The following is a 118,049-nucleotide window of genomic DNA, read 5'->3' as shown; positions in this document are numbered from 1 at the left end:
AACTATAGGGTAATCAAAGAAAATATTAATTGTAAACGAGGAGGAATGTGACTGTAACAAATGTCTAAGTTGTAGAAATTTATAAAATTCAGAGGCAGGTAGGGCATAGTCAGAGCTGATGTCAGAAAACGAGCGAAGGGAGCCCTTGTCAAAAAGATCCCCCACCAACAGGGAAAGTCCGCCACCCCAGCGATCCAGACGTAGGTTTGGACCGAGAAGTTCCAAAGAACTAAGGGGAGTGGCGCTAGTAATTTGAAGTAAGGAAGGCCTGCGTTTAGCCAATTCACCCCATATTTGAAACGCACAAAGTGTGGTGGGAGGGAGAGTAGGTAGCGTAGGTCGGAGGCGAGGTGGAAGTGTCACGGACTGGGTCCAAACCGATGACTAAAAGACCCAGTGCGCCCAAAGATTGTGTACAGGAGTTACGGTTCAGTAGTGGAGTTGAACAGGGCCTGGTTGCAGGGCGACCACACTCACCCAGGTGTTGAGTATCTAGGGATGTGCAGCCAAACACCAGTGCCCTGATATAGCAGCGGATGTAGTCCAGAACAAAGTCAAATCCTGCAGGCACCCTGGAACAGGCATGAGACATCACATAAGACTCATATGCAGGATGCTGCAGGCTGGGAGAGTGGAAGCTAAGCAGAGAAATATAGCAGACACATAACAAGCAAGGGACAGGGAGACCAAGCACGAAACATAACCAGGCAAGATATACATTTTTCTGAGCACAACAGTGAACAAGACAAGGAATAAACATAACCAGACAAGATATACATAACACAGGGCACAACAGGGAACAAGACAGGACACCCCGCTGCCGGGGATACAGGACAGACTGACACACATAAATACAGAAACTAGCCTAGGACTGTATGATAACTATTGGAGATTTCGTCACATCTTATGGCCATAGTATGCTTAGCCCACCACTATGCCAAAGTACTCCAATGACGGTGGGTCCTAACGCTAATCCCTGCAGACAGAGGTACGAAACAAACTAAACATGTAACCCAAACACATAGCACTGAGACATACCTTTAGACTGCAGACTGAGACAAACAGAACACACGGATGGAGCACACCTTATAAAGGAAACAGAGCTGAAGCAGAAGCAAGGAATGGAAGATCAGAACAGAGCAAAAGGAAATCCAGGAATGGATTGAAGCAAAACAGGGAAATTGAAACAAGAGCGAGATATGCAGCTCCGCAGCCTGGGAAGGACGTGACAGTATCCCCCTCCAAATGAGCGGCCACCGGACGCGAACAGGAACATAAACAGAAGGAAGGTCTGCTCTCTGACGGAAGAACTGCGTAAACAAGGCAACCCAGGAATCTGCATACTCAGGAGACTGAAAAACTTAGGAGTCCTTCGATGACCAGCACTGCCGCTTAGCAGACCAATCTCCTCCAAAACAGGAATCAGAATATCTGAACAGGAATGAGGAAGTTGTCTCTAGCGGACTTTTAGGTCCAGGCGAAGGCAAGGCAGATAAGCCCACTTGACAGGGCCGACACGACAGGTGACCCACTTGCTGGGCAGACACGACAGGTGACCCACTTGCTGGGCAGACACGACTGGTGACCCACTTGCTGGGAAAACACAACAGGTGACCCACTTGCTGGGCAAACACGACAGGTGACCCACTTGCTGGGCAAACACGACAGGTGACCCCTTTGGTGGGCAGACACGACAGGTGACCCACTTGCTGGGCAGACACGACAGGTGACCCACTTGCTGGGGTGCACACGACAGGAGACCCCTTTGGTGGGGTGCACACGACAGGAAACCCCTTTGGTGGGATGCACACGACAGGAAACCCCTTTGGTGGGGTGCACACGACAGGAAACCCCTTTGGTGGGGTTCACACGACAGGAAACCCCTTTTGGTGGGGTGCATGATAGGTAGCCCTCTGGCCGGGCTGGAATGCTGCAGACTCCACTCCGCGAACTCCTGGCCGTTTGCCTGCGGCCATGTGTCACGGACTGGGTCCAAACAGATGACTAAAAGACCCAGCGCGCCCAAAGATTGTGTGCAGGAGTTACGGTGCAGTAGTGGAGTTGAACAGGGCCTGGTTGCAGGGCGACCACACTCACCCAGGTGTTGAGTATCTAGGGATGTGCAGCCAAACACCAGTGCCCTGATATAGCAGCGGATGTAGTCCAGAACAAAGTCAAATCCTGCAGGCACCCTGGGACAGGCATGAGACATCACACAAGACTCATATGCAGGATGCTGCAGGCTGGGAGAGTGGAAGCTAAGCAGAGAAATATAGCAGACACATAACAAGCAAGGGACAGGGAGACCAAGCACGAAACATAACCAGACAAGATATACATGTTACTGAGCACAACAGTGAACAAGACAAGGAATAAACATAACCAGACAAGATATACATAACACAGGGCACAAAGTTTTGCGTAAAGCTTGACATCATTATTTAACAGCGAGATAGGGCGAACATTTTCACATTTATCCATAGGTTTACCAGGTTTAGGAATCGTGAGTATATGGGCATATAAGTTTTCAGAAGGAATATGGCCCTTGGTCATAAAGGATTGAAACAGGGAAAGAAGGGGAGGACCCAAAACCGGAAAAAAGGTTTTATAGTAAAAGCTCGTCAAACCATCAGGACCCGGAGCCGAATTTTTCTTCAGCATGCGGACCGTGGATTGGAGCTCATCTAAAGTCAGGGGTGCTTATAATTGTGAGATCATCTCCTTCGTAAGAGTGGGCAAAGACACGGAATCAAGGTACGTATTAATGGAGGAGAGATTAGGCTGGGGCGTGGAGGTATCGTCACGTAGGTTATATAAGGAAGAGTAGAAAGTGGCAAACCTATCAGCTATATGAGAAGGGTTTTTAAGCGGGAGTCCCTGCGGCGATAAGACAAATTGAGGGCGCGCCAGGGCCATCGTCTGTCTGAGCTTATTAGCCAACAATGAGTCGGCTTTGTTACCTTTAGAGTAGAAGCGCTGGCGCAAGCGTAACAGCATACGGGATGTTCGTTCAGCTTGAATTGCGGACAGCTGAAGTTTGACAGCAGCAATGTCAGCAATCAAGTGATCAGAGGGGTGTTGTTTATTTAGGGATTCCAAATCATAAAGCTTCAAAAGCAAGGAGTCCTTATCATCGGCGTGGGCTTTTTGCTTCTTCAAATGGGAAGCAATACTAATAAACCTGCCGCGAATGACCGCCATATGGGCATTCCACAATGTCTCTATTGAAGTATGCGGGTTCTGGTTTTCCGTAAAGTACAGGTCCAGATGAGATTGAACCTGAGATTTTAGCGCCGCATCGGATATAAGAGAATTATTGAGACGCCAGGACCCCTTGCCTACAAAAGAGTGAGCAACCCGCAGTGATAGAAACACAGGCGCATGATCTGACCAATTTATAACACCAATAGAGCAGTCCCGAACCAGTTGGAGTGTATGTTTATCAACCAAAATATGATCAATTCTTGTATAAGATTTATGCACTGCCGAAAAAAAAGTTCAGTGGGGTGACGTAAGCGCCATGTGTCGTAGAGCTGAAAGGAGTGAAAGGATTTAGTAAGAGAAGTAGCCAGCGACTTCACTTGTTTACCATAACTGCCCCTAAAAGTAGTGGAAGTGTCCAATGTCGGGTCTAGGAGAGCGTTAAGGTCACCACCCAGAATCAATCTGCCTTTTTTTAGGCGCTCAATCTTAGACAGGAGCTTAGTCACGAAGTGCATTTGTGACGTGTTAGGTGTGTTAAAGGAGACTAGGGTATATTCGTGTGAGTTAATAATGCAGTTAAGAATCAGAAATCTCCCCTGAGGGTCAACCGTCTTCCTGAGTAGCTGAAATGATAGGTGCTTTGACAGAAAAATAGAAACACCCGCTGTACAAGTCTTGGCCATAGAATGAAAGTGCCATGGGAAATCTCTGGAGAAACATGGCGGGAGCTTGGATTGTTTAAAGTGCATTTCCTGGAGACATAAAATGTGTGCATGAGTTTTTTTATCCTCTAAATATAGCATCCGCCGCTTGTGAGATGTGTTAAGCCCATTAACATTAAGGGACATCAAATTAATGGATGCCATCAGGAGAAAGGAGAGAAAACACAAGGATTCTTTACACGGGACAGCAAAGAAAAAATAAAAGCTGATGAAACAGACCAAGACTCAAAAATAAAACAAAATGACGAAGACCCCCAAGGAAGATCACCATTGGTAACAGGAGAAAGAGATCGCGTCCGGTCTCTGTACAAAGCAGCATCATATAAAGATATCACATGAAATCTGAAATAATCAGTGAACCTGAGAAAAATGGTGACAGCTGATCCAAAACATAACAAAAACAATGTGTAAACAGAAACATAACATACGGAAATACATTCCGAAAGTCGCGACCCATTGAGCAGGAGGCCGCTCAAGGGGGGTGGTAGAAAGAGAACCCTGTGTACCGAAAACAGGGCTCACAGGAGAGGAGAATGAGGTCTAACGTGTGAGATAGTGTGAGAGCGCATGGGAGGAGACCTCCAGCGCACGTAGCGCATAAAATGTATGAAAAATCATGGGTGAGTGAACCGTGGTGCGTGTAAAAAAAAATAATAATAAAAAAAAAACTACATGGGATACCAAAAAGCAGGTAGGTAACCCGCCCAACATAACAACGTGTAGTGTGTAGTACAAATAAAAGGAAAACATACAAGCAATAAAGAAAAAGGAAAACATAACCAGAGCACACAAGATCTCACGTATGCGTCGCGTAGCAGCGCCATCGTAAATGAGTCCCGTGGAGCATAGTCATCATCGACGGTGCTTGCGGTCGAAGGAGCACAGACGCGTCGAGCACGGTAAAACTGCTGACCTTCAGCAAATATGTGTGGAGCAGTAGAGCCAGCAAAAATAAGTCCCGGGAAGCATGGTCGCCATCTGTCAACCTCCCTGACGGTCGAGGCAGCGCAGTCACGCCGATCACAGCAAAATCGTAGACTGACGTCCCAATTGGAAAAAGAATAAATAAATAAAAAAAAAAAAAGGAAAAAATAAATAAATAAAGGGTTTTACCTTGTCAACCTCCCGGCGAGCATGTCGTCGATGTTGAGAGATGGGAGTCAGGCAGCCTTAGGGAGCGGTGCTTGTAGTAGGCATCGTGGACCATTCTCGAGCCAGCCGCTTAGGTGAGGAGGAGGTAGAACGAGATGGCGCTGGAACAGAGGGAATGTTCGGTTGCTGCACGTCTAAGCCCCAGTCCGCCAGTAAGGCCACGCCGTCCTTAGGAGACCGAACCGAGTGGGTCATGCCGTCCTTAGAAATTAAGAGGCGAGTAGGGAAGCCCCACTTGTATGAGATCTTATGAAAGCGTAGTGTAGCCGTGACCGCAGATAGGGATTTTCTTTGGATAAGTGTATATTGGGAGAGGTCGTTAAACAGTTGCAAATGGCGGTATTGCTCAGGAGTCTCACCTTCGACATGAACCTCTCCTTGAGCTCATAAAAGTGTACTCGTAGAATAACATCCCGGGGAGGGGGAACCTTTCAGCATTTTAGGGCACGGCAGGCGGTGTATACGGTCGATATGGATGTCATCCGCGCTGGGAAGACCCAGCACCTCTCGCATAAAGGAGGAAAAATAGGCCCGTAAGTCGCCTGGCGTAACATCTTCAGAAATACCGCGAATGCGGATTTTGTTACGGCGCGATCTGTCTTCTAAATCTCTCAGCTTTAGTCGTAGGGAGTCCACCTCGGCTTGAAGGGAATCACAAACATCCACCACCGTATTATGGGCGGCGGAAAAGTCCTCCATTTTGTTTTCCAAGTGGCTCGTTCTGTCCCCCAAATCTTGCAGGTCCTTCTGAACAGCAGAGAAGGTTTCCTCAATGTCACGACAAAACTTGTGTCTCATCACCTCTAATGGAGCCGACTGCAAAGCGCGCCTTTCGAAAAAGAGCCTTTCTAATGGAACTATTCTAATACGCTGAGCCGGGAAGAGGAATTCCATCTGATTAAATTTCATTATGAGGAAGTTATTTTGAAAGAGGGTTCTATGGAATCTGTTTACCAGCCTGAGTACAAATCTCTACAATAACGTAAGGTGGATGTTCCCCATACTAGAAAGACCTACAAAACTTGGGTTCTCTTATGGATTATTTGTAAGGAGTTCCTCATAGATCTACCACATGGCATTTGTTTATGAGTTTGATTTCATTTTAACTAGCTGTACTGTAATCACAAAATAACAGTGTTCTGATTTGCTGATGAACACACGTGTACATTAGTTGCCCTAAGCTTGGCATCTGCCAAAACATGCAAGCATCTGCATAATAAGATAAAACACGCCGGCCCGGAAGTCTTTTACTCCTGACAGTTCATGTGTGAAATCATAATTGAAAGCATTTAATTATATTACTCATTGTCGTAATTTCTAATCCAGGCGATCATCCATTTCATTTCACATGTTATGAGAGGAAGTACGAAATTCTTTTCATATTTTTATAACAGGTTTCTCTGGCCAATCATCCTCTAGTTCATTAATTGCTTCCGCTGGATTCCATTGCAAAGTCGTGATCCATGGTGCAAAAACCTGTACTGCTAGTGATTAGATAGGGAGGTAGTCAAAACATACCCCTTCACTCCAGTCAATTAGTTAAAACACAGTCCCACTGTCAGGGTGGCCTTTTCATCTTAGTTTATTGTTTACATCATAAGGAGACCTCCGGCCCCAGTCACACTGATACTCAGTCTACAGGAGGTTAGTAAAGTAGGCATCACTTAAGATATCAGTTCACCCATGGTAAATGGTGTAGATAACTCAACTAAATAGGACTTTTCTGAATTATGCAGATGTAGTTGACATAAAAACATATACCATAAATTTCACTTATATACATACACAAGGCATACATTCTACCCATGAATTCCTTACAACAGCCAAGGATCCGACAGCCCCAGAGGAGTCTGGTAGCTCCTGCATACTGGCACAATAAACACTTTTATGCCAGGGCCTCTGTTTTTAGAAGGCACTCTGCGTTGGGCCTGTGACAGATTGCATAGAAATAGTGGAGATGTCCACTATGTTAGCCACAGACTAAGAGAGGTACACCTAGGGCTTGTGGCTGGGGGTAGCAGGTATACTAAAACACTGACACTGGGCTATGTATCTTGTTTTCAGGTGGGTACCAATGAGTAGTCAGAGATATAGGTGGACAAAGACGATAGCCCAGCAAAGCATAGCTTGTTCACGAAATAGGCTTGCATTTTTGAAATCACGTTTGAAGAGTGCGGAACCTGTGCCTACAACCCTCAACATACCCGCCAGAGGCAATGAAGCCTCACAGGGCCTTTGTGTACATGGTGGTCTAATGAAGGATTGGTGAACTTGTGAGAGTCATGGTCTAAATCACTCCTAAATGACCAAAACAAATGTGTATGATGTCATAACCAGTTTCTTGAATCTACACTTATGAAGATCAATTGGAGCAGGCTAAGAGATCTATGCCAATGGGGGATTGTCATAAATGGCCTCCCTTTTACATAAATGAAAAGAAAAAGACATCCCCAAGAAAGAGTCAAGAACATGGTGGGAGACTAATGGTAAGGATGAATGATAGATAACAAGAGAGTTGTTTGAGTGTGATACATTTTTAGGCTTTTTTTGTATGCAAATGAATTATGTTTTTTACCTAGAAAATATGGTACTGTGGGAGCAACACATAAGTTTGCACAAATACATCCTGCCACCCTAATTTCTCTATTTAAGGTCAACCCTTGTTCACTGATGATTACCCCTTAGGTATGCAGGACCAGGTTGATACCCAAACCACAAAGTAAAGCAGTATAGGTCTGGACAAACAGGAAGGATTCGACCAAGGAACCAAGCCAGCAGATGTTCTTCAGTAGAGGACAAGCTGTTATGCTCAGGATATGCGTTTGTTGAGTTAGCAAACTTAGCACATGGGGAAGTTTGGCCGCTATTTTCCCCCTTCCTATTGTGAGTTGTCCAGCCAAGCTTCGGGACCAGGAAAAGTACTCTGATGTCCAGTAACAACTGAGACCACCCAAGCTCCAGTGAAAACCTAAAGTGGACTATGAAACCCCGACTAACTTTAGCGTTAGTATAGCAAGATGGGAATAGGAGCAGTGTTTATGTTTTATCTGTGCTTATCAACATCAGATTAAAACTGAGTTGCTAAAAATACTGTGAATTATTTATTTAAAAATAGTTCTATTTTTTGCATAGTATATACAATATTATTAATAATGTGCATGATTTAAAGCTACATATTTATCATTCGTATGTGTTCTAGCTTGATCATCCAGTCTACTAGACAAACACCCTGACTTCTTTCATCATATGTGGAAACTCTTGCTTCAGATACCGAGAGCCCCCCTTGCCGGTTGTGGGTAGGAGGCCCTGCTGACGTTGCGGGCGCTTAAGCTAACAGTGACGCCGATGGACAAACGCCATTTTTGGAGGGGAAGCAGGCAGGAAGTGGGGCAAAAGCCAGAGAGCTAGGTTTACTAACCTTCCTTTCTTCCCAGCAGTGTGATGTATATATGTTGCAGGAATGTGCTTTACCTCTCTTGTTCTTATCGCCATCTATGCAGGGAATGGTCTGACGGCCCGTCCTTTTGGTCCGGCGGGAACGGCTGCAAGTCGGCGGGAGTTGCTATCCTGATCCGAGGACCCAACTTCACGGTGGACGCTGTCCAGGGGATGGTCTGCGGCAGACTTCTAGTCGTGGACGGATCCTGGGCGGGGGAGCCTGTCAGGCTCATCACTGTGTATGCCTCCCCGGAAAAGAAGCAACGCCTGGAGCTACTCCAGAACCTGCGGACCCAGCTGACCACCGCCAGGACCATAGTGATAGGCGGGGATTTCAACTGCCCGATCGAGGAAGGAGGGCGCACCTCCACCCACGCAACAAAACTGGACGTGACTTCGAAACTTCTCAGAGAGATTGTCACAGAGGCATCCTTAAAGGACGCTATGGGCTCCATCGGGACCGGCTCCATGAACTATTCTTGGAGCCGGCCGGATGGCTCTGTGCGTTCCCGGATAGACTTTGTGTTCACCTCTCAAGGGGTAGAGCATCAGCAGTGCTCCATGGTGCCCTGCTACTTCTCAGACCACAGGGCTGTTCGGCTCCAGTGTGCCCTGGGCAAAGGGTTTCCTCCCGGTCCAGGCTCCTGGAAGCTGAACTGTGCCCTGTTAGAGAGGCAGGAAATCGTGGATGAGCTGCGTAATGTATATTCTGATTGTGTCAGTACCAAGTATCTGTTCCCCACTGTAACCCAGTGGTGGGAGTTTACTAAAGTAAAGCTGCGCTCTTTCTTTCAGGCTAAAGGAAGACTCCAGGCGTGTGAGAGGAAGAGGAAATTCAGACGGCTGCAACGCAAGCTGCAGTCCCTGTTGGACCTCCAACAGTGCGGATGGGACGTGGACGAGGAGCTGGAGGAGACCAAGGAGGGCCTGAAAAGGCACTTTGGGGAGGAATCCAAGCAAATCGTCTTCCGTTCCAAGGTGGAGAACCTGGAGAAGGGTGAGAAATGCAACTCTTTCTTTTTCAGGAAGCTCCACTCCGCCCACACGCCCCTGACGGAAATGAGAGACAGCGAAGGTGTGGTACGACAGGGGAAGGAGGAGGTCCAGAAAGTGGTCGTCGGCTACTACCGAGATCTCTACTCCCCCAAAGACACAGACCCGGAGGCTGCTGAACGGTTCCTGTCAGGTATCACTAACACCATTGATCCCGCAGGCCGCGCAGCCATGGACGCCCCCTTGACGCTGGAGGAGCTGCACTCTGCCGCCAAATCCTTCAGGAAGGGCAGGACACCGGGCAGTGACGGTCTCCCAGCCGAGTTGTACACAACGCTGTGGGACCTCATCGGCCCGGACCTCCTCGACCTGTACGAGGAGATGGTGGTGGAGGGCAGGATGCCCCCCACGCTGAGAGAGGGAATGATCACGATCCTGTACAAGCGGAAGGGGGAGAGATGCGACAGGACTCTCAGAGACGTAGCGAAAGGCTCTGCTGGAAACTCCATGTCTCGCTTCTTCCTGCTGCCCCTGTGGAGGCAGCTCAAGTGGGAAAAGTGGGACAGCTCCGTCCCTTACAATTGGACCATGCCCTGGTTCTACTCGAACGTGGGCAAATTTGTAAGGGAGCTAAACCAGATTTGTGGTTACCCCGTGTGATCCACAAGTTCATCAGAGCCAAAGACACTATCGAGAACATCCCAGGGCTCCCCGACGCCACAGCCAAGACTGTCTGGGCTAACGTGTCGTCGAGCAGGCTAACCAACAGGCATAAAGACATGGCATGGATGACCATTCAGGGAGGCCTCCCCCTAAGGACATTTATGCATGCCAGGGGGCTGTGCAGACATAGACACTGCCCACAGTGCATTGTGGAGGAGGAGACTTCCCTTCACTTGTTCTGGCAGTGCCCGTTTGCACAGGCTTTGTTCAGAGCCCTGGAGCTGGATCTCAAGCACTCTATCGAGAGAAAGTACCTGTCCTACCATTCAGTACTTTACAGACTTTTTCCAGGAACACACACGGAGAGCGCCATTGAGGATGCTTGGCGTCTCATGTGCTGTGTAAAGGACGCTCTATGGTTTGCCAGGAACCGCTTGGTGCTGAGGAGGGAGCAGGTCACAGTCCGTGACTGCCGCAGGCTTATCCACAGCCTGCTGAGAGACTACTCTCTCAAGGACAGTCTAGAGGCTGAAGACTAGCCCCATTCTCCTCGGCCCCCTCCCCCCCCCATTTCCCCAGGTTATGTTCCACTAAAGTGCAAACCATATGCGCCACGTCTGGAAATGTAATTGTACACTGCTTCTACTGAGCTTTCCGTAACTGAAGTCGTACTGTAAAGTGTATTGCCCTGCGCTGCGTCGCAGTACTGCTTATCGTCTATCTGTACCGATATTACCGATTTATGTATTCCTGCTAAAACAGGTTGATGTTTGTTTTATCATAATCAGTTTGTATAATAAACTTAAATACAAAAAAAAAAAAAGCCAGAGAGCTCCCAGGTAAATTACAGTCAATTATAAAATGGTTTAATCACCCAGACCCTGACACTGACTAAAGAAAGTGCATGAAAAATATTAAGCAGGACTTCATTATCATTGCCATAAAGAACCAGCTCAGTGTGGTGATTGGGAAGAAAAAGTGATAAGACTGCCTACAATCTGACCTACAGTTATATAGATAAAGGACTTGCCTGGCAATACACACAAGAATCAGCCAGTCCCAGCCTTACGGATACAGAAGATTAAGGCCAGCCCCCTTTGGCTTCACTAACCAACCGTTACGTTAAACGTCACCTTCCACCTGCACCAATGAAAGGCACGTCCATTGTATACGAGCCAATCGTATACGTGACGCATTTTGATTTGTTTAAGGAGGGGGGTGAAAGTGGGCGGGACTAGAGGAACCCACTGTAGACACCAATGTAACCAGATACTGTTTCAGCAGATCACGGCTTAAGCGCAACGGGAATCTCGGGTTCCAGCGGTTTCGTACACGTACCGTTTCTCCGCCGTTAGTGTGAGACAGCTCGGAGGCGCCATGCTGCCGGATGATGGAAGCGGATCAAGATGTGTCGGTTAGAGAGCAGCTTTTCCACGAGTGGGTCCGGGAATGCATTGTGAGTGATATCTTCGTGCGGAAAGGGTTTGGCTGTGAGGTTAACCCGTTCACCCATAATATAGAAGTTGCGGTTGGTGTGCAGCCGATGTCTGTAGGCTGCGTATTGTGTGGGCACTAAAACTTTTTTTCTTTACCAAGAAAGTGGGTGGAGGTAGGGGGTAACTTTTACCTTTCTCTGCACCGGGGTACGGTGTGTATATATATATATCTATATATATATATATCCATATCCCCCCCCTACTGGCTCTGAAAGCGTTAATGAGAACAGATGGCCACGGCAATGGGTCATACATCGGCACTGTTTTTATTGAGTTGTGGGTGCTGTAGCCGTTTCTGCTTTGAGAGCTGGGTGGGGGGACTGGGTGGGTGTTGGTGGGTAGGTATGGGTATCCGCTGTACTCATTTGTGTGCCAAGGCATCTGGGGTTGCAAGGTTTCCACACTGGGGATAAAACAGCAAACCCAAAATAAAGGGGTTGATGTAATTAGTACGTTATGTTACTGAGGGTGGTAGATAAGTGGAACAGTCTCCCGACGGAAGAAGTAGAGGCTAATACAATGAGGGTATTTAAACATGGGATAGACATAAAGCAATCCTGAATCTAAGACGAGACCAAGGAATGATTAAGGTTGGAGTCATTAGACCGTGAAAAACGTGCAGACCAGATGGGCCAAATGGTATCCCGTCTGCCATTAAATTCTGTCGCTGCTCGCGGTAAACCTGTGGGCTGGCCGTGACATCTCGTCGCAGGCGCTCTATTGAATGATAGACGTACCCGTTTATTAATAGGAGGCTGTCTTCTTATATGTTCTGTGTCCTTGTGTGACTTTGGCTATTCCCTTTTAAATGGTTATTTACGAATGTTAATTAAACTTGCTTCACGCTATTATTATCTTTTATTTATTAAGCACCAACAAATCGCACTATAACATGTATTGGCAACAACCTCATCCAGCTAGTGATATGCCTTGGAGGATTGGAGTTGTATTTCTGTGGCATCTGGAGTAGCAGTTACCTGTCTCCATCAGGTGGTGCTGGTAAAAAAAACCTAAACGAACACGCATGTTGTGTCACTGGTGTTTGTGTGTGATATAAATGCTGGGATGTCTTAAAGGTCTTCATAGTTATGTTATGTTTTTACATAAGCTATGAATTATCCATCTCTCCCTCCGGTGTCAGCAATCACTTGTTTACAATGTAAAGTGTTCTTAATGCCCATGGCGTGCGTTCCGGTGCCTTTAATTCCTATGACGTGTTTGCTGGTCCTATTTTGGTTCCTTGATGTGTGATGTTTGAAGACTTGCACCTGTGGGTCAAACTTTTCCTGCTCTGCTCTTTGAATAAGATGCCATTGTTTGTATGTCACTTGAGATGGGGTTGCAGGGGTAGGACCGCTGACGCTGCTGTGGCTTCATGAAACCCCGCGGCTCCATTATCTGCACCCTGCATAGGGAAGTGCGTCGCACAATAGCCTCTGTAGGTGTGAAGATTTAGTATGACAGCTAGATCCTCTTATGTGCGTAATCGACAAGAGCGGGTGCCTCGCTGCCGTATATCAGCTGTCACGGATACCAAGTGTTAGGCTGTCTGCTCTGATAGACACCCGATACACAAGATTAGCATAAAGGACATAGTCCCGTAAAGTGATATGCCATAGAAAGCAGGAGTGTAGATCTACGTTCCGTGAGTGTAATGAGAAATTTCACAAATTTATTGCATGAAATTAACAAACTCGCGCATAAGAACAGCAAGAGAGGCCAGCTCTCTCACAACTGGCTTAGGGTGGGGGTTACCGGTTATGAAGTCCAGATGATATTGGCAGATAAGGGACATTTCCCAGGAACCGGCCCTCCACGGCAAGAAAGACGGCCAACTCCCAGTCCGCTCTCCCAGGCTGGATACAGGTGCTCTTATCCAGGTCTATAGCAGCACATTGACATTGAAAGGCAAGAGTACACTTATCTGGTGTAACGTGCGGCACGCAGAACACAGTTATCTGCTGGCCTTGCTATTTTATTTATTTATTTTTTTGCCCAATTTGGGTGCAATTCTATTTTTGCTTAAGCTGGTCTATATAGCCATTTGTTCCATCTGGTCTGCCTATTTATTGCTTGCTGTAAGAACACCATACCTAGTATAGTCCAAGATATCCTTAAAACTGCCTGTCCTGTGCAGTTTTTAGTGTAATTATATTAACCTCTACCACTTCTGCTGAAAGACTATTCCGCTTGTCTACCACTTTCTCAATAAATAAAGCCATGGTTACTTGCATTACATCTACCACAATGAATCCTTTTAAATTTCGGTGAAGTGTACTCCGCCAATAAAATTAAGATTTATCTTCTTCTGCTCTACCTTTTCCATACTTCTTACTTATGTGTCCTGCGTAAAAATCGCCTGTCCTCTGTCGCATCATTCACTGCACACTGCCTCTGAAAGCAACATCAGCGCAAGCACTGTGTGTGTCGGGGCCTTCATGAAACGGGCTTCTTGTTTGGGTGGCTGAGCAGCTGCGCACAAGCAGATGATCACGTTGCGAAGTGTCGGCTGGAGTGGCGTAAAGCACGCTGACACTGGAGTCGGAGTCTGATGGATGAATCTAGGTTTGGTGAATGCCAGAAGGCTACATACAGGAATGCATGGTGCCTACTGCAGAGTTTGGTGGAATAGGGATAAGGACCTGCGGCTTTTTTTTTTTCTCCGGGTTTTGGTCCCTTGGTTCCAGTGAAGGGTAATGTTAATTCTACAGCACACAGACGTTTTAGACAATTGTATGTGTCCAACCTTGTGGGAACAGTTTGGGGCCAGCATGACTGCGCCCCAGTGTACAAAGCAAGCCCCCTAAAGACATGATTAGATGAGTTTGTTGCGGAAGAACTTGACTGTCCTGCACAGTAGAGGACTGCACTGGGAGGCGGGACCCGCCAAAAAACTTGCGGGCGGTCTTTCTGGGGCTGCGGGCGGGAGCAGGCGGTCAGGCACTGTACCTGCGGGTCCCGGTAATCCCGCGCAGTCCTGCAAGGATGCCTTCTCGCTGCTCCATTAGTGTCTCCTATCTTGCTCCGCCTATGAACAAGGCGGAGTCACGTGATGTGACGTCACTTCCTGTGACCCCGCCTTGTTCCTGGGCGGAGCAAGAGAAGAGACGTTGTGAGGGAACAACTCGAGGGCAGCCTTGCGGGACTGCGCGGGAAATCAGGTAAGGAGGCGGGCGTGATTGGCCACAAATGTGGCGGGAGCGGGTGGGATTGGCCACAAATGTGCCGGGAGCGGAACACCCACATTGCGGGAGCGGGATTCAAAAAGCAGTCCCGCGCAGGGTTCTACTGCACAGAGCCCTTACCTCAATCCCATCGAAGACCTTTTGGGGTGAACTGGAACGGAGATTGCAAGCCAGGCCTTCTTATCCAACATAAGTGCCCGACCTCACAAATTATCTATTGGATAAATGGGCAAAAAAATCCTACAGAAACACTCCAAATCAGATGCCCAACAAGCTCATATAGGTGATGGTCAGGTGTCCTCATATTTGTGGTCATATAATATATTCTTGAATATCTAAACCTCTCCCAGGTTATGTGTGCTAGTCTATCATGTGGAACGATAGCAGACACGGATAGGTTGTTGTCATTGAATTGAAAAGGTTTCTTTAAAGTTTCTGTGTGGTTCCTAATTGTTTAAACCTTAGAATGAGAGAATACAGTTACAAGTCTAAGGTTTGTTTTCTTAGCATTTAAATAGGTGTTACATAGAACATTAACTGCACTCTATTGCATTCTAACTAAACTTAGTTAGTGCTGTGTTGGGGTAATATAATACTCTCGGACAGGGCGCGCTGGGTGAAAAACAGCCGTACCGCTGCCCAGCAAACAGTGTGGATGATCTGAGCTTTCCACCTCCTCTGCGTGCTTGACCCCTTTTTTCGTCTTTGGTATCTGACTTTCTTCAGGGTTAATGGCTTTTTACCACTCCTAGGTTTAAGGGTAATTTTCAGAGCGTCGGCACAGTTTAATCTCTCTTCGGTAAGCTGACTGCGCTAAATGATTTTCAGTGCGAAGGTAATTAGCATCACTGATGATATCATTATGTCCTACGAAACCCCAGGACAAGGTTCCCGTTCTGTTGGCTTTTTTTTTTTTTTTTCTTGCTCTTATGTAACAAACTGTTATGACTCTGATGTTAGTGCAGCTTTGCTGTAGATGGTGTCCCCAATCGAGTAGAAATCTGGTCTTAGCCATTTTTTTCCCCTCTAATGTAAATAATGTATGTTGTAAATGTATTTAGTTATTATTAGTCTCCTTCTATAAACCACTTCATAAATCTTTTAAAGAGCATGCAATGTTTAACCAATGGGTGTAACTAAAGTACGGTGTAGATCACAGCACAGCTGGGTCCAATGGAGTTTATTCACTAAAGGGACAGTTTGCAGGAGAGCTGAGGTTTGAACTCTTGGTTCACTATTCATTATGAAGGCCCCATGCTGAAGTTTCTCCACTTTGAACATCTGACTTAGCCCTGTATAGTGCAAAAAACTATAGGGAGTCAGCCAAGCTCTTCCTGCAGCAGAATATCACTGGCTTTTAATACCGTATATTCCGGCGTATAAGACGACCCCCTACTTTTCCAGGTAAAATATAGAGTTTGGGCTATACTCGCCGTATAAGACTACCCCTCTACCCAGTATACAACAACCAGCCAATCACGCCAAGCGATGTAGACTTGGGGACCAGGGGGCTCATCGTGTTCGTCTTCGTGCTCGTCTAAGGGGGAAAAAAAAATCTTCATATTCCATGAATATTTGCCTGTTCCTGTCTTCTCCGGTTTTTCTTTGTTTTTTCCGTTTTTTTCCGGTTAATACGGGGTTAACGCGTACTGCAGCAGCTCTGGTGCCAGGAGTTTAAATGTCCGTATGAGCAACTCTATTGGTCGCCAGCAGGGGGCTCGTCTGCCATCTGAAATAGTCTGTCCGTACAGAAGACACCTTTTTTAAAAATTTTGTTTCTGGTGATGAACGTCTTGGGAAACGCGGATAAATGCACGTCAACATGTTTGGATGACATAGCATTGACTCTCCTCCCAATGGTGGGACCTAGCCATGTAAACGTTGGCTGAAAACCTAATCGAGACAAAAAAATAACCGATTATGGTTTATCAAATTAATGTTTTCACATCCTGGACAGGATCCGTTAACCACTATTGTGCACAGTATGTACATTTTCTGGCTTACCCAAGTCACACTGTAGTCTGCTGTGAGTGTTGAGGGTTAATGGGTTGCTCAAATGTTGATACTCTTCTCAAAATTGAGGCGCTTAAGGGATTTAAACATGATGTTCTCATTTATAAAACACATGCTGAATTGGCAGATTCTCTGCATACCACATGAATTACATTGGACTTTTCCATAGCGTTCAGAGGGACTCACTCAGACACTGCTTGAATAGACGGGAATAGACTTGTTATGTTTTATAATTGTTTTATACCTTTTGCAAGAAAATAAATATTCGGTGATGAACTTCAGCTTGAGATGTAACGTGTGTGTCCTGCTGAGACCACTATCTGCGTGTGTGTATATATAATGCTTTCTTTTTTTAAACCCAATGTGACTTGTATATGCAACTCACATATAGAGTGGGAATACATTTGTTGCAGGGAAACTATAGTATGACCATAGTCCTGATCTCATTGTGGACATGCTAGTACTTATTTGCTACAAAACTTGGTTAGATACACTGCCAAATTTTTATATAGTTTAAGTTGTAAGATCCATCAAGTAGCTGTTAAAGCTGCTGTCATTGTCGGTTATACCGGTGTAGAGCTTGCGTTGAATTTGTTAGTCCGGGGGTACATTGGCATGTCTTCCTTATGGTGTTTTAGACCAAAAGGTGTTTGCTGTAGCCGTACAGTAGGGAGTGGGGGTTGCACATGGAAATTATTGTTAGTGGAACGTGATGCGTCTGTGACGGAGGCGATAGACGTTGAGTGACTGGCCGCTGCTACAATGCTGTGTCCTGCGATCGGCCTGCTTGAGTTGGCTTAGTGTGTTGAGCTTTGTGAGAGCTGGCTGTGCTGAATCTTGGCTTTCGCTCTGTGTCTGGAAAGGAATATAGCGTGTGTGTATATGTGTTTGTGTGTATCATGCTTGTATTCTTGCTGTAGAGTGGAGTGTTCTACTTATTGGTGGCTCTGGTGGTGAGATCTATATTGATACATAGGCACCTTTTTGTTGGTATGTTGTTTATGGCGGTGAAGCTGGTTTTTAATCTTACTCACATGGTGGCGACTTGTGATCTTGAACGTATTAAATGCATTCCTTCCAAATGTGCATGCAGCCTAAAGTGTGCAGTTTGTACAAATGTGTGTCCGATTAGTTTTCCGCAATATAAAACACAGCGGTGATGCTCAGCTGGAGAAAGTAGATACTGTGTTCGTGCCTTAAAATCGCTTTTGCTTTCGGTGATGCGTTTTTTTTAATTAAAGGGAGAGTGTCGAATGTGTTGGAATTTATTTCCTGCTTCAATCGGGTGAATGGATGAGTGTCTGCCGTAGAGCTGTAGATTTAATGGGGGGTGTTATGAAGAAAGCATTTTAAAGTAATTTCAGGAATGCTAAACTGGCTTTTTAATTGTACAGTGCTATGGAATATGATGGCGCTATATAAAACAATAAATATGCTAACCTTAGCAGTTTTGTGTTTTTGGTTTTTTTTTTTAATCTAAAGGTTTAAATACAAACGCTTAGGAGGCATTTTCAGCTTCTATGGCAACTGCCTATCAGTGCCTGATTTGGTATCACAAATCAAAAATTATGACCGAGGCAATATTTCTTTTAAAGGTTTTGGCTTTTCACAATAAAAGGACTGCTGTTTGTCTTCAGACTTTACATGGCTTTGTATATGAAGTTCAAATTGTTAGAGCTTTGAGACATTTGTTATGTGAAAGAGTCGGTCCTGTTAAGAACGTAACTCTTTATTTCTATTGTTGACAGATCTGCACCTTGCTTTTCACGGCTCTCTACCTCCTATCATACACGGTCATTACCAAGTTCAAGAAGCATGCTGACTTTACAACAGGTGAGTTGCCATTCTCACACTTTGCGGCATCACATGCAACCCCCCCCTCCAAAGTATTCTGCACCAATCAGAGTTTAACCCTTCTAATTCTTGCACCTTGGGCACATCTAATAATTATTATTATTATTATTATTATGACATGATTATCCGTATGAATCTAATTTTATTTGTATATGCAGACATAAGAATTGAGGGATATTTAATATTGTACAAAAACAATATATTGTTCTGGTCGGGAGCCTATTAAGTTTTTGCTTTCTGTATTTTAAGGCAGTAGCCCAGATTGGCCATAGTGTAGCAAGTCCCATGGCATGCGGGTTAAAGTCTACTCTGCTCACATCTCTGCGAGATAATATTAATTTCCTAGAATAAAAGGGACATGCTCAGATCAGCCGTTTATAAGACGTGTGCTTGTCTCCTGGTGTGATTTGCCCTCACACATGATATGCTTTTTATGGCCTCGCTGCACCTGCTCAGAATGACTCTACTCTGGGATCGCACTCTTGTGCTGTGTCAGAGGAAAGAAGCTCAAGGTTGGCCAAGAGGTACCACTCCATCTCTTGTGGAACTACAACTCCCATGACTCTATGCAGTGTTTCAGTGTTAACCAAACTAGTGTGGTGTTTGCGGGAGTTTTAGTACAAGAGCTTTGGAATTTTACCTTTAGGCCCAAGGCTTACTTCTTAAGATCTCTAGTTTTACAGCTGGCTGCGTCAATTCCAGTTTCCACAGTTGCAGATTTGTCAACTTTGAACTTTTGCGTTTGTGAAAGAATTGAGGCACAGCTTGTGATACTTGGGCAGAGCAGCAAGATTCCTAAAGGCCAAATCCATTCCTCCCCATAACCACTGGCTTTCACAAATGACGTGTATTACTTTGCTTACTCTATTGCAGGGGTGTCCAACTTGCGGCCCTCCAGCTGCTGCAGGGCTACATCTCCCATAATGCTCCTGTAGCTAATGGGCTGGCTGAGGAGTATGGGAGATGTAGTCCTGCAGCAGCTGGAGGGCCGCAGGTTGGACAACCCTGCTCTATTGTGACACTGTGTGTGTAGTGTGTATATAAAAGCCTGAATCTGTTCATCTGTAGGTTTTTGAACTTCGCATCGTTAATTTTCATCTTTATTGTCTCCATAACAGTTGATGTTGAAGATGCTGCCGTTAACAGGATTGCGTAAGTGTATTGTTATATTTATTTTTGCAGTTATTTTTCTAAAGGAGATTCATAATAATTTATATGTGCTACTTGGGCCAACTATTTGCAAGCTGATGAACACTAATTATTAAATACACGACTTAGGGCTGATTGTTTGCACATAACTGTATAAAGTAAAGTTTGGCGCTTTAGTGCAATGTCAATGGAGGAGTACATTAGGGTTAATAATGGTGTTTATAACAGCCCATCATGTAATAACACAATGCAGTACAGGAAAGCTTCACTATTTTTGTATTAAAGCTGACTGTCTTACATGCACTATAATGTGCGGTCATTGTACGCTTATAAAAGAGGTAGATCTGTTCCTTTCGGTGTTCTGGTCATGTAAAAACCAAATGTAAAAAAGAGTTGTGGCGGTAAAACACCCAAAGTGTCTAAAAATGTCTAAAGCTCATACATTAATTTTTGTGTTTAAAAATAAATTTAAAATCAAGTGAAAGGGGCTCCGTTGCAGCAGTTATTAGGCTGCAGTTCGCATTATTCTAAGCCATCGGTCGGATGGTAAAGCTAGTGTAGTATGTGGAAAGTTGCTGCGCCACATATGGGGGGGGGGGGGGTTGTGGTGTTCGGTGCACTGATGGAATCACTAATTTCGAACTGGCTGTCGGGCAGACCACATGTCCCTGTTTGTCCCGGCTGGATGTTGTTTAGATTATATCTGTCTTGTCATGATTTCCAAGCCCTTGCCTCTGCTGCTGCTGCCCTTTGCTCTGCCACTCTGTCCCAGGACTGAAACCTGAGCACCACGTTTCAGCCTTACTTCAACCTCAGCAGTCTTAATGTTTAACCCTTCAGCTCATATCTCCTCTACATATTCTCAATTTTTTTTTTTGTTGAAATATTTCAATGAATAGCAACATTTTCTTATACATAAAATGCGATCCTATCAGAAGCTGGTAAATATGTGTAGATGTTATGGAATTTACTTAGCATTTTTCACCTCTGCATGGAGTCCTTAATATTTTTTCCATAATGCTATTGCAAGAGGAGTATACAAAATGAACAATAACACTTCTTCTAACGCATATAGTCTATGAAAAGTACAGTCCAGACCAATGGCGTCTTGCTTTTTTACCACTCATCATCTTCCGTTTGCTCTGCTTCCTTGCATAGCTATTTGCCTTGCTGGAGATTATTATTTTATATAGCGCCGTCAAATTCCGTAGCGCTGTACAACGGGTAGACAGGACATAACTAGTAGTATGTAACGTAACAAATTGACCTACAGAGACAACAGGTGAGGAGGGCCCTGCTCAAAGGAACTTACAGTCTAACATGGGTTAATGGTAGTCCTTTGTCTGGTCAGGACATTGTCGATTGCGTTTAACCCTCCTTCTTCCAGATACGAGAAACTATTTTATGATTAAGGAACAGGAAACCAGCTTCATGGCAGTAAGTTTTCTGAATCGGGGGACTCTAACATGTAGCTCTCGAGCTTCTGGTAGCTTTCTGAACACTGATGAGTAGCTCACCGGCATACTGCATGTGTGGAGGAGAGTGAATAGAAACGTAATAAATCCGTGAAAGTTCAAAATGTATTCATAGCTTTTATATACATTTTAACAGTTGCTTTCAAAGTGTTTGTTCATGATTTCATGTGGCTCTTTTATTTAGCAGTAATTACTAACCTATGACAACAAAAGGGAACAGAGAGCTTTCCTGAAATAGAATAATTCTTGTTATTGCATTGACTGTGGTTTCTGAGAAGAGCAATTTTCTAACACAAGCGCTGTACAAAGTATGCTGTTAGTGAAATGGGCTTTCCTACAAGGCAGGGGAGGGCTGGCAGCCTAAGGCCTGGGGGGCAAGTCAAGTGAAGTGGCTCCGCCCCCTCGCACTCACCTTTCACCCCTCACGCTGCTCCCATCACTATGCGGCCATCAGACTGCTGGAAAACTTATCTAAACGGACGCTGGGTGCTGATGCCACCGGCCGGAGCTGCTTTAATCCTTTTTTTATTTATTTAATATGCCGGATCGGCTTGCCATATTAAAAATAAATAAAGTATTAAAGTAGCGCCGGCCGCATCAGCACCCAGCGGCCGTTTAGATTATATTTCGGGCGGCCTGGGGGGCAATTGCCCCCCGGCCCAGCCCGCCCCTGCTACAAGGAATATACAGTGTGTGTATGTATTTTTTATATATATATATATATATATATATATATATATATATATATATATATAATGTGTGTGTGTGTTATAGCTGTAGCATATCGAGAGTCCCTTGCACTTGGCAGACTTACATTGTATTTATTGGTGATAGCACCTAGGTGATATTACTACAAAGAATCCAAATATTGACATTGGGTAAAGAGTCCCCTTACAGTCTAACACAGGGGTGGGCAATTAATTTTCCCATGGGGCCACATGAGAAATTGGAATGGTTTTAGAGGGCCAGACCTCTACAAACTACAAACTCCGAAGCCTTGTCCATTTTGTTAACTTATGTGCTGTTTAATAAAGTTATTCAAGCCTACGTCATTGGTAGAGGTGCTTGAATAAGTAAGGCCTGAATAACTATTAGCACAGCACAGAAGTGAACAAAATGAACAAGGCTTCGGAGTGCATACCGTATTTTTCGCTCTATAAGACGCACCTGCTGATAAGACGCACCTAGATTTTAGAGGAGAAAAAAAAGGAAAAAATATTTTGAGCTAAAAAATGGGCTAAAATATTTATTACAATAACTGAATAAGCTATGAACACAGTAAGACACACACAGACACAGTAAGACACACACAGACACAGTGAGACACACACAGACACAGTAAGACACACACAGACACAGTGAGACACACACAGACACAGTGAGACACACACAGACACAGTGAGACACACACAGACACAGTGAGACACACACAGACACAGTGAGACACACACAGACACAGTGAGACACACACAGACACAGTGAGACACACACAGACACAGTGAGACACACACAGACACAGTGAGACACACACAGACACAGTGAGACACACACAGACACAGTGAGACACACACAGACACAGTGAGACACACACAGACACAGTGAGACACACACAGACACAGTGAGACACACACAGACACAGTGAGACACACACAGACACAGTGAGACACACAGAGACACAGTAAGATACACACACACAGACACAGTAAGACACACACACACAAACACAGTAAGACACACACACACAAACACAGTAAGACACACACACACAGTAAGACCTCCCTCCCTAACCCCCCTTCTCAGTATCTCCCCTCTAACTCCCTAACCCCCCCTTCTCAGGATCTCCCCCCCCGCCCCGGTCACTTACCTTAAACTCCTGTGTTGGAAGCGTGAGGCGTTTGTCTCGGGTGCCGGCGCTTCACTGCTGATCGCCGGCGTCTGACGTCATATGCCGGCGCCCAGCGTAAAGCGCCGGCACCCGAGACAAACGCTTCCAACACAGGAGTTTAAGGTAAGTGACCGGGGCGGGGGGGGACACCGGACTCATTGGTGAGTCACCAGGACACTCTTTGCGGGCCGGTCCGAGCTATTCAGCGGGCCGGATGTGGCCCGCGGGCCGTGCTTTGCCCAGGTCTGGTCTAACAGAACGTGGGTAAATACATATACACTCTTACCAAGTGTTCCTTTTTCCTCCCTTGATGTCCTCCTCCTTTTCCAGGAGCTCAGAATGTTTGCTAGGTATGAGCGTATCCCAGTGTTCTGTTACAGATGACATAAGAGACCTAGGTAGAATTGAAAGCTTGCAATCCGTTATGCTTCGGTTACCTAATAGATAACCTCTTTGCCAAATTTGCTCTTTCTACGGCTGACACTGTACACCTATATACCTTTATGAAAATGTGTGTCATTGGACTTCATATTTGCTTATGGGGAAAAAAGGATTATTACAAACGCCGAAAGCTTCTTTCAGAGAGAGGATTTTTTCTTTCTGCCCCAATGTGTTGGCTTGTCTGGTTATGCCACAAGAAAGCATGAAGAGCAGTAGTACGTGAAAGAGGAGGAAACTGCTTGAATACAAACTTCATGTGTCTCCTAAGACAAAATATATTGGCATAATGAATAAAGACAGTGGCTACAAAATGTCTAGTAATATTTTTAGAAACCGGATTCTTTGAAAGAAGTTGGGTTTCAATGGTTTATTATTTATGTGCCATCAAATTCTGTGGTGCTGTACAATGAGTAGACTGGACATAACAAGGAGGGCCCTGATCAAACGAGCTTACAATCGTTCTTGAAATTCATTTTGTATGTGTTTAAGTCCTGGACTAGTGTGCTTTAAAGGGTTAATATTAATCCCAGTACAAGCTTCCTTATAGGTGGCCTCAAATTCCACCTCGTTCATCAAAGGAGAGACCTAGTAGAGACGCTTGTACTTTACTAGTGACTCACATTACTAGCTGGTCCTTCTGGTTCTGCTGAAAACAAAGTCTTGATGACGCTGCTTTAGAGTTACAGGTCGTGTTGGCCTAAAGGAACATAAATCCACACGCCTAGTGCCAGAGATACGTCGCGCCTAGTGCCAGAGATACGTTGCGCCTAGTGCCAGAGATACGTCACGGGACGTTCAATCAGAATTACCAGCATTCCGCTTCAGCCCCTTGTCTGTATTTGGCGTAATCGCAGAAACCGTGAAATTATTGGCACGCAGGACTTTTGGTTATGTCGGGGAAAGCCAGACATGGGCCTCCTTACCTCATTGTTTCTCTAAGTCAAATTATCTACTTATGTCTTGTCTACCCATTGTACAGGGCTGCGGAATATGATGGCGTTGTATATGAAACAAATTATGTTGTGTCTAATTATACCTGTACTTGCTGTCCTATCAAATGTTCTTGCGACAGACCAGCAGTGCTTGTTCGATTAGTTGTCTGTGTGTTTGGTTCTAGGCTGTGGATGTGTACTTTCACCCTGGCCGTGTCGGTGGGAGCAGTGCTGCTCCTGCCTTTCTCTATCATCAGTAACGAAATCTTACTCTCCATGCCTCACAACTACTATATGCAATGGCTCAATGGCTCCCTCATCCACGGTAGGCCTCTTAACTAATTTGTTAATTTTGTTATGCATTTATTATTTAGGATGAAGTACAAGTCCATGATTCTCACCAAACATACAATTTTTTACTTTTTCTTTCCTTTTTTCACTCCTGCCCATATAACAGCATATCGTAAATAGCTTCCGGTATCTTTCATGCTCCCCAGTAGAATTCATAGATAGTAACAGACTGAGTGAGAGTGTCTTATGCGTTAACGTTGTTAAGCTATGTATAAGAATTGCTAAATGTGTCCCTTAGCAGCAAATTAGATAAGATGTGCCTGCATCGTCTATCCTGTCTCAGTTCTGTGCCAGCCTTGCTAATAGCATTTTCATATGTAGCTCTTGCCTGCCCATAGTGTGTAGGGCATATTGAGTGAATCCTTGGTCTTAAGAGAGGTCTCTAGTGCAAAGTGTTATAGGTTGTTATTCTGCATTTAGGTCACAGCGACCTGACCATTTATACCGGTAGACAGAATAGTTATAAATGTCTGTTTATTTTGGTTTGTAATCCTCCTCATTCAGTGCCCTTTGTTCCGTAGCACAGTGCATATGCTCTGTGGTTTCTCCCCCATGGATAACAGACACTGACCTGTAGTAATGAAATCGTAATATAGGGCTTGATTGTTTTCCCCACTGTATGTCTGTGCATTTAACACTTGACATTTTTCTCTCTTAGGCCTATGGAACTTGGTGTTCCTCTTCTCCAACCTGTCATTGGTATTCCTAATGCCATTTGCCTATCTCTTCACCGAGGCTGAAGGCTTTGCTGGCTCAAAAAAGGTAACTTACTTTATGCGTTTAGGTTTAAAATGTATATGTATAGCGACCCTTCTTGGTACATGTGGTTGTACATACAGTCATGTAAAAAGTACAGCATCTCATGGATTTGCATATCAGGACATAACAATCATCGGTTCCTTAACAAGTCTAAAAATTAGGTAAATACAACACATGACATTATACAGTGTCATGATTTATTAAACAAAAATAAAGCCAAAATGGAGAAGCAACATGAAAAACTAAGAACAACCAATGATCTTAAAGAAGCAATTGTTACTGCCCATTAATCTGGGAAGGGTTATAAAGCCATTTCCATCATTCTACAGAGAATAAGATTATTCAAAAGTGGAAAACATTCAAGACGTTGGCCAATCTTCCAAGGAGTGGACATCCCAACAAATTCACACCAAGTTCAGACCGCGCAATGCTCAGAGAAATTGCAAAAAAAAAAAAAGTTTGTTTTGTTCATAAAAATACAATTAGCTTGGCCAAATTTGATTCATGCCACAGGACAATGATCCCAAGCACACCAGCAAGTCTACAACAGAATGGCTGGGGGAAAAAATTGGGGTGTTGAATTGGGCCAGTCAATGTTTAGACCTCAACATGATTGAAATGCTGTTGCAGGACCTTAAGAGAGCTGTTCATAAACAAATGCCCATAAACCTCAATGACCTGGAGCAACTTTGTAAAGAGTGGACCAAGCTTCCTCCACAACTATGATTACAAGCTGATGATTACTTCAGGTTATCACTGCTAAAGATGGTTCTACAAACCATTGAATCATAAGGTCTAGTTGGTTTGCCCACATGGTTTCTCCATTGTGGCTTAATTTTTGGTGAATAAATCATGACTTGGTGTAACATCTCATATGTTCCTCCTCCTGAGTTTGTGTTTATCTAATTTTGAGATCTGCCGGGGAACAGATGGTTTGTTACTATGTCCTGATATGTATAACCATAGAATTCAAAGAGGGTACTTTCTTTTTTACCCGACTGCACAAAGCTCATGTAGGTGACTTTGCACAACATATCGCAGGACTGAAAGACACAATCTGAGGGTTTTGTGCTATAGTGAAACCATTATACACTCATACACATGGGCGTAGGAACTGGGGGGGACAGAGGGGACAGATCCCCCCCCCAGTAACTCATGCGGGGGGACCGATAATTAAGAAATTCCCCCCCAGGGCCGTAGCAACCCCCCAAATAGAAACGCCGCAAATGCGGCCCGCGAGACCTCGAGGTGCCTGCTGATCTTAAGCGGTCCGCACACCTCGAGCCCTGCTACTTACCTGTGGGAGGGTCTTCTGTACTGCACAGAGGAACCGGAACCCAGCAGAGTTCACGTGACATTACATCACATCCTGCTTCCTCTGTGCAGTACCAGAGAACGCAGAGGGAGGCCGTGCCCCCTGCTGAAGTCTGTGAGCGGCATCGAGGAGCTGCAGTGCAGGTAAGGGGGTGGGGAGGGTGTTTGAATGAGTATGCGTGATTGAGGGAATGAATCTGTGAATGAATGAGTATATGAATGAATGAGTGTGTGTGTGTGTGTGTGATAGCATGGATGTGTAAGTGCTGGAACCTAGGCATGATGGGACTGTGATTGCTGTTAGCAATCACACTCCTATCATGCCAAGTCAGCCAGTACATGCTGAAACCTAGCGAGCTGCCCCCTTGTGTATTGATGCTGCCAGCAGTATGGGGTCTGCACATCACTTACAGCCACCCTGTACCAGCATGTACTGGCTGCCTGGGTATGATAGGAGTGTGATTGCTGTTAGCAATCACACTCCTATCATGCCAAGTCATATTGCTAATTTTTTTTTGTCCAATTGTGGTGTGTTACCTACTTTTATTAAAAATGTGAGTTTTTATTATTTTTTTATTATTGTTATCGGTTTTGGCTAAGTGAACCGTGAATGTTTTGGTCCAGAATTTTCATTTTGGTGCATCCCTAGAATAATATCCTTAGTCCTGAATTTGTAGTCACAAAACTTTCTAGGCCCAGAAATCAGTGAGAGGAAAAGTAAATGTTTTTTGTGTCATTTACTTTATTTTAATCTGCATATTTTATTAAAGGCCATATTTTCTCACAGTGAAAAATGAGTGCGGCCCGCGCACGTATACAATTCTGATGAAGTGGCCCACTGCAGAAAAAACTTGGACAGCCCTGGGGTAGACAGTGAGAAGGGGGGGTAGGGAGAGGGTAGCTAGTGAGAAGGGGGGGTAGGGAGAGGGTAGCTAGTGTGAAGGGGGTAGTAGGGAGAGGGTAGCTAGTGAGAAGGGGCCATAGGGAAGAGGGTAGCTAGTGAGAAGGGAGGGTAGGGAGAGGGTAACTAGTGAGAAGGGGGGGTGGGAGAGGGTAGATAGAAAGTGGGGATCTGGTGGGGGAAAATGCTGTCCCCCCCCCCCAGATTTTTAGGGGTTCCTACGCCCATGCTCATACAGCAGGTATCCGTGTTCCATGCTTAGCTCTGTGCCTAAATCTCTTCTGCAAAGTGGTATTAGAGAGGGGTATGTAACATGCTGATTTTTTGTTTGTGTTCTTGCAGGGAGTTATGGCCAGGGTATACGAGACTTCTGTAGTTCTCCTACTTCTCACCCTCCTCGTTTTTGGTATTGTCTGGATTGCTTCTGCAGTCATTGACGACGATGCCGCTGGACGTGAATCTCTTTACGGTATGGATCCCGGATGTGTGAGATACAGTGTGACGCATCAGTTTGTTTTAAACAAGGAGATTGTTTAGTTTTGTAAAGGAGGCCAATACTTGAATTATTTTCTCTGTAGAGAACATTGGGGGAAAATGAGTTAATAGCTGTAGATGAAATAATGCAGCGGTTTGCTATAATAACAAGACCACGCTTTACTAGGTAAAGAAATTGACCTTAGACTCTGACTTTTCTTTGTTTTGCCCCTTCAATTATTGGTGATGGGTAATTGTTACAGAATATGTTTTCTACTAGCCCTAGGAATGCTGTCGGCTACAATGAAATTCGGTAATTTCCATTACTGCTTAACCAGGGGCTTCAAGTTACAGGCCTCAAAGACCACAAACAGGCATAATTGGGGAAACCTAAACTTAGAACACAAGTAGTTTCATCGTTTTTACACAGTTTGATTAAGTTGCCAGCCGACCCCTTCACCAAAGGTTGTGCTGTTTACATGACAAGTTATGATGTGCAAAGAGACCTTGAACTGTAATGGATATTGTAGAAACCACCATAGGGGTGCGGGAGGATAACCTCCTGATCTGAACGGACATCCTACTTTGAAGGAATAGGCGGGGTTAAAGCAGCAGAGCACCTGCCATAATGTTTGTGGTCCTGATAAAGGGCTCACTGCACCCCCAAGTGGAGGATTAAGGTACTTCATGTACAGCTGGCAGTCATTAACCCTACTGTTGCAGGAATTTGCTCTTCTTTAAGATAGATGCGTGTGTATAGATCTGTGTTTCACTCGGCATTGAAATAGGGACATTTTATAGTTTACTGAATAGAAAACCTTTATTTTCTTTTTTTCTTTTTCAGATCTGTGGGAGTACTATCTTCCATACTTATACTCTGGCATCTCTCTCTTTGGTGTCCTGCTGCTTTTATGTAAGTGTTTTTTTGTGTGATATACGGTATATAGATAGATATCATTTATAGATATCTAGGTAGCCTTGCACACAGCCTTATTGGTGGTGAAAACCTGGGTGAATACCTCCCAGTTGAAAAATAATGGGAAAAGAAAAAAGGCACACCACGATTTTTAGCTGAAGCGCAAAACGTAGTTTCATAAAACATAATTTATTTTTTTGTGAGGAATCGTGGGGTGCCCTTTTTATGCCTTTCCATAAAGTGCTATTATTCTGTACAGCCTGCCACATAGGGGCGCTAAAAGTAGTCAATTGTGGCCCACGTCCTGGTGCCAAAAACCTGACATTGAACCTGCACACTAACAGTGAACAAACCTTCAAGAATGGTCTAATAAAGAGCTACCCAACTGATTACGATTGTAATTGTTAAGTAGTCAATCTGTGCCCCCATTCAAATAACAACACTTTCCATACAGGCCCCCAGTGTTCCCTGAGCTGGCATTGGAGCTGACTGGGCAAATATGTACGGGGGATCCTGCATTTGCAAAATGAACACAAATTTAAAGGGGGCGTGCATTAATGTGCATATGATGTCTTGAGTGTGCTGTAAGTTATTTCACAGTATGTGATTATGGGTAAAACATGTTTTTTTCCTTTATATTGCAGTGTGTACGCCTTTTGGTGTTTCCCGGATGTTCTCCATTACCGGAAAGCTGCTTGTAAAACCTACGGTATGCTAAATAACCCTGTGCATGTGTAATATAACGCGTGCCTGAATAGAATGTCACGTCTGTCGAATGCTAATGTATCTGCGTGTTCCTTCGTTTAGCTTTTAGAGAACTTGGACGAACACCTGAGTTGCACAGCTTTTGAGGAAGCTGCCATATCACGCAAGATATCTGGTACGCAAGTGTTTTGTCTCTTGATGATTAAACTTCTTTTCACTTGGATTTGTGCTCTTTGTAACTCTTCGCATGTTCTTGGCAGCTAAAGCATCCTGCTGGTTGAACGTCAACATGGAGGCACTGCAGAAAAGGCTTTTTGCCATACAGAGCCACAGGATAACACTCGGTAAGGATGCAGACCCAGATCAAGGGGGCCCAGACAACAATTTCTATTTTTAATGACTTTTAAACTTGGAAGTCAGAAGCAGACGGGTTCCTCATTTTATAGGCAACGTATGATCGTATAAATAGCTGGCTAATAAGAAATATTTCTCACGTGCATGTAAATATACAATCACTTGTACTTTGTTGATCCCACACGTTCCGATACACAGAGGTTCAGTGGGCAACTAGATTGAGATTTGTATTATAAAAGCTAAAAACGCTTTTGAAAACGTGTATCTTTACCCTAATTGTTTTATACTAAATGTCCATCGAAAATCAGCCAAAACTGCTAATCCTTTTATTTTGTGTAAAATGCAGAATGTGTGCCTGTAACAGCCTCTGTAGTCCCTGCATGTCACATTTAATCCAGGGAAAAGCTTTTGAAAATGTCTCCTGTACTGTTGCCCTCTACGAGCCATTTTACAGAGTTTGGTGTGAACCCCCGATTGAATCTTAAGCAGTAAAACTACAGTGACTGACTCAGGCCCGGACTAGGACAAAAAATAGGCCCGGGCATTTAAGCCCGAGCAGCCCATTTTTGTTTATTTATTTATTGTTAAAGCCCACCCTTCATGTACCATCTTTGCATTTACTCATTCACACAAATCATTAACACATTCATTAATGCAGTCTCACAAATCATTCAAGCAATTCATCCACACATGAATTCATTAATTGTCATACGCATTCACACAATTCATCCACACATTTATTCATTAATTCATTCTCATACGCATTCACGCTACCCCCTCTCCCCATCTTATCTGCCCCTTCTCACTATGTTCCCCCTTTTCACTATGTTCCCCCTCTCACTATCTATCCCCTCTCCCCATTTCTCACTATCTAACCCCCCTCTGCCCCTTCTCACTGCACCCCCCGCCCTCACCCTACTTACCTTGTTGCCGGAGCAAGCAGCAACTGCGGCAGGACCGGACTGACTGGGCCTCTACGGCCGCATTAACGCACCTGCCCCTTAAACCCGCCGCAACTGCGACCGGGTCCGCCACTCTAAGGGGCCAGGAAGCCCCCACCAGGGCCGGCCTTAGGGGTCTGCGGCCGCACAGGGCTTACATTAAAACATCGGGGTTTTTTTTACTTTATTTAACAAAAACTTTATTTAACATGGAGGATGTTAAATAAAGTAAAAAAAACCCCGCACACCCGTAAGGCCGGCCCTGGTAGGGGTTTCCCGGCCCCTTAAGAGTGGCGGACCCGGTCGCAGTTGCGGCGAGCTTAAGGGGCAGGTGCCCTTTATGCCCTGTGTTAATGCGGCCGCATAAGCCCAGTCAGTTTGGTCCTGACTGGGCCTATTTTAAGGTAGGGGCCTGGAGCTGCAGCTCTATCAGCCCCTAAGTCAATCCGGCCCTGCCGCGGCCCGGCCCACCGGGCAAACGCATGGACTGACTCCTTTCTTTAGATGCCATAGTTGATCGGCAAGGATATCCCTGCTGCAGCAATAGTTTCAGTCCTGCCGCTCTTTCTCTTGTAAGACCTCTTGTAAATGTCTAAAACACTTCAGAGTTTGTCTTTTTCTTTTTTTACGGTGTTCATCAACCTTGGCTTTTCTTTCTTTCTTTCTCTTCCACAGAAATGAGGAGAAGAGCTTCACCATGGCAGAGAAACCTGTTTTATCCTCTAGCAATGTTATTACTACTTGCACTTACAGTAAGTATTGCTGCCGGTCCGAGTTTAACCCCTTAAGGACAATAGGGGTTATTACTCGTAGTATATTGTGGGACAATGGCTCTTTTAACATTTTTCAGTGTTACTGTTTAGCTGTGATTTTCTTCTCTCATTTCGTGCTCCCACACATATTATATATTGTTTTTTTCAGGACAAACAGGGCTTTCTTTAGATACCATTATTTTTATCATATCTAATTTACTATAAAAAAAATGATAAAATATGGTGATTTTTTTTTTGTTAAAAAATTACTTTCTCTCACTTTTTAAACCAAAAAACTTTTACTCATCTGCAAAAACTAATGAAAAAACCTGCTAAATAGATTCTACTATTTGTCCTGAGTTTAGAAATACCCAATGTTTTTGTGTTGTTTTTTTTGGGGGGGGGGTTCTGCACGTTATGGGGCAATAAGTACAGGTATTTAAAATGCTGGTATTTTAACACTTTCCATGCGCTAATTCTACCACTAGCCTTTGTCAAACATTATGGTAGTAAAATTTTTTTGTATTTTTTTCATACATGTACTTGTAACACCACAATATGTGTTCAGTAACATATCCTGAGCGCAGTGATACCCCACATGCATGGGTTTGTTGGGTTATTTGGGAGGTAAAAGGCCACCTTTGTGAGGTGTGTATTTTTTTTGCCATTTATACATCTAGTCACTCTGTGCCCATGTCCCATACTTGGGACATCTTTGAAGCCGGCCAATTCGATTTAGCCCGTCAAATCATACATTTTTTAAAACTAGGCACCCTATGGGAATTTATAATGCCAATATTTTAACTCTTTGCGTGTGGGAATTTTTTGGGAAGACACAGGGCTAATTTTAGGTAGCGCTAATTGTGCGTAAAAAAACTTATACATATGTACCTATTTGGACTTTTTTTTTGTGACAGTAGGGAATTATTTTTACATGTAACACATTATATATACGATGTCAAAAAATAGAGTATAGCAGAGTATGCGGTGATACCTTTTTTTATTGGACTAACATAATATTAAAAAGACAAGCTTTCGAGAGTTATCCTCCCTTCATCAGGTCTGAAGCAATACTAATCCTGATGAAGACCTGATGAAGGGAGGATAACTCTCGAAAGCTTGTCTTTTTAATATTATGTTAGTCCAATAAAAAAATATCACCGCATACTCTGCTATACTCTATTTTTTTACATCGTGTCTACTGGACTAATACGGCTTCACCCTTTTACATTATATATAAACACATTTTTTTTACTTTTTTTTACTATACACTGAGGTTGTGTAGCCCCCTCTGAGGCTACACAACCTCAGTGTATAGTTAAAAAATGTCATTGCCTCAATGAAGAGGCAGGCTGGAATGGGGGGGGGGTGCGTGATTGACAGACCAGTGATTTCAGTCACTGGTCTGTAGTTTAACCCACTGATCGCCGTGATTCACAGTGAATCGGGAGGTTGTGAAGCCCTCTCTAGAAGAGGCAGCCTGGAATGACCCTCACCCGATTTGCATCGGGCTCGGGGGGCGTGTTTAACAGACCGGTGATTTACATCACTGGTCTGTTTCAACCGCCGATCTCGGTGATCGGAAGGTTTGAAAAACTTTTTTTTTTTTTGTTTGCCTGGACAGCCTTCCAGGAAAACCGCAAAGCTGCCGATCGTGGCGAAAACGCCGTGACCACGTACATGTGCGGGCATTGTCACTAACGCATTGCATCGTCACCCCGTACATGTACGTGGATTGTCGTTAAGGGGTTAAAGAGAGAGAGTAGAATGAGCCCTCTTGTTCTTGCTGTGGGTTTTGCTGTAAAACCAATCTGTGCTGCCAAAACAGATGAAAAAGTCTAACTGCTTTGAAATGTAGATTAAAAAATTTTTTGAAGTTATAACTTCCCAGTCATCCTAAATATCAGAGCAGAAAATTCCCCCAAATGCTAGACAATAAAGGAAGATTGATTTGTTGACTGATGTGTAACTCCTTCTTGCCTGTGTCTTGCAGGGTATTTGTGTGCTCATTGTCTGCTTCCATGTCTTGGAACTTCTCATTGATGAAGCGGCAATGCCAAAAGGGATGCAGGTACACCCAAAATCCCCTGCTACTTCCGTCGCTTATGGGGGCGCTGATACATTTATCAACTATGAGTTAATTCCCCAGTTACCGTTAATTGAGACCGTTAACGTTTCAGGATGTTCATGTTGGCGCACTGGGTGATGAGTTCATTGCTAAAATTTTCAATATTGCACCCAAGTTCAAGCAGGGCTATGTGTTTATGAGTAACTGTACAGCTGTAGAATATAAAATGACCTCTTTTTGTTCTACAGGATTCTCGACTTGGTGAGGTCTCTTTCTCAGTCTTTGGTTCATTTGGAGCAGCTATGCAAGTCATCCTTATATTGTATCCTTCTGCTACTTTTTTTTTTATGCTAACATACCTTGATCATTTTGGTGCAATCATAGGGATATTCTGCTATTAATTTCTCATGGTTGCCCTCTTGCTCTTTAATACCATAGATCTAGCATCATCTAAGTCATTGGGTTAGGACCCAGGTACTATTGCAAGTAGTTACACAATCCCATTGCATTACATCTCTTCAGCGCCTAGAGACAATGTTATAGATGCTTCAACATCAATAATGTCGGCAATCGGTCGATGGTTTAATATGTCATTTTGAATGTGTTCTTCAGTAGCATTTGGCATAGAGTGGTAATCGTACAATGGTTTCTGTAGAGTGTAATGATTGTAATGTTTGTTTGACCTGAGATGATTCTTAACCTTGATGTCTACCAAGCTACCTTATGGCTTCCTCTGTGGTAGGATTTTACAGTTCACCCCTTTTTATTCGACTCTTGCCACAAAAACATGACACAACTATGACCAAGGTAAGAATCATTCATGGTGTGTATGGTGGCTTTGTTTAGGACAGTTATTCACATGGAGTGTTTCACCTGTTCATTTGTTTCGTTCCAATTAGATTATTGGGAATTGTGTCTCTCTCCTCATCCTCAGCTCTGCTCTTCCAGTTTTCTCCAGAACATTGGGTGAGTGTAGAAAGTACTTAACTAGGTAAAATACTTTCTCAGTAGTCGCATAATTGTGTGGAATGAATGCAGCATGTGTAACTGATATCTTGGTGACACATGTGAAAGAAAAGGGGAAAATATATTTTTACACACTGTATACAGGTCTTGATAATGTGTAAACACACTTTGTCCTTTTGAAGGTTCTTGGGGGTACATTTGCATAAATACATATAAATTACAGATGATTGTAAGTAATGTTAAATGCCAACTTTGACCTTCAAGGAAAGATTTATCTAAATGAAGCTTTCTACAAGCTTGTAGTAGATACTTTTCTTATGTTCATACAGTTTTCTTGAAGTACTTTGTAGCTGTTTAGAAGCATCTCTCAACATAGCAGCTCCGATGGACCTACCAACATATTGAGTGTTGTGAAGTCTACTGAGAAATGGTGCATGTGGTTGAAGAATAGGGGAATATGTTTTAAAACGGTATAGATGTTTGTCGTGACCGTGAACCTGCCCGGCAGCACCCGATCTCATTGCCATTTTCCCTGTACAGGTATCACCAGGTTTGATCTACTTGGAGACTTTGGGCGTTTTAACTGGCTGGGAAACTTCTACCTGATCTTTCTGTACAATATGCTGTTTGCTGGCCTCACCACACTTTGTCTCGTAAAGAAGTTTACCTGGGCTGTGCTATCTGAGTTAATCCGTGCATTCGGTAAGGATATGCTGCTCTGTGTCATGCTCGCCCCCCCCCCCCCAAATTTACTTTTTAATTTGGGCAAGTGAGGCAAACACAGAAGGCCTAACGGGTAATATACATGAAAAAGCTGATACTAGGACTATTTGCTCAAGTGAAAATTAAGTCTTTGGTGGACGTTTTTTATTGGGCCAGCATAGAAAAAGATGGAAAGCTTGCAATACACTTTCAAGGCATCTGACATCCTGAAACATTATGTAACTTTACATCTCTTTCTTTGTTGGCCCATTAAAAGGTAGCCGCTTGACCTAAAGACTCCACAGCCATAATATAACTATTACTGTAGTAAACTCGATTATGTATATCTTTTTCTAAATCCAAGGTGACCTATCTGTCTTTCTCCCCGTGTACGCTAAAGCTCTTTGTAGTCTATGGTAGGTTTCTGGTTTGCTTTCCACTCGTAGAACTCCAGCTTTACATCATACCTGTTCAAAATGTGTATTTTAGATATATTCATAGAATGAAACGGGAGAAAAGAACCGTTAGGCCACATCATTTCTCCTAATTTAAAGACGTTAATCAGTCATTGGTCTCATCTTGGATTCACAATAAACATGCATGGATTGGCATATGGCGGATTGTCATCATTGTATTAATCTCTACCACTTCCGCTGGAAAGTTGTTCTACTTAGTAAAGTAAAACATGCTTACATTACATCTAGGTGTCTGACACTATACTTGACAGATTCTAACCTCTTGTTCTAACTTTTTTACTTTTAAAGTTTGCTTAAGTTGCATATTAACATAAAGGACACAATTTCCATATTCATATATGCATTTCTTACTATTTTTAGGACTGGATAAATTACCCCTTTCAGTCAATAAAACCTTCAATCAAGGAAAAGCTTGAATTTTCTGTTTTATTCAAGAAATCTTTCAAAACGACAGGCAACATGGGGTAACTCAAGGTCTCTGAGTCTGTGGATGGCTCGAGGATCTACTCAGAAGATTCTAGTAGAATATGAATGAAGAAGTGTCCCATGATGGGATCTTTGACACTTTGGCCACTACTTGCCACACAGGTGTTTCAAGACTAAGTTGGTGGTTGTTCTCCTCCAGGCTTGGAATTCGGAAGGTATAGCTACACCTCTTCCACCTCATCTGTGTCGCAAAACCATCGGAGTCACTTCCTGTTGGATGTGGAATTTCCATCCCTTCGCTTGAGTATTCCTGCTGCTATAGATGTACAAGGGGCAATGTATGAATTAGACGAATGAGAGAAAATGTGGCCCATTGAACCTAATGGGACTTATTTAACAGATACCCATGCCAGATGGTAACGATCAATTCAGAACAGTGACGCTTTGAAGGAACCAAGCCTCTCTTTCTCCTTGTTTACAAGACTTTCACTCCTGTGTTGGGGCCTTTTTATTTGTACCATATGGAGTTCCAGGACAGGTCCGTGCAATGACTTACAAACAGCCAGCATTACTGTTATATTTTATGGACTGATGGAAGCTTCTGCAACCTTCACATATGGAGGCTACAACACCATACTGTTTACGTGCTGTTGTGTGTCATTTGTGTGTATGTCCAGTATCTACGTTCCTGTTTGTCTCATGTGTGTTTTGACTGTGGGGAATTTTTGTCATAAACACTACAAGTGGATTGGTTTAGAATCTACTCTTAATATGCGTTGAATGTAAAGATATTCCTCCTGTAGGTTTTACCATTTCTGTCCAATGGACAGATCCCATCTGGGATGCTCTGAGCCCTACAGTATTTCATTTTATCCATATTCTGTACTGCAGGGGGGGTACATAAGTATGTTGTGTTTGATAGTGTGGAAGTAGAGGGCATGAAACAAATGAATGTTGCAATATGTGAAATATGTGGTGTATTTTAATTTGTTTTTTTACCCATTGCCTGGCTTTGCACATATTGAAGGGTAGCACCGCTATTCAGGTGAGAGAGCTCCTTGGCTGCAGTTGGTCTGTTTTTGGGGTATTTGTACTCACGGGGTGACTGGATGTTCCCTGCTTGTGTTGAGGTGGGCAGATGCTTCTGAAAGCAGCAGGTATGGTTGTCTTGTAATGTGACGTTAAAATGTATTTCTGCCTCAGTTATGCAAGAGCAATACTGTTTTGAGGATGTGATGTCCAGAGGCATGTAATCTATATAATGCAAAGTCCCCCCCCCCCATAATATTGCACTAGCCATAGAATTTGAGTGGATTATAGCTTTTTTTGTGGGTTTTTTTTTTTTTTTTTTTTTTTTTTTTTTTTTTAAGCTGTGTCTGTTCTTTGGACAATTATGTAGGCTTAAATGAAACCAAGTCTTCACCCTAGAACACCAAAAAAGTATACCTATGCAATTATTTTGCCGTAGATAGTAGTCTTCTTCGAGAGGGTATAACTCCCATTTTAGTTATCCTTGTTTTACTACCTCCTTATCTAAAATACAGGGATTGGTGCTTGATGCCAATTACTCTGCTTTACTTGTTAAGTATGAATCTGAATGTGTTGTCCAGACACTTTATTCAAAAAGTGTATCTTCTAGGCTTTAGCACCTTCTGTGTCCTCTCATGGATCACCCCTGAAATGCAATGTGACTCTTCCACACCATGTGGGTCCCTGGCACAAATGTGTTAAGAGCTTTTAAAATAGTTTAACCATTTTAGTGCCAGAGGCAGGATGGTGCGCCACTTGCCTTGTGAGCCAAAAAATATATTGCTGGCTAATTGTCCTTATGCTGTAAGGTGCAACAGGTCTTGACAATGTTTGTGCTGCATACTTATTAATGCTCTATATATATATATATTTTATTCGATAAGATGCCTGTGAAGTTTTTTATTTTATAGGTCTACTATATTTCTTTTTATTTTTAAATATTGAGTGCTTGTTGTAGGAGTTTAAATAAAAAAAATAAAAAATAAAAATTGGAGAGAAAAAAATCGGTCACTAAAAAATGTCCTAATTCCATAAGTCATGGCTAAATATCATCAAGTGTTACCTTTACTGCAGTTTTTCTTCTGCCATTCTGATTAAAATGGTTGGCGCTCTGCTGGACTAGAGCTCCAACTCCAGAGGTTGTCTGTGCCTGGTTATGACTTATATTGTCCCTCTGTGGCTACATATCCAGCTTGGAGTCTGGTGCCCACCGGAAACTGCCACCATAGTGTGACAATTGGACAATCACTATGCAAGTAAAGGATACCTTTGCCGAAGAACTGATCTAATCTGGTGTATGATGAATTCTTACTGATGATATCGCTGTATGTTCTGTGCGTGGGGTAGAATTTAATTTTAAGATGTTTTTATAATAAAAAACAAAAAAGCCTCCTGTGTTTTTATTCTTTTATAGTGTGATTGTTTAAATCCTAATGTTGTTTTTTTTTTTTTTTTTTTTTTTTCTTGGGGGGGGGGTTTGGTGAAGGAAAAACTTTGATTTGGTTATATCGATATATTTCTATATTTGTACTCCTTTGCTTTTGGGTGGTTGCTTCCAATGACTGGATTCTGCTGAACAGTGTGTCTTAAAGTAGTTCTGTAGTAGCTGTATTTTAGGTGTGGGGGCCTCATTTTGAAATGTTTACATCCCTACGAATCCATGGAAAATGCATGTAGCGCTGTATCTCCTTCTCTATCATAAGAGAAGCACAGACTAAGGTTCAACAAGACCAAGGTACAGACCCAGAACAGGAACACCCAAGCATGTAACGCTCAAGCGGACAGGTACCGGGTAAGTCATGGTAAACTGTGCCGTGTGAAAGCAATGACAGAGCCCTAACACCTTACATTTTTTAAAGTACAATTTGTCGCAACCTTCTACTGTAACATTGTTGGCGTTGCTACCAGTTATGGATATAACTCATTTATTTGTTACAGGTAGGTACTGTTTCTTCTATTTAGCAGGCTTTTGCTCCCCTGTAGGCAGGTTATTTAATCAAAGTTTATTCATTTCTTATTTAGTGTGTGTATATATATTAGAGTAACCCTCTATAGGAAGAAATATTCTCACATTTTCAGTGATTTTGCTAATTGCAGTTTGTTGCATTGCTGCATAAAACTGCTTTGCTTTTGTTTGCTACAATAACAGTTGGTATATGCCAAGTTGATCTGCAATATTAGTTTCCCTTGTGAAGTTCTTATACATTAGTGAGATTATCAGCACAGTGAAAGTGTATTTCAGTTTTATCACCCATTTAATAATGGCAATAAAATATATTGTTGCATATTAAGCACATTACAGCCTCATTGTGTAATGGGAAAGGCCCCTAGCCTTGCTCTCCACAGTATGACTTCTCCTGGAGGAAATACACTGGCACGACTTCTACATTTGTTCTTCAGCCTTGGGACTTGTTCTTTGCCGTCCGCGTCCCACTCTTTGACTGGCACCATCTTTGTTCTCTTTTCCTGTTTCCTCCCAGAGATCTCGGCTGGATAATCCAGGCTGCTGGGGAGTGTGGTAATATAGTCTTTGTATTCCAGCGCCAAACCCCCTACAGAATTATGATATGATACGCTACCAAAAGAAACACTAACCTCTAGGGTCTATGCTTCACTTGTTGTTCCTTGATGTATTGTGGATGTTTCTCAAAGAAAGAAAGAAAGAGAAGTAAGTTGCCATGTGGCCTATTAATACTATAGAAGGCTGCCTTAGATTGCTTCCTCCTAGTGCTGTAGTGTCCTCTGGTGGCACTATCCTGGGCTAGTGCGAAGGGAGTGCCATGGATTCCTATAGTATTGTCCCAAAGACTTGGCCCAATCCAGAGGACTATCCATCGGGTGACAGGACCTCAAATGGTGTCAAACTGGAAATATCATTCCCCCCCCCCCCCCCCGTCTCCTATCAGGCACATCAACAAACGTATCGCCAAGCCATAAGGGGTTTGGCATTAGAGAGTTTTACACACAGGCTGGGGGATGGGATCGACTTAAATCACGTAAAGGGTCAATCAGAAAAAAAATACAAGGCATTTTTTTTTTTTTAAAGAAAATAAAATGAACATGACCTGGTTCACATATATTTAATATCTCACAACTGGTTTATCTTTCTACAAATGTAAAGAACCAACAAACCTAAAGCTTAACATTTGTTATTTCGCAGTTCGTCAATTAACTAGGGAGAAATATTGATCTTGCCACCTTACCTATGCTAAGAGGGCCCATTCCTGGCCCCTGTAACCTATGAGAAGGGCTGGCAATTGCTTAGTTGATATACAGTAATCACAACGCACTATTTAGTTAGTAGATCTCAAAATCCACATTTTCAAATGCAGTGTTTGGAATCAGCTCTGGAAAGAGTTCAAATCAGGAAGCTCCCCAGGTGTTTTAGAAATACCTTTCCCCTGATGCTTTCCCAGCTCCAGTTTAGCTTTGGCTAACACACCTTTATTTGCCCCCCCCCTTTGCAGCAGATGCATCCTATAAAATAGAATTGTCATACACAACCACTGTGTTTATTTTTATCATTTAATAAAATGCACTCTGAGTGAACAGAGAAGAAAAATCAAATTAATATTTGTTGTGATTACCCTTTCAAAACGGCATCAGTTCTTCTAGGTACACATACACACAATTTTTGGCAGGTAGGTTGTTCCAATCATCTTAGATACCTAACCAGAGTTCTTCTGTGGATTTAGGTGCCTCAGTAGCTTCTCTCACACTCTCTCTCACGGTAATCCCACACAGACTTGTTGAGAACAGGGCTCTATGAGGGCCATGCCATCACTTCTGACACTCATTGTGCTGCTTTATGCTGAAGATAGTTCTTAATGACTTTGGTTGTATTACATTACATTATATTTATTTATTTTGGTTCTATGTTTGGAGTCAATCAGATGTCTGCCTGATGGTATCGTATGATGGATAAGTATCTGCATCAGCACTTAACTCAATTTGCATTTTGTAAAATCATAAAAATAAACTCTATTTTGAAAGCACTCTAACTTTACAGTTATTTTTCCACACCTGCCTAAAATTGTTGTACTGTGTATACACACACACAATTTCACAAAAGTGCGTACACCCCTCACATTTTTGTAAATATTTTATTATATCTTTTCATGTGACAACACTGAAGAAATGACACTCTGCTACAATGTAAAGTAGTGAGTGTACAGCCTGTATAACAGTGTAAATTTGCCAGCCATTAATGTCTAAACCTTGGCAATAAAAGTGAGTACACCCCTAAGTGGAAATGTCCAACCCTCTTGGGCATGGAGTTCACCAGAGCTTCACAGGTTGCCACTGGAGTCCTCTTCCATGACCATATGACGGAGCTGGTGGAGACCTTGCGCTCCCCCACCTTCCGTTTGAGGATGCCCCACAGATGCTCGATAGTGTTTAGGTCTGGAGACATGCTTGGCCAGTCCATCAACTTTAACCTCAGCTTCTTTAGCAAGGCAGTGGTCGTCTTGGAGGTGTGTTTGGGGTCTTTATCATGTTGGAATACTGCCCTGCGGCCCAGTCTCTGAAGGGAGGGGATCACGCTCTGCTTTGGTACATGTTGTCATTCATGGCTCCTTCAATGAACCGTAGCTCCCCGGTGCTGGCAGCACTCATGCAGGCCCAGACCATGACACTCCCACCACCATGCTTGACTGTAGGCAAGACACACTTGTCTTTGTACTCCTCACCAGGTTGCTGCCACACAGGCTTGACACCATCTGAACCAAATAAGTTTATCTTGGTCTCATCAGACCACAGGACATGGTTCCAGTAATCCATGTCCTTAGTCTGCTTGTCTTCAGCAAACTGTTTGCGAGCTTTCTTGTGCATCATCTTTAGAAGAGGCTTCCTTCTGGGAAGCCATGCAGACCAATTTGATGCAGTGTGTTGTGTATGGTCTGAGCGCTGACAGGATGACCCCCACGCCTTTAACCTCTGCAGCAATACGTCTATTTCCCAAAGACAACCTCTGGATATGACGCTGAGCACGTGCACTCAACTTCTTTGGTTGACCATGGCAAGGCGTGTTCTGAGTGGAACCTGTCCTGTGAAACCGCTGTATGGTCTTGCCCACCGTGCTGCAGCTCAGTTTCAGGGTCTTTGCTATCTTCTTATAGCCTAGGCCCATCTTTATGTCGAGAGAGTTCTTTGCCATGAGGTGCCATGTTGAACTTCCAGTAACCAGTGTGAGAGCAATAACACCAAATTTAACACACCTGCTCAAAATTCACACCTGAGACCTTGTCACACTTACGAGTCACATGACACCGGGGAGGGGAAATGGCTAATTGGGCACAATTTGGACATTTCCACTTAGGGGTGTACTCACTTTTGTTGCCAAGGTTTAGACATTAATGGATGTGTGTTGAGTTATTTTAAGGGAGCAGCAAATTTACAGTTATTTTACATTGCAGCAGAGTGTCATTTCTTCAGTGTTGTCACATGAAAAGATATCATAAAATATTTACAAAAATGTGAGGGGTGTGATCACTTTTGTGTGTGTATATATATATATATACACATACACATACACACATACACATACACATACACATACACACATACACATACACATACACATACACATACACACATACACACACAAGCTAAAAAGTAACTCAAGTTGGAAGATGGTATGGTGTTTTGTCTGGTGGAGGACTTAAGGCCGGTCATGTATTTCCTGAGGTTGATTACATTGTGTAGGGAGGGTGCGGTGTGTGGCACTGACAGCTCCGTCCGTCCGCCTGGCGGCCATGACACGAGGCAGGAAGCCCAGTAACTGCGTGACACCTCTCCAGTAATTATAACCCTATGCTGCACACTTAAAACCAGCAACATATAGTGTGTCCCAACCCATAATGTACCTCTATATCTCGTGTTTCATTTCAACTGTGAATTTGCACATTACTCGGTCTTCAGGCTGTCTCAAGGTTTATAAAATAATCGATATTGCAGACAATAATTTTGAGTTTTATAAGAAAGCCACTGTTATCCATTTTGTTGATTTTCAGCATAGTAGATGGAGTGTTCTTTTAAGCCAAGCTGATGGTAATTTTCATTTTTTTTTTTAAAAAGGCATTTGTGTCAGGTTTTTCCCCTCCTTGTTAGAGAAGCAGTGCGTTGGGAAAGCAATCGGCATTGCACTTATAATGACTGCTTGTTTGCTTTCCTACCAGCAGCCTGCTGGAATTTGCACACATTCACGCAAACCCAATGTATTCTTCCTGGAAGTAGTTGGTGCTTCTCGGTGCCATCAGCCATCCAACCTGCTGGACATGCTAATGTACCGGATCATAGAAGGGGTACGGCCTAGCAGAAGGTTTCTATGACATTATTGTGACAGCTATTCTTAGCTACTAGATCAGTAAATATCTACATATAAAAGTTTATTATATCCCCATGTTCAATCACAAATCTTACATCACATACCATTGCTGTGCGGGCTTTAATGACATCTTGTATATGTGCCGTATCCAAAACACACACACACACACACAAATAAATAAACCGTTACAAGCTGCCTCATAAGCATTCTTTTATTTTTACTGACGAGTAATGGGAGATGGGAGAGCCTTTCAGCAGAGATAATTCGAGATGTACTTACTGGTCTAAGCTTGGATTTATGACAAAGGACAGCAATTTAAACATGCATGAGCTGTGCATAAGGCTATTCTGAATATAAGGACTAAGTAAGGGTTCATGTTTTTACAGCAATAGGAAATGGGGAGACATATTCTAAAATGGTAGAGCCAAATATACTAGCAATTTACATTTACTGCTGACAAGTAGGGGAAAGCATGTACTCCTCAACAGGAACGCGCTCTCATTTGTGGTGAGTGCTTGTGGGGCTGACAGTATGTCTTTTGCTTTTGAATAAGCACACAAGTGCGGAATGCGTCAAGCACTGCTCCTGTTTGGTCCCTCTCTATTCTCTGTGTTTGTTAACGTCTAAGGACATAAATAAAGCTTGTTTTGACTTTACTTGGATGTGCTTTGCTGACGTTTTTTTCTTTCTTGAGCGTTGGTGTGAATGAGCACCACGTTGGCAGCAGTTGCTTGCAGCAACAAACAATTTCAAGCAGGTTTTTGTGGTGCACTTTAAAGGTCTGAACATCACAATAAATCTGCTTTTATCACTGGCGAACTAATAAAAAAAATCACTTTGGTTCACTCATTCTTGCTTAAGCATCCTTTGTTCTAAACTTCACAAGAATTGTAATATTACAGTTGCAGTGGTGAAAGAGTTAATGATTATTTCAGTGTGTGAGCATTCAGTGTTGTCATTCCATCCCACTAAACTAATAAAATCTCCTAACACTCTCTGCTTGCCTCCTGTAATCATGAAAAGCAGGAAGTCGAGCTATATGTGAGGAAATAGCAGGCCTGCCTTTGCCCTTCTCTAAAATTGGGAGGAGAAAACAAAGCAAGGATTGGTGTTTGTCACCCTGTGCCTACATGTTATTATGGTGGCATTAAGTCATAAATAGAACATGATTTGCTTACAGCTCCAGATTTCCGGAATCTTCCATTCATGAAAAACGGACATTCTCGCCGAAAGGTGTGACTGGCAACTACTGCCATCTTAATGATATTTATTATTATTATTATTATTATTTATTGTTTTATATAGCGCCATCAGATTCCCTGCTCAAATAAGCTAACAATCTAGATATTTACATTCTTATGATTTGTCCCCCCAATAGGACTAGTTGATTAAAGCTGATTTCACAAAAGTCTAGCAGAACAGGGTACAATGGCCAATTTGTTAATTAAATTTATTTCTAAACCACATACAGCCACTATGTAGTGTAACGAGAAATCCAGTCAACATTTACACGATGATTGGTCCTTGTATGTTTTTTTTTAAATGTAAATGTGTGTTTTGCAGGACTGAATCTACCTGAAGGAGACACCTGAGGTCCTAAAGGCTTGTATAACATCTTTTTCTATGATGGCCTAATAAAAGGTATTATCTTGGACTAAAGTCTCCTTTACATACTACTGGATAGTACACATTGAGCATAGTTTTTCTGGGTTACATGGATGGGCAAATGTTGTTCACCTTCCATAGACAATAGTCATGTGCTAACTCCCATAGCTGCTGGGACCATTATAGGGAAAATGGTAACTCTATGGTGCGGCATTCCAGGAACTAAACATGGTGTTTCTAAGTAAAATATTGCACATTCCGTTCAGTTCTAAGACAAACCAAGCATAATTTGACCTATAGATCCCTAAAATAATCTGCGTACAGCTAGCTCTTTCAACTATGCCTACTGCGGAACATCATTATATAGAACAGGACATGTTGTGAGACAGTGATGAGACTTCTGGTGTATCTCTAGATTGTAAGCGTGTTATGTCCTGTTTACCCATTGTACAGCGCTGCGTAATATGATGGTGCTGCATAAACCAATAAATTAGAATAATGTGCATCCTGGGGTTTATCTGGTTAGTCCAGAGGGGACTTTAGTTCCTGATTAAGTTAAGGGTAATTTGTAGAGAACTCTAATAATGGGGAGGGGTACTTGCTACCGTTGAAATTGGTTGTAGAATTTGTAGTCACCTGTTTGGAAAAAATCCAGACCCACCACTGGCGTAGATCTACTGTGGCGTAGCTCTCAAGAGGACTTGGGACCCTGGGAATATAATGCTTTGACTGTGACCTCAGACAGCATTGTCTTATGTAACAAGGGAGTTGCAAGAAGATCCTGTGTCACTTGCTCTTGAAGAGAAGAAAACAAAAATGTGTTTTTTTTAATGACTCCTTTAAATCTAGTTCTTATCTTTCTGTCCGCCCATGCCTCTTGTTGAATGGAATTTGTTTGCTGACTTCAGAATCTTTTCAACTTTTCTCCCCTGCAGTATATCACCTGTCTTATTCTAAATCACCCCAATCACCTTTGTCTTTTGGGACTGTAATGTTGGGATATGTGCTTGTTTGCTGATAAGAAACCTTTAGCTGGAGTTATCACATTGCCAGGTCTATCAGAGACTATACGAATAGGACTTTTAAGAGCACGACTTCAGATACAATCATGGCATAGGAAAGAATGGGAAAACCATTTAAATATGTACAAATAGTTGTGCAAGATGTATGATGAAGATAGGTTCCGTGCAATAGGAGGTCCTAAGAGGACATTCAGATATACTTACAACAGATTACTTGATTAAATTAAAAATGCATTTAAATTAAATGAAAAAATGACAATATATAATATTCAGATTTTTAGTACTACAGTTCTGGAAATTCAAAAAGTGAGTTCCAGTATTTCAACGCTATACTGTTTATTGATTTGCGGGCTGATATTTGTAATATTGATATTCCATGTGTACATTGCACCCATTAAATATGAGATATAGAAGGTTAGAGTTGGGTTGAAGATGTGTTTGAACCCTACCATTACATCTGGTGCCACCCAGGATTTCGTCATGAGAACTATAAAATAGACTTGTGCATTCGTATTCGGTGGAACATGAAAACGAACATGGCGGCGGCAAAACCTATACAAAGACGAAGACACACAACACGAACAATCTTCGTGTTCGTCTTCATTTATTAATCTCCCTGGTCCCTTCCCCATCTAGTCTACCTCTATTGGTCGCCTGCACCAATTGGTTGATGCCAGAAGAGGCCCCTGCAGGCGACCACCAGACTCACTTGCACGGCCGTTTAACTCCTGACGGCGAACCTATGGATTTCCGCTCCTGTTAACCCCTGCGATGCTGCGTAGATAATCCGTAGGTTCCATATCAGGAGTTAAAGACCTTTAACTCTTGGAGTGGGGAGACAGGCCAAGTTCCCCGACAGGAGTTAAAGGGCCATGCAAGCAACTCTATTGGTCGCCAGCAGGGGGCTCGTCTGCCATCAACCAATGAAGTACAGGTGCACTTCATTGGTTGATGGCAGAGGAGGCCCCTGCCGGTGACCAATAGAGTTGCTTGTACGGACATTTAAAATCCTGGTGCCAAAGCTGCTGCGTACTGAGTACCGCGTTAACCCCATATTGACCCCTTCTACACAAAAAAACGAAGAAAAAAACGAACACAAAGAACGTACACGCATATTCGATGAAACCGAACACTGGCGCGTGGATTTTTTCCCCCACGAAGACAACACGAAGAGTTGGCTGGCGCCCAAGTCTACTACAAAAGCTGATTCCACATGCCACCCAGAATGTTGTAGTTAGAGGTATGACTAGGGGGCAGATAGGGCTAGTCCTATATAGTCAAGCTAGACTTCTGCCTAGGTCCATGGGTGCTGAGCTGGTAGGGACAGAGGTACTTTATTATGTTAACAAGCAAGTGCATGCAGTAAAGGAAAGCTGAAAGTTAGGGCTTCACATAGACCGGTATGCGATTTTGTGACCCTGGATAGCTTTTAATGTAAACGAGTCAGTCATAGTTTAAAGGGGCAACTAACTTAGAAGCCCACTCTAGCTATCCCTTGAACTCTTGACAGCACAAGCCTTTTTAAAAACTTCCTCCTTTGCATCCTGTGCACTCTGTGGTGTTAGAGAACTGGAATATGATGTCATAGTTTGGTGCCCAACACCAGGTGGCACTAGAGAGAAGTCTGTGCTGGTAGCTGCATCCACCTCCACTCAGGTACACTTGTACATGGGACAGGGGAGAACCTTTGACCTTTCACTCCTTTATGTCTAAAGATGGCCCTGGAGTTAGACATTTAGAATATTTTTATTTACACATTTTAATTTATAAATACATTTTCTGCTGATTATATGCACTTTGTTGTAGAATACTTTAGAACACTGTTATACACTCATACCCCGCAAACATGCCTACAAAAGGGAGACACGCAGGATTCGGATGCGAAAGACAGACTTTCCCTACTAAAGAAGGACACTTGGGAGATATGCCTCTGGTATCTGTTATATAGCTGCATCTAGAGTTTAATGCTATATGCATTCTCAGGTTGTTTACACTTTGAGTAGGAATACTAGTGGTCACCACCTCCTACAATCGCTTTTAATCACAGGCAAGTTATCATGAAGACAATTTCAGTTTAATGTGGATCTGTCACACATCTGAAATCATACATCATACAGTTCAGTACACTAACTAAACTCCCGATGCAGTGGTTTTATAAAGTAAAAGTGTTTGTTTTAAGCCCACCATATTTGTAAACCATGAAACTAGCGTGTTTTTTGGTCTTAGGAACTGGTTGATTTTTCTTTTCTACTTAGTTTTACCTGCTCTTGTATTAAGAAAGCGTTTTAGGTAGAATCTGAAAGCTTTTGTAAGGCTGAAGTGGTTGTGGTGAAGAAAAAGAACACCTGAATATTAACGTTGTGCCAATTTTGCCACCTTTTAATACAGAATGACTATTGACATATAGTTTCCTATATACAGAATGAGCGTTTTCAAAGATTTACAAATCTAAATTCTAATGAGATTCTAATTATGTCCCTTCTGAAGTCAAAAGAGCCTTTCAAAGAGACCATCTAATTTCCTTTCCTCTCCTGCACTGTGCGTTGCTTTTGCAGTCTCATGAACCCGGGATGTTGCTGGAGAAGACTTGATCCAAATTTCCAGGATGAAACCATTGTACATTACTTTTCAGAGTCAAAATCCATCCATATACATCCACCTCTACCTTGATGATCCATTGTACTGAACCCACAGGAAAAATATCAGTAATACTTTGCTGACGCATACAGTCTTGTTTTAAGTAAAACGTGTGCCCAACTTGTTTACCCCTTTGGCAGGTCTATTGGGACTGTTACCATGCTAGCCTTGAAGCAAGTAAAAGTCAAAGAAAACACAAATATCATAAACTACTAATAAATAAGGTAACACCACAAATGAACTTCTGCTGGCAAACATCTGGCATATATCATCTTATATCACATCTAAAATAAAGTTTTACCTAAGTAAAAATTCCAATCCAACATATCTGTCATACTACTTTTCTAAAGGAATAGTATCTGAAATGGCCTTCCATTAGAAGTGATACACTGGACCAAATGTTTTGCTTAAGGAACGTCCAACTGGTTCAACATGCTCGTGTTTAATGACTGGGGCAAATAAAGGATTCAATCAGCTTGGCAGCTACTAGTCATGTTTGGGAGTATAAAAGTTATTTCAAACTGGATTAGAGCTGGGGTAGTTTTTTTCTCCAGTTCTGAGGTTAAGTGTTAAGAACTCGCACCATTACACATAGCGTCAGGAGACACACGGAAAAGTCTATCGCATGACCACTGCCCAGGTTATCCCTTACGAGCAGATAGCCATCTGCATCCCATGAGCAAATCAATGTAAGACGAGGCACACTTTGGAGATAACCCAGAGAACCCAGGGCAAGACCGAGGCCATTGTGGTGCCACATGTCTAAGGAGGTCCCAAAGAGTACAAGTGGGCCCTTTCATGCCTTCACCAGTTTAGCCTAGTTATAAACTAGGATCTAGCCTTTCTCCATAACACAATCTCACATAATTAATTTATTAATTTAGTTTGATGTTTTGCCATGGCATTTAAGTACATTCTGCATATAACATTTGCTACTTAAGCTAATACACCTGATTTTAAAACTTTTACTACGCAATGAATATTAAAACTGCATCAAAACGATGTCGTTTCTGCTGGTTTTAATATATAGTTAAAGGTTTCCCTTGTCCCAAGTCCCAGGCAAAGCACGTTCACGTTCACTGGCTGAGGCGCGCTCTAAGCACTGGACAGAGGGAGTACGGGAGGGGCGTGCCCGTGGGTGGGGGCGCGGGGGCGCGCACAGTCCCTGTCCCTATATGAGGACAGACGATGGCCGGGGAGCGGCAGATAGCTGGTGCTGGGAGAAGAAGTGGGAGATGGTACGCAGCTAGCAGGGGGCAAACTATCACTTGGGGGACACAACATAGAGAGCGTCCGAGGGGGCGCTGTTCACCCAGGGTACTGGAGAAAGAATTGGTTGCTGCTGGATTTGACAGGTGTTTTTGGAGTTTCTTCAGGACAGTAAGCTGTGGGTGACACCCTGTTTAATGACACCCGGTGACTGTGATGTCTCTCTGCACCCCACAGACCTCTCACTGATCACTTTATTGCACAAACCACTGGAACTTCCACTTACCTGCACCTGCCCCATCCCGGGCAACCGCATGCGCTGTGCAGAGCCCTCTTTAACCCACTTCATAGCCCCTCTGACCTGTTATCCTCACCACATGCCCACCGGTGCCTAGGACTGAGCAGCCAGCTGTACGGACTCCCTGCCCCTCCTGTGCCCTCTCACCTGGTGCAGGCACCGGCACCCAGGGATCGGGTTACCTGGAGCAGCTGCGCCCAGAGCGGGATGCCCGGCATACAGTGACTAGAAGGGAGATGCTAGCAGCCCGGGTTCTGATGCTGATTGCCTGCTGCTGGCTCCTTCTGGTCCCGGTTCGGTGCTGTGGTCCTGGACGGGGTCCGGTTGGCCGGCGCCGATACCTGCGCAAGCTGGTGCCTCTTCGGTATAAGCAGTTTGTGCCCAATGTGCCCGAGAAGACGCTCGGTGCCAGCGGCAAGAGCGAAGGCAAGATTCGCAGGGGGTCCGAGAAGTTCCGGGAGCTGGTCCCTAATTACAATCCGGACATCATATTCAAGGATGAGGAGTACACAGGAGCTGACCGTCTCATGAGCGAGGTGGGTACTTACCTGTGAGGGCCCCAGCACTGCTCTCAGGGGCCCCCGGGATCCTATCAGTAACATGAACTCTGCCTATAACCATTGCTATTTTATCAAATGTATATATTTACAGGTTAAATATTTATCTCGCAAAATGTTAATTATTTATTATTACTATCATTAGTAGTAGTATTATTTATTTTCTCGAATAAACCAATTATTTTTTATTTGACTACAATAGTCTAGAGTTTACATATCAGAAACTATTTATGTTTAACCATACATTTACTATTAATTCGCATTGTGAGGTCATATACATTATATATATTTATAAATATATATATATATATATATATATATTACCCTGCAAAGCTATAGCTTTTACCTTCCCTGTCAATAAGTTTAAAAAAAAAAAAATAGCTATGAATATTCACAAAAACTTGGTGCTATTCATAAATATTTTAACCCTTTGCTTTCTAAATTTCTGTATAATCCTCATTCTTAACTGCAATTATCAAATTGTCTCAAATCCGCAATAACTTTCAAGCTGCCCCTTTTCATTAAATTCAGAAACTATTTAAAGGGACCTGCTGCTTGGTGAGGTCAAGAAGTCTTATGACAAGTGCAACCCCACACATTTAATAAAAGAGAGAATTGTACCTTTTCAATTCTATGGTAATCAGTGATTATTTACAAAATAGTATGATTATTTCTCATAATTTGATATGTTGTGCATAAAAATGGTTTCTCTTAAGGAATGTTTTTTAAAACATTTAAATTACCTTTTCATGAGACATATTGAGTTAACATTGGGCCATATTCATACATGGTGATCATGGGGTCAAAGAGCTAAATGCAGAGCATTCAGAAGGAATATTTCATTGATTTCCAAAGTGATTGTTCCGGATACGGAAGTTTTCCCTAAAACGGCTTTTTTTTAATATAAATATGACTTATTTCCACGGAATTATTTCCAAAAAATTCAGATCGCTTTTTTTTAATTCTTAATCTTTTCTGATTTATTTTGCTGTTGACTTGATCACACATACAACTGGTCATTATAAGCCTCTGCATATTCTGCAGGGGACTTTCCATAACTGTGCATTTCATGAGCTACAGAAGATGCTTTTCACCAGTTCATCTAAACTAATTCCCAGTGATACGTGACTTCCAGTTCCAGTGGAAGTGCTTTCTGGATTAGTGTGGACTGAGAGTTCTGCTTAGCATTCGAGAAATCTTCCAGAAACTAGTAACTTTAACTATTGATTTTCATGATATATATGACTTTAGTGCTAGTTTGCTGCTTATAGGACTTCACATGGTCCCCATGATGGATCAGTTTTGGAGACCACCATTAACCTTGTCACTGCATACTGTTGGGCATTGTTCATTGGTACTTAGTTGAAGTTATTATTATTATTATTATTTTATATAGAGCCATCATCTCTAGATTGTAAACTGGTTTTAGGAGGGTCCTCCTCAACTTTGTAAGTCCAAATTGTTATATGGTGCTCCCCTTGTTACGTCCTGTTTGTCCTTGTTTAGCGCTGCGGAATATGATATCACCGTAGAAATCAATAATTAATAAACAATTGGAAAAAAGTTTTAGAAACATTGATTGCATTGACATTTGTGTTTATTCAGGGCAATTGCCTACTTAGCAGGTAGTGTATTGATCTGTGATGCGGTCAAAGGGAGTGTGAGTGCATGTTTGAGATGTTTCATTATTGAAATATTTTGTAGATTGTTATTATGTTGATTATTTAGTGTAAACAATACTATTGTAAAAATGGTTGTAATTTTTGGAAAACGTAGAAAAGCACATTTGATGTCCTTCAGCAATATCTATTTTCTTACCAAGCTTGTCAGTATTTAGCCAGACCACAACATATCATATTATTCATTCAGTTCTTTGATCAAAATGCATAATGCACTCCCACAACTGAGAAATCATCATTTAATAATGAAAAAGACACATTGTTGGCATTAGTTGTTTTTTTTTAACAATATATGAGGATTTTTTAATATATGTATATTGGTGCAGTCATCCTACAATTATTGAGTTATTCAAAATGTATCAGTCTTATAGGTGGCCAAGAATAAATTTGAGCCAGTTGAATCAATGAAGTCTACTGTAGTTTCATAAGAATTTAAATATATATTGTGCTACATTGCATCTTTACAACAAATGTATTTAAAACAAACAAAATACCACTGTAAATATTATATTTGTAGAAACCATTAAAGTATCTCAATGTATTTCAGCTTTCTTCCTGTTTTCTGTTTCTGTAGCCTGGAACAATTTCATTCTGTTCTTCTGTCAATTGTGTGGAAGAAAATGTATTGTGCATACTTTCTATTGAGCTTCCCATGTAATAACCATCACATTTTAAGGATTATTTAGGAGTGCTATACAGAGGTCTGTTGGTTCTTAGTGCGGTCATTCATCATATGTTTTACCAGGAAACTTACTTTATTGTTTATTTGTTTGTATTTTTAAATCATGTGAAAGCATGGGAGAAATTGGTGTTTGGTTTTTGGTAGATACATTTGTATAGACTAGACCACTTGCTTCATTAAAATCGAACACAGCACATTCCGCATTTAAAATAGAAGGCATTCGGTCATGTTAACATAAACATTTTATATATAGTAAAATTTATTATGTTACTTTTATCATATCTCCAAAAGCATACCTTTAGTTTTTGTGTTTTCATACTTATTTTAGCATTAAGCTGTTGAACAAGTAGGAATTAGCATTTAGGGTACACAGGGCCAACTACGCCGGCTGGTTCTTATCTGCCATCTCACTTAGTGGTATATTCTAACCTAGGCTGACCAGTCTAAGCCAACAAGTCCATGTGGTGGTGGCCCTCCAGTGTGTCTCTGCCTAATGGGCTGGTTGGAAAGATTTAAGATCCCCATTAAGGGTTCATTCGCATCGTCGAGATTTGTGCTTAGGTGAGATGGTCTCCATAGTATGTCTTCCTTGCATATCATGAGGGCATGTGGAGTGATAAAGAGGAGTCTCTGTTCACCATACCTCGGGGCCACTGGAGATACCACCCTGTGTCGGGCATAGGGCATCACACCATAAATGCACCACTGTTGTCACAATGTAGTTGTGTGCATGTGGGGTTTCCAATGAATGTGGCACAAAATAAATCCACCTCTCTGAATGATGTCACACATACCACTTCTGTGGAATGATCATATGCCCATATTAAGTGCATTTTCAAAATGCTTGTAATAGTTTGTGAGCCCTAGTGATCTGGACCTTCCAGACCTCCTATCTCTGTTTGTTTAACTATTATTTCATTATACAACATTGCTGAATCTGCCACTGCTATATAAATAAAAGATAATAATAGTTTCAGAATGCCCTGCCCTGAAACTACTTTTTTTTATGCAAGTGGAATTAGCAGGACCACCTCTTTCTTAGACAAAATAACAAGAATCAGTACCATTTTTTCCAATGGGTTCGGATGTTACGTATTCTCTTTTGATTATTTCTAAGGGTGTTATACAAGTGGAAGTATTAGTGTCTTTGCCATTTTTTTAAGAAAATGAAAGTAAAGAAAGAGTTAAAAATCTACTAAAACCCTATCTCTAGAAGATTCAAGATGTTCATTTGCATTAACTCGATTACAATGCTGACCTGCCATTTCCCTTTGTATGCTAATATGGCCTTGAGACAAGCAAACAGTGCAGTCTTGTCCTCAGCCTCACCTGGACCTGCATCACTGGAACATACACACAGTAACTCATTTCGGTTTTACTCTCCCGCTGGCACTATACAGCTATCATTTTTTGTGTTATATTAACAGAAACACGTCACAATTAAAAACATTCACAATTGGGGGTTTTCTATGCCCTTTTTTAGTTGGCAACTCAGGACTCTGTTGGGAAGAGTAGGATAAGGTTGAGTTGCTGTTTGAATGGGAGGTGTGGGATGCAATGTAGGTGATTTCTCAAAACTCTATGAAGAAATCAGTTTAAATTGATAATTTATGTTTGTCATTGTAAAAATTTCACTGTTCTATTCATTTAAGTGATTGACGTTCCATTGGGTCACCATGATTTGTAACTGGAGTGGCTTTACCAGTAGGTGGTTATATGCATTCAGGTGTCAATGACTCTTGGTACACAAAGTACTTTTTTAATCAGAAAGGTTGCGTGAGCACTGCTTTTAATGTTCACAGTTTTTCATTTGCTATAATTTCAAAAATGTCCCAATGTGTCCATGATGAGAAAGGAGGGTGGCATGACAATTTATTGTCCTTGAGTTTTACTTTGTCTCAGTTGCTTAACATGGTTTGTTGCATAACAGCCCTGTTTAACCTGCGAGATGTTTGTGGTTCTACATCAAAGGTTGTAGAAGAATCCATGCTCCTCTTCAGTTCTGACCCCAACTTGGTTGAACAATTGAGGTTTCGGAGGATGGTAGTAAAGCTGATATTACATTATCGTCTTTCATATGGGGGGACGCCTTTCTTGATGGAATTAAGTCTAAACACATATGATCTTTGAACATTACGCCTAATACAATTTCATATAAAAGGTGCACTGTGTTCAGAGAGATTATAAATCTAACAATGATTCTACATTGAAAATCTTTTCATAGTTTGCTTTATTACTGGATACACGTATGTCTATCACACTCACATACAAAAAAAGGCCCCATACCTTGAGCAAAGTATTTTAACACCCTCCCATGCAGACATACAAATGGGGTTCATATCTGCCCTTCTTTCACCCTCTCTATCGCTTCACCTCCAATCTCCTGGTTTAAATAGGATCAAGGTTTTTCGTGATCCTCTCGGGAATGTGTGAGTCACGTCACTAGAGAGCGGCGCTGGGTGGCGTGTGTAATCCCCCAGTGCCACCGTGACCAGGAAATCCGCTCAAGGTATGAGCCATCAGGGTTTTATACTCCCCGTATAAGGCAGTAACCTGCACCCATGCAATAATACTTTTGTCCTGGCAGATGTTCCTAAGTAGCCTTAACAATAACTCGTCAACCGCAATTTAGAACCCAATTAAGTGCAATGTGTTCTAAAATCAACTGAAGTGTAATTTATTACATGTCTAAGTTACACCTCACAAACTATAACATAAAAAAAACAAGCAAAGAACTCTTTAAAGAAATAATTGGACACATAATCCCCGATTGCTAGTGTTACTTGCTCCTTTAGAATTTACAGGATTAAATACGTCCATAAACTTTTCAAGACAATAGATTATTATACAGTATAATACAGAATATACTGTAAATAATTTCTATAAAAGTTTCAGAAAAGAGTTGGTAGTATATGCGCACTTGAGGGGCACGTGGAAGACAAAAAGTTTCAGAAACAAATGTTTTATAAACAGAGAGACATTTTATTGATTCAATATAATGTATTAGAACCCACAATCGATGGTTCGCTGCTTCTAGACCTTGTAATTACAGTTGCTTGTATAGAAACAGCACGAAGGTCAATGGCACCAGAGATGAAAGTTTTGCTATAAAAAGATATCCGCCCAAACGGTAAAAACTAAGCACTGCCTTTAAATTGATTAAAACAAATGTAGCGAGTGTAGCTCCGGAGGTACAGCTGAAAAACATTATATAATTTATCATTTTGAGTGACAGGACATCATGTTCCTTAGCTTCACTTGCTCATTACAGGCAAAACTGTTATAACTGCAGTTTAGTCAACGATGAATGTTCCCGGAGAGTATGATAGCAGTGATATAGCTGTATGAAGTATATGTTACTTCCAAAAATGTGATGTTTTGTGATGCTACATGTCACTGATACGGCGGCACTGGTATGCCCACTTTGATCAGTTATAGGTTTTTGCAAATATTATGCTTTTTATACATGTAACCACCGAAGGTCATCGCCATCAAAACATGGTCACATTGGATGATTATTATTTATTGTTTTATATAGCGCCATCATATTTCACAGGGCTGTATAATGGGTTATAAGAAGTAATATAAGGGCCTTACTCAATCGAGCTTACAATCTAGAGAATGAGCCAGCTGATTCCCTGGTGTTGTAACAGAAGCTGTAGCAAGCTGAAATCAAACTGATTCATATTTAGTTTGATTTTAATACTTGACTGCATCCTAGTATATAAGAATTAGCATAATACATGTCATTTTTCAATCACGTGCCACTTACACTACACTATGTAGTTTAATAAATCAACTAAACGCTCGGTGCTTTGTTGGGGTTGTTCGGCAACACCAATAACATCTTTTTCTCACTTAAAATATTCTATTATCTTAGTAGTGCTTTAGCGGACCTGAACCTTTCTCAATACGAAGACCCTTATGGTAATCTTACTACTAATGTTACTTTACTGGTACATGCATATATGCCGCTGTATTTAATCCCAGTTTCCCAGATTACTAGTAATGCTGCAGATTTGTCTAATGCAACTTTGCTTAGACGTTCTTGTTCGTATGAATGCTAAACGTTGATCAAGATGTAGGACAATATCTTTTTCAGTTTCTTTCTTTTATGTTTTTGTTGTCTAGGGTGTTTGGATTTATTTGCATGAAATGTGCCTCAATAATACACCTGGTCACTTCTCTGTTCTGATGTGCTATTACCTGCAATAAATGACTCTTTGAACTTTTCCTTTATTCTGTATAAAGCTGATTCATTGGCTTAATGTTTAACATCTTTGACTTTATGAGTGTTGTACTAAAAAAACAAGAAAAACTACCTACAGACACAAGGGAGAGACTTCCAGGTTGTCCTGTGTGATTTCTGTGGAATAGATGAAGGTGTCTCACTCATTTTAGATCAGATGTTTATGTTAAACTAATGTAGCTGTGACTGCAACAATATAGGTAATAATGAACATGTGTGGCTTTATTTCACTATTTTCTCCTATATATGCAAAAGTCATGAGAGTGTATACTGTTGTGAAAAGCCATTACACGCACATTTTTGCAGATCTGCAAACAAAATACTCAGAGAGTTTTTTAACATATTGCTAATATATATTATTATTTATATTATAGCAGTCATCCTTATACAATCCATAGATGAATTTGTCTCTATTTGTTCATGTGCCCCAATGTTCTGTGTAGTGTTAAGGGTATCTCTATGGTAACAGAGATCAGTAAATAAAAATGCACTACATCCCACATTTTAAATGACCAAAGAGTGCCCTATTTAGGGGTGTGGTTAGAGGCGTGGCTGGGGGAAGGACTTTATAAACTCTGTTTCTGTGTTTAGATTAACATTATTGTGACTTTTAAATCTGTAGAACAGTTCGATACAATCATACTCAGCAAACATTCCGAGCTCCTACAAAACATAGATGAATGAAAGAGGTGCAGAAGGATTTGAGTTCCAAAGAGTGACTGGTCCTTTTAAGTTGATGGACATTAACCCCTTACTGACCAGTACTATTTTTTGTGGTTCTGCTATGTCTTCCTTGAACTGTTATTTACCTATTTCTTATTTAGTTTAGTCAAAACAAGTAAAACATAATTTTCTGAATACAATTTTAAAAACTGGGATTTAAATTTTTTTTTTATTTTCCAGAGATTTACTGATATATAAATTATACACACCTAGTATAAATGGGGATAAAATGCCAAAAATATATTTGGTTAGATCTGGTAACCACTCTATATTCCTATACAATTTTCATTTGTTTTAAGCTTTCTATTTTTGTTTTAGGTTTTTATTTTTTAACCCTACCTAACCCTATCTAAATAATTCCCCACTTACTAACCTGCCCCATACACACTAAGCATAGTACTTAGTGTCTGCAGATTACAATATTTATGTTGTTCTCATTGGATAGACCTGGAAGCTTCATTTTATGACATCTTGTCAACAGAAACTATGTTTTTAATCTTCCTATAGTTTTCCTGTGGTCCCGACTTACATTCTTCTCAGCTCGCTGGAATGGCAGTTATTTCAAGGATTCTGAAGTGTTATTTATTTTTTTCTTTTTATGGGTGATAAACTTTTGCTGACCCTGCAGCACTCCTTGAACTCGCAAAGCATCTCCCCCCTTCAGAAAACACAAATCCCCCCCCTTCCCTTGTTCTAGGAGCACACCTTGATCTGTCTACCTCCTCTTACCTGTGTGATCTGCAGGCTCCTTGGTGGCTGCCACATTGTATTGGCTTGAGGGACTTTTGCAGTTGGTTTATACAGAGTGTCCAGAATTATGCACTTACACAAATATTATATTAGATGTTATAATGGCAAAAATGTAGATACATTTTAAAAAAAGTGAAAAATAAATATTTTGATTCATTTGACCATTATGGAGCACTTTCTTATGAAGCTTGTCTGCACTACCCCCGAATCTTTAATTCTTTAGAAGTATAGAAGACAATAGATTAAATTTTTCTAACAAAGATTACAAACTAATTTGACATATTTGGAGCTGTCTGATTTTAAAGTAGTGATTGAAAAGCCTTTCATCCATTTCCTTTTTCTTTCCAAGCCTTGTTATTTTATATAAAAACTTATTTGCACCTTTAACCCAACGAACACACTTTGTAATTTGTTACTAAACAGATATTATGAATTATATCAGCAGCAGAAATGCTTGACATAAATTATTCACGAAAGGAATTCTTTGAGCATACATACAGCAATCCTAAAAGATTAATAATTAGAAGGTTGTCAGGCTAGTTGGACCAATTGGTCATTTATTTTTCTATAGTATGTACTATGCTAACAGGACTAGCGTTTCATAAAAATATCCACTGATCTATTTCTAGGGTTGTTGGAATCATAATGTATAGGTGAAAATTGACAAACATTAAAGTGCACCCATGTCATCTTGGAGGCGCAGAAGCTGTCCAGAAATTGTAGAACTTAGTAAGCATATTAAGTATATTATGATTAACATCTGTGTCTAATGTTGGAAGAGAGATAAGCTAAAATATATTCACTGTTTTATTCAGTGTGCCCATCTGAATGATTATTGTAAATATTACCAACTCACTCCTTGTGAGAATAATATTGACTGTGTTAATCTTCCAATAAAGCAAATCTGAGATGAGGAATGTCTCTTCTCCCACTCAAATTCCCCAGTTCTGATGTGTCCTGGCATAGTTGAGGACAGTGTTTTGTGGTTTTATATATTAACTCAATCAAAATAACCTGGGCCATCTTTAATGCAGGGCAAAAGGGGCAACTGCCCTGGGCCAAGGTTTACCTTTAGGGTAGATGGCAGTTGTCCCTTAGGTCCCCTCTACAGCAATAGCTAATTTGGAGGTGAGGTCTGTGTTGGCTCTGGTGGCATGCTTATCACCTTCATGATAATGATCTCATAGTCTGCAAACGGAGGGCTAGTGTTGCACAAATGTCCACATCCCACTCACTCAGCCATGGTGGGACTGGTGGGCCCATGGGATGGAAGCTTATGTATAAAGACAGCTCAGAAAAAAATTACCAAATGGTGAAAGATGTTAATGACAAACATTACATAATAAGTGAAAAATGGGTTCACATGCTCCAGTTTGACAAAACTGTATGCAGCAGCCAGACAAGGTCACAACGTAGAAAGTATGCCACAAACACTAGATAGTCGCTGGTGAAACATAAGGCTTGATGGTAGCTTGTGGCAAAATTTTCAGTGAATTCAGCATACATACTAGATTATAATAAGATAGGTCTGATGGCTTCCTTTGGAGTCTTTTACGATGATAAATCTGTTAATTAACGTATACAAAATAGTCTGAATTATTTGTATGTATAGTAGATATGTATTTTTGCATGGAAAAAATAGAAGATTGAGTGTTAGAAATGAGGCCATACAACAAATAATACTGACTGGCAGCCTCAATTCATAGAGATGCTTAACATAAGATTTTTATGAGTCAATCTAGGGTTTACTTGTTCTACAAAGTGTATATTTGCATAGTGAGTTTCAAGGGCACTAGACCACTGATGCAAGTAGGCTACATTTCTTACCCCATTAGTGTGTTGGAGAGATTTTGTTCAGATCTATTAAAGTTAAACTGGGCCATTCAACCATATTTTTATATTCAATACAAAGCACAAAGGGTTGTGAACGCAGATCTCCTCTGTAATGCAGGATGAGATAAATACATGCCTGCATTGCTTAAGTGGTATCCTTCAAATGTCCTGTGGGAGAAATTGTAGCTGTTCATTTTTAATGGAAGCAAGGAGCATTTTCTAATACACACGAATGCTAACCACATGGATTTAAAGACAGCATTGATACACTTATAATGGCAGCACAAGAGGAGACACTAAGCACCAGATCCGTAGAGGCAGGCATCTACCGCACCAGACAGGACTCAAGGTGCGGGGTGTAAGATGCTCGCAGGAACAGCGTACACTGAATGGCACAACCAAGTCACTGGCATTGTGTACAGGAACATCTGCACAGAGTATGGGCTAAATCCTCCCAAGTCCAAATGGGAGATTCCACAGAAGGTTGTAGAGAAAAGCAGGTCTGTGATCCTGTGGGACGTCCAGATGCAGACGGACAAGCAGGTACTGGCCAATCAACCCGACATTGTGGTGGTAGACAAGGACCAGGAGACAGCAGGGGTGATAGATGTAGTGGTGCCAAGTGACAGCAGAATTAAGAAGAAGGAGTATGAGAAGCTGGAAAAACACTAGGGCCTGAAAGAAGAACTAGAGAAGATGTTGAGAGTGAAGGCCATAGTGGTCACAGTGGTCATAGGAGCACTCGTGGTTGTGACACCTAAGCTGGGAGAGTGGCTCCAACAGATTCCAGGAACGACATCTGAAGGCTCTACGAAGAAGAAGCGCAGTGCTAGGAACAGCTGAGATACTGTGCAGAACCCTCAAACTCCCAGGCCTCTGGTAGAGGACCCGGGGTTGAGGAAGACACATACCACCCATAGGGGTGGGAATGGAATATATATATATATATATACATATATTATGTATACCATGAGAGCAATCATCTTGTTCATTGTCATTTATTGGTGCACACTGGAGTGTGTAAGGGTAAGTATGGTCCCTTACTTCTAAACTAAATATACCCAGAATAATAGTACTGGTTAATAATATTTACCGTATATTCCAGCGTATAAGACGACTGGGCGTATAAGACGACCCCCAACTTTTCCAGTTCAAATATAGAGTTTGGGCTATACTCGCCGTATAAGACTACCCCTCTACCCAGTACAACAACCAGCCAATCACGGCAAGCGAAATTACCTTACCGGTGATTGGCTGGTTGTTATACAGACATATACATACATACACTGCCCTTACACACACACACACACACACACACATAGTATGTGTATATATATATATATATATATATATAACATATGCCTGTCCATACATACACATTTATACACTGCCCTCACCACACACCCCTGCCTTTACACACACATATATATATACACACACACCAGCTTACAAACACACAAATACTTACACTGCTCTTACACACACCTGACCATACACATACACTGACCATTTCACACCAACATATACACATACACTGCACTGACACCCCTTTCTCCCATCTCTTACCTTTCTCATCTTCTATCTTCTTTCTTCCATCCAGTCATGGGAGCGTGAGGTCTGTCATTTCAGACCTCTGTTTACTGCTCCCTAATCACTATGCGCCAGCAATTGATGCTAAGCGCCAGGACATGACGTCATCCGCGAGATCGGCATCAATAGCCGGCGCGTAGTGATTAGGGAGCAGGTTAGCCGAGGTCTGAAGTGCCAGACCGCGAGCTCCCTAATGTTGGGCTAGTTAGAGGGAGGTCGTGATCTCCCCAACCAGCCCCAGGGCTAGTTGGGGAGATCACCATCTTGCACGGCGCGGCCCTGAAGACCGGCCCAGGGGAGGTGGCTTCTCCACTCGCCCCTCCCCTAGAGATTCGTGGGGAATCTCCGGCTAGGTAAGTAAGTATACCCGGCGTATAAGACGATCCCCGACTTTTGAGAAGATTTTTGCGGGTTAGAAAGTCGTCTTATATGCTGGAATATACGATATTTTGTTATGCTAAAAGCTATGAAGGCAACATTTTTTATTATTCTCATTTGTTGAAATTGCTCTATGCTGGTGTATGGTGTATTAATTCCTCTTTAGGAATTACTCATGTTTCAATGTTAAATCAGGGTTCTTTGTATTGCTTCTAGTTATGGGTTAATACCATGTGATTAAATGCAAGCTTGACCTTTGATCAGGGTTGTGGTAGGTTAGGTTCTTTTATCCAGCACCTTGGCTGCTTAAACAGGTAAGGAAGGAGGTGCTGATAGTAAATAAACAGAGAAATGAGGAAGGGGTTTGCCAGATAAGAACATTACTCATTGATTTTCAAAGGAGAATGCCTTCTTAAGAAAATAATTAAATCAGAATTACAGTTGTGATAAACAGTTGTGTTGTGATAAATATGCATAACTGAAATCTCTCATCATAAACATTAAACAGATTGCCTATTTATGTAACAAAGAGAATTAAAGTGGCATTAAACTTTATCCTTTATAAAATGATTAAGAAGACCTTAATTACCGTATTGGCTCGAATATAGGCCGCACTTTTCCCCCCCACTTTAAGTCTTTAAAGTGGGGGTGCGGCCTATATTCGGGGTCTAGTGCCCGACGCCCGGGACATGCAGTCCCGGGCGCCGGGCAGGGTTAGGATACAGATCCCCCGCAGCGGTGCAGGGGACCTGCATCCTACTCTCCGATACGCTCAGACAGCCTCCCCTGCCAGCACTTTCCCCGGGGGGGGTGCCGGCACGGGAGGTTGTCTAAGCGCATCGTGCGGATGGTCACTGGCTACGGAGGTTGTTTACCCGCATCGCTGCAGTCGGTGACCGTCCGCATGATGCATTTTACCTCTGCCCCCAACACTTACCAGAGGAGACTCCCGGGTGTCTTGCGGGGCCGGCGGGGGACATCTACGCAATACGCGTATACAACTTCCGGTGCTGGCACATCAGCTGAGTGCCGGCACCGGAAGTTGTATACGCGTATTGCGTAGATGTCCCCCGCCGGCCCCGCAAGACACCCGGGAGTCTCCTCTGGTAAGTCGGGGGGGGCAGAGTGGCAGCATATCTCGGGGGGGGGAAGTGGCAGCATATCTCGGGGGGGGAGGAGGACAGTGGCAGCATATCTCGGGGGGGGGGGAGGACAGTGGCAGCATATCTCGGGGGGGGAGAGACAGAGTGGCAGCATGTTTTTTTGGTGCTTTTTTAAAGAAAAAAACGTTTTCTTTAAAAAAGCACCAAACTTTTAGGGTGCGGCCTATATACGGGGATGGCCTATATCCGAGCCAATACGGTACATAAAAAGGATTTACGTAAAAAATGGTATCACTTGCCATTCTAGCGACCACTTCTTTCTGCCCTTTTTTCTTTCTCTCCCACAGTATAGGCACCAGCAGCATCCATAAGCACTGTCCAATCCCACTAACTAAACGTATAAAACTTTATTTTATTACATTTCTTTTTTTATTAAATAAGTTAACAATATGAGTAAGTAGCCAGATAATAGCAGACATTTAAAATTTTACCTAAAATAAAAAAAAATAGAAAAACAGCATTGTTTTTCCCATGTGCACTTCCCATGTGCTAATGGCGGATAATGCAGAGTCTCACTGATTCAGGATCAGCTCTGTCAGGGAAAGTAGAATATAGAGAATCCTCTATATTCCCACCTTTTTATGTCTTAAATTTTATCATAGCCATGGTCTCTTCTTTTTGATTTTAGGAAGGGCTATCATTTTCTGGCACACAAAACCACTCATACACATAGATAATACCAAATGCTACTTTCCCAATGGTAACATTGATCCTTCTTTATGTTCTACAAAGTACTCATCCTCTTAATACATTTATTTAATAAAAGTTATGTTTTAAGTGAACATTGTTATTCCAATCTCATGACAATTTATATATGTAGTGGTCTTAAAGCATGTATGGACTGGAGCATGTGTGCAGCTATGTGTATGGAAGCATCACTAGGTTACTTCATTTGGAAACATAGAATAATATATAGTAGGAGAGACTTGCCATTTTGGCACTGAACAATTCTCATTTTGGAGTGAATTGGTACTATTGAAACAAAATGAGATCCTATATTCAAAAATTCCAAAATGCAACAAATAAGCCTGGTATTTTGCTGTAGCACTCAATGACATGACATTACTACGCTAAAGGTGAACTTGCTGCAATCCACAATCCTGCATTTTACTATTCAGCACAGGAATTACTATTTAATAGTATTTCCAAATTAAAAAAAAAACAAATATATTAGAATTCCACTTAAATTCTTTTTTTTATTGAATTCTGTGGTGCTTTGCTTTCATGCGAATAATCTTTGGTGTAAATCCTCCTCTGGTACTGCGCTCTATAGAGGAATGTGCAGCCCCTTCCTTCCTGCAGTAGGGCCGGTTTTTCTTGGTCTTCCCCACAAAGAGGGGAACCATTGAAGTGTTCAAAGAAAGATGGCATCCAATAGACAAGTCTACCACCACCCGAAAATCCTCAGGGACTCAGCTTCACTGGCATTTTTTTTTTCCTCACAAAAATCTGCTATGTATACTGTAAAAACTAAATGTTTTGGAAATAAATCAATCAAAATGAGCTAAAAAATATATACAATGATCGGTACATGTGTACAAAAATAATAAGTCCAGTACATGGGGGAAAATAGTGCCTTTACAATACTCCATCGCTCAGGCTGGCGTTATTAAACATGTCTGTCCCTGAGCTGTACATTAAAGAGCTGTACATTAAAGTGTCTAGGTTTTTTACTGGCAACATACCTAAGAGAAATAACAGATGTACCCCTCACCATATCAAAACCATAAACAAGCAACTTGGGATTCAATCTACCTTGACCTGACCTGAAGGCCAGAACCCCCTCCAAAAAGAAAACAAAAATAAAGGGATTAAAAAACAAAATATCTAAGTATACTTAATAAGTTAAGTTAGATATAGTAAACGCTGTGAAGGAGACACCCCCCTTTTAAACCCCCGAACATTTTTAATTATAAATTTCCTAGTGCGTCCATTCAGAGAGGCCTCGGTAAGCATGATAGCCTTGGGCAAGAGGGACAAAATGTATTTTTAACAACAAAAAAGAAACAATTTAAAGAATTACAAGCATGACACAATACGCTAATTGTAATAAGACGTGCTTAAAATGTTCCCAGGATTATTGCATAATCAGCATCTTTGGAACAAGCAAGTTTATATTCTTCCTCTTTTTTGAAATGACTAATAATTTGAAAAATTGTTGCAAAATAAAAAAGGATAAAGATACTACTTTAAAAAACAGGTGCAGCCAAACGCTCCTCGCATACACATGCTCACCCCCCCAAAAATGTATTTTATGTGACAGAGAGAAAAACTATACTTGTTTAAACTTGTTTTAGTAATGGCTTATAAGTTATAACCCTATGTACTGTGAAACCTATCATAAGGACATCAGTTATTCTAGGAAAGAAGGAATAAAATAGCATCGAGTGATACCTTTTAGTGGGCCAGCAAATTCATAGAATGGGTCTAGAGTCACATGAAGTCTCAAGACATCACAGTTGCCATTTGCAGATTACCAGTAAGGACCACCAAGGATACAGTGCATCTTCTGAATATTAAAAGTTGACACAAAATACCTTTTTTATGAAAAAAAACTATGCTTTTCTGGCAGTAGGTTCAGGGACTATCTGTTATTTAAAATGAGCAAAAGTTAGCTTTACTATATAACATGAAGAAACTGCTTTACAGTACGTATCTGCTGCAATAAAGAAGGTACAGGCCGGACAAATGTTTGATGGTAGTTTAGGAGAATAGAAGGTTAAATATGTCACAAATTGAACTGTCTTCAAGCCCTACCATTTAAACGTGCTTCAGCCTTCTGAGAGTAGTGATTTTGATTTTACGTTATAGATGTTTTTAGCCCTGACTTATCTTCTGTTTTCAGGCAATACACTCTATATTTACAAATACGCTATCTCTATGTACATTGTATTGGTTTGCTTATTGCAGTGATTCAGTGGCCACAATCACGTGATGGATCAAGCAAAGTGTACATATATCTACGTCTGGTGATTGATTGTCTGCCTAGTCACCTAAGCTGCTGCCATAGACCCGTAACCTGGAGCCACGTTCTGCTTTCTGAATCTGGTCCCAATATCATGAATGAATTAATGGGTGTTAGAATGAGTGGCATCCTGCCTTTTGTCCAGTTGCCTTTAATGCTTATACAGTGTTATTAAAATCTTTTGGTCCCAAGTATCATCTTATAGGCTCTGAATGTCATGTACAGTCACCCAGAGCGATTTGAAACTGTTGAGTACCTCTTTAGAGTACTCTGTGTAATTCTGCTGGCATTCACAGCACAATAAGAAAATACCGAAACCAAAGAATGAGTAGTCTGCTACTTCATGCATTTCTCTCTCACATTCAGCTGAAAGGTGCTCAGGTGAGTTGTTATGTGTGTCTGTCAGATAACTATACTGTAGAGTGGTCTGGGTTTAGTAATTTCGTGACTGACATGTGCAAAGATGATGTACCTTGATGGTCTATTTTTGCCATCTCACGCAGTGGTTTTGCGTTGATACAGGCTGTAACCTCCTAGGAGCATTGAATATCTATTTGGTAGGGATTATTTTTCTGTTTTTGTACGTACACAACTGTATAAAAAAAACCAAAAAACTATTCTAGTGCAAAGTTTGAAAAGGTGCCTGTTCACCATTTGACCGTTTTGTTGGTAAATATAACCCCAGAATCACTTTTTATATCGTTGACTTAAAAGTCAAATGTGGGCATTCTTTGTGGTGAAGTGTCCTTGAAAAGCTTCTGTGGAACCTCGAGCTGGGAATGTAAACTTTATATTCAAGCTACCGACTTTATACTGTACTGTCTGTACTGCTAGACAAGTGTTTCCTGAGTCTATGTGTATTATACAGCCTGACCTGTGCAAGAACCGGTCATAGAATGATGCTGCGTTTCTACAGGGTGAGGAAGTTCAGGTTGGCAAGGGAGAGGTATCCACAAGGGATCATTTGTGCCTGGTGAAGAAGGAGGGGAGAAGAGAAGGACGCACTCGGGGCACAGCAATTTTCTCTCCAGTCCCACGTTGCCCTTTTCCCTGTTTGCCCCGCTTCCTGAGAGCAGTGACGTCTCTGAAAAGCTCCTTTGTGGGCAGGATGGGGATCTTGCTGGTATGTTGCTTCTGAACTCTGCGCTGGCAAATTCTCACCCTGTTAAGTCATTTGCAGAATGGAAAATGACTATTGTTTGAGCTTGGCAATGAGTCCAAAGACCATTACACTTTGAGACCTTTTTCTACTTCAAGTTAAGGGTATAACTGCCTTTATTAACGTATAGATTAGAACTTTATTCTAGTGTTGTTTTTTCACCTCTCCATCTGTATCTTTTTCCTTAATGTTTCTCCTCCCTTTTCCTTGGCACGTCTAAGGCCCCCTCCCCTTTTCAGCTCTTAGTATGGGTGTTAGCTATAGGGAGCATAGGGTCAACGTCCTCATCTCTGCACGTTCTGGCTGTGGGAGGGAGGGTGGGGAGAGGATGTGTGAAACGTAGCTTGGAACCCAGAGGACAAAACCTGCGGGTAGCTCACAAAGTCACAAATAACAAAGACCATTGTTGTGCTTTGGAATGACTGGGAAAAATCAACATCAATCAACATTCTGCCTTTCCCTCTCATTGGAAGCGGGATTCATGGCATATATATGGAGGGGGCCGAATAGGAGGGGCTGATGCCACTTTACATTACAGTAGTAAAACATAACAGGGTTTATTCAGATGACTGCAGCTGGGTTGCAAACAGAAACCCACTCAAACATGCAACAGCTATACAGAATTTTTAGACAATCTCCACATTTAGCACAAACAGAGGTCCAGAGAGAGAGTCTCTCTCAATGGACGGAAAAATTAAACATTTCTGGGTCTATTATGTGTGTTTCAACATATACATAATAGTAACTCTGCTATGGTTTTATTTGATGATTTGTGTTGGGAAGACAACCATTTTATCAGCAAAACTCTAGAGTTTGGTTTCTGTTAATTCAGCGTAATGTAAACTATAGGTTTATGCAGCCTACACGAGTACAATTCCATTTGCAATCCAACCAGTGGAGTCATGTCCTACCACAGCTGGGTGTCCTCAAGATGCTTGACCATGATCTAGGCAGATATTGTAGGGTTACCTGGCCAGGTACTGGAGGGTACAAAGTTTATGCTCCCTGTGGGTTTGCAACTTGTAAAAATCCCAAAAGAGCACATATTTGTACTGTAAAAATACACAGGGGAATGTCATTGAAGGAAAAGGCTATTGGAGTTTGAGAAAGGGAGGTTTGTTTTCTCCTTTACTGTCACCTATCGAGTGTCTGTCCGGTATGAATCCATGTGCGGTGATGCCAAATACTGCCAGAGTAAGGTTTAATGCTATATTGTCAAAGGAGATCCAATACTTTACTTCTATGGCAGAAAAGATCCAGGATAAATTCTCTTCAAAAACAAACTTTTCAGTTTTTTCAAGTAACTGGGTTGAAAAACTCACACTTTTTCTTTAGATTTCAGGTTTCCTTTTAATCATACACGCCACTTATAGTGCTGTGCTGGGTTTTACATTAGTCTTTTTCAGTCTATGGACTTTCATAGCTTTGGAAGGTTTTTATCTGTTTCGCAATTAATTCAGAGAGTGTTATAACTGATTTAATTTTGTAGTCTGCATTAATATTACCACTGTGTCCATACTAATTTGTTGTTTGTGGAACCTTTAAAGTAAGAATTTTACCAACAGTCATTAGTCAATGCACTTTACCAGAATATCATCCTCTGTCCCACAATGCCTAGATTTGGAGCTCTCACACTTTCTGTCTCGTTGTTTTTTTTTTTTATCTTCCATAGATAATTGCCCTGTAAATTAACCAAGCCTTCATCACCCAAGGTGCTTCCTTCCACCATTGCGGACATCAAATGGGAAAATTAAATTCTATCCTCAGTTATTGTGTTCATTATGATGATCCCTGCATCCAACATACATGTTTGAGTACAACACTTTGTTCAAGCTCCCAGTTACATTCATTCATTAATTACTTTATATATATATATATTTACTATCAGTGCTCATCATCTCCTTCTTTTTCCACCCCAGACTGGTTTCCAACATCCTGTCATACTCTTCTAATATACTCCTGCAACTTTAGCTCCCCATTTCCTCTCACTTCTGTAATATACACCAATACATCAATACATACTTTTCAACTCGCTTTGAACATCAACTCATTGGTTTTGGCTAAATTGTCTGTAAAAGTTTTAATGGATGTCGTTGACGTTTGAAGTAAAGAATCTTTAAAGTGAATTTCTATTGTTTGATGCTATTTTGGTAAGAAAAAAAAGTACAGCTGCAGAAAGGAAAGAGTCAACAGGAAGACCTACTGATGCCCTGCACGCTTCTTATTGAAATGTGGTGACAACAGGAAAAAAGTTCTGAGTGTGCACCACTGTTTGAACCACGCCAGACGTCAGGAAAAGGGTGATCGCATCAGCCATTTTTAATTTGACACATATACATTTTACATGGTGCTATTCACTCTATGACATATCCTGCATACTGTTACTAACATGTCAAATTATTATTATTGTTTTATATAGCGCCATCATATTCTGCAGCGCTGTACAATGGATAAACAGGACATGTTTATGACATAACAATTAGGCTTACAGAAACAGTACACGAGTGGGTCCCTGCTCAAACGACCCTTTGTTGTGGGGAAAAAAAATGGTGGTATCTCTAGTTCTGAAGCCAACACCATCGCCAGCAAATTAATTTACTTCACCTGTTGATGAGTTATTGTCAAACTGGCAACAACACAACAGACAATTACAATGATAAAAACCCAGTCACATGAATCAATTTTAAAATATTTAATCACCAGGAATTGCTTTATAAATGAAGTATCTCATAATTAGAAACTGAAATGTTATTGGCATGCACAGGATGTTTTGCTTACTAGGTAGTCTAGAGATAACATGCATATTCCCAAATAAAATAGATTTTTACATGTTTGAACACAAAGAAGAAGTAGAACTGTAGAATTCAGTATGAGATCGTGTGGCACAAAATTCAGGTAGGTAGATAGATAGACAGACATAATTTACATGAAATAACACATTTTCATGCGATGTTTTAAGCATTTCAGTAATAAAATAATTAAACAAAAATAAGGTCCAATTTTTGATCAAGTTAAAAAGGTCTAGTAATGCCATGTGTTGTGATACCTGTGTATTATTATTTTTAATATTAATAATGTTAATTATTCATTATTATTATTAATTTTTAAGGCATTCTCATGTTCCAAAGCTATATAGTGGGTAGCATAATGATAACATGAATTTGTTGTTAAATTATATATATATAATTTATTAAGGTTTTTTTTTTTAGTTTTTGGTGACGTGTCCACTTTATTTCCACCATAGAGTGATATATAGTTAGTCTGCTTAACAGAAAGTTTCATTTTGTTTTTTTCTGTGTGTTTATTGCCCCTTTAACAAGGTCAAGGTGAGCTAGACACAATCAAACAGTGAACCTCCTTGAGGGGCTTTTGATGAAAGACAATTAATTGTTGCTTTCCTAAGAATCTGAATCACATGTTTATTGTGAATGTAGCTTTATTTGTCCAAGGAAGGTAATTCCATTGTTTTTATATGTTTGCAAAGCAACAAGAAGTACATGGTTAACTCCTTGGGAACTAAAGGGGTCACATTTCCCAGTGTACATTAGCTCCTTAGGTGCCTTGCAGTGTCATTGTATGCAAGCAATCACACCCATGTTAGAAGAGCTGTGATCTCCCATATATAGCGTGGGAATTTTGTTTAGAAATTTCACATTGGCTTTTGTCATTTTGATGGTGGGTCGGTCATGATAGGTCTGTTGGAAGTTTATGTTATTTGGTACACAAATGTTACTATGGCTACTACATTGAACCATTGAGAAACCCTGGTCAGGTGGTAAGAGTATCATGTGTTATACATGTGTGAACAGCTCCAAAGATTTGATCATTTTGTCCCGTACATCCTTCTGCCACAGACATCCTTGTATAAGTATTTATTAATAGAATGCCATCATATTCCAGAGTGCTTTATAGTGGGCAAACAGAGCAAAACAAGTAGTGAATCACGTAACAATTTGGAATTACAGAAACAAAATGTTAGGAGGGTCCGGCTCAAACAATATTGCAGTCTAGAAGAGGTGGAGGTATATCACACAAGAGGTGGAAGTATAAATCCTTAGATTTCCCTGTTACATAGGCCTCATGGTGACTTTTTGAATGCACTAAAATCTTGTTTGTGTGTTATTTTATTTAAAAAAATAATACATGGAACATTTATTTTCATACCAAATGCATATCTTAACTGCAGCAAAACATAACATTTGCTCTGTTCTTCACTTAGTAATCACTTGAATTCACCTTGTAGTCTTGGTACCGAAAATCCTGGCCCTGTTGTCCTGCTAGCATTTCAGTTTTGTATACTCTTGTGTTTTGTGGTTCAGTCATTACCGGCAGATATAGAGTACTTTAATTTGTTGTGTTTATTTCTTGTGTAGTGAGATTGCTTCACAATCCATAAAAAGAGTATTGATATAAAGTAATGCATGCTTTGTAGTTAGAGCGCGACCTTCGATCTGTACCTTCTGCTCTAAAGTGTTATTTTTAAACTGATTACTGTGTTATGTTTCATAATTTCTATCTATATAGTTATTATGGATTTAACATTATGTTTTACACAAAAAAAACCAACAAAACATTCTACAGAATGTCCTGTGCATTTGCAAGGAGGATATCACATTCATGGGGAGCAGGACTGGACTGGCAATGTAGCAATGACGAGGAGGCCCTAGCCCTGTAAGGCAAGTGGCCATCTCATGACGTAAGTGCGACCGACTGGTGGTTTGACATGACAGGGCACACAATACATGTGGCCGGACACTGCAGCACCTAATCTGTTATTGGTGTGTGGTGTTGGTGTCCAGATGACCAGTCCCAGCCTGGTCAGGAGTGACGTTTTACGGTTTAAAGAATAGTTTTTAGGTGAATGTATGGAATGTATGGAAGGAGAAGACCAGGGTATTATCATATCCCAACACACAGATTTGGTGCATTGCAGGGAGGCCGCGTGGAAGCTGTTAATGAGGTCTAAGCTGCAAAAGAGCAGACCTTCAATCTGTACCTACTTGGATTTTTAGTTACATACCAGAGCCTGTGTTTAGTTTGATCCAACAGAGCTAGAACAAATAATGTGCTTTTTGTACCAATGTCTGCAATAGTTAGGATACATAAATAATGATATCTCAGAATAAAGTATCCTGAATGTGTTATAATTGTAAAATTCCATTTGAAGAAGAAACCTCTGAGGTCCTGAAAGCTGAAAGGGAACTTTACATCTTTTAAATTGAAGTGTATGTTGAATGCCACTAACATGAGATAGAGAGTCCATTTCCACTCTGTACACTTCAATTTACAGCAGGATTATAAAAATAAAACCAAGGCAGTTTTCCAGCTCTTGTTGTTCTGAATCAAGGTATTGCGTGAGATTGACTTTTATAGAATGACCCGGAATATCAGACTATGTTCCTCTGAAGCCTTAGGAATGCATTGTTAGGTCACTGAGGATATTATCAGGGAAGAAATCACAAGATAACCAAGTCATACCATTGACTTTTGGGTCCTGGATGGTGATTGTTGTCCTTGAGAGGACACCACTTGTGTAATCCCTTAGCTTGAATAAACATCAGATGAAGAAGTACATGGAAGGACTAATTTAATATTTAACTAGCCCGTCACATAAAAGCTAGTTGGGTACAGCATTGTTACAGAGTGTGTTCTGAGCTGATTCTGAAAGGAATTTGGTAATTTATATAAGAGATAGCCGAGAGGTGATGTGAAAGCAGCTGTGGTTTACATTGCTGGTGGTGGGAGAGGGGTGTCTCAGGAAAAAAATATAAAAGTGGGAGAACTGCAGGAAGCAACATTTGAAAGATTTTAAATTTTCCACATTCCAAAACATTAATTGACATGGAAATCTGGTTAATTAGTCACCAGCTATTAAAGTGAAATCATTGAGCCGTATGCTTCAAACCACTAGGAGTGACAGGACTGAGCACATGGTTTACTGAGATAGCCTTAACGGCTTAGGTGCCACAATAATGGGACAAAGTAACTACATACCATATTTTCTCAAACAATGACTGGTCCTGATGTAACACAGTATGGCATTAAGAAGAAGAATAATGTGTTTTATTTACAGAGGAGTTGCTTTTGGCCTACACACCCAAGTTCCACACACCTTTTGCCTCAATTAGGTCAATACCGAGTTACCTCCACCTTGAGGTATGGCCATGCCACTTTCTTGCCCACTTCAAGCAGCAGAAGAGAGAGGAGAGCTCATCAGAGCAGACATTATTTGTCATTATTTATCTATGTTAAATTATTTTTGTCTAAATTACAACACAGGCTACCAACAATCTGGCATAGTCATAGTCATTTTTATGCTCCTATGGCAGTCCAGCCTGTTCGGGTGACACATGGTGTCATCAGTCTCCTCCAACGGTCCTTAATCAATAATTTCCGAAATCAATAATTTTAGGATTTTTTGTGTCTCAAGTAAAAAAAAATATTGTTTGTAATAAATAATACAACAATTGTGTATTTATATACAGGATTCTTGCAACATTTCCCCTTGACCTCTAGTTCTGTTGAAAATCTTGCCTCTGTTACAGAATATTGTCAGGTGGTAAATAGATGGATGGAAATGCTAGAAATAAAGGCCAGGGGCAGGAAGGCAAACAACACTTTTCAGTGCCAGCAGCTATGTTCAGAGAAAGGCAGGAATGTCCCAAGGCACAGACTGTTGAGCTGGCATACCAGAGATGACTGGCTGTGCCCGTGGGTGCTGTGTGGAGGAGGGGCACAAAAAAGGAGACTTGGGCACAGCATTTTCTAGAACTGGATACAGTTTGAAAATGTAACCACCTATCAGTCAGCAAAAGAAAACATGCATTGTTATAGTACAGGAGGGGAGAACAGAGAAAGGAAATTGAATGGAGGGGAAACGGCAAGGAAACAGGAGAAGGACAAAAAAATTTATAAAGATTAAAAAGAGAAAATTTGAGTATTAGGTAGAGAACAACATAGAAGAGAGACTGGAAATGATATGTGATTGATAAAAAAACTTGCCAAGCTCATGCACAACCTCTCAGCCAATCATGTGATCGGTACAGCCATGCTGAGCACGGAAGCCCCAAAGCACCTCAGATTTAAAATGGCAATGCTACTGGAGAACTCCATCTCTCTGTGTTCCACAGATTTGATGGATGTCTCTCCTAGAGGAAGTCTCCAGAACGTTAAAAGGCTCCATAAGAGAGGCATCCTTGCCAGGGACCAATCCTTCTTCTGAAGAGCAAGTGGTTCCAGTTAAAAAAAAACTTAAAAAGCATTCCTCTCCTTTTTATTTTTCTGAGAAGCTTTTCACATCCTCTTCTTCTCCTCCTGCTCTTTTGAGAAAATGGGATAGGCCACCATAAAAATAAATGTTTGTTTTGCTCGTTTGAGCAGCGTAAACAGACTCTCCACATCAGGTATAAGGCTTGTTGGAGTCAGAGTATTCTCTACGTTTCCTCATTTAACCCCTTGCAATCTGACTAATTCCCATCACTGTTTCCCTGACATTGACTAGTAGTGTGAGGAAATGCTCAGCAACTTCTTTCGAGAAAAGGAATTTAAGCAATTTAGAAACGGCCAGAGTTAATTTGCTGGACATGGATCTCCTACCAAAGCTCTTTACCTCTAGATGGGCTATGGAATCAGACTCTGAGTTCAGAGATTTTGCTAAGTTGGCATTTAGAGCATCTTTGGTGAAGAAGGGTGATGTACTTCATAGAAATCATATTGGAATTCCTGAAGTGGACCCTGCTTTACTTTCCATTACTGGGAGTAATGTGTCTACCAGACTTTAAGTAAAGTCCATTTCAGAACCGCAGAGGCCGTGGGGCCGCTGCTTTTAATGCTTGATAAAGCAGAAAGTAAAAGGGAATTGCAGAAGTCTCCTCCCTTATGGCCTCTAAATTGGCTTTTTACTGAAGGAATCAAGCAGAACTGTGCTTATTATTGGACAGTCCTTCAATTACATTACCAACATAAGAAGAACTTGGCTTCAAGCTGCAGTCATGTTTGATTCAGCTCCCAAGTTGCATTAGTTTCCCAATTTGGAAGACTCACATATGGCCCTTCTTTTATTCAGGAACTGAAGATACAAAGAAAGACGATCATTTGCAGAGCTTAAGAAACATCTTCCTGGTTTCAGGTGGCCCTTTCGAACCAAGGGTAATTCTTACAGGGCTCCAATAACATCCAGTGATTTACCGCAGCAGGCCCAGTACTGCTGCCAAGCAGAGGAAATAGGTCCTTAAGTGGAGGTAGAGTCTCCTATTCCAGCGGTAGCAACACTGGAAAGTGTAAAGCTTCCAATTCAAATAAGTGTTTAGCTTATTTTAGGGTTACACTAGGGGGGGGCATCACAACAGACAAGCAAGTGTTGAGAATCTTCTAGAACGGGTTGCAGCTATCTCTTTTGAGGTTTCCAGTACAGCATCATGCTTCCATAGGTGAAGTGAACCCAGTCCTAGATCATTCTCTTTCCCCAGCATTAGCTCAGGAAAAAAAATAGAATTAGAAGATCAGCTGGTTTCAGGATGGATCAGTCCCCTATTTTCCATACCAAATATGTATGGTTCATGGAGACCAGTGCTAAACCTAAAAGCCTTAAGTACCTTTCTTAAGGAGAAGCGGTTCAGGATGGAGAGATTATCAGATTTCTCTGGTCTGGTGCAGAAAGATGCAGAAAACCTGAAGGATCCCTTCCATTCCATACCAGTTGGCAAAGAGCACAGGAGATTTCTGAGATTCAATTGGAAAGGTCAAATTTATTAATTGACAGTGATGGTGTTTGGCCTTTCCAATAATTTTTACACTTTTTTTCATGGTAATGAAATTGTTGATATATCAGGTAAAGCAGATAGGGTTTATATGCCTTTCTTATGTAGACAATAATTTGGTAGTACTTCTGCAGTGCTAATCCAACAAACATTATTTTATAACCCTTTTTCTGATTCTGGGATTTGTAGTAAACTTTAAAAACCTACTTGTAATATTCCCTTTTTTCATTTTGGATACAAGGGTGTTGTATTTGGGAATTCCCCAAGAAAAATGGGAACATTTCAGGAGCAGTATCTCTTATCCGTCACAGTTGGACCATGAAAGATCTTGCAAAGGGAAGATAATTCCACTGTTCATTGGGTATAAGGATTCCCCTGTATTGTGCAGGATGACTCAGTTGTTTCTGGGCAAACAATGTTTTGGGCTTCAAAAGTGATCCATTCTCACACAGTCAGGGAAGCGTTAAGGGCTGTGATTCCCCAAACCATTAATTCTACTACCATCCTATATACCGTCCTATTCTATTTTGTCAGATCAAGCTTTGGAGATGATTAATTTTCCTAAGACATCGCACCCGAGTAAGATATAAAAAACTGCTTGAGAAGTTTAATGATTGGAAAGTGTCGTTTTGCTCTTCTGTTTGCCAGGTTGATTCTTTTCCATTTGCATTGGAACTCCTCATATTCAAATTTAATTCTGGTTTAACACTTAGCATTAATAAAACTTATGGCTCTGCTCTACATTTATTAATACCAAATCCCTCACAAGACATATATCACCTTAGACTACTGAAGGGAGAAGCTTTCTTCCGGCCCACTGATCCTTTATTAGGACTTCTATAATAATCATCCTCCTTCAAGCATGCTACCATTACTCCAATCCCTTGACCCGACTGATCTGCCCAATTACCGTCCCATCTCTCCACTTCCTCTCACCTCCAAGCTTCTTGAAAGAATTGTTTATACCCAATTAACTAAGTTTCTTGATTCCAACTCCCTACTTGACCCTCTTCAATCTGGTTTTTGCCCTTGACACTCTACTGAGACCACCCTTACTAAAGTTACAAATTACCTACTCACTGCCAAATCCAAGGGCCACTACGCCATGCTAATCCTACTGGACCTTTCTGCCACTTTTGACACTGTTCTCTCCTGGTTCACTTCCTACCTCTCTATCTATCTATCCCCCCCTGATCTCTCTCCCTCTGTCTTAGATCATGTAACTAACTCTCTCGCCTCTGTCTCTACCTGGATGTCTGCACGTTTCCTGAAACTCAATCTCTCCAAAACGAACTTCTAATCTTTCCTCCCTCCTACGCTAAGATTCCCCCATTCAGCTATCATCTCCCTGTCTCCTCATGCTCGCTGTCTAGGTGTCCACCTTGACTCCGACCTTTCGTTCACCCCCACATTCAGTGTGTCTCTAAAAACTGCCATCTCCATCTGCCATGCCCGCATCCGTCCCTTCCTAAGACAGCATGCCACTAGGGCTCTTGTCCATGCCCTTATTATCTCCCGCCTTGATTATTGTAACTCTTTCTTAGCTGGTCGCCCTCTTAACCGTCTCACCCCTCTACAATCCACCATGAGGGCTGCTGCCAGACTAATCTTCCTCTCCCAATGCTTCACTAACAACTCTCCCCTCTGTCAGTCTCTTCAGTGGCTGCCCGTGCGCTTCAGGATTCATTTCAAAATCCTGACTCTTACTTTCAAAGCCCTTCACAGCGGTTCCCCTACCTGCATTTCCTCACTCATCTCTAAACACACTTCTAACCGGTCTCTCCGCTCATCCAATGATCTCCTTCTATCCTCTCCTCTGATTTCTAGCTCTCATGCCCGCTTACAAGATTTCTCAAGAGCTGCCCCTATCCTCTGGAATGCCCTCCCCCAGTCTATCCATCTCTCCCCCTGCCTTTATTCCTTCACAAAATCCCTCAAGACCCACTTCTTTAAGGACGCTTACAACATAGCACATTAACCCCATCCCATATTCCTTTAGCTCACCTTTCCTAGTCCCTCTCCTGCAATACTTATAGTGGTGTGGCTGCTCCATCCCTAACAACGGCACTTTTACCTATTGTGTAATACACCCTAAATGCCTCTAGACTGTGAGCCCGTTTGAGCAGGGCCCTCCTCACCTGTTGTCTCTGCAAGTCAAATTTTTGTGTAACATACTACTTATTATGGCCTGTCCATCCATTGTACAGCGCTCTGGAATTTGATGGTGCTATATAAAACTTGACTTAAGCTGGTCGGCCATAAAATTGGTGACTTTGTTAGCTTTGGCAGACAAATTCACGTTTCCGATCCATGGTTTTCTAGACCCCCTGTTCCATATAATTCTTAAGGGCAGATCCTGCTCTGTTAGAATTTGATGTGGTCCACAATTGTCCTGATCCAGGCCTATGCCTAGTATGCACCTTACAGTCGTACCTGGATTTATCAGTGTCAGTTAGGCTGGATATTTCCCAGCTATTTATTACATCTTTAAAACCCTATCAAGCTATGAAGATGAATACTATTTGGGGATGGATTCTCTGTGACATGACTTCTAAAGTCATTGACGGGCCTTTTTTTGAAGCCCATTCTATTAGAGGTGCTTCGGCCAAAGCAGTGGCTAAGGGTCTTTCTTCTTCCCATAATTTTAAAGTAAAACCTTTGTTAGGTTAGGTTAGAAGTAGAAAGACTTACATTTCTCGGGACTTACGCACAGTGTGTTCTACTCACTTCGTATTACAAGTGTCCAGACAGGATCAATAAACTAAAGATCCTTCACAATAAAACTGGATGATGTTAGGATCAGATTCCCAGTCATTCTGCAATTTTTTATTTATTTTCTTACCTGTAACTATTTATGTTTATGTTGGTTTAATTCATTGTTTTTCTTATGGTAGGAGTGTCTATTTTCTGTCCTTACCATTTCCTAGGTCATGGTACAGATGACTAATAGTATATATATATATATATATATATATATATATATAATATAATTATATTGCAAAGAAAAGCTATTTCTGTTAAACCTGTGAGAATGAAAGGGGTGAATTAGTTATCTGTCGTTTAAGGTTTAAAAAGTGAGCACTGACTTACTATGAGATCACTTCTACTCTATTGGCTGTAGATATCTCCATTCAAATACAGTTGGGTGTGTGATCCCTAATCACACCAGGCGTTGATGATTTGAGTCAGTCTTTGTCTGACTCATCAAAATGTGAGTTTTTTATACATTTTTTTTTTTAAAAAAATTTGCTATATTTTATCATACAGAGTGCACTATTATTATTATTATTTTTTTTTTCATGTTATTTATTCTATATAACCCATTGGGGTGAGGGTGAGTTACGTTTATATTTACTTCTGTCGCTCCGCTCACTGTTGGTGGGTTGCACCACCAATACCTGTCTTTTATCTTGTTGAAGTGTGGGAGAGTGGGATTCCCACAGAGTGTTGTAGCGCATGTACACTTTTTATACAAAAAACAAAATACTGTCTGCGCTTCTCACCCTAATAAAGTTGGCAACAAATATATAAACATAATATAAATGAGAGGTTTTGGTTATATGAATTGGCCAAAGCATAATTAAGCTCACACGCCACGTCAAGGCACACTCAGTCCCCTCTTTAATATCCAAATGTCTGTCCCTCTTTCCTCCCCTGATGTATATAATGTATGCTTATAAATAATGTAAACATCATTTTAAATTCTCAGTTAAATACACAACCAATGGTAAAGCACAGTTTCTTAACACACCCTTAAAACAAAAGAATCCCCTTTTGACCTTTTGAAATGTTGGGAGGTATGATGTGTGATGCTCTTAAAGAGATGTATCACACACTGTATTATGTGGCAGTAAAGGAAGGAAAAATCATCTTTAAAGTAAAATTTCCTTCCATATATGAAAGCCCACTCCAAACAAAAAATCATTAGATTCTTTGATTTTGATAAAAGTATTTTCTGTATTGCAATCAATGCCATAACGTTTAACACAATGATTCAAGTATGTTGTTTGTTAAATATTCAGCTGTATGATTTATTTTTTTTTGATAACGTTATCAACTCAACAAAGTGAGAGCATTGTTATTGCACAAAGCTCTATTTTGAATGCTGCTGTGCCATTTGTGCCTTTAGATTCCGTGGTTGAGAATAAATGATCATTGGGCATTGTAGGTTTATTTATTATGTGCTTAAATACATAAGAATATGACAGTAGGATGTTGGTAATTGAAACTTCAAATAACTTGTAAAATTCTGAGTTAACATTTAAATTACTTATCAGTCTAACATTTTTGGTGAGAACATATTGGATATTCATGTACATGAATATTTTATGAATGTTTTCATCCATCTAATAAAAACTTCTTGAATGTCTAAGTGACATTTGGATGGCTCCCAACAGCTCAATTAGCTACTATGTTCCGACAAACGGAAAAATTTATTGAATTCCAAAAAACATCAAAACTTGTAAAATGTGTTAAAATGAAAACAATAGATGTGGGGGGGGGTGTCCTTAACCTTGTGGAGGACTTTTAACCAATGAAATGCAAGGCAGACTTTTCTTTCTCTAAACCAGGGGTGTCCAAGTTTTTTCTGCAGTGGGCCACTTCATCAGAATTGTATATGTGCGAGGGCCGCACTCATTTTTCACTTAGAGAAAATATGGCCTTTAATAAAATATGCAGATTAAAATAAAGTAAATGACACAAAACCTTTACTTTTCCTCTCACTGATTTCTGGGATTTCTGGGCCTACAAATTCAGGATAAGTAAAAATAAAATAGTTCTATTTATTTTAGCGATGCACTAAAATGAAAATTCTGGACCAAAACCGAAAATTCAGGGTTCACTTAGCCGAAACTGAAAGTGACCCCCCCACACACACACTTTTAATAAAAGTAAGTTACACACCAAAATCGTACAAAAAAATTATATATCATGATTGTTAACAGCAATCTCAGGCATACCCAGATTTCAGCATGTACTGGTTGGCTGGGCATTGTATTTTTTGTCCAATTTTAGTGTGTAACCACACTTTTATTAAAAGTAACACACCACAATTGGACAAAAAAAATCAACAATATGACTTGGCATGATAGGAGTGTGATTGCTAACAGCAAACACACTCTTTTCATACCCATGTAATCACACTCCTATCATCCCAAGTCAGCCAATACGTGCTGGTACAGGGTGGCTGTAAGTGCAGACCCCATACTGCTGGCAGCATCAATACACAAGGGGGGCAGCTAGCCAGGTTTCAGCATGTACTGGCTGACTTGGCATGATAGGAGTGTGATTGCTAACAGCAATCACAGTCCCATCATGCCTAGGTTCCGGCACTTACACATCCATGCTATCACACACACACAAATTCATTCATTCATTCACAGATTCATTCCCTCAATCAGACATACTCATTCACACAACCTACCCCACCTCCTTACCTGCTCTACAGCTCTCGATGCCGCTCACAGACTTCAGCAGGGGGCGCGGCCTCCCTCGTTCTCCCCACAGAGGAAGCAGGACTGGAGCAGAGAATAGACCCTCCCACAAGTAAGCAGCAGGGCTCTTGTGATCCTGGCTGCCGATCTCACGCGGGCCGCACCTCAAAGGACGCATGTTGGACGCCCCTGCTCCAAACCATTGAGCAAATATATATCTCATGACAGTAAAGGGAAAAGAAGACTGCAGATTGTTTTAACCAGGTGCTAATGATCTAACAATCATTTAATAACTTAGTCACCATCTATTGTTACAGCGCTGTAAGGACAGAGTGAATGCTTTGGCTATCTCCGTGATGAACATGTGGCCTGGTGTGAAGCTGCGGGTAACTGAAGGTTGGGATGAGGACGGTCACCACTCTCATGACTCTCTACACTACGAAGGGCGAGCTCTGGACATCACAACTTCAGACCGAGACAGAAACAAGTACGGCATGTTGGCCCGTCTGGCAATTGAAGCTGGCTTTGATTGGGTGTACTATGAGTCCAAGGCACATATCCATGTGTCAGTGAAAGCAGGTACTGGTTCAGAAGGTATTTCATACTACCTGATAGTGTCTATTGACATAACATTTAAAAAAGCATCATTGCAGAGTGATCCCCTGAGATATTTTGTAGCACTATGACTCCTGGATCAGAAAATAAAATGCAAATCACCCCTCTAATTACAAATGTGGTTGAATTAAAAGTTGAAACAACAAATAATAGTCATATGTAAAACATCAGGTTCCATGGGATTGATCAGAATACTGATCCTTAGATTTATACAGTATCACAATACACAATTTGAAATCAAGATTTATCAGGTGCTATTGAAGTAGGTGTACAGATGATAATTTTACATAACCATTTAACTTTGATCTGATCACATTTTTATCTTACAGATAACTCACTAGCTGTACGTTCTGGAGGCTGTTTTCCTGGCACTGCCATGGTAATGATGGTGGGAGGTCATAGAAAACCTCTTTATGAACTTCAATATGGTGACAAGGTCCTTACCGCTGATGAAAGTGGCCAGTTGATGTCAACTGAAGTTCTACTATTCATGCACAGAGACTTGGATAAACTAGCCACATTTATTGTCATTGAAGCCGTGGGACATTCACATCGGCTTCGCCTTACACCACACCATCTGATTTTTGTAAGCAGAGACCCATCAGAAGAGTTCCTACCGATCTTCGCCCATCGAGTCCAAGTTGGGGATCTAATTCAAGTTTATGCCAATGGCACTCAGCTGCTACCATCCAAAGTAATAAGGGTATCCAGAGAGGATGGAGTAGGAGTGTACGCTCCACTCACTGTTCATGGCACTCTACTGGTGGATGGAGTACTTACATCCTGCTACGCAACATTAGAATGGCATCAATTGGCACATAGATCTTTTGCCCCTCTAAGACTGCTCCACAGCATTTACTCTGCACTCCCAGACTTTATGGGGAGTGATGGGGTTCATTGGTACTGCAACTTCCTCTGTGTGTTGGCCAAACAAATTCTTGGGTGGGATATACCTTAAATTCTCCACTTTGAGGAGGGCTTAATCTGGATATGCTGCTGAAAAGAATGGGTATTTGCAGCCCTTAGTGGACATATTACCTTTGACTTACAACTGCTGATCTACATGAAGGTATAGCTCCTAAGAGTAGATTCTACTGATTCAACTTCAGTACTTCTTTATTTCTAATTGGAACCATGAGAATAACACAGCATTCAACTCCAATGCACCAAAACTAATTAACATGGGGCTAGATATGTTGGTTTTTTTAAATAAAGGTCCCCGACATAAGTGGCTTCTATACTTAGTGTTTCAGCTACAGTCTTAATTCTTCTGGATAGATTTATGCACATCCAATGCTGTCTTAAATCTGTAATATTTCATCATTGTGTACAGGGCATGTTTTGTTGGGGATGCTGACAAAATTATTAACTGGGCAAATCGTTTTCAGTCATTGGATGGGAGATCACATTTGATACCTGGTAATTATGAAGTCTAAGATCATAATATTTTGATTTTAACCAACAGAAAATGGTAATGACTGACCCATTCAGTATGTCTTTGATGGAGCCCTGAATTGTCTGTATTCCACACTGATCCAAAAACATCCTTCTGTGTCATCTTAATGCCTATGCCTTCCCTGACCTGCTTGTGGTCTACTGTCAATTACTTTGCATGGTTCCTTAGACAGACACAAGCATCAACAGCTGCATTTACATTTCAACTAAGTATTGGGTCTCAAATATTGCAGGTCTTTGTGTAAGTTATGCACTGATTATTTATTTATTGTTTTTGTTCTTTTAATTAACTATTAGCAATATGATTTCTAACTTCCAGCCTGTAGAGATCGGGTCCCAAAATTCTCTTAAAAAGTTAAAAAAAACAATATACATTCTCTAGATCAGTGAGAAGGCAATAATGGCTTAAAGATCATTTAGACCATATTGCACATCACCCTGAAGCATTAAGTCCAGAACAACTGGAAAGCCAATGCTTGCTTACCACTTCTGGTTCTTCCAATTGGCTATAGGATTGCTCAAAGGACTAATCTTTCGCTATGAGTTTTTAATTACAGGGCAATGAAAAGCAGCTTAAATGCGCAGCCATTTAGCATAATTTTATCTTATTGTGCACTCTACATACCTGTTAATATGAACCATGGGCCAAAGTGTCAAGTACCCCCATCAGATCTTTGTATTGGCTGATTATTCTTGACAGATCAACAAAGTAAATTACTATTGGTTATGTTCCCCAACCACTACATTTCTGTAGGTTCAGCAACATCACACACTATCTACATAATAAGTGTAACAGGGCATGAAATTACTGGATCCTGGGTGTTGCCATATCCCTTGAATGAAAATATATTTGTCTTATCATAAAGTTCAAAAGGAAATCTGCTTTAACCCAGCTGCTGCACAATCAGTTTTAGAGTATATTTTTCTACTTATAAATTGTAATTTAAGTTTGTTTTGTTTTGTGTGTCTGTTCTTAAACTATTCCATCGCCATATAGATATGAGACAATGAATGTTCTTGATAAGAAGTAATACATTTTAACAAATAATCTTATTTAATGTGTTTTCTGATAATAAACCAGGTTACAATGTATCTCTGGTGGTAGGTTTCATTCTGTTTGTATACAAATGGGGCCTGACTGCAAAAGTTTCCAAGTGTTTAGAGAGTGGCCCATAAAGGTTTTATGTATTGGTGTTGAAAACTGAATTATGAAGGGGATGCTAGATAAGCCACTCATGTCTTTATTCACAAAAGTCACGTTGGATTTTATTTAAAAAAAACATTATATACAAATTTCATCAACATTTTTACCAAAGGTCAGTAATATATTCTACCTAATTTGCCACAGGATTATTTAGAGATATTTATGATGAAGCTTTAGTGTGTTCTGTGTTTGTCTGAAAAGAACACCCAAAAAATTGGAATTGCAAGGATTTTTAGTAATAACGATAAATAAAGTATAAGTAAACTCATGTTGCATGGTTAAATAATGATATTTCTTCATTTTGCTGCACGAATGAGCTTTCCACTCACTAGAACAGTAGTGTACATATACTATATGGACAAAAGTATTTGGACACCTGACCATTACACCGACAGGAGCTTTTATGACATTACATTCGAAATACATGGACTTTAATCTATAATGTAGTTGCTCCTCCCTTTGAAGATTGTTTTTGTGGGAATTTTTGCCCATTCATCCAGTAGAACATTTGTGAGGTCAGGCACTGATGTTGGATGAGAATGTCTGTCTCGCAATCTCTGTTCCAGTTCATACAAAAGGTGTTCGATGGGTTGATGTCAGGACTCCCAGGCCAAGTCAAGTTCTTCCACACCATACTCATCCAACTGTGTCTTCATGGACCTTGCTTTGTGTGCTGGGGATAGTCATACTGGAATAGAAAAGCGCCTTCCCCAAACTGTTCCCACAAAATTGGAAGCATAGCATTGTCCAAAATGTCTTGGTGTGTCCCCAAATGTGGTACTGGATGAATGGGCATAAAATCCCACAGAAACATTCCAAAATCTTGTGGAAAGCCTTGACAGAAGAGTGGAAGATGGTATAAGGGGGAAAAGGATGGGGCGGGGGACAACTACATATTAATGTTTGTGTATTTAGAATGCAATGTCATAAAAGTCCCTGTTGGTATAATGGTCAGATGTCCCAATACATTTGTCAACATAGTGTGTTTAATTAAAGCTGTTAAGGCAACATTCAGAAGGGGCAGTATGGTTTGGCTTTGGGTGGCATAGGCACCTAAAGTGCTTGGAGTGGTGGGATATGATGTCATGGGGTGCAGATTGACAAGGAAGGAGAGAAGAGAGACTTGTTGAATTACAGGCAAAAGATCTTGCTGCCATATTCCAGGGAGCAGGATACCGGACCACAGGGCCTTGGTGAACTGGTCTCAGCTGTACCTTGTATAGTTATTCCTCTCCTGTCTTGTGGGATAACATGTTGGGGCTTGTGGTTGCTCAAGCTGAAGTAGAGAGATTGTTATCCGATAGAGTTAAACTAACACTAAATGAGCTTGCAGTGTTATTCTCATTCCACATCTCTCAATCCGTTTCCTTATATTAATGGAAAAGAACATGTAAAACAAACCCTGCTTTGAGGATTCGGCGGTTGCCCCCAGTCAGCATTGTCTAAGCTGTGAAAGAATGTGTTTATCTGGGGGGAGCAGAGGGGATTACCACGGTAAGCGGGGAAGCTAACACTGGGTTTTATACGTCTAATCCCAACGTGATTAGCAGGCTCAGTGCTAGTGCAGAAGTACTGTATGTAAGGAGGTGAATTTCCTCTGCGGAACCCCTGAAGATGCTTGACCCCCATCTGTATATTACCTGGCTATTATTAAAACGGCAGGAGCAAACATATAAGGGGATTGGATACATGAAGATGTGAGGGCTTTTAAGTGAATCCATAAATTAACACATAAGAAGATAACCATATTTCATCAATGACACTATTGACTGCTCTATTCACTAAATCTTCATTTTTAGCTGTGGGGTTACCTAGAGACTGCCCCAGATTGAACTCTGGAAGTAGCAAGTTTGTACTTAGATGAACCTTGCAGATCCTCGTAACACATAGAGACATAGATTTTGATGGCAGTTAAGAACCATTCAGCCCATCTATTCTATGGCTTAACAGGGTTCAAGTTGATGAGGGAGCTTGTTGAGTCAAGTGGAGTTTAATGAATTAAATTTGGGGAATCTTGAATCTTATTTAATGTGTCTCAAAGAAGATGGCTGCACAACCATTCATCAAGGATTTGAGAAATCAAACATCTTGGTCAACTTGGATCACCTTGGTCATTACTGTTGTTCTACCTATATTCACTGACAATAAAAACATGACTGGATAGAAGCTTTCCGGGAACGATTGTTTTCTTCTTTGAATAAATCACTCCTTAATGTGGTGCTACAGTTGTGTATTTATGTATCTTCTATAAATTATAGACGGTCTAATTTGTCGTTTGAGTCATGAATAGGCACTCTTCACCACTCAAGCTTTTGTCAGCCAGTATTCCACTAATGCTTAGCAGCAATCATCAGCAAGTGTGCCAACATTTTCTATCTGTTGAAATAATGAAGTAGGGTTTCCATCACACTCCTACAGTCTCCACAGAGTCTCACTGACAGCAATATGGAACACAAACCAAAGGAAGGCAGGAGATCTCCGCCAGAGACGGAAAGTGAAGGAACAAACTCCTTGATATGCATACCTATTTGTTATATATTGTAGATTTATGATCTACCACATTGTATACAACGACGAGTACACAGCCCAAAAGGAAAACATGAATAAGCACTAAATTTAGTGTGAAATGCGTTAAGCATTTTACTTCATGTTTTCCTTTTGGATGATATACCCCTGTTGTTGTATGATATGAGGTGGATCATAAACCTACAATAAACAAATATTTTTGCATATTGAAGTGTTTGTACCTTCATGTTGCGACTCCTGCAGAGATCTGCTTTTTTCCTGTTGTTTGTGTTGCATTAAATGTTCTATCTTCCAGGGCAAGAATGGGGCGTAACATTTTGTTATTAGGTAATGCATTGCGCACTGTTCACTCCGTAACAAACGTTTATCAGATTGTCTCGTGTGACAGTATATCATAATCTTATATGTGTGCAATGCTATGCATGTGTGCTTACAACACAAACATATCTACAATGATCAGACAGCATGTTTGCAGTGTACTTAACAACCTGTGCGTATACGCACATGCTAGCTTCAATATGGTGTTTGTATTGGAGGCTCCGTGTATAGATACAATCGTGGGGTTTCTATTTGAGATTACATTTGTACAAATATCTATATGCATGGATGTACAGTTGTCTGCATGAACAGTTTTGCTGGTGTTTCTATTTAGGATAGTGTATAAATCCGTATGGATGTGTGTACAGAACCAAGAGAGTGTGGTTGTGTTTTAGGGCACTATTTGTTAACAGTTTATGATTGTTAACCATTAATGATCTTCTTCCTCCACTGATACCTGGCCTTTGTTTGAGCATCTTTATTAACCATTCAGACTGGGAGGTCTTTGTATTCAAACATATTTTTTTATCTCCATTCTTGGTCGCTCCCTTCTGATATTCTGCAGAAACCTTGTAATGCTGATATTGCTCATGAAAGTATTCTAGTCTTAAAGATAAACTATGAAATGAAAACACATAGAATATAAGTACACTGGATTTGATTGAAATATATTGGAGCTATGCTTATAGTTCCTTCATTTTTCTTGATCGATGGCTGGTAAAGAGGGTTGGTTGGCATTAAGTCTCTATTCTGCATCCTAGCACCCTCCTATTGAACAAGCACTAGAGTGAAAAATGATTTCATGAGCTGTATGCAGTGTCGGACTTACATTTAATGTCATTTAAGGTGATTTATATGCCCCCCACCATACTCGTAAAAGCATTACAAAGCTTTGTGTCACCTAATAGGAAGAAAATTGGATGAAATGGGTATTATTATTATTTATTGTTTTATATCGTGCCATTATATCGTGTATTCCACAGAGCTGTACAATTGGAAAAATGTACGTAACATGTTTAGAAGTAGGCAGGGTGTAAGCAGGAGCAGGTGGAGCATTAGAGGAAGTGGGCAGGGCTGCAATTTAGCAACCTCTCTACCCAATGCAGAACCAATGCAAAGATGACCACATATTTAAAATGAAATCAATGGTATCAGGTGTCATCTGAAGAAGAGATCTCTAGTATCCCTAAAATTTCACATCTTTTTTTATGTTGGCCCAAGTAAACACATTTATTTTGTTCACAGGCTAATATATATATATACATACACACTTATCAGCCATAACATTACGACCTGCCTGATATTGTGTTGGTCCCCTTTTTGCCGCCAAACAGCCCTGTCCCGTCGAGGCATGGACTCCGCTAGACCTCTGAAGGTGTGCTGTGGTATCTGAACCAAGACGTAGCATCAGATCCTTTAAGTCCTGTAAGTTGCGAGGTGTGGCCTCCATGGATGCATCCTGATGCCATGTGTTCTCCAGGTAGGTGACGCACACGCACCCGGCCATCCACGTGATGATTCATTAGTCCAGGCCACCTTCTTCCATTGCTCCGTGGTCCAGCTCTTATGCTCACGTGCCCATTATAGGATCTTTCGGCAGTGGACAGAGTTCAGCATGGGCACCCTGATGGTTTTGCAGCTACGCAGCTCAATACACAACAAAATGCAATGCACTGTGTGTTCTGTGTGTGTTCATTATTTTTTTCAGCAATTTGGGTTACAGTAGCTCGTCTGTTTAATTTGACCACATAGACCAGCCTTCCCCCCTAAGTGCATTAATAAGCCTTTGCAACCCATGCCCCCTGTTGCCAGTTTACCACTTTTCCCTTCTTGGACCACTTTTCATAGGTACTGACCACTGCACACAAGAGCTGCAGTTTTACAGATGCTCTGACCCAGTGGTCTAGCCATCACAATTTGGTCCTTGTCAAAGTCACTCAGATTCTTACTTTTCCTGCTTCTAACACATCAAATTTGAGGATAAAATGTTCCCTTACTGCCTATTATATCCCACCCACTGACAGGTGCCATGATACCAAGATTATCAGTGTTATTCATTTCATGATCACCAAGTGGTCATAATGTTATGGATGATCAATATATATATATATATATATATATATACATAGATACATGTACACACACAGTATATATTCATCCATTTTAATATTAAAAATAATCAGTGGACATTTAAGGGAAGAAAAATTTTTTTAAGATTACAATAAGTTACATATAAAGGAGTGGGGTCTGTATATTTGTCTGAGATAGATGCAAAGCATAAATGCAAAATTCATTTTAGATTCAGTATTTCCCATTGGTTGGTGAGTATATTCATAAAATAAAGTGTTAGAGGAAGCATTCAGACAATCCATATCATTATAATATTCAGGCACATTTAGCCATTATGAACAGTAAAATAGTATAAAGTATATTTTATATTCTTTTTGGGCCATCCTAATACAGCACAATCTCAATGACATCCTCCTTCTGGATTTTGGTCCATACTGGATTTTGTAATGTCACAGTAATTTGGAAGCTCCCAAACATATCATCGGGTTTGGTTAAAAGACCTGTATTCCAGCAGATCATTTACTCACCTGTGCTCAGATATGTATATGGTCTCTCTTGGAACTATTCATCTGCAAAAGTGTACAGATATGTAAGCAGAATTACATACATATGGCCACAGGGCGCTACATATGTTTTCTAGCAGCCCTTGTAATACATTGTAAGAGTGTTCATACTATTGAACAGGGCAGGTAGTGGAAGAGATGTACATAAGATGGCATAGTGCATGACCAGGGCAAGTCATGGCTCTAGGGGAAAAATAAAACAAGGGTTCCCAGGTATGTTTGTACTGGGAACCCACTTTGGAACCCATTCTATAACAGCTTCCACAGTGCAGTAGGTTGCTTATGCGATAATAATAACAAGCGTGCCAAACTGTCTTGATGCCGTGACTGTAGTAAGTGGAGGACCCTCTTCGAAAACTCTGTACCACTATGCAGAACATCATCATAATATTTGTTATTTGTGTGGGTCACATCAACCATGTAAAAAAGATCTTAATACCCACATGCATTGAAAGACCTATTCTTATTTTGGAAATGTAAACCATGCCTTTAAAGATCAAAGTATTGAGACCAGCCTTGCCTCTTAGTCTAGAACAAATCCAGTAATTTAGGTACAGTGTACATAAGCAGTAACAAATGTCCATATAATAATGATTTCCCACACCCCTCTCCTAGTCATTCCCTTCCATAAACACCCTCCCATGGTTAATGTTTAGTGGAAATCTGTTAATGATATCTGGATGTATAGGTAAAGAAAAGGGTGTCTCAATACACTAAGGAAGGCCGAGGTTTTCTCCAGTGCCTAGCCCTAATAAAACTAAGCTTTGTTTTTTTCACCTGGAGAGCCATAGGCCATCTTTCCTCGTAATTCTTTCCATAGTGTGCTTCTCTCTCAACCAGTTGTGGAAGCTGAGACTGCCCAGGGAGATTTGATGAGCCTACCTGGGAAGGGAGTGCGAATTCTGTAATTCCATAACCCTGAGGATGCTTCATATCAAAGAGTATATTACGGATTATGTTCTACCTTAGTGTGTTGGGAAGAGTGTGTATCCTCCATTCTGTACACAACTGTGCATGTTTTTTTAGATAGTGCTGTACAAGGTGACAATCCACAGAAACATGAAAGAATTATTTGTGGCCCTTGAGAACAGGGCTATGTTAAGCATTTGTGAGGTTATGATAGCTGAATCTTATTCTAAATTAAGAATATCGTGGATAGTTTAGAATGTGTATGTTTTATATTAATATTTCATATTAGATCTTGCAAGTGCTAGTATGTACCGGTATATGCCAAATTACACTTTTTTTTCAATATCCCAAAGCAACTTTGCACAATCCATACGCTGTATTCATTTAGTTACCAGTGTATGATTTCTCCCCCGTCCTGGGCCATAGTGCCACAAAATGGCCTGCGACATTCATAGGTATCTAATTTTAATTGGCCTAACAGGAAGCCTCACAAAATGTTTGTTCTTTATGTGCCCCTATATAAAAAAAGAACCCCTGCATGCTATAAAAACAAACATTAAAATGGCATGGCAGGAGCAGCACCATCAAAATGACAGCTTGGGCACCCTGGGTCTATTCTGCCTAGTCGTTTCTTATTGTTGGCCATCCCTACTAATACCGCATACAATAAAATGCGGCAATAACACTAGATACTGTTGAGAGGTCAGTGGAACTGAACAGTGATAATGCGATTTAAAGGACTAGTAAAGCCTATCAGCAAATAAGCAAGATAATCAATTGCTGATGAGTTGACATTTAACACTGTCAAGCTATTGCTTTACAAAAGCTCATGTTTGCCACTGAACACTGCAAACCCCTCTGTGATGTAGGCCGGATTCACCTGCTGGTGAGTTTCATTTATTGGGCACTCAGGCTCCCAGTGCACCGGTGCTCAATGGGCCGCTGATCTCCATGGTAACTGTCCCATTTACACTATGGAGGCAGAGCGTTGTGATATGACAAAGTGTTCTGGTGGTCAGCACAGAGGATGCTGGGCCCAAAAAAGAGACCCTCCTCGAAGTAAGGTCCTGGAGGAGGAGTGCTCTCCTGCGTCAGGCCTAGGACAACAACGTTCATAAACACAGCACGGACTACAAAGACGTCTTTGCAAATAGGAACCTGAATCCAAAAACTGAACTTTGTATTACGATCTGTAATGCTTTTGTGGAATCTATCTGCTGCCCCCTGCTGGCTGTATCTCAATATTACACTGCATCACATCTGTGGTTAAGGGCAAATTTGCTTTTATCAATGGTATATTTGTTTTATGTTTTTATAGATCAAATAAAATGTAAGAAAGAAAAGACAATATATATTGTAAAACTCCATGCTGAAGACACAGTTAAAATGTAGGATACCAGTTGGCACCTCAGTAGCCATCGTCAGTGACAAATATTACAATAGCGGCCCAGTGCAACCTTACATATGGTATTATTATCATTATTATTATCTTTTATTTATATAGCGCCAACAATTTATGACAAGACAAGAACTGACAGACTAAGACAAACCGATACATTAGGTGGAATAGAACTGAATTCCTCCGGAACGTAGACAATTCATATGAATTGATCCCTCAGGTCAGTGGTGTCCCCAGCTTTCATATTTAGGGGAGCACATGGGGTGACAGGGACCAAAGAAGGGAGGCAATTATATGCTCCCCCATACAAGAAAGAAAGGAAAAGAATCTCGAAACAACTAGTTTTAATTAGAGATTATTTATGTGTAAGTGCAAACAAGTACAATATATATAACTGGAAACACTGGTAACAATAATGTACGTTAAATACATTAAATATAGGGGAGAAAAAGCTAATGCAATCTTTGTAACAAAACATTTTTTTAATACTGAAAAAATTGGACCCTATGTATATATACACATACATACAACCATGTATATGTTATACGAGGGTGCATAATGATGACTAATTTATTTCTTTATATTTTATGCATATATTGTTTTTTTCCACACAAACATCACATGTGTTTGTCTCTATGGTTTATTTGAATACATCACTCGCATTTATTTCACATTTCCATGCATGATTGAGGCATTATTTAATTTTTTTACATTACACACTATTACTTTACATTTTTTACTTTCATGATTTTCACTTGTGTTTCTTTATTTTTAGTAAAGCAGATTCACATATTGCATGTCATAACACACACACATGCAATTTACAGTTAGTATTCTACACTTTTATACTTACTTTTCCCCACATTACTATCACTTATTAATAGGATAGTACCGCATACTCCCACATTTACACATATTCATTAGAAATCACCTATTTTATTAATATTTATTATAATCACCTTTTTCCTACTTTCCTATGTATCCGTTGTGTCATCTAGTACACATATCTAACATTTTGTCATCTTATCACCTTATCTGTTGGTACCAATTACTTTTAGGAGGTTGAATTCTCCTTTTGAGGTTTCACATGGCTGATTGTATATCAATGTAGGTGTATCCTCCCCTTCTAAATGTAGGAGCGGGTCATGATTATTTATTATATTTTATTACAATATAGGGAATGACTTACAATGTGGCAACTAGTTTATGACTAAGCATGCAAGTGCAAAGCATGTTAAGCAATTGTTCTTGTTTTGCTGTGGTGTGTTCTGCTCGACATGGATGTGAATTAAACACTTACAAGCATTAGATTTACACTTTTTGTTGTTTTATCCTGAATCTGAGCCAAGGTCAATGACCGATCTGTCATGTGAATGTGAATGTGTGAGCATGAATGTGTATATATAGGTATATGTGAGCATGAATGTGTATGAGGAAGTGTGCGTTAGCAAGAATGTGTATGCGTAAGTGTGTGTGAGAGGAAGTGTGTCAGCACATGTGTTACCATTGGTGCAAGAGTGTCTGTTAACATGGATGTTGGCTCCACACTTAAACGTTATCTATTTTAAATCATTTAATCTTAACTAATTTACTAGCAAAAAAAGTTCACTTCATTTAACAAAATAAAACATTCATAAGGAGTATCTAACCAGCAGATATCACCTAAATTAGTATACCCTTCTTTAGATTACTAGCAAAAAGTTAATTTGGAGTAACTAGCAGTCTGTCTCTTTACCACTTAATTGTGTAATGTGCAAAAGAAGGAGGAGTATTCATCGTGTCATAGATGTACTAGGGGCAGGGGAATGCAAAGATACTTATTCCCTGGGGTATTGTTTAGTGGAGACCTGCCCAACTGCAGCCACTCTGTATTATTAGACACTTAATCTCTTTACATTGCAAATCACTGCCACCTAGTGGAACTATACAAAACTATTTCATGTAAGAAATCTGACTTTAAGCACAATTTACACACTGAATAAACTATACACTTCCATATCATTATAAATTCAATAAAGGAAAATAGAAGTAGAAGTTTCTGCCCTTCCCAGATATTTAATAATAATCTATGGAAGGAAAAAAATGGTTTTTTAATTACAGTAACTACAAAAAGAGATAATAAGTAGACTTGTGCATTCGTCTTCGGGCGAACATGGAAACGAACACGAAGAGTGCGTTTTCGTGTTCGTTCCGAAGACACGCCGAAGAGAAGACGGCGGCGGTAAAACGTAGGCGAAGACGAAGACACACACCACGAAGATCTTCGTGATTGTCTTCGTCTTCGTCTACCATTCCCCCCCTTCATCTTACCTTGTCTTGTCTTCGCGGCTTCGCGGCATCGCGGCAGTTCCCGGAAGTTGAAATCCGCAGGTTCGCCGTCACGGGTTACAGGGCAGTGCGAATGAGCCTATTGGTCGCCTACAGGGACCTCCTCTGGCATCAACCAATTGGTTGATGCCAGAGAAAGACCCTGCAGGTGACCAATAGGCTCACTCGCACGGTCTTTGTAGCCCCTGACAGCGAACCTATGGATTTCCGCTCCCGTTAACCCCTTCGATGCTGCGTTAACACAGCATCGAAGGGGTTAACGGGAGCAGAAATCCATAGGTTAAAGGGCCGTGCAAGCGACCAATAGGCTCACTTGCACGGCCCCTTAACCCTTTAAAAAAAGGTTAACCCCTAACTAATTGAACAGGGAGGGAGACCAGTGGCATCGGCAGTGCCGATGCCACTGGTCTCCCTCCCTGTTCAATTAGTTAAATGTCCGTACGAGCGACTTTATTGGTCGCTCGTACGGACATTTAACCCGGCACAGACTAACTAATTGAACAGGGAGGGAGACCAGTGGCATCGGTCTCCCTCCCTGTTCAATTAGTTAAAGACCAGTGGCATCGGCAGGGCAAGTTGCAGCATTGGGGTTTTAAAACCCCAATGCTGCAACTTACCCTGCCGATGCCACTGGTCTCCCTCCCTGTACAGAGTTAAATGTCCGTACGAGCGACTTTATTGGTCGCTCGTACGGACATTTAACCCGGCACGGACTAACTAATTGAACAGGGAGGGAGACCAGTGGCATCGGTCTCCCTCCCTGTTCAATTAGTTAAAGACCAGTGGCATCGGCAGGGCAAGTTGCAGCATTGGGGTTTTAAAACCCCAATGCTGCAACTTACCCTGCCGATGCCACTGGTCTCCCTCCCTGTACAGAGTTAAATGTCCGTACGAGCGACTTTATTGGTCGCTCGTACGGACATTTAACCCGGCACGGACTAACTAATTGAACAGGGAGGGAGACCAGTGGCATCGGTCTCCCTCCCTGTTCAATTAGTTAAAGACCAGTGGCATCGGCAGGGCAAGTTGCAGCATTGGGGTTTTAAAACCCCAATGCTGCAACTTACCCTGCCGATGCCACTGGTCTCCCTCCCTGTACAGAGTTAAATGTCCGTACGAGCGACTTTATTGGTCGCTCGTACGGACATTTAACCCGGCACGGACTAACTAATTGAACAGGGAGGGAGACCAGTGGCATCGGTCTCCCTCCCTGTTCAATTAGTTAAAGACCAGTGGCATCGGCAGGGCAAGTTGCAGCATTGGGGTTTTAAAACCCCAATGCTGCAACTTACCCTGCCGATGCCACTGGTCTCCCTCCCTGTACAGAGTTAAATGTCCGTACGAGCGACTTTATTGTTCGCTCGTACGGACATTTAATTAATTGAACAGGGAGGGAGACCAGTGGGATGTGCCGGGTAAGTTGTAGCATTGGGGTTTTAAAAGTCTGCACGAGCGACCAACAGAGTCGCTCGTGCAGACTTTTAAAACCCCAATGCTGTAACTTACCCGGCAGATCCCACTGGTCTCCCTGTTCTATCAGTTAATAAATTATAGAACAGGGAGACCAGCGGGATCTGCCGGACAATTACGGCACCAGGAGTATAACAGTCTGTACGAGCGACCCTATTGGTCGCCAGCAGGGGGCTCGTCTGCCATCAACCAATGGCAGACGAGCCCCCTGCTGACGACCAATAGAGTTGCTCATACGGACATTTAAACTCCTGGCGCCAGAGCGGCTTTAACCCCGTTTTAACCCCTTAACCGGGGAAAACGAAGAAAACCCGAGCACGAAGAATGTCCGCGAATATTCGCCCGAAGAGAAGACAGGACCAGGCGAATATTCGCGGAATACGAAGTTCTTTTTTTTGCCGAAGACGAGCACGAAGACGAACACGAAGAGCCCCCTGGTGCCCAAGTCTAATAATAAGATGAAGAGAAGACCAGGAAGCTCAGTATGAAACGTTATTATTATGCATTTATTTATATCGCACAATCATTATTTGCAGAGCTGTGCAATAGGACATAACAAGTAGTGCATTACATAAAAATTTTGATTTATGGATACAAAAGGAGGGCCCTGCACAGACAAGCTTACGGTCTAGAACATAAGTATGACCTCACCCTCAGTGCATATATGTGAGCTGTGTCCCAGGAACCCCACTGATTCTGTGCAGCAATTGTAGGATAATGACAATTATGGTCATCATTGGCACTCACAGAAGTGTATCTCATAGATCTTTTGCAATTTCTCTGAGCATTGCACGGTCTGACCTTGGGGTGAATTTGCCGGGACATCAACTGCTTGGAAGATTGGTAATTGTCTTGAATGTTTTCCACTTTTGAATAATATTTCTCACTGTAGAATGATGGACTTAAAATTTTTGTAAATGGCTTTATAACCTTTCCCAGATTGATGGGCAGCAACAATTTCTTCGGTAAGCATTTAGCATTGTTTTAATACACACTTGAATGCTCCAAACCAGCAAACTGCCAAAACTTAGTTTTTCACACATGGCTTCTTCATTTTGGCTTAATTTTTTAAAGAAATAAATTAGTCATCCTCATGCACCCACATATACCAAGCATACACACACAACCACCTTTCTGTTGGACCTTCGTAAGAGAAGAAAAATTGAGGATTCAAACATAATTAGTTTCAGCAAAAATCAAATGTACATATACATGAACCGCGGGGAAAAATTACTGCTTAGTTTCAATTCAACATGAAAGGAAAAAAGAAACATGTTATGTAAATTAACAAAGAGCACTCTGAAGAATAATTAATGTTAATGTTATTAATAACTTGATTTTATTCAGAATGACAGTTAGCATCTCCTTCAAAATTGCTGTTTTCCCTTTAGGTCTTTACAATTTTATTTTTTTTTAAATACAAAAATATATATTTTTTTTTCTCAGTATATGGACATAAGTGGAGGTTAATTTTGTTTAATAAATCAAATTTGGCCATATGATTACAACGTGCTCTACAAATGCTCATGATCACCCTTCTGTGAGTTCCGATGCTGAATATTGTGTGTCATTAATGTTCTTTTGCTGCATTAAATGTATAATGCCAAAAACTCAGAGAAACCTTAACCAATTTAAAATATACACTCCAATAGTTCCGGGGCTATATACGTGGACTTAGCAGTTGTTTATGGATCCATATGAACCCCTAATAAATAAGAGAGAAGGAACTATGCAAGTGAAACATAACTATTGTGTATTTTTTTTTAAAAAACAAGTCAACATACACATTGTGTCCATTACATTGTGTAAATGGATTTTTATGGACACCTAAATATTTCTATTTATGGTCCCTTAAAACCTAGAAGCTGTTTCATAAATAACACATGACAAATAGATTTCTAAAAGGACATGCTATGTCCCATAAAGCCCCACCAACCAAGAATGCAGGATCAAGGACTTTAATGTGCATTCTTCACCTGTGAAAAATTAAATAACTGAAGAGCACTTACCTGTTAAAGCATTACCACCACCTCTACTATCCATGTTTTATGCCAGTTTTGGCTGTTTGGACCTATTACTAGCAGGAAAGCATTCTAATCAAAACCAATAGGACTTTCTGCCATGGTCGGATCTGTTGTATCCACTGGAAGGCAGGAAATAAGTTCATCGAAGAGGCTGAAGAACTTGTCTAATAAATTCCCCTATGCATTTGCAAGAGAAAACAGTGTTAATTGAAATGGGACACTTGGTGCATATAATGGCTGGAGTGACTTTTTAAACTGAAGTGAAAATTAAATACAAATCATTTTAAATATCCCAAACAGCTTCATCAATAATGAATTATTATTCAAGTACTTAGTAAGTACTCAAATATTCATACTTCTGAATATGATGCAGTACCGCACCATCCACACTGCATTTTGTACCAGTTTTCGTAGCTAGAAGCTATCACCGGTAGAAAAGTGTTCCCAATAACTTCACTTTCTGTGTGTGAACGAGCTGGTCTTGTTAGAACCCCTGCAGCTGGCTGGTGGTGGGTATCTGCGCATGTGGATGTATTTGATCAAACAGATTTTAGGCAAACAAAATAACTGTGGATCAGGGTAAGACAACAAATGATTCTGTTAAAAAAATCTGTTTTTTTAAATGATATCATGTATGCTTTCTAGGCTGTAGTGATTAATGAGCCATTATCATGGGTGAAAGTTCCTTTAGAAAATGAAATGCAAAATGTTGTGTGTGTATTTTATTTATAGAGTTGCAGCAGAAGGGGAAATACAAAATGAACAATAAACTTAAATTTGACAATATACAAGTTCAACAATAAGAACGTTCACAATATGAGTTTACAGAGGGGGAATGAGAAATAATTTACTGTAACAATGTTGCTGAAGGCTTCCCAAGACAGGCCCATAGGACATGTCCCTGTCCACAATACAGGTCAGCAAAACCGGTAGAACAGCAATCCAGACATTAAGAGTGTACGAGTGTTTGACTAAATGAGTGAACATGACAGGTTTTGAATTGCATTACTTATTAAGGTATACAGTTCACAACAGGGCGTTTAAAATAATTTGTACTGTAGTAGTATCAAGATCAGTGTCTCTGGTTATTTAACAGAGGTCACTGTGTTGGATATGCACGGCCTCACGCCACGTTTGTGGCTCTGTCATGCAACGGCCGACCAGGCATTTGCCCATACAGCCAGTCCAGGTCCGGTAACAGCTGAGAATCAGTTATTTGATTCATTTTTGTATCAATATGTTCATGTATGACTAGAACCCTTAAAACATTTTTACACCATGCCTTAACAGTCTCTCCATCCCATACTATGTAGCAGCGTGTCCCATGCTTCCTCTTACCAACAGAATGTACATTTATTTTATTTTTAATAAGAAAAATCAGGAGAGAGGAGATCTCTCACAATTCAGGAAAGGTGATCTTGAGCAGGGCCTTCCACATTTATTTCAAGTCCAAATTATGAGATGCACTGCTTGTACAGCGTTGTAGAACATGATAGTACTAGATAAATGGATAAACAACAATAAGCTAAATGCAGATTGTAAGAAAGCACCTTATAGCTGTATAATGCACAGTGTGCACAGTGTGCCTCTAGCACAAGGTTTACGCGATTGGGTGCAATGCACCTTGTCAGTCTGTGGTGGCGCTGTTGCTTTTCTGCTGTTCTTTAACAGCTACATCTCTCTAAATAGGGAACTACAAAGACCAACACAAATTGGAGGGGTTGTCAAGCATATAGCCTATGTGTGAGATTACATTAGGAACTGGACAACAGTTAAAACAATTTTTCAATTTATTTTTTTTGATGAACCATCAGTGTGAGAAACCATACAGACAGAGATTTTTGAAACTGATAGAGAGCATTTTAAGCAAAGTTCTAACCCAGCTTGAAAAGCATACCACAGTTACAGGCTGACATTTTAAGAAAGTTTCAGTCCCACAGAGAGGACAATACACCCTTAGTTTGTTAATTCTAGCTTTGTCATACCCTGGAATATACCGTATGTTGTGAGAAGTGCTGCGTATATTGTCGGTGCAATATAAATAAAAGATAATGATAATAATTAAGTCTAAAATAATGAAACTGGTCAAAATTAAGAAACAGTTCCTTGATTATGTTAAATATTCCGGGTGACAAAACCCACTTCAAATGTTATTTTAACATAAATCAATAGAAAATATAAGAATGATGACTCAAATGATGCTTGTACACTAATTCTGTTATAAAAATGGTTGGAAAAAAAGACCTTCATTGTCAAAGTATTTGTTCCACATGGGCGTTTCAATAAACAGAAATCTGTTTGCTTAACCCCTTGATGACAATTGTCGGTCCGGGCACGTCACGGAAAAACAAGTCGTTTACGACAAATGACGTGCCAGGACCGTCATTTGTTAAAACGGGTGAAAAAAAAAATAAATCGATCCGTGATCGATTTTTTCACCCAAATGGCGTTGCTGTAATGCCTCGACCTCGAGGCATTCAGCAACACCATGATCGGCACCAGGGGCCATGTCTGGTCCCTCCCCGGGGCGTCAACATCCGCCATACATTGTATGGCGGCGGACGCCCATTTTAAAAGCGTTTAGGAGGCGATCAACGATCACCTCCTAAACTTAAATGGTGTCGCTGGAATGCCTCGATCAGGAGGCATCCAGCGACACCAAACACTTACCTCTGGATGGACTGTGACCGCTCCGGAGAGCCCGGGAAAAAAAATTATAAAGATGAAAAAGTTCGCTAGATGGTCTACAGACCCTCTAGAGAACTCTGGCTCCACTTGCAGGTTGAATACAGGTACTGCATTCAACCATGCAAGTCAATGGAGCCCAGCTTTCTAATCACAGTGTGATTAGTAAAAATAAATTAAAAATAAAATAAAATTAATAATACTTAGAAAAAAATAGTAAAAAAACCAGTAAAATGTAAAAATAATTTCCCACTGATGTCACTATCAGGGGAACCTTCAAGTTGAAAAAAAAATGTAAATTTAAAAAGGGAAAAAAAAATAAATAAAAAAAAATAAATATATATATATATATATAAAAAATATTTTTGTGAGCAAGTCCTAAAATAAGCACATTAGCTTAAAACAATTGTCGCATGGAAAGAGTTAAAATACTGGCATATTAAATGCCCATGGGGTGTAATGGGTAAAATTGAATTGGCCGGGTTCAACAATGTCCCAATTAACACGGGGGGAAGGATGGCCACACATCTAATTTCCAATTAGAAAAATGCACACGTACAAAATGTGGCCTTTTAGTTCCCCCCAAAAATGACAAACCCATGCATGTGGGGTATCACTGTACTCAGGAGATGTTGCTGAACACATATTGGGGTGTCGTGTGACAGCGGCATATACCAGGAGCTGTAAATTCATACATAACATAGGTGTGTGGGGGAAAAATACACACAAAAGAATACTACTGAAGAAAAAATTCTGGTGGTAAAATGTGTGCATGCAAAGAGTTAAAATACCAGCATTTAAAATACCCTGGGGTGTCTAGTTTTCAAAAATCTATGGTTTTGTTGGGCACACTGAAATGGCCCGGCTCAAAGATGTACCAAATAGGGCATGGGTAGTGGATCCCCAAAAAGTTCAACATTGAAAAATGCGCATGCCCCAAATGTGGCCCTTTTGCCCCCAAACAGCCAGGCAAAATCATTCATGTGAGGTATCGCTGTACTCAGGAGATGTTGCTAAACACATATTGGGGTGTTTTATGATAGTGACATATACCAGAACCTGTTTATTCATACCTGAAGTAAAATGTGTGTGACAAAACAAATGCAAAAAAATGACTACCACAAAGTTTGACAAAGACTGGTGGTAGATATGGTGCATGGAAAGAGTTAAAATACTAGCATTTGAAATACCCTGGGGTGTCTAGTTTTCAAAAATATATGGCTTTATTGGGCATACTGAAATGGCCCGGCTCAAAGATGTACCAAATAGGACATGGGCAGTTGATCGCCAAACGCCAAAGTTCAACATTGAAAATGTGCATGCCCCAAATGTGGCCCTTTTGCCCCCAAACAGCCAGGCAAAATCATTCATGTGAGATATCGCTGTACTCAGGAGATGTTGCTAAACACATATTGGGGTGTTTTATGATAGTGACATATACCAGAACCTGTTTATTCATACCTGAAGTAAAATGTGTGTGAAAAAACAAATGCAAAAAGAATTACTACCATAAAGTTTGACAAAGGCTGATGGTAGAATTAGTGCTTGGAAAAGGTTAAAATACTAGCATTTGGAATACCCTGGGCTGTCTAGTTTTCAAAAATATATGACTTGATGGGGTAAATTGCATTGGCCGGCTTCAAAGATACCCGAAATGGCACATGGGGGGAAGAATTACCAGATTTGGAAAAAATGGCTTTGAAATAGCGAAACGCTACCTGTACTTATTGCCCCATAATGTGTAGAAAAAAGCAAAAAAACATTGGGTATTTCTAAACTCAGGACAAATAGTAGAATCTATTTAGCAGGTTTTTTCATTACCTTTTATAGATGAGTAAAAGATTTTTCAACTAAAAGTTTTTTTCTAAATTTTTCACCATATTTTATACTTTTTTTTTAATAGTAAATAATATGATACAATCAAAACAATGTCATCTAAAGAAATCCCTTCTTGTCCTGAAAAAAACAATATCTAATGTGTGTGGGTTCAGTAAACGGGAAAGAAGAAAATTACAGCCAAACACGAGCAGCGTAGAAATGTTAAAACGGCCATTGTCACGAAGGGTACAAAAAGTAAAATCAGCCTTTGTCACGAAGGGGTTAAGGGAGCGAACCTGATTGCACAACCCTGTAGCTCAAAAATTATTTTAGACCATATAAAACCATATTCAGTGTTTCAAATAATATTGAATCATAGTGATAAATGACATTTGCCCTGTGCATTCTTCAACCAATTCCCCAGCACAGTTCAGGGGCTGATAATGTTGATGACTTCCTTTCGGCAGTGCTCTTCCTCTCCTCTCAAATTCTTGGAATTGCATCTAAAATAGTTTCTTCCACATCACACCACCCCCCACCCACCTAGAGATTATCCTCTGGCCAGTACTACTAATCCACCCTAGCTTTGGACATCTCCTCCCCAACACCCTGAGGCAAACACACCCATGAAGGACATGAGACAAAAGCTGGTCATGCTGGTCACTTCTCCTCCCCCATCTAGGAAGTAAACTGCCAGGCCAACTGAATGAATGAAAGGCATTTGTTTACAAACACTGCAGCTCTTCTGATTGTGAATGTATGTCTGTCTATGTAAAAAGCAATAGGTAGCAAGTTTACAAACACATGCAAAACAGGGCCTTTGAATATTCTAGTCTATACCCATCTTAGGGTTTTTTCCTCTACTTACTTTTTTTGTGTGTGACCAAATGCCCAACAGCTGTGCTTACAAATAATACAATGGAAGCTCTTAATTTTAGCATTAGCTTCTCATTTCTAAAGAACTAGCATTATTTAGCCACTCAATAACATGATGCGCATGTTTACAACACAAACACTAGATGTGACATAATATAGCAAGAACCTCTAAAATACTAACCGTTTAGGGGACCAACTGCAAAGTTCATCTTGTTCTCATGGAAGACTGTGGCAGAAGTCACTTATCTATATCCTAAACTGGGTCAAAGTAAATAAGGAAAGTTGGGAAGCAATGGTGAACTCAATGAAGATGTTTCCAGACTGTCTGACCCCAGACATGGTTCACTACATAGACGGAGCATGGAAAAAAAAGACACAGAATGCTCCCAGTTGTGAATATAACATATCACTGCTTGACCTTGGTTGTACCATTTGTGAAATTATGATACACGAGTGCTACTCTTTAGTAAGGATTTAATAGCTCACTTATGGAGGTGAAAACTTAAATGCTGTATATATCTTTATTACACACTTTCTATTATCTACTCCTCCCCCTTTATTTTAAGATTAAACACGGCATGTGTAGAAGAGGTAAAATAAATAGGGTCAAGACGGTCAACTCACGGAAAAACTGTTGAATTTCATGATGTAATCCAAGGACAAAGTTCAGCACATTTTTTGACTGGTTACTGCCACCTAACCTTTGACACAAAGTGGGTTCACAAATAAACAGAGAAGGGTGGAAAGTGAACTCATCAGATGGTGACATCACTGTATTTTCTAGATCTAAAACAGAATGTTATTTCCTTTACTAATCATCTTTAGATTTATGTTTTCCTAGTCAGTGTTTTATACAAAAAACAAACAAACGTGTTTGCTAGTCAAAATACGTCATGCCAAATAATTCAAATTCAAAATAGAGGAAGGAGTTGAGCGGTGGTGGAAGTAACACATGTTAACTTGGACATTTTATGACAAGTGTCACAACTTAATAGGTCTTAACAGTACTGAAGCATAAGGCCTGCTGACCCATGAAATGTGTTGCTAACTTGCTTGTCACCCCTCCCCCGTGTCAGTAAATAAACTATGTTTCACAGTCCCTGCCATCAGAGAAGGAATTACCTGGAATTTTCATGGCTTCACCACCCCCTCAATTTACATTCCAACCCCTGAGAATTCCTGTCTTTCTACCCAACAACATACCATTAGAGTCGCACCAATGCTGCTACGTAGCATAGAGACCACTTTTGACAGACACATGTAAACAAATTTAGTCATTCTGTAACACCCAAAGGAATTTTACCTAGTATCTCTCTGAAGTATCAGCCCAAGTACAATGCAGTCTAGCAGCAAGTTAAGTGAGTGCACACATCATTAATTAAGACGTCCTGTGAACCCATAGGACAAAAAACTCCAACAAAACTTCTTCTTCAATGATTTTCCTCACTTTTGTTTTAAGTAGATCATTGGTTGCTAAATTGCAAGTCTGCCCAGTCCTAAAATAGGATTATCTCTCTTACTTAATAACGACTTGTTCAATCATGGTGGTTACATGCATATAAATGGTCTTGTACACATCAATTATGCCAACACCAGATAACTACCTTTAATGTACTATAAGGGCGTGCGAACGTTTCAGTTCTATAAACCTAATTTCTTGGTTTATGTATATTTTACATTTTTTGTTGTGTTTTTTTTGTCTTCCAATGTTTTTGTTTTATTTGTTCAAAAAAGAAGAAACTTTCCAGACATGTTAAGTCAATAGAAGTATTAAGCATTAGTTGAAGCCTAAACTGAAAATACGGCTTTATCTGGGTCATGCAAAACATTTTCAGCCCTTTTATTGCTAAACCCTTTTCATTTCAAGGAGCTGAGGTTTCCTGTATGCTAAGTTATATTATTTATTGAATAAGGAAGATGTAATGGTCCAAGATAAATTGAGTCTTTAGTTAAAGGCGATTACTTTTTTATTGGGCCAACACGGAAAAATTAAATAAAAATTCCGTCTGCAGAAGAGACCTCTGAGATCCTGAGAGTTTTGCGACTCTTTCCTTGCCAAATACAAGGTATCGCCTTTGACTAATGACTTCATTGTATACAAAAAAGATTATGTGATGGACATTTAAATCTGTATTTGGCAAAGTTACAAATGTTCATTCAGAAACTGAATACATTGAAGCAGATGGGAACCTTAAGAAGGCACATAGGAAACAGAATTGCCATTTTCTACAAATGGAAACACAACAGCTTGGATTTCGAACTCAATAATCCAAGGGAGGGAAACACAAATTGTATTTACGCTCATACAAAACAAACTGCTTGCTGATACTCTAAATTACTTATTTACTTACTTAGAGAATTGTTAGATTTGTCAAAAATGTACACACCTCCTGATTATCTATACTACATATTTAAATATTTTAATCAGAAATCTTGCAATCACAGCTGGTATGCACATTTTAGAGAAGATAAACAAAACTAATGAACTAATACAGAACTCCAACATACTTGAGACTGATATAAAGACAAATAAATATAGGAAACATTATCTATTCCATTTGATATGAAATCTTTATAAACTTATCTCTTGAAAGATTAATTCTACTAACCTGATTCTACTGTGCTAAAATAGTTAACATAAAAGGAGCTTTTGTCTAAGATGATAGTTGGATTTGTTTCTTATACTCATGCAGAGGAGTTTATTCTTTCTTTTAGAAACAATAGGTTTAAGAGGTAACAGTGACCTTACTATACTTTATGAAGACCCTAGCATTAAGACTGGCACCAGGACTGAGATAAGCTACACCAAGTCAACCTGATCTAAGGCTGGACAACTGGAAGAACTATTCTAGAGGAGTAAAGTTGACAGTAGGAGTGATATGAGCAAATGGCAAAAGGAATCAAAAAATACCGGTACATGCCATATGCAAATAGATATCCTAAAGAACAAATAAATACAATTTAAAAAACTACAAATCAAAAAGGGATTTTCCCAGGTGCCATATGGCCTTATGGCCATCATTCCTGTAACCTGGATATTTCAGATCCATGTACAACTGAGAAGCTTCTGTATTGAAGAATATAAATCTCATTGAGAATTTGAACTGAATGAAATGCGACTCTCTCCCTCAATCAGACAGATAACTCATGAATCACTGATAATCTCATTGTCCTTTATTATAGCCCTCATGAAAACCTCTGTTTCTCAATTGTTTCATATCTTCTTCATCAAGATCATGAAAAATACTATGGTTTACAAAAGTTATGTTTTGTTACCAAACCCCCACAAAACATGTAACAATTCAGCAGGAAAAAATGTTTAATGTAGAAAATGCAGTATTGAGTTTATTTGCACTATGCATTATGAAGATTTTCTCCTGGAATAAGGGCTTAATGCATACTTAGAATAGTGAGATTGGCTAACAGCACCATGCCAATCCAAGTAGAAATTTTTCCGAGCCGTCTTGGAGGGAGTGTCTAATAAAATGAAAGATGTTAGCTATGCATTTCTACCAAAAAAAATAGTGACTGTGACTCCTGTAAAACCAGTAGTAAAGATTCAATAATCTGTGATCAGTTTATCATAGGTTCAATCTCCTAATAATCCGTAAAATCTATGGGGTGGGTTGTACTTGTGATACTTTGATTACTGATGTTAGAATAACACAACAATAGGGCATAATGTGTAAGCAAACATTGAAAACCTTTCCCGGGATAATAGAAACCCTGACTTTTGTTTAATGCAGCACGAGAGTGTATTTTAGAAGAGCAAATGATAGTAAGATAATGAGATTTTAGTAACAGGTTGTTTGTAGCACAAACTAAAAAAGGGCACAATTCAGTATTCCTGAGTTCAAAAACAAACATGATTAAGACTTTATCTGAAAGGAGATATTTGTATATTTAAGTGCTCAAAATATATATTTCACCATTTTTACCAGCAAGACAATACGTGCATAGCTCAGTGCTGTAGAATATGCATCTACTTTAGATGTTTTATGATAAAATGTAATAAAATCAGCTTGGCTATGATACTGAGGCCGTAAGCTTGCAAGCACTTGACCATCTTCTCCTTCTGTGATAGTATGTCTTAACACGTGTTAATGTCATTGTCAAATTGTACATTGTCAGTTTTATTGGTACTGTTAATTTTCACTGTCCTCGTATTGTAGTCCTGATAATACACTGACCTATACAATCAAGGCTGGAAAACTAATAGGAAAAAGTGAGCTACCGAGAATAGGCCACCCAGCCAGTTGCCTCTATTGATAACTGACCCGACCTCCCTACGGCCTCTATTCAGAAGGTTGTGGAACAATCTCCTTGCTGCCCGTTTAATACTTAGTTCCATTAGAATACATAGAATTGTCAGCTGAATGGCAGCCTCTATTACGAGTGTGCACTGCAGGGAAACTCTGTTTCATGCATGGCTAGTTGATATTTCTATAAATGATTGGATTGCAGGCTTGAATGAAAGTTGTGTGTCGCTGTTATTATCAGTTATTTCTATAAAGCATCTTAATAATTATCAACATTTTCCTTTTCTGAAGGAGGTGGTTGGTACTTACCTGTAGATATTTAGTTGTCTGGAAATCAGTGGACATTTTTAAATATTAGCATTAATTGCTTTTGTGTTATTTAGGTGAATAGAGAAAATATATATATATATATATATATATATATATACACACACACACGTTGTATATACCTGTGACGAGTGGAAATGTTGGGAATTTTGGATTTATGGTATGTTTTACTCCTTGTATTTAAAGAAAATATACATTATATACCTGTTTAAGTACAAGTTGTTTCAGGAAAGAAGGTTAAGAGAAGGAAAAATGACACAACTGCAAATTAAGGCAACATCCTCAAAAACACACTTTGAGGTCTATGTTTACACAACCCTCCTTCCTCAGATAACTATTCCAAACTTGTAGTAACCCTAGTGTGTTCGGGGAAGATAGCCACAAATGTGTTTAGTACGGGCATGTAATTTCCTGATCAGGTTTATGGACCAGTCGGAATAATGAGAAGAGGGAGAAGGGAACCTCGCTAATAAGGACTTTCGAGGAGAAATTATGTTGAAAAACAAAACATCAAACTTATCATGAAATGTAAACTGGGAGAACTGAGCACGGTGTGTATGGAATCTGTGTGTATGGAGCAAATAACATATCACTCACAGGATATCCATGTATCACAGAAGAACATCACAGGCAGTTTGTTTAGGGGTTTTTTCTCTATGGCTTGTAATCCGATTAAATATCTCTTTCTCTGTAAAATATGCAATACGTTGCAAATGTAAATCTTCCCTTAGACAAACAAGTTTCTTTATGATGCAGATCACCCACTCGGGGAACTCAACACTAAGACTCAGAAATTTGTCATCCATCAGGCCAATATGATGGCATTTACCCTGATCTGTAACTTTCCTGCATCTTACATTTTACAGTTCTGTACATTATACTGTATATATATATAAACCTATGCAAGGGTGTTTATGGATTTAAAAAGTACTACATATGTACTTATGTACATATGTAGTATGTACTTATGTACATATATGTACATATCCATTTAATGCATAATCATTCCTTCTCATAATATGAGTTAGAGCAGGGCCCTCCTCACTTGTTCCTGTAACTGAATTTTTATGTTTAATACTACTTGTTATGTCCTATCTAACCATTTTACAGCACTATAGAATATGTTGCCGTTATATAAAACAATAAATAATAATAATCTTCCCCTTATATTATGTTACTGTTTCCCATTCGGCAGTGGCGTCTCCAGGTTTCATATTTGGGGGGGCACATGGGGGGCCAGGGACCAAAGTAGGGGGGCCAATTATAAAACGGTACATATACACTATATATATATATATATATATATATATACACACACACACACGTTAGACGTGCATTTTTAACTACATAATATGCACTTATCTCTTTGAAGTAAAGACTGTGATTAAAATATGATTTCAAAATAACAGCTAAAGTGACAGTTATTTTTCATTCTTTAATATTAGCCCCTGCTGACAATATATATAAATATTAGACCCTGCTTCCGATATATATTAATATTAACCCCTGCTGCGGATATATATTAATATTAGCCCCTGCTGCGGATACATACTTATATTATACCCTGCTGCCGATATACATAGAAATTATACCCTGCTGCCAACATATATTAATATTAGCCCCTACTGCCGATATATAGTATTAGTCCCTGCAGCCAATATATATAAATATTAGCCCCTGCAGCCAATATTTATTGATAATAGGCCCTGCAGACAATATATATTAATATTAGCCCCTGCTGCTGATATATATAAACATTAGTCCCAGCTTCCGATATATATTAATATTAGCCCCTGCAGCCAATATATATTAATATTAGACCCTGCTGCCAATATATTTGCCACACTGACTGCAGATCAGGGGAAGACAGTGAGAGTCAGTGCAGTGTTCCCTCCTTCTGACTGCACCATGACATTGAGAGGTCCTCTCCCCTGTAATCATCCCCAGAGTCCCCTCATTCACTAAACCATAGCGCTCTTTTACTTACACCCTGTAGTTCAGGTATAGATCAAATAAACAACACATGGAAACAGCACATGCAACTGAATGAGATTAAAAAAAACTTGTATTTGCAGGTATACATAAATAATGTATGGAAACATAGCATTGCAGGTATAAACCAACAGAACACACAAACCCAGCATTGCAGGTATATATCAACTGGAAGTCACATGTACACTCAGCACTGAAGGTTTAGATCAAATAATCAACACATGGAAACAGCACTCCAGGTATTGATCAACTGAATAAGACATGCAAATCCTATATTTGCAGGTAAACATTAATAATGTATGGAAATATAGCCGATACAGATGAACAGAATGACACAAAACCCAGCTTTGCAGATATAAATCAATTGGAAATTACATATAAACTCTGCATTAAAGGTATAGATAAAACCCCTTAAATTACAGGCATAGATCACTGGTCACACACCCCAAAGCCAACCCTGGTGTCCACACTGCCCACATAGAACCTGACCAGCACTTAAGTTACACATTATGTCAACTTTGTCCCCAAACAGCTAAACGTACGCCGTTTTTGTCCCATAAAGACCTCTCCCTCCCAATCTATCCTATCTACCCCCTCTCCCTCCCAATCTATCCTATCTACCCCCTCTCCCTCCCAATCTATCCTATCTACCACATCTCCCTCCCTATCTACCACATCTGCCTCCCAATCTATCCTATGTACCCCCCTCTCCCTCCCAATCTATCCTATGTACCCCCCTCTCCCTCCCAATCTATCCTATCTACCCCCTCTCCCTCCCAATCAATCCTAACTATCCCCTCTCCCTCCCAATGTATCCCATCCACCCCCATCTCCCTCCCAATCTACCCCCTCTCCCTCCCAATCTATCCTTATCTACCCCTTCTCACTTCCTATCTACCTCTTCTCTCTAACCCCCTCCTAACTTTCTAACCCCCCCTTTGAAGTTCACTTACCTTGGGCTTGTCCAGCGGTGAGATCGCGAGGTCTCTGTATCCCTGGTTCTGCCGGCTTCACTGCTGGGCGCCGGATATGACGACATATACCGGCGCTCGGCTTGAAATGCCGGCACTGCGAACCAGGAAGAGGCCTCGCGGTCGCGGAGAAGAGTGAGAGGCGCCGAACGGTTGCTGAGAACTTATTCCTCAGCAACCGCTCGGCGCCTCTCACTCTCTCCTCCGGGTCTATTAAAAAAAAAAAAAAAGACGGCGTTTCAATTGGGGGGGCACAGCATGATGTAGGGGGGGGCCATGGCCCCCTCTGGCCCCCCCCTGCCGACGCCACTGCCATTCGGCCCATCTAGTCTGCCCATTTTCCCCAATGTAGACACTCTTTATCAGTCCTTGATGTTGTCTTAGGTTCGGGATAGTTTTATGCCTATACCTGTACATTATCATGGATACCACTCTCTAGGTCTAGTCACATAAGAGACAGTTGACAAGAGAGTTTGCAGAGAGTTGTGTTTCAGCTTCTTGACTTTACTATATAAAAGGAAGGCCCATCCCCCGTGAGCCCTTAATGCAGGAAGAGCTTGGCTGGCCCTGTATAATGTATGGGTGAATCAATGAGATTTATCCAGTCTGATCACCCATTGAATTATGCATTGCACAGGGTCATCTCAGCCCTTCTTGTTCGAGAAACCTGCTGGTGTTGGCCCTTCACAATGAACAGTGAAGTGAGAGAATTAAAACCAAAACTCTCCTGCCAACTCTCTCTTTAGTGAATTGACTTTTAGTACTCTTCAAGATTAATAAATGTCTGTTTCTGTATTCTATTAACAGACTGTGATGAGGTAATCACAGATGATCTGTGGCAACAGTGATGCATTTGTGGAGCAAATCTACACTTATTGCGGGCTGGTTTTAGGATGAATATGTGCATCTTTTTGAACCCTAGATGACACGAGAACAAACTTGTTAATATCTCAAAAAATAATATTAATAATAAAAAGTACAAACAGCAACACAAACCATTTACCAATTGAATCTACCAAGGGAAATAGTAACATAATATAAGGGGAAAATTAATATTATTAATTATTGTTTTATATAGCGCCATCATATTCCATAGCTCTGTACAAATGATAGACAGGACACAACAATTAATATATAACATAACAATTTGACTTACAGAAACAACAGGTGAGAAGGGCTCAAAAGAGGTTACCATCTACAATTATGTAACTCTCTTTGGTGCTGTCCTAACTACTCTACTCAATGAAACACTTTTGTAACTAAATGCACTATTAGAAACATCATTCATTACACTGTCAAATGTCCAAAATCTTCAAAAAAATCTGATTTTTTTCCAATTTTTAATGAATTTATTTTGAACTACTCACAACACATGAATGGAGCATTGCGTTTATTGAGAATGTGACGCATCTATTCGTAATGGAAGTCTCGGTTAATTGTTTGAGACGGCTGTCCCTACACGGTGCAAAAAACAAAAACAAACAAACAACAAAAAACTTTCATTCATAAAATACATGTCGGTAACAAGAAACATAATTGAAATGTGAAACACTCGCAACAGCTCGGAGATGTTGGGGGAGATGAAGAGGCAACAGTCTGGCTGTCCTATACAAACACAATCAATGGATAAATCACTGCACACCCGACGAGCAAAGAGAGTCTAATAAAGTGCATTGTTGTCTGGGTTGAATTATTTTAAACACCTCAAGTGAATGAAGTTGAGGTCAGTAACAGGACGCTACAGCTACGAAAATAGTAAAGGAAGAAAGAGAGGAAGTGGGATTATCACGGAGAGAGGATCACGATCGCGAGCAGGGCATCAGTGTACCTTAGTCGGTTCTAGTTTTGTCATACCCTTTGAATGTATGTATTGCAACAAGCATTGTGTAATATATATATATATATATATATATATATTTATTTATTTTTTCTCCCCATAAAATTTAAAGTTTGTATCCATTAATCTTAACCTGTCAATTCTAGTTTTTTTCATAACCTTTGAATGTATGTACTGTAAGAAGCGCTGCAGAAATTATTAGCTATATATATATATATATCTAAATAATAATAATACAGTAATTTTTGTCTCCATTAAATTGAAAGCTTGCAGCAGGGCCCGCTCTGCCTAATAAATCTGTTCATTTTCTATCGGTTCTAGTTTTGTCAGACCCTTTGAATGTTTATACTGTAGGAAGCGCTGCGGAAATTGTTGGCGATATATAAATAAAATATAATAATTATGTGCTGTAAAAAATGAGATGCAGCCAGTCAGGGAACATATAACATCCCGTATCTTTAGCTGGCACAAAACGGGTTAAATAAAAATATTATCACTATATATATATATATATATATCTGGAAAGAATTGAACTAAAGCTAAACTATTTTTTTTAACTTTTTTTTGCTGTTGATTAACTGAAAATAGTAGTTATTTTTGTAATTAGGCACTCACAAATCTCATCAATCTCGGCATGCAGCAAATAAATAAAAATAATGCTCGCTTCATGTGATGATAACAGAAAATTCCCGTCACCGGCTAGGAGGAAACAATCTCCTATTATCCCCATTTTTAATAATGTTTTACGTTAGGATAATCCGTAAATAGTAAATAACCAGTGCTAGCCGCGATTACAAAATACACAAACCTCGTCCCAGAAGCACATGGATTTGTTGCCATCACGTCCCACCACGAACCACGCCCACTCTAACACGAGTCCAATCAGAGGGCCTTATTTTGTAGACACTCTGAAAGAAAAAAAGGGAACCCAAACAATGAATAAACGCGCCCATGCGTCTGCTCGGCGTTCATTGGCTACCCGCTGGCCTACTGACCAATCCACAACGTCCGAAACGTTGATTTTTATTGTGATTGGTCTCTAAACCAGAAGCGGGAGGGGTTACCTGTTACGACTTATGTATTTGATCTGGGGGCTACGGGTCTGGGGTATATTTTCAAAGGGTCAATGAGTCGGGGCACTTATTTGGAATTGTGTTTATTTACGCGCGGTCTTGTTTTGCGTTCTTTGGCATGGCTCCAGTCAAACACCGCAAGGTTGTGATGCTGGGATACCCCTCAGTCGGTAAGCGCGTAATAGTGGAGGAGGTGTTCGTGGGGGGTCTTGGCTGGGAGCCGGTTGGTATAGACTGGCCCATTGTGGATCCTGTGTGGTTTTGGGGGTGTCAGCACGTGCATGTCGGGTGCCCTGTGGCGGGAGTATGCTACAGGAGGGTTCCCTAGAAATAGTCTTAATGTTGCTCACTGGCAGATATACCGTAAGGGCTGACCGGTGATGATAATGTGTTGTGCGCCTATTGGGATTGATGGATCCGTTACTTTTCGTTGCGCTTCGTGTTAGATTAGGTGTTAAGGTTCCAAATGCTGAGTTTCTCATAAAGGTACATTGTTTAAGCCTCGGGTTTTGGAATTGGTGTTAGGGGAGGAGATGTGTTTCGCGTGTGGGGGGAGGGTTGGTTTTGACTCCCTTAATGTGGGGGGTGGGAGGTTTGGCTGCTGCTGAGATGGATTCTGGTGGACACTCCGGATGGGAGTGTGTTAACAATACATTGTTGAGGTGTTTTGTGATATGCGTCTAACCAAATAAAAGGTTACGTTTATCAATATCATAAAGATGAATGAATGTGATATATATATATATATAACTACACCCCCCCAAAATCTCCAACCATTTTGGCGCAGTCACTATGGCAACTGGGAATGCATTGTTTGCACCAGATTTTTATTATATATATATATATATATATATATATATATATATATATATATAATAAAAATCTGGTGCAAACAATGCATTCCCAGTTGCCATAGTGGCTGCGCCAAAATGGCTGGAGATTTTGGGGGGGGTGTAGTTATACACATACTATATGTGTGTGTATGTATATATATATATAATATATATGTGTGTGTATATATATATATATATATATATATATATAAATAAATAATCCAGCATAAGTTTAATGGTTGTATCTTAACTGTTTACCATTTTCATGGGTGTTTTGTCTTGTTGTTGCCATAACAGCTAGAACTAGTGTTTTTACTAATTATCAGCCTTCTAAATTATCATTGTTTCTGTCTGTCCTGCAGGTAAATCTTCTCTGGCTATCCATTTTGTTAAAGGGAATTTTCCCAAAGACTATGAACCTACAATTGAAAACAGTAAGCATGATTCCGGAATTAAGATTCAATAAAAAGCATTTTTTTTTATAAATGTTTGTGCATATTTCTTTATTATAAAGCTGTGAATTATTTGATATATTTCAAGTTTTGCTGTAGTAGTTGTCAGTTCTTGTGTAAGATGTTAATGTATCGGTTTTTCTTAGTCTGTCAATTCTTGTCTTGTCATATCCTTTGAATATATGTATTGTATTAAGCGCTGCGTAAACTGTTGGCGCTGTATAAAAAGATAATGGTAATAATAATATCACACCAACATAACATGTGAGAAGTCATAACATCAGTCTGTTGGGAGGCTTTTGAAGAAAGAGCACTTAACTCAATTTCATTTAAATGTGTTTTACGTATCCACTTAAGTTTTATGTTTTAATCCATATTATTTCTCCCCAGCTTGGAGCAAAACTTTTGTTTTAGGGTCTGATGAGTTTGAGTTGGATGTGGTAGACACTGCTGGCCAAGTGAGTCAATACTTTAAAAAGGTAGCACATTGGACCTATATGTCCTCTGTGTGTGTTTTTTTTGTTTTGTTTTTTTTATGTATTTTTTTTTGTTTTTTTTTTCTCTCCAGGATGAATACTCGTTACTTCCTCAATCTTTCATTTTTGGCATACATGGTTACATTGTAGTCTATTCAGTGGCCTGTTCTAGAAGGTAAGTTTTGCTTGTACATTTTTCTGTGCTTTGGTGCCCCCTGGTGGCAACTGCATAGAAACTGCATTGTTAATTTCAGGGTGCTGTATTGGATACATCAAAGTAATTCTACAGGATTCTATATTTCCCTTACAAAATGTAAATGTGGTATCTTCAAATGGATATTAAGATTTTTATTTTTTTTTGTCCCTCCCAGCTTCCAGATTGCACGTGGGCTGCATAGAGTTTTGGTTGATTTACGGGGAAAGGGCCTGTAAGTATTATTCCTTGTGAATATAATTTCACCATTTGTTATCACTGACCATTAAAGTACATTATGGATCTTTGCAAGGGTTGCTAGGCTTTTTAAACATGTTTGAGCCCATAGTACTCTTCAATAGATCTAACACTTAACACATACCCTTATGCACATGTCAAATCAACACAATATCCCTAATGCATGTACGCTATATAACGCACATATACTAAATATCTCATCACAAAACATATACCTTTTGTGAACAGGACTCTGTTAAGTGTATTGGTCTGTCTGTGTCAGTACTGCCAAAACTCAGTTGTATTCACTAAACCAGAATTCACAGGCAATCTGAACTATTCAGTATCTTTATTATGTATTAATAAAACGCAAGAACAGCTG

General features: G+C 40.6%; 3 protein-coding genes across 3 annotated transcripts in view; all 3 read left to right on the top strand.

Moving 5' to 3' along the window:
* Nucleotides 1–11,562: 11,562 nt before the first annotated feature.
* On the top strand, nucleotides 11,563–36,697 carry LOC149279037 (protein LMBR1L). Its single transcript, XM_089501481.1, has 17 exons — nucleotides 11,563–11,628; nucleotides 18,615–18,699; nucleotides 19,839–19,872; nucleotides 24,788–24,927; nucleotides 25,612–25,715; nucleotides 28,270–28,396; nucleotides 29,246–29,314; nucleotides 29,962–30,026; nucleotides 30,125–30,197; nucleotides 30,283–30,366; nucleotides 31,993–32,069; nucleotides 34,063–34,140; nucleotides 34,386–34,459; nucleotides 34,854–34,944; nucleotides 35,037–35,103; nucleotides 35,644–35,805; nucleotides 36,642–36,697. The coding sequence occupies exons 1-17, from the start codon at nucleotides 11,563–11,565 to the stop codon at nucleotides 36,695–36,697; spliced, it is 1,452 nt and encodes a 483-aa protein (XP_089357607.1).
* A 14,374-nt stretch (nucleotides 36,698–51,071) lies between these two features.
* LOC149279036 (desert hedgehog protein A-like) lies at nucleotides 51,072–84,330 on the top strand. The gene is made up of 3 exons (XM_089501491.1): nucleotides 51,072–51,371; nucleotides 83,075–83,336; nucleotides 83,702–84,330. The coding sequence occupies exons 1-3, from the start codon at nucleotides 51,072–51,074 to the stop codon at nucleotides 84,328–84,330; spliced, it is 1,191 nt and encodes a 396-aa protein (XP_089357617.1).
* Nucleotides 84,331–115,594: 31,264 nt separating this feature from the next.
* LOC149279035 (GTPase RhebL1-like) overlaps nucleotides 115,595–118,049 on the top strand; it is a 3,701-nt gene continuing 1,246 nt past the window's right edge. Inside the window, exons 1-4 of the mRNA XM_089501509.1 lie at nucleotides 115,595–115,646; nucleotides 116,672–116,743; nucleotides 117,152–117,219; nucleotides 117,330–117,412. Coding sequence (XP_089357635.1) covers nucleotides 115,595–115,646; nucleotides 116,672–116,743; nucleotides 117,152–117,219; nucleotides 117,330–117,412 — 275 coding nt within the window. The remainder of the gene's footprint in view (nucleotides 115,647–116,671; nucleotides 116,744–117,151; nucleotides 117,220–117,329; nucleotides 117,413–118,049) is intronic.

This window comes from Sceloporus occidentalis, unplaced genomic scaffold, assembly GCF_023333645.1.
Source record: "Sceloporus occidentalis isolate IW3139 unplaced genomic scaffold, rSceOcc1.0.p SCAF_175, whole genome shotgun sequence".
NCBI lineage: Eukaryota > Metazoa > Chordata > Lepidosauria > Squamata > Phrynosomatidae > Sceloporus > Sceloporus occidentalis.
This window is presented reverse-complemented; position numbering and strand designations above follow the sequence as displayed.

Coding starts and splice junctions, on each gene's coding strand:
- LOC149279037 (XM_089501481.1), top strand. CDS start 11,563: ATGGAAGCGGATCAAGATGTGTCGGTTAGAGAGCAGCTTTTCCACGAG. Junction 19,873..24,787: donor GCTGCCGTTAACAGGATTGC/GTAAGTGTATTG, acceptor GTTTGGTTCTAG/GCTGTGGATGTGTACTTTCA. Junction 35,104..35,643: donor AGTTTTCTCCAGAACATTGG/GTGAGTGTAGAA, acceptor TTCCCTGTACAG/GTATCACCAGGTTTGATCTA.
- LOC149279036 (XM_089501491.1), top strand. CDS start 51,072: ATGCTAGCAGCCCGGGTTCTGATGCTGATTGCCTGCTGCTGGCTCCTT. Junction 51,372..83,074: donor CTGACCGTCTCATGAGCGAG/GTGGGTACTTAC, acceptor CTATTGTTACAG/CGCTGTAAGGACAGAGTGAA. Junction 83,337..83,701: donor CCATGTGTCAGTGAAAGCAG/GTACTGGTTCAG, acceptor TTTATCTTACAG/ATAACTCACTAGCTGTACGT.